Source organism: Marmota marmota, unplaced genomic scaffold (genome assembly GCF_001458135.2).
Source record: "Marmota marmota marmota unplaced genomic scaffold, marMar, whole genome shotgun sequence".
In the NCBI taxonomy this organism is placed as follows: domain Eukaryota; kingdom Metazoa; phylum Chordata; class Mammalia; order Rodentia; family Sciuridae; genus Marmota; species Marmota marmota.
Genome location: NW_026000221.1, coordinates 283,004 through 395,666, shown reverse-complemented (window position 1 = coordinate 395,666; position 112,663 = coordinate 283,004). Strand labels below are relative to the sequence as shown.

The following is a 112,663-nucleotide window of genomic DNA, read 5'->3' as shown; positions in this document are numbered from 1 at the left end:
GGAGGGGAGGGGAGGGGGGATAGTAGAGGATAGGAAAGGCAGCAGAACACAACAGACACTAGTATGGCAATATGTAAATCAATGGATGTGTAACTGATGTAATTCTGCAATCTGTATATGGGGTAAAAATGGGAGCTCATAACCCACTTGAAAAAAAAATAAATAAAAAATAAAATAATAAAATAAAATTTAAATTACAAAAAAAAAAAAAAAAAAAGAAATTCCTAAAGTTTGGACCATGAAGGTCTTCCAAAGGCCTATGTGTTAAAGGCTTGGTCATTAGGTGGTGCTTTTGGGAGGGGTTGGAACCTTCAGGGAGAGGTCCTCAGATCACTGGGGGAGTGTTCTTGAAGGGGATTTTGGGATTGTCTCTTCCTCATTCTCTTTGCTTCCTGGCTTTTGATCGAACGGTTTTGCTCTGCCACATGCTCCCACCATGATGTGTCACCTTGCCACAGGCCCAAAATAATGGGTCCAATTGGTTAGAAACTGAAAACTCAAAAAATGTAACCAAAATAAACCATTTCTCTTTGTAAGTTAATTATCTCAAATATTTTGTTACAATGATGGGAAGCTAACACAAAATATAATGAGAACTCTTGAATATGTTGTATACTAACGTTTAACATTTTGGAGCTGGCCAACACAGTTTCTTCTGCTATTTGCTTGGTTGTCAGCAAGTTTGACACTAAAGTCTCTCCTGTTATGTCTGTGTAACTCTAGAGAATCCTGAAATTGAAGAACAACTACAACAACAAAACAAGTTTTCAAATACTGCCAACATTTCCAACTTCTATTCCTTGGCAACCTGGAGTTTTTCTTCATATTTGCATCTTACAAATGTTTAAAAATTTTGCAGCTTAAAAAGATCAGTTCCGGGATTGAAATACAACTGTGTCTATCATCCATAATGTCTAATTTCTTATTCTTTTTGATCTATCTTTTGATTGTCTTTTGATCTATCTTTCCTTGTTCGCAGTGATAGATTTATTCTGTCATTCAGAACTGGAATGTCTCCTTAGCTCATGGCTCTACTGGAAGGCAGGGGAACCTTTAGGAGGTAGATCCTAATGGAAGGAAGTTAGGTCATTAGGACCACGGCTCCTCTTCTTCCTCTGTGTTTGCTTCCTGGCCATCATGAGGTGAACAACCCTCTTCTGCCATATGTTCTTGCCATGATATATTATGCCACCACAGGCTCAAAGCCACAGCACCAAATGACCATGGACTGACACCTATGAAACTTTGAGCCAAAATAAACCTTTCTTCCTTATAAGTTTATTATCTCAGTTAATTTTGTTACAGTGACACAAAACTGACTAACAAACTGTAAAGAAGTCAATATCACAGATTTTATGGTAGAGAGATCAAAACGAGTATCATTTCCCTTTTCCAGCAAAGAAAGATTACATTTCCTAGAGTCTTTTGCATTTGAAGTGAGGCATGTCACTGGATCCTAAGGGCCACTGGGATGTGGGCAGAAGTGGTGTATACTCTTTCTTCCCCTTCCATGGAAGCTAGAGCTTTATTCTGATAGAACCACAAGTGGTAAGAGGGTGGATATCTGGATCACTGGTTGGAGAGATGGAGGAGATCTGCCAAGAAGAGTTCCTTGAGTTGCCCTGAACCGTGTGGCATGAGGAAGAAACCAATCTTTGTGCTGAGATGTTGGGTTTACTTGTTTTTATAGCAAATCCTGATCTGTCTTAATACTGAATTAAACAAATTAAACAAAGTTTCTAATAAAACATAGTTTTTATCTATTCTATATTGGGTTTCATACATTATTTATTAAAGAGCAAAAAAAAATTCTGCTGCTATAAAACTTACCAGAATCAATGGTTGAGTTTAAATCTTAGAGATGGGAGAACTCACGGCTTTAGAGAAGGGACTTCTCTAGTGTGACACAGCAATGGAAGGGTTAGAATCCAGCATAGGTACATCTGTAGTTTTAGCCTGCCCTTGCTTTTGGTCAAATTTTCTCATCTTCCTGTTCAGGTCATTTGCTTCATGCAGGACTCACCCTCATATCTCAGCTCCAGGTCTGGTTAATCCACATAACCTATCACCCAGGCTTCAGTGATTGGCTTATGATAGACATATGACACAGACTGGACCAATCACAGCTAGTTCCAGGGTTTTTGCTGGAACTCCATGGATTGTTCAATCAATAAGCTACATCTTTAGCTTTAGTTGAGAATGAAGTGAACAGTGAAAAAGCAGAACTGAGAATGGAGAAAGATAGAGGTGTTTGATCTAGCCATTCCTCAAGTTTCAGCTTTTAGTCACACAAATCAATAAATCTTCTTTTTGTTTCTGCAAGTTTTGATGGATGTTTGGTCCCTTGATCTGGAACTACCCTGATGTGTAGAGTCTAATTTGTGCTTCTTCCATTAAGGGATAGCAGTTACTGTATTTTTCTATTTACTGACAAGAAAATAAAGGCTCAGTTCTTTTGTAATCAAATAGCTCAAGTCTTACAGGATTCAAGGCTTGGTGACTCCCCTTTTGTCTTGGGTATGCCCCACATGGGAACTCCTCATTACTTCTAGTTCTGCCCTAGTACAGATATACTCGACCCCACATTTCATGAAGGAGAGTTGAACATGATATCCACCACAGAGTAGATATTAAACATTGATGAAATGAAAGAGATGAAAGAGAGAACCTCCTACAAAAAATGAATGAAGTGTGTGTTGAAGCAGTTCACTGGAATGAGATATATAAATGACGCACACCTTAAAGATACTTCACTAACAATGCAACTAATACAGATACTGTCTTCCACCCATGAGTTTGTCAAAGAGCTAAAGGGTGGAGGATTAGCACTTTCCTGGCTTGCCCGTATAGGAGGATAAGGTGGCCCAGCCTTTTTGGAGGGTAATTTGGCAACGTCTGCTAAATGTAAAAATGTACAAGATATTCACCCGTTGACTTGGAATTTATTCTACAAATAAACTCCAGCAAATATACAAAGATGCAAGTAAAAGGCCATTTGGTAGAGAATTATTTGCAATAGTAAAAACTGGAACCGATGCCCATTAAAAAGGAACAATCTCTATGAATCACAGTACATCCAAACCATGGAATAAATTTCCACTGCTAAAAATAATGAGGTAGTCCTGGATGTACGGGGGTGGAAAGGTGTCCAGGGTATACTATGTTGTTAGGGGAAAACAGGATGTGTGATCCGATGCTATTTATGTTGAAATGAAAATGAAATCTTACCAAAGTTAAGAAGAACATAATTTGGGAAAGTAGGACTAGGGAGTCAGGGGACTTTAATTTTCAACTAATTAATCTTTTACGATTTGATTTTTAAAATTATGAACATATATTAGGATTTTGTTTATTCATTTGAATATCTAATAATGTACCAGGTGAAAAAATTCAGAAGGCACAAAGGGAGATGTGTGCAATTCTTCAGTTATGTCCAACTATCTGATGCAGAATTCTTTTTTTTTTTTTTTTTTGCAGTACTGGGGATTGAACCCATATTACAGAATTGATTTCTAACACATGGGTGTTATTTTGAGGAGGAGGAGGAGGAGGAGAAATGAGTGAGAAAGGGTGGAGGTCCTTGGCAGATATTGCTCTGGGGTGGACTGCCCTTCTTAGGATCCTTCTTTGTCTTCGATTTCTGGGCATCAGGATTCTACGGATTCTGTGAAGTACTGGGGGAAGACCTGGGGGAAGGCCTTGGGGATGCCCTGCCGGTGGCTCCTGGCTGTTTCTCTGGGTCCTGTACCCCAGGACACCAGGGAGTGGGCACCGAAGTCTCCTGGGACCAGCCCCCCTTCCTGCCAGCTCCCTGGTGATGCCCAAACACTCATTAGGCAAGACAGGTCTGTAAGCAAATATTTACCCGTGTGCAGCTGCGGGCTGCAGGTGCAGGCCAGAGTCCTGTTTACCTAGTGTTGAGCCAGGCAGGCACTGTCTGTTTGCTAAGCTCCCTTCCTGACCTGGCTCAGATTCCTGCCTGGGAGGAAGCTGAGGCAGGAGGGGATGTACCATGTGAGAAGTTAGGAGGTGCTGCCCTGGCAGCCAAGCCTTGCAAGGGCCTCACTGTCAAGACCAGACTCCTGATGTGGCCTATAGGGCCATGAGCTTTCTCCTTCCTCTCTTCCCTTGCAACCTTCCCACATGCTCTTTGCTAGGGGTGAGGCATCCCCCACCTCTTTGGGCTGGCTCCTGCTCATTCTTGAGTCTGAGCTTCAATACGGTCTCTTTGATCCCCTCCTCACTCCAGAGTATTTGGGCTTACTATGAACCACTGTTATGACCTCCACAATTTACCTCCATGATAATTGTGGTTGTCCTTCAGTATCCATAGAGGACTGGTTCCAGGGCTCCCTGCCAACACCAGAATCCATGGATGCTCAATTCCCTTCTCTAAAATGATGTAGAATTTGCCTATAACCCCCCCACACCCACATCTTCCTGTATGGGCCTCTCAAAGTTCAGGCAAGTGCTCTACCATTGAGTTTCAGTCCCCTCAGCCCCTGTAATCATCTCTAGGTTATTTATAATACCTAACACAATGTAAATGCAATGGAAATAGTTGTACTGTATCATTTAGGGAATAATGACAAAGAAAAAGTTTGTACATGTTTAATAAGACACAATTTTTTTGTAATATTTTGGACCTTCAGTTGTTTACTCCATAAATGCAGAACCCACGGATATGGAGGGGTGACCTTATTTATTTTTCCACCATTACCTAGTTAATGTTTGCCTTCTCTGTTAGATACCAGATGGGCAGGAACAGGGGCAGTTGTGTTCATTCCTGTTTCCCCAGCACCTCCCAGAGAGCCTGGCATGCCATTTGTTAAGTGTCTGTCTGAGTGAGGCCAGGTCAAGGGAATCACAGCGGCAAAGGCCTAGAGGTGTGACCAAGGGGTAGAGAGGGAGTGGGGAGCCAGGCCGTATGGTGGTAGTTGCGGGGTGAACTGAGGCTGGAAAGTTACAAAAGACCGTGAATGTTATGCCAGGGAGTTTGAGTTTTATCTAGTCAGCAATGGGAAATTACGCAAATAATACAACAGATGAGAAAGTGATGAATCAAAGCTCCAAGTTGAACAGTATAAAGTCTACCAGGCCCTGTGTCATCCGCCGTCTCTGCCAGCCTTCTTTTCCCTTCTTCTCTCTCCCCTTACTCCAGCCACACTGGTTTCATTGCTGTTTCTTGAACAAAACAGATATACTCCACCCTTGGGGCCTGTTATGGTCTGAATGTTTCTGTCCTCCCCAGCCCCTCAAATCCCCATGTTGGAAACTACTCTCTCAGGTGATGGTATTAGGAGGCAGGCATTTGGGAGTGGCTAGGTCATGAGGGTGGAGCCCTCATGAATGTGATTAGCATCCTTATATAAAGAGGCCCCAGAGAGCTGCCTGGACCCTTCTACTCTTTTTTTTTTTTTTTTTTTTAGTATTTATTTTTTAATTGTAGTTGGACCCATTCCTTTATCTTATTTATTTTTACGTGGTGCTAAGGATCGAACCCAGGGCCTTGCATGCGCTAGGCAAGCGCTCTACTGCTGAGCCACAACTCCAGCCTGACCCTTCTAAAAGTGGTCCCTTACCAGACTCTCAATCTGTTAGTGCCTTGATCTTAGATTTCTCAGCTTCCAGAACTGTTAACAACAAATTTCTGTTTCTAAGTGCTATGGTTTGAATGTGTCCCCAAATTTCTTGTGTTAGAAATAATCCCCAATTCAGCCATGTTGGGAGGTGGGCCCTTTAAGAGTCAATTAGTTCTAATGGCTCTTTCCCTCAGGTACATGAATGCTGTGTTGCCGAGTGGGTTCCTGATTCAAGGATCAAGTTTGTCTCTCCCTGCTCCTCTCTCTCTCTCCTGCCTTTCCACCTTCCTCCGAGGGATGATACAGCAGAAGGGCCCTCACTGGATGTGGGACCCTTGACCTTGGACACCAACTTCCAGAACTAAGAAGAAATAAAGTTATTTTCTTTATAAATCTCTGAGTACTTTGATATTCTGTTATAATAGCACAAAATTGGCTGACAATAAACTACCCATGTATGGTATTTTGTTATAGCAGCTTCCTTGGACCAAGACTGAACAGGCAGTTTTCTCTGTCTGGAATACTTTTCCCTCGGACATCATCTTGGTTTAAATCTCAGCTTCCAACATCATCTTACCAGAGAGACTTTCTGAGACACCCCAACAAAAGAACCTCCCTGCCCAGGGCCTCCTTATCTGCTTCTCTTTACTCTGTAACATTTGTATCTGTTTGTCTTTTGTCTGTCTTCTCCCCAGGGATGTCAACTCCAAGAATGCAGAAATGTCATCTCTCTTATTTCCTGCTGTATCCTCCCAGCCTAGAATGTGTACCTTTAGACTCAGTGAATGCTGTTGAATGAATGAATAAATGAATGTGTAATATTAAGCCAAGCTTCCCAGGTCCTGGAATGATGCTAAATGCTGCTTGCCTGGGCCCATCCCAGTCCTGTTTCCAGAGTCGTCACACAGCCATTAGCTCCTCTGATCTGCACATCAGCCAGGAGGTGAGTGCAGGACGGGGATTATGATCTGCCTTAAAAAATGATTAGGTATGGCACAAAAGTATCACGATCACACAGACAGAAACGAGGATGATGTCTGCAGGCTCATGACTTTAGCAAATCAATTTTGAAAATTTGATGTGTGGGAATTATGGTAAAGAGGAAAGAGTCTGCATTTTGAGGCAAGCTTCCCTGCATTCAATTCCCAGCTCAGCTATTTACTTATTCTGTGACCTGAGACCAATCAAGCCCTTCTATCAACCTTGGTTACCTCTTCTACAAAGCATAGATAATGTTCCCTTAAATAGGAACACTGCAGAAGGCATTTCAATATGAACATCCCCTGGAAAGCACCAGTTACTGTGTCTCCTTTTTGGTAACTGTAACTCCTTTTGGTCAATTGAGTCATGAGCTTTGCTTAATTGACTAGTTCTGGCCATGGTAACAGTAGCTTCTGTGTATTGATCAAGCTCAGTGTCAGGTCAAGCTAAACCTTCAACATACCCATGAGATGGTGCTTTGAACACTTCCATTGTGCAGGTGAGGTTAAGTTATTTCCTCAAAGCCACACAGCCCCCATGAGTAGAAAAGTTGGAATTGGAAGCCAAGTTATCAAATCTGAGAGCTTTCAACATTTTGTGTTGGGGTAGAATTTCTGTCTCCATTTCATAGATGGGGAAAATGAGGCTTGGGAAATCCAGCCACTTTTCTTAAGCAACAATAGGCAGACCTGGGATGAGTCAGAATGCAAGTCTACTTATTTCTGACCTGTGCTTTCTTGCATTCTGCATCTCTTTGCACCTTGGGGAAGTATCTATGTGTCTAATTTTTCCTGAACTGGGGACAATAAGTGGCCAAGAAGGGAGTGACCCTCTAGTGTCTGTTTCATAGCCAGCTGGAAAAAAAAATCACTGGTGAGCAGAGGAAACCTATTTCTATTCCATAAACTTCTCTTCTCTTTCTTTCTCTTCCATCTCTCTCCCCACTCCCCTTACTTTGCCTCCCCCCAGAGCTCTGTACTAATTAATCAGCAGACATCAGAGGCTCCAGCTGGGACCAAGTGGGCTGGACTCATTAGTGCAGAATGACATTAATATCAAAAAAATTTTTGAGACAAACGCAGTGATTCAGGATAGGCATCTGTGTAGAGCTGGCTCAGAAGCTGGTGTGGGCAAAGGAACTATGGTGAGAGGCAGAGTGGGAGCCATGCAGACAGGTCAGGTCTCCAAGATGTCCAGAAGGAAGAGGGGCCAAGCAACTGTGATTTGGACAGAGTCCCTGTCCCCTAATGCTATCTGATTTGTTCCTCCCTTCTACTCTGGAGGCCTCCAAGGGCTGTGCAAAAATGAATCAGGAAATATAACGTTCTCTACCAGCCCCATGGTTGTTGTAAATGTGGGCAAGTTGGAGAGGAAGTGCCATGAGAGGTGGCCTTTTGGGTTGAATGGGTTTGGCATGAGTCTCAGCTCCTTCCCCTTGTCCTTCCCTTTATCCTTCAGCAAATTGCTCCATCTCTTTGGAGTTCTGTCTCTTCTTCTGAACCAGGGAATGATAGCTGCGTCTCAGGGCAAGTGAGAGCCATGGGGGTGGACATGTTTTGTGGAACATGGACCAGAGAGAAGGGAATGGTAGTTTCATTTTCTTCTCCTTCTCATTTATCATGTTTTTCCCATAAGTGCTAAACCTCATACTCTTTACCTTCATACTCCGCCTCTCATAGGAATCGAAGCAGCCCCTGTAGGGAGGCTTAGAAGTGGAATTCTGCTTGTGTCTTCTGCTATTCCTCTCTTTGATGAGATGAATATTCAGGTACTCATTCATTTATTCATTCTGACCCCCCCCCAAAAAAAATTTTAGTTCCTGATACTGCTTTATTTGTTTGAGATTATTTTAATGGACAAATAAAAATTGTACATATTTGTGGTATAAAATGTGATATTTTGGAATGTGTACACATCTTTGGGATGGCTAAATCAATGTAATTAACATGCATTGCCTCATATACTTATCTTTTTTTTTTTTTTTGGTGAGAACACTTAAAATCTGATCTCTTAGCAATTTTCAAAAATACAATAATACATTGTTATGATCTGTAGTCACCATGTTGCATAATGGATCTCTTGAATTTATTCCTCCCATCTCACTGAAATATTGTATTCACTGGCCAACATCTCCTCAATCCTCCCATAGCCCCCATCCTAGCTCCTGCTAACCACTATTTTACTCTCTGCTTCTATGAATTTGACTTTTTCAGATTCTATATATAAATGTGAAAATCATGTGGTATTTGCCTTTCTGTGCCCAGCTTATTTCACTTAACATAATCTCTTTAAAATTCAATTTTAGGGGTGGGGTTGTGGCTCAGCGGTAGTGCGCTCGCCTCGCACGTGCAAGACCCTGGGTTCGACCCTCAGCACCACATAAAATTAAATGGATAAAATAAAGGTATTGTGCCCAACTACAACTAAAAAGTAAATATATAGGAAAATTCAAGTTTAACTGGGCATCTCACATTTTATTTTGCTCAGTTGGACCACACACAGCCCACATGGACTTGTGGCTCTACTCTGAGATGGAAGACTCCGGAGGGTTAAGCCTGAAGATGAAAGGGATGCGGCCATTTTTAAAGGGGTCCTCTATATGGTGTCTAGATTGTATCAGGCAAGGGTAGAAAATGGGTCCCTGTGGGAGGTGGGAGATGGCATTGGTGTATCAGGGTGGCAGCTTGAAGTGTGGAGGCCTCTGGACGTGTTTTGAAGACTGAACTGATCCCATATACTAATGGGTTGGTTGTGGGGTGCTGGGGAGAAAAAAAGCTCAAGGAGGACTCCTTGAGGAGGCCTTCGGCCTGAGCAACTGGAAAGATCATAGGAAAATCCTATGTGTGTTTATGTGCCTGGTTTGGGACACATTATTAAGAGATGCTTAGAAAACCAGGAAGAGACAACCAGGTAAGCAGTGGGGTCCATGGCCTGGAGCTGGGAAAGACTTTACTCATTTGGTCAACATCAGACGTGTCATCTAAAGCCAGGCAGCCAGCTGAGAGCCCCAGGGAGGTGTGTAGATAGACAGATGACCTTTCTCCAAGCATCGTCAAAGTTTGAGAATCTGTGGTGTGCTCAGAGTGTCATCAGGGATTGAATGTTGCTGTTAGGGCGATGTGTGAAAAGTGAGATTGTCTTGAGGACAGGAAGCTATGGGGGTGCTAGGCTGGGGAGCAACGTGGTAGATATGTGTTGTTAGAAAGGTCTCCCTGGAGCAGGATGGGGCTGAAAGGGCTGTGAGGGACTGTGGTACCAGCCCTAGCAAGGGGCGGTAAGACTTAATCCAGGACAGTGACAGGAACAGGGAGACGTGGTGAGGTGGGTTTGTATTTGGCACTGATGGGGCTGGGTGGCAGGATGGATGTGGGGAACAGGAAGACGGGTGCCCAGAGCCTTTGGGTGGCTCTCACTGGGCTTTGGTGGGCAAGGAAAAGAGGCCTCCGTATTTGTCTCCAAGGAGTGCAGAATGTCCCCACCCATCCCCCAGCACCTCACAGCCACTGTGCTTGTTAGCAAGGAACATTCCTCAGAGGGAGCATATGTGCTGTTATTTTTAGGTGATTAGTCGCACGTCGTTGAGCGTTTGTTTGCCAGTCGTGGGTAAACAAAAGCCATTTGTCAAAATGAGATGTTCAGCCTGGTCCTCTTCGGCAGGCTAGTTGCCGCGCTGTGAATTTCTGTTGCATCAGCAGCCAGGCTAATTAGCTCCACAGCTCCTGAATAATAATGGTGGCGTTTACTCAGAGGTTTCTGCATGCCAGGAGTCATGCAAATGCCATCTCCCTGAAGCCATGTAAGAAGTGTGACTTATAGTCCTGCTTTGGAGCTGGGGAAAAGGAAGCTCAGGGAGGCGAAGCGACTGTCTCAAGGTCTCGTGGCTCGAATGCCCAGGCTCCAGGATCCTCCATCTCAGTGGCCTACAGCCCGGGATGGGTGAGGAGGCTTCTCTGTTCTTCCAGATTATGTTCCTTCCCCCATCTTATGAGCAGAACCTCAGCAATGTTGAGCTGCTTAGGTGATAATTGGACTGTCATTCTTTATGTTGAGCTCAAATCTGGCTGTGTGGATTCCATCCAGGGGATTCCCCAGTCCTTCCCCAAAGTCACTCAGAGAACTAGGGGAAGGGGAAACTCAAAGTATTATCATGGCCTCTGCTAAGGGGGCCAGGTGATAAACAGAGTTCTGGCATAGATCCAGCTCACAGTGGGTCAACTGGCCCCCGGTTCCACCCAGTGATCTCCAAATAAACAATACACAACTGGCCCTCCATGTCTGTGGATGCTACATGCATGGATCCCACAATCATAGATTGAAAACATTCAGAAAAAAAATTTTGTACTCAACACACACAGACTCTTTTTTTCTCTGATCATAATTCCCTAAGCAGTATAGTATAATAACTATTTGCATAGCATTTGCCTAGTATTAGGTATTATAAGCAATCTAGTGTATGGGAGGATGTATGTGTTGGTTCTATGCAAATACCATGCCATTTAATATAAACGCCTAAGCATCCTTAGGTTTTAGTATCCATGGGTGGGGGTGTGTGTCCTGGAAAAATTCTCCCTCCCCTGAGGATACTGAGGGAAGACTGTATTTGTTAAAGCAGCCTGAGTGGACTAAGACAGATGGCTCCTATTTTTCAGGGCTCCTTCAGTGGGGATCCCTACTGCTATTAAGTCCAGTTCTATAATGGCATTTCCTGCTACCAGCCCTGGCCCAGAGAGAAAAGCCGACAGTGAACTTCTAATTGTACATTTCTGACAGCCTGGGGTAGTACAAGTTGTTTGGTTCCTGTGTACAACATAGGCCTCCGTGGGGGCAGGGGTGAGGTACTGGCCTTACATAATAGATGTCCTTTGGTGTGCCCATTTCTTGAACCTTTTAATCCCTACTTCCATCATCTGCCATTGACACTTCTCACTTCTCCATTGCTTCTGTAAGCTTCTAGGAGTCATCTCTATAGTGAGTTTGCACCACCCCCTGGGGTGGGGGGCACTTATGAGAGTGTTAAATCCTGCACCTGGAGGAGAATATTCCAAAGTTGATAAATACTCCTTTTTTCAACCTCAGCCCTGGCCCTCTTCCATCCTATCCCATGTTCCTGCCGGTTGTGTTGACCAGGTCCTGCAGCTCCTTTGGAGTTCAGCTCCCATCTTTCTTTATCAGGCTCAATATGTCGGTAGTGGATTTATGTTGTGACTTAACCCTAGTCATTAGTGTAGTCTGTTTTCTGTTGTTATAACAGAATACCTGAGAGTGGATATCTTATAAAGAAATCAGGTTTATTCTGGCTCATGATTCTAGATGCCAGGAAGTCCAAGAGCATGGCACCAGCATCTGATCAGCTTCTGGTGAGTGCCTCATGCTGCTTCAACTCCTGGGGAGAAGCAGAAGGGCAAGTGATCACCTATAGAAGACAGAGGAGGGGTCAGGATTGCTTTATAACAGCATGCTCTTTTGGTAATAAATTTAGTCCTGTGAGAGGGAGGACTCACTCCCATGAGATGGCATTCATCCAATCCTGAAGGTGGTCCTCTCTTGACCCAAACACCTCCCATTAGGCTCCACCTCCTGACACTGCTATATCAGGAATTTCAATGAGTTTTGGACAAGTCATACCATATTTAAACCATGATATTGGCCTAGTGGCCAGGAGGAGAAATGGGACAGATGCTGAGTGGGACACATGCTATCTTGTGCAGAGAGGCCCCTGTGTAGTTGTCAAGTGGGGAAGGTAGACGTCTTCTGAGGCTCACAGAGTTCAGAGGAATTGGGACAGTCAATATTTTGACAGAACTTCCACCCAGATGTTCGCATCCCATGTACCAGGGTTCCACTCTTTTTTAACCGGAGCCCTTGCCTTGGCCTGGCAGTCTGCCATGGTTGGAGTTGTACCTGTTTTGGAGACTGGATCTAGTTTCCACTTTGTCTGCCTTCCTGCTGTGTGGCATGAGAGCCCCTTTAAATGTCAACAGAAGGGCCTCCTGCGTTCCCAGATAGCCTTCATGGCTGATTAATCATACCCAACTCTTTGTTATCATTTTCCAGATCAACTGGGTTTAACAATAGGCACCCAACAGGATTGTTCTTAGAGTTACTCTTTCCCCTTATTTCTCAAGTATATCACACCAGTTAATGAATTCTCTTTCTCAGGGATAGGGGCTAGGCCAGGGGCTACCTGCGAAGGGCTTCTCATGGCCAACTGAGCAGCAGGTGGTTCAGCTCCAAACTCTCATCCCAGGGTCTTCTTTCCTGACACACTTTAAGTTCCACCTGTGACAGGTTGGGCTCCTGAGAAGAAGGCTCTGTGATCGAGGTAGCATGTGGGTTTTATCTACCTCCCAACCCCCACCTTTTACTATGAATTAACGCCCGCATATCAGAGAAAACATTTGCCTTTGGTTCTTTGGGATTGGCTAATTTTGCTTAGCATGATATTTTCCAGTATCATGCATTTACAGACAAAGGCCATAATTTCATTCTTCTTTATGGCTGAGTAATATTCCATGGTGTATATCTACCACGGTTTCTTTATCCATTCATCTGTTGAAGGGCACCTAGGTTGGTTCCATAGCTTAGCTATTGTAAATTGAGCTGCTATAAATATTGATGTGACTGTGTTACTGTTAAGTCCTTTGGGTATAAAACTAGGAGTGGGATGACTGGGTCAAATGGTGGTCATTATGTACATAACAGGCAGTTATTTGAAGATATTTACAAGTGATAAAACTATAACTTAATCTAAGCAATGAAAAGAATGTACTGGTTCATGTGTTTAGGAAGATAACTTCAGGAATGGATGAATGCAGGAATTCAAAGGATGGATGCAGGAATTTGGGATGGGGATGTCTGTCTGTCTCTTTCCTCTCTCTCTGTCCTTCCCTCCACACATTGGCCTGTCTCTCTAAGTTTTCTGCTTTGGCCTCACTTCAGATACAGTCTGTCTTTGGGAAGCTAAGATGGCCCCCAACGGCTCCAGGCCCACATCTTGCCAGCTCAGCAACACAGGCAGAAGGAGTTGGTGAAGAAAACCCCAAGGATTAATAGCATTAGGATAAATCGTAGGGGAAGATGCTCATTGTTCCAGGACTGGGTTGGGTGCCTATCCCTAGACCTGGGGGGATGAGGTCAGCCCCTCCAGATGGGAAATTAGAAGAAAGAGTTTTCCTAAAGAGAAATTGAGGTGCTGTAAAATCAAGGAGAGAAACTGCTGATAGAAAAAGACACCCACTACCTCTCCTCCCTGAAAGAGGATGAAAGGGCCTGTCTGGACCTGCCTGTGTGGGCCATGTGCTAATTCAGGAATGTGGCTCACATTCTACATGTGAAGCTTGTCTGTGTTGCTGCCTGGAGACACTGCATAACTCATGGGCCGTGTTTTGGGGGGTGCATAAAGCTGGACTCAGCGTCAAAGGAATCCTAGTTTCTCAGGGAAATGGAAGAAAAATATTTGGGGGTCAGACAGACTTGGATGAGATTTTTTTTATGACCTTGGGGCTAATCGTTTATTGTCACTAAGCCCCATCAGCAATCTTATCTGGAGAGGAACAGATTCTCGCTGTGAGAATGAAGCAAAGACGTGTAAAAATTATCTGGCACAGGGCCTGGTGCACTGTTTGTTCTCCACGTATTCAATACACTAGTATTTTAAGTTGTACTTCTTGGCAAAAGAGATCATCTATTTGGGAAGTGGTGGTTTCCCTGGAAACAAGTTACTCTGCACAAAAGGTCAGGGACCTCTAAGGACGGGGACTCGCTTCTCTGACTTTTTCCCCTTCCAACCCACCCCAGGGTTTTCATCTGTCTTAAAACCTTTTTCCTCCTTTGGCTTAAGCTATTGATTTCTTGAAGTTCCACAAGATAGACACTATTTTTTGGCTCATGAATTTGGAATACTCAGATTCTCCTATGACCTCTTGGCTACAGATCCTTTGCTCCTTCTTCCCCTGGGAGTGAATTCTTATCTCTGGCCCTGGCACTGAGTTCATGTGGATTGGGAGCCACTCTGACTTCAATTTGTCTCTCAATTATTCCCTAGCCAGTATGTAATTATTAGCATCTACTTTTTCCAGCCCAGGTTTGGCCTCTCCCCAGTGAGGGAACAGTGTGGCTGAGAACCAGGCCACACTATGTTCCTGGAACAAGGCAGCGGAGGGGCTGGGTGGCTGAGGGGGAGTGCTAGGGTTTGGATGTGGTTTGTCTCCAAGGGCTCATGTGTCAGAGGCTTGGTGCACAATGCAATGCGTTCAGAGGTGGTAGAAACTTTAAGAGGCGGGGCCTGGCGGCCCCTCAACTTACTCTCACTTCCTGTCTCTCCCTCTTATTGTGTTCTGCTGTTGTGATGCCATCTGCTATAACCCAGCCAAGAGGGGCTCACCAAAAGGCTAATCAATGGAGCTGCCCAATCTGGGACTTTGAGCCTCTAAATTATGAACTACACAAAATTCTTTAGAAAGCACCCAGCTTCAGGTATTTCATTACAGCAATAGAAAATGTCACACACTAATAATGGGAGCCAGGCCGGGTGAGCCAGGAGCAGCTCTAACTCTCAGGCATGCTCTCTTTGGCCTGCCAACGTTTAAAAACATTTTTTTTTTACATTATCCTCATTGTATTCTTATATTAAATCTAGCATGAGATTAATTGCAAGATGGGCCTCTATTTTATTAAACACTAAGTAAAAAACAAAAAAACTCACAAACTCCGACATACCACAATTATAAGCTCGCCCGATCTTCAGTGATGTTAATATATAAACATATGTGCTTTTTAATGCGGTGAAATGCAATAATTACCAATATTTAAAAATTGGGGAAAATAGTATGGAGGATCTTCAAAAATCACTAATTATGGAGCAATCTGCTTCTGAGTAGACACCCAGTTTTAAAGAAATTGAAGGAGCTTGAAGACATTTCTACTCCAGTGTTCATAGCAGCGTTTTTCACAGTAGTTAAAACATGGAAGCAATTCAAGTGTCCACTGACAGATAAATAGGGACTCAAAATCTAGTATACACATGCAGTGGAACATTATTCATCTCTAAAAAGGGAGAAAATTCTGACGCATGCTACAACATGGATGAAACTTGAGGTCATTATGCTCAAGTGAAATGAGCTAGTCACACAGACACACACACACACACACACACACACACGAAAGAAAGAATGAAGGGCTGGAGCTGGGGCTCAGTGGTAGAGGGCTTGCCTAGCACATGTGAGGCCCTGAGTTTGATCCTCAAAACCGCATATAAATAAATAAAATAAAGGTCTATTGACAACTAAAAATTAAAAAAAAAAAAAAAGAAAAAATGAGGGGTTGGGATTGTGGCTCTGCGGTAGAGCGCTCGCCTAGCACAGGCAGGACCCGGGTTCGATCCTCAGCACCACATAAAAATAAAGGCATTGTGTTGTGTCCATCTACACCTAAAAAATAAATATTTTTAAAAAAAGAATGAATGAAAAGAAGACCAGGACCATATGATTCACTTACATGAGATAGTAGAATAGTCATATTCACAGAGACAAAGTAGAATGGTGGTTGCCAGGCGCTGAGGAGCAGGGGTGGGAGTTGATGGCTCATGGGTACAGAGTTTCAGGTTTGTAAGATGAAAAGAGTCCTAGAGCTGGATGGTGGATGGTTGTACAACAATGTGAATGTACCTACTGCCATGGTACAACTAGAAATGGTTCCGATGGTACATTTTATACTGTGCATATTTTACCATAATAAAAATATTACCAATTGAAAAGTCATATATTTTAAAAATTCAGCCATTTCACACTAAACTCCTGTATTCTGGTTTCTTCTGAACTCCAGCGAAACAGGGTCCATGTCTTTGCACAGTAACAGTCAACTGAAGAGGAATGGGCTTCCTTCTTTTGTTATTTAAAATCTCTTTTTTTATATACCTTAATTTTATTTATTTATTTTTTATGTGATGCTGAGGATCGAACCCAGGGCCCCCAATGTGCTAGGTGAACGCTCTACCACTGAGCCACTACCCCAGCCCCTAAAATCTCTTTATTTTAAATAAATAATATATGCTTTTAGGATTCAACAATCAAAACAATACAAAGCAGTAGAGAATGAAAAATCCAACTCCACACCTGTTGCCATGCACTCTGTTCCCAACCCCCTACCACAAATAAACCCTTATCTTAATTTCTTGTGTATTTTCCCTGTGTTTTTATGCAGATACAAACAAATACAAATAGCTTTCCCTTCGACTATTACTTATCCTGTCTTTGCTTTGATAACAATGTGTCGAGCAGACATTTCTAAAGCTGACCCCAGAAAGCCTCTGCCAATGGAAGCCTCCTCTTTCTTCTTTGCATCCCAGTGGGCTCCAGGGGCCATGAGGGTTCAGCTTCTCAGTGAATGCCAGGACCTATGGCTGGGGACAAGTAGGTTGAAGGTGAGGGGGTAGGATGAATAAAAGGAATATTTCCAGGTTTCTCTTTGCTGTCAAAATGTGTGTTGATGCTTCACTCTGCTCTAAAGGCTCTTGGATGAGTGAATGGAGATGAAGAGATAAACCAGGTACCTGGAATTCATCATTTTTTAGGCAAGAGGATGAAATGAAAACCAAAATGGACAATTTAAAGACTACTGTGGGGGGTATAATGTTGGGTAGGTAAATAGGATATTTTGAGCTTCTGATGTCTCATTTCCAAATCAGAAATATTTTAGTCCCTACCTTTTAGGGTTATTATGGTGATTAAGAGCAACAGCACAGTGGCTGGTATACAGTAAGTACTCAATACATAGACGGTTCCTGACTTAATGATAGTTCGAATTAACACATTTTTATTTTATGATAATGCAAATTAGGAGCTACACTTTGAATTTTGGTCTTTGCCTGGGCTGCAGTGTGCAGTTTGATACTCTCTGATGTTGCTGGGCAGTAGCACCAAGCCACAGCTCCCAATCACTGCCATTGGATTATGAGGGTAAATAACCAATACCCTATGGTGTAATATGTTGCCAAACTATGCTATTAGGGAGATTAAGTGTATTAAGTGCATTTTTGACCTATGATATGTTTAACTTACAATGGATTTATCGGGACACAATCCCACCAAAGTTGAAGAAAATCTGAATTATCTCTGATGGGGCATAATGGAGAGGCTGAGACTTCTGCAGGTGACACCAAGTGGGGTTTTGAGGGCCAAGTAAGAGTTTGCAAGGTGGAGAAGTAGGAGTAGTATGTTGCCACAAAGGAAGCAACATGACCTATGTCCAGCTATGAACTCTGTTTCAAAGAGAATGTGACTGAACCTCATACAGAAGATGTGATCTGCTCAAGGTCAGGCTTGCAGGAATGCAGAGCTGTGCGCCACAGCCTGTTAGGTCAGACTGAATCCAGAAGTCAATGCTGCCAAGACTCATTCATGCAGTTGGAGTTTCTAAGTTGTATTGTCTGCTCAGTGGTCAGATCACATGACCATGCCTGAACCAATCATGTCAGGTAGGAGAATGTGGTTCCCTCGCCTAGTCGCTGTGACCATTGCTGGAGCCCTGAGGAATCAAAAGTACTGGGGCTGAGAGTAGGGGTTGTTCCCTAAAGTCATTCTGAGGACCTGCATCTAGAGAAGGGGAGATTGTTGGCCAGCAAATTCAGCAGTGTTCCTCACAAAAGCCCAGAGAAACTTATATCCCGGTCTGTGACCCTGCGCTAAGGGAAGCACAGGGCACCTGAGATGGGGCGGATAGGAAAGCCCTTGGAGGAGGTATGGAAAAGCATCCATCCTGAGGAGCCAGATTGCTGATTCAGGTGCACCATGATGGAGTGGGAAGCATTCTCATCTCCTCCCTGCACTGTCTTGTTCTGCAAATACTAAGGAGCTTTTCCAAATCCTGAGCTTTCACGATTTATGGGCCCAAACATGGACACCATCTGATGGGGCTCTCCAGGGATGAGTAGTTATGATGCAAAAAGAGGAAAAGGGTTTTATGAATTAGTACTATCCCCTAGGGGGACAAAACCAGTCCGGGGGAAGCTAGAGAGGTGAGCCCAGTCCCCATGGTATCCACTGACCCTTTGTACAGAGAAACCTGTTTCCAGGGCAACCACTACATCCTGATTGGATACCTCACCTTGCCAGAGAGTGCAATTTGAAACATTCGGGTCTATAATTTATTTCTAACATTCTGTGTACAAGGCTTTCCATATATGATCTCCTTTCATCCTCTCTGCATGAAGCTGTATCATCCCCATTTTCCAGGCGAGGGAACCAAGGTTGTAGGAAGTGGGAAACTTCCACAATGTGCCCCCTGGGAGGAAGAACAAGCCAAGTTCCCCGAGTCTGTTGGATGTTCAAGCATTTGTTCTTCTAAGCTGTGACCCCTTTGATACCAGGGGCCAGAGACCCAGAGGCAGCCTGATGCACCCAGAAACATAGTAAGTGGGGGTGCTGCTTGTGCCCTGCAGCCGCTTAGCAAACGTTCTGAGGAAATTCATCTATGAGACACTGGCAGAGAGAGACTTCGCCTCCTGTCCCCAGTGTCCTGGCCTGGACAGTTTCCTCCTCTCAGACTCCCCCAGACCTGACACTTCCTTTCTCATCTGGCAGTCTGGGGCTCAGATGGGGACTCCCTAGGTCCAATTTCTTCAGTGGGAAGGACAGAAGGTTTAAGAGAGGTGGGAGTAGGTGGGGAGGGGCAGGGCACAGAGCCCTGGGTCCTTGAGGAGGCGGGATGCAGGGAGGCAGCCTCATTAGCCTGTCCCCAGGGGACTTGGCAGCCAGTTATTAAATGCTCCCTAGGTTGGTGAGTTTGGCAGATGAGGGAAAAAACAATTGTGGGAACTGTGTGTGTTGGGGTAGGGGAGAGGAGGAGGCTGAGTCTGTCTGGACCAGAAAACCCCCTTGTCTCATTTTTTGCTGAGAAGGCTGAGATTGGGAGTTCTCCATGACCCAAGGTTATCATCATGGTACGAACCACTTCTTGGCAGCAGGTATGGCCATGATCATCCTTGGACGTAGGCAGGGTGCTGATTCAACCGTGGAGCGGGTTCTTATGACCACTACAGGGTTTACCCTCATCTTAGAGGCTCCTTGGCTTCCCTGATAGCTGGACAGGAGGCTGTGATCTCCTGGACTCTAACCCTTTCTTGCCGGTCTCCAAGAATCCTCCCAGTTCTATATGTAGTCTTGGGGCAGTTCCCCAGCCTGCTTTTCTTCTTACTTATTTCCTGCCCTTCCGCCTCTCAGCAACGACTCGGCTCCCTGCCCTTGCCTCAGAGGTCACTTCTGGGCAACCACCTCCTGGATATCTCTGGGTCAGTTCCAGGCTCCACAGACTCTGCCTGTTCTCATCATCCTCTGTGGTGCCCCATCTCAAAGAGGGGCTCTACTGTCCACCCACTAGCTGCGGCCTGAAAACCAGGACCCACCCCCAACTCCATTCCTTCCCTGACACAGTTCCTTCTGCCTGGAATGTCTTCTCCTCCACTTTTTGTTGTCCTGGGGACAGAACCAGGGCCTCGCACATGCTAGGCAAGCAGTCTGCCACTGAACTACACCCCCAGCCCCTGCTTTGGGTTTTAAATTTCTGCTCATTCAAGAGTGAGCTCAGCTTCTGACTCTTCTAGGACAAGCTCCCTGGATATGTCACCCTCCCTGCTCCTAGCAAGTTTAGGTGTCTCTACTCTGGGCTCTGGTGACATCCTGCATGCTTCTGCATTATGGCACTGATGGTGCTCTATCGGAGTTGACCACCCTGTCCCGTGGCTGACTTTTGGTGCCCAGAGGGTCAGATTGCTGTTCCTAGCATCCAGCTCAGAGTCAGGCACATGGTTAATGCTCAACTAGGGCTGCAGGAAGGAATGAGATATCTGTCACCCAATTTCTTGAGTGCCAATATTGGGGTCCTTAATGTGTGCCTTGATTTCCTATGGCTGCTGTAACAGATTACCACAAACGAAGTGGCTTAAACAACACAGATCCATTCTCTTACAGTCCTGGACATCAGGAATCAGTTGGGGCTCAATCTTACTGCGCTGAAGTCAACTCTGCACAAGGCTGTTTTCTTCAGAGAATCATTTTGCTTACCTTCTCTGGCTCCTAGTAGTCACTCATATTCCTTGACTTGTCTTGATATCCAGAGATACTGGACTGAGTCCTTTTCATGCTGCCATTGCCCCGGTTCTCTCTTCTGTCTCCCTCTTCCATTCTAAGGATACTGGTATTTTCATTGAGCCCCATTGGATAACCCACGATAATCTCCCTAATTCAAGGTCAGGTGATTACCAGCCTTAATTTCTTCTCAGCCTTAATTCCTATTTGGCATGTAAGGTAACAACATGTTTAAGGAACTGTGGCTATCGATATCTTTGGGGGGAACCATTAGTCTGTCCATCACAATGTGGAAGAAGCTAGAGAAGCCAGTGCCACATGGGGAGAGGGACAATGCTCTGTGAACTCCAAGAGTTGAGAAAGATCAAGGGCAAAAGCACAGTGGAGATCACAAAGCAGGATGGTTTGATGTAGGTCAAGTGGGTTTTTGGGAGACCCAGAAAGGGCTTCCTATGTTTAGTGGTTAGACTAGCATGTGACAGAAATCTAACCTCACGCTAGATTTAAGTACAGTAGTCCCCCTTCTTCTGCCCTTTCACTTTGGATGGTTTTAGTTACCTGTGGTCAACTGCAGTCTGAAAATATTAAATAGAAAATTCCAGAAATAAACAACTCATAAATTTAAAATTGCACGCTGTTCCGAGTAGCATGATGAAATCGCATGCATTCTGTTCGTCCTGCTTGAGTTGTGAATCATCCCTTTGCCCAGCATATCCACACTGTGTACACCATCCACCTGTTAGTCACTTAGGCACTGCCTTGGTTATTGGAATGACTATTGCAACATCACAGGGGTATAAGAAAGAACAGCATTATCATTAGGATGAAAGCATTTAAGAGTTTTGTGTAAGTTTAACAAAGCAGTAGCCAAATTTTCCAGAGTACATTTTTAACCCCATTTGAGCCAACAGCTGTTGAGCTGAAGCTGTTAATGATTTTATATCTCCTCAAGTCACTGGAAGTCAAGTATCTCAGGGTCCTCTTGTAGTGTTTCTTCTCTTTTGAGGAGAGTGATTATCTTTTTTTTTTTTTTTGGTGAAATCCTTCTCATTGATTACTTTGTGATCAAGTAAACCTTATTTTACTTAATAATGGCCTCAAAGTGGAAGAGTAGTGATGCTGAAAATTTTATTATATTGTTATAGTCATTCTGTTTTATGATCCATTATTATTGTTAATCTCTTACTATGCTTAATTTATAAATTAGATTTTTTTTTCATACTGGGGATTGAACCCAGGGATGCTTATCCACTGAGCCACATCCCCAGCCCTTTTTTATTTCAAAACAGGGTCTTACTAAGTTGCTTAGGGCCTTGCTAAGTTTCTGAGGTTGGCTTTGAACTTGAGTCCTCCTGCTTCAGCCTCCCGAGCTGCTGGGATTACAGATGTTTGCCACCATACCTGGAATAAATTAGATTTTATCATAGCTTCATATATATAAGAAAAAACATGGTATATACTATTTGAGGTTTCAAGAATCCACCAGGGTCATGGAACATAACCCCGTGGATAAGAACAGACTACCATAAAAAAGGGATTCATTGACATGGGGAATGAAAAAAGCCACAGGTAGGAATTCCTCCAGAGACAGCTTGGTTGGGGTTCAGGTGATGTCCCTACAATTCTATTTCTATTCATTTCACAAATTTCTTCGTCTCGCATTGGCTTCATCCTCAGCCCACTTGACATGGCAACGTGGCAGCGGCCACTCCTGCCTCACGGTCTGCGGGTTCAAGTCCACTGATGAAGAGCTATGGCAGCCTCAGCAAATCTCACTGTCCTGCCTGACGTCCTCCAAGTCCCCATCATAGGGCCAGGGGAACACTTGGTGCTGATTGGATTGTGTTCCATCCAAATCATGCATAGATGATAGGGAAGAGTGGGGAACAGTAGGCTCCTAAAGGAAATTCAGGGTGCTGTTTTACCAAATGGGTGGTACTCCCCACTCTGTCCTAGGGAGCACTGGATTGGGAAGAGACAGGGATTGTTTCTGGTCCCACTGCTGCTTTGCTGTGTGACATTGAGTAAGTTACTTATTAGCTTCTCTGGACCTCCCTATAAAGTGAGGGGGTGGGACTGGATAGTCTCTAAGGGACCTTCCAGCTCCCACAACCTGGCCACTCAGGCTTTTCCCATCTGCTTAGCCCATCTGTTTTCTTGTATGTGTAGACACTAGTAGTAAAAATCCTTAGAAAACCCAGTGCGTTTTCTGTAGGGACAGTTGTGGGGAGTGAGTGGAACTACACTCGGGATCTGTGGTCATTCTAGGGAGGCACTCCAGGCTCCGTTTTCCACGTGCAGGGTTGGGTGTGGGGGAGGCAGGCCCCAGGTTCCTAGGAGGATTTAGGGCCTGAGCAAATGATCAGGGGCCATCACAACCCATGTGTTTACCATGAGAGCTGAGCCTCACCAGTGCTTGTTCTCAAAACCTAGCATGTTGCCAGGGCTGGGGATGGTATGTGAGTTGGGGGGGTCCCCATATAGCTGATTAGAAGTCTCAGTCTGGATTCCAGGTGATAGTGGGGTCAGAGATTGGTCAGCAACAGATAGGGCAGGTCTGTGGGTGACTCAGGGGTCATACTGATTGGCTTTGGCCACATGCGGCTTCTCAAGCACTGTCATTTAATATTGTGTACATTTTACTTGCTCCTTTGTTCTTTGTCTGCCCCTTGACTAGAATGTCAACTCCATGCAGGCAATGACTTTATTCTGTGTGGCATCTCCAGCTCCTAGAACAATGCTTGTCTTCTTGTAGGTGCTCAATAAATCATGGTGGAGTGTCTAAATGCATCCAGGGGTATTCAGTGCTTTTTGTATTTGACTAGTGAGTTCCCAATTTTCCTGCTCATTAGAACCACCTGGAAAACTCTTAAAAATCTCCGTGCCCAGAATGCACCCCATATCAGATGAGACCAGGTACATTCAGGGTGGCTTGGCCATAGACTGCACCCCATACCAACTGAGTCACAAAGTCAGGGACTGAACTGGAGTCAGGCATCAGTATTTTTTTTAGAAGATTATCTCAGGTTAATCCACTGTGCTGGGAAGTTTGAGAACCACTGCATCTGGCCACGTACAGTGCAGAGGACAGGCACCCTTGTGAGAGGACACACATGATGGCCCACACACATGCAGGAGGAAGGAGTGGGACTAAAGATGGAGCTGCAGTGAGGCTCTGGTTCTGGGTGGTAGGATGGAGACTTTTTGTCCTAGATCTCTATCACATTCTCCGGACACCCGCCACGGAGGTGATTACTTTGCTATCACAGAATGGATTTTGGCTGCAAGTCAAGAAGAGCTCTTGGTTCTCAGCTAAACGATGGCAAATCAATTTGAGGTCTCGGCTGGAGTTGCTGATTAGTGCTGGCAGCCAGGGAGCCTCTGGCTGTCAGAGACAAGGCAAGACTTGGCTAGGCCTTTGGGAGGAGGTGGAGGTGGCAGGCAGGAGCAGGGGGCCAGCTTTGGGGTGCAAGTGCCTAGGTTTTCTCTTGGGATGCATAGGAAGCCTTGACAGGTTGCTGTCCAGATGTATAGGCACAATTTCCATTTATTTAGAGCAGTAGTATTAATAGTATTAGTTGTCAGTTTTAAAAAATTTACAATGTGTTCGGTATCTTAGAATATATGTTGTGAAACTGACCTTGCAAATCTTATAGTCCTTCTTATTTATTTATTTTTTTGGTACTGGAGATTGCACCTGGGGCGCTTTACCACTGAGCTACATTCCTACCCATTTTTTTTTTTAATTGTGAGATGGGGTCTCCCTAAATTGCCCAGGCTTTGTCTTTTTTGCAATCCTGCCTCAGCTCCTGGAGTAGGTAGGACTTCAGGTTATTTTCCCTCTTAATAGAGGCCCTGAGAGGTAAAAATAAAGTGCTCCAGGTTCAAGGGCTTCAAAGGTCCAAGCCTGGAACCAGGTCTGTCTGTGAAAAATTCGGATGTTTTCCCTTGATGAGCGGCTGGGTGCTGGTTTTCATGTCCAGACTATGAGCTTGAGGGCAGATTCAAGTCTGAAAGGCAGTACCTAGCCCAGGCACAGTCATGGAAAAGTCCCCTGGGGAGAGTTTACTGAAGGCAGAAAGGAACAAGGAAACATTCTCTAAATGGGTGGATGAATGGAGTTTACTAACTTGGGGCTGAAGAAAGAGCTGCAGGAGGTTGAGGTATGCATTGTGAGGTAGGCAACCTCCAGGAGAGCCCCAGTCCCCAGGTACCTTCCCTTTGGATTCATGCTCTACACAGTGTTTCCCATATTAAATCAGAGCTGGTCTGGGTGACCAATAGAATACTGCAGAAGTGATGGTGTATGGCTTCCAAGGATAGGTTCCAAAAGACACTGTGGCTTCCACCTTGCTCTCTTAAATAACCTAGCTGCCGTATTGTGAAGGCATTCAAGTTCTACAAAGAGCCTTCCCTGAAAAGGAAACCTCCTGCCAGCAGCAGTTGCCATCAGAGTGACTGAGCCACCACAGCCCAGGAGAATCTCAGATGACACTGCAGCTCTGGATGCCATCTTGGTGGCAACTTCACGATAGATCCCAATCTAGAACTATCCAGTCAAGCCATTTCAGAATTGCTGACTCAGAGAAAATGTGAGAAAAAATGTTTACTGCTTGACATCACTAGGTTTCGGGGATAATTTGTTATGCAGCAACAGATCACTACGACACATAGCTAAGTTTCTTCTGAGCTAAAGATTCAAGAGAGCTTCCTGAAGGAGACAGTTATTCTCTCTGTCCCCTAACTTTCTTGTGACCCTTTCCTCTCAGCTTGTCTTGTTGTTACAGTGAAAAGACACAAGACAGATTGTTTCAAATCCAGGCTTGAATGACAGGAGGATTTTGTAATGAATTTGTAATGATTGTAATGAATTCTTCTCCTTGTCCTTTTTATTTCTTCTCCCTCCTTTCCACTCCTCCTTTTATTATTTTCCTTCACCAGTTTTGCCAAATTAGCAGTAGTATTTAGCAGCAGGGCAATCGATTTTTAAGTACATGCTATATGTCAGGGACTGCGATAGGGGATCCTTAGACATGACCTTATTTAAGTTCCTCAGTGATACTAGTAGCAGGGTTGGACTTTATTATACTTAGTTTTTAACAAATAAAGAAATCAAGGTCTGCAGCAGTTGAGTCATCTGTGCAAGATTGGAAGGAAACAGCATGCAAACTTGGTTCGTCTGGGTCAAAGTCAAAGTTCATTCCCATTGTATTCCTCTTCTTCCAAGCCTCAGCTTCCATGTTTCTATAGTGGGATAATACTAACCTTATAGGTCCCTGTCAGGATGAGGTGACTTTAAAGCCATTAGCTCTTGAGTATGACATACACAGTTGCTTGGTGAGTGAGGGCTCCCTCGCCCTTTTTCCCTCCCCGTGTGTATTAATATGGGCTCTCTCAACCCTCACGGAGACAAGGCATGCCCAGCGGCTCCTGCAATGAGAGCAGCAGGGAGTTGATGTGGCCAAGAGCTGTAGACCCCGGGGCCTGCCCCAGGATAAGGTGGATGTCCTGGATTTGGAGTCCAAGGAAATTTGACACCAGTTCTGATGTCACCCACTGAGCCGGTACCATGGGCCAGCTCTATGCTTCAAGCTGCGAAGGGCCCTGCCTGAGCTCATTTGGAGAGAGGGAGAGCTGGAGTCTGCATTCATACCGGGGTTGGTGCCCATGGCGAGGCTGGGTGTGGAGAGACCTCTCCAGCTGGAGGATCCCAGCTGAGAAAACATTGTCCTCAGGGGGTATTGAATCATCTCTCAGATCAGGCAAGAAACCCCAATTAATTACAAGTGCTAAGTGAGTGGTCTGGAAGCAGAATTTTGCAGTCAATTAGGGAGATGCTGGAGGAGGTTTCATTAACCCCCTGCCTCCTGGCAGCTTTCAGTTTAGGTTAAAGAAGGGCTGTCTCTGACTAAAATGAAGGCTGACTAGAATAAGCCTTTGATAACTGAGGGAATGCAAGCCAAGAGTGCCCTCCACCAACGATGACAGAGGAGCTATTTTCAGATTGCATGGGAGGGTGGATAAATCCCCTTCCCACTCCAGGTTTCTTATTTTCTAGATGCTTTGGTCCTATGGCGAAGCCAATAGCCGAGTGCTCTATTTGGGGTTAGCCTGTGCTAAGTTCTGTTTGTGCTTCTCCTGGGTGAGCCAGTGTGGAACACAGATCCCCCACCAGACTCTCCCCAGATGCCTCAAACCCAGAAGCCTCAAACTCATGTCCTCCGCCTGTGTTCCAAACCTTGGAGAATGGTATCATCCAAGGTAGAGAGGCGGGAATTAATCTGGAACCTCACTCCTCCATGCTCCCTATCTCCAATCCAGCCAATTTGCTTTCCCATATATCCCTGCTTCACCCTATCCCCTTGTCTTTTCCAGAGGTCATTTCCAACTTGACATTGCACTAGCTTCTCCCTGGAGCTCCTCTTACTCTTAGTTTGTTCCCCTCACAGCCCTGATAATTGCTCCATCTACATACCTGATCATGTCACACCTTTGCTTAATACCCTTCACACTAACACTATTAATATCCATGGCCTTCAGGGAGAGCCCCAAGCTCTATCGCTTGGTATACCAGTTGATGTCCCCAGACTCTCAGCCTCTCTCTGGGAGCTCGGTAAGTCCCTGCAGACATCTCTTGCTTTCCCCCTCTAACCTACTACCCAGATTAAAATACTTTTGTTTCCCTTATGCCTTTGCTCAAGCTAACCCCTCTGCCTGGATTGCCCTCCTGCTCCAGGGAGGACTCATCTCAGATGTTGCCTTTTTCCAGGGAGCCTTTACCAAGCACCTGGTTGACTGGTGTCCCATGCTGGATGGAGGGGGCTGGGTGATTTGTATTCTTGGTGCACAGGACAGTGCTGAGCATGTGGTAGAAGCTCAGTGAGTAATTCTTCAACAAAGAGGATTAAGATTCCTAGAATAAGGATTTCAGGATTAAAACCCAGGGGTGCTGGTATTTACCCACCAGGACACAGGGCACAGGCACACTGGGATCTGAGTGGAAAGGAGAGGAGAGGGGAATTGTTTACTGAGAGGAGAGGGAGTTGTTTACTACGGAAGGATCTTCAGGAGGTCGTGTCTGGGGTGCTGAGCACAGATGGACTCCCAGGGAAACCCAAATCCCTGCTGTTGTCTTTCTCTCCAGTCTTCAGCCTTGACAGGCCTTGGAGACAGCCAGTGGCTCAGAGAATGACCTTAGTTTGGCAGGAGTCCTGGGGGAAACTGCCATTGGCCACTGCCCCTGTACTGACCCATTCCTTTATCATTTGGGACCCTGTGGCTGAAGAGGATTGGAACTGTGGCTTCTCTGAGGCCCTGCTCAACTCTAACGGTTTGTAGGGAAGGGAGACTTTTGGCTGTTTCTGTTGTAGGCAGCTTCTGAGACTCTCAGTGATCCCACACCATGGTATTCACACTCTTGTGTAATCGCCTTCCTATAGGTGTGGGCGGGACATGTGACTTTCTTCTAACCAATAAGAAATGGCAAAGGTAATGGGATATCACTTCCACAATTAGGTTATGTAGCATTGCGGCTTCTAGGTTGCTAGCAGACTCTTTATTGCCTTCTTGGCTTGCGTGCCTCAAATCAGGCTAGCATTCTGTGAACTGTATCAATGAAAGAGCCATATGGCAGGGAATGGAGGATGGTCTCTGGCCATCAGTCTAATAGGAACTGGATCCTGCCAGCAACCACATGAGTCTGGAAGGCTCAGCTGAACCTTCCAATGAGACCCCAATCCTGGTCTGCACCTTGCCACTGCAGCTTCTTGAGAGACCTGAAGCAAAGGACCCAGCTAAACTTGTGCCCAGCCTCCCTAATACCCAGAAATTGAGAGATAATAAGTATGTGTTGCCCATATAGAGCTCTTAAGTTAGGGAGGGAGACATGCGCAGTGATACAACTTACAATGGAATTTGCAAAGAGCCATGCGCAGAATGCTTGGCACTCAGTGATAAGAATGTGTATGCAGGGCCCCGTTTACTTCTCACAACAGCCACGGAGGTCACAGGAATTGTTACCATACTATTTACCTGTGAGCAAACACTCGGAGAGGTTAAGTGACTTGTTCAAGATCATCCTTCTGGTGGTAGTGTGTGACCCAGAACACTCAGCTGTGATGTTCTGTGTTGTGTAAACGCAGCAAGACTCTGCTCTGGGGACAAGGAACTGTATCAGGGTGGACCTCACAGAGGAGATGATATTTGAGCTGGATCCTGAGAAGTCTGAGGAGTTATACCAAGGAAGGGGAGGTGTCATTCATCCAGGGCACAGGGGATAGGATATGCAAGCACAATACAGCATGGTATGTGGGGTGACTCAGGGCACTTGAAATCGAGGTGGGTGAAGGTCTGACCTAGGTTGGGGGTCATCACCCAGGAACATTTTGACCATTTAGATGTTATCCTGTAGGCAGATGTCAAGGCATAGGAGGGTGTTGTGCAGGGATTGCATTTTGGTAAGTCTCCTAGGAGGGGCTGGGAGACAGGGAGAGTATGAGTGGGAGGGAAGAGGGTAGCCAGGATGTGGGAGACCCCGTGCTTGGCAATGGGAAGTGCTGAGAATTTCAGGTGGGGTACTGACGGGAGTGCGAGAGTGGAGGGGGTCTCTGGTCTGGTCCTGACTCCTCAAAAAGACCTGGGAAGTGTCTGTGTCCAGGAGGAATGCTGAGTAGAGCCCTCTCTGTACGTCCCCAGCTTCTTACCCATGGCCTGGCAGAGAGTAGATGCTCCATCAATGTTGGTGGAATGACTGATTTATAGATCTGTGCCCACCTGAGACTTTGTGGTATTCTCAGAATGACATACCCTGAGGAGCTTGCCGGGGGGGGGGGTAGAGAGAGTTGGGATATGGGGGTCAGCCTAACCACCTGGCCTCTGGGGTTTAGAGTTGCCATAAGGAGGTGAGTGATCCTGGAACTTTGGGGCCAGCCCCAACTGGTCTCAGTTGATTTCTGGGAGTCATTTCCATCATGTCCTTGCCAGAAGATGGGTTAAATGGAAGATTTTTCTGGGGCCTCTAGAGCTCTGTGGGATGTCTCTCCTCAATGGTGAGTCAGTGCCTCTGTTTAATCCTGGTGGTGTTGATGGACAGAGCAGATAGACAGACACATTGTTGCTGTACAAGGTCTTTTTCTTTCTTGTCATGGTTGGTTTTGTACATCTTAGCATTTGCATCATACAAAGGGGGGAGCAACAGCCATGGCTTTTGGTCAGGTTCAAGGGGGCATGAGGGAGTGGCCCTCCCCTCCCCCTAGGCACTGACACATTTAAAAGAAGCAGAGCATCAAGGACACAGCACAAATGTAGGAAAGGGGTTCCCCCGCGTGAGCAGGATGGTCCGTCTCACCTGGGTCTCAGTAGGACTCCTCACCCGCACCCCAGGGCCAGCAATGAGCACCTCCCATTCTCTCCCCAGTGAAGAGGGTGGGGCAACAGGAGTGGGGACTGGAGCCGGGGACATTTGGTGGGAGGCAGGTCTTAAGACCTGGAAGACATCCCCCATTGGAGTCGGTCTGACTCCCAGCCTCCCTGTGCAGTCAGGAGCCTGTGGATGGAACAGGTGGGCTGTTGGGCTGGGAACTCCTGACAGCTGAATGTTTGGGGGCTCTTAGGGCTGGAGAGTCTCCCCATGTCCCTCTAGCCACTGCTGCTTTGCCAACTGGCTGAACCACCTATGAAGGGTCCTGGGCTGCAATGCTTCTCTTTGTCTTATACACCTCGGTGGCCTCTCAGCTTCTTGCTTCTATTTGAAGGAGCACCTCATGAAGCTTTGTAGTTAAGGACATACCTTCCGGGCACTTTTGTGCGCAGAGTAGGGGACATCCACATTTGGAAATCCTGGTCCATCACTAGAGCTCAGCCTGGGGAGATCCAGAGAAGCCCTTTTCCTTCTCCCTGGTGGTAAATCCCAGACCACAGGAGCCTGGGCCGCCTTCCTGCAAGCACATGCATGCTCCCTTGGCCTCAGTCCATTTTTACCACCTACCAATGATTGCTCTTCCCTAGTCTCCCTGGGTGTCATGTATGTATGCTGAATTCTGGGGCCTTCCCCACTCAGTGTGTTACACTGCCCCATTTCTGTGTGACACACTCATGTTCCTTCTATCAAGTGGGTCACACACATCTCCCATTGCAGGTATGTTATGTGACCCTCCCTTCCCCTGCTGCAACACCCCATGCATATTTTGCCCGCCCCCCCCAACTAGTGGGTTGGACAGACATCCTTTCTGGGCCACCCATTGACTTCTACCCACAGTCAAGTCTTTGTCAGAAATGAGAGTCACCCTATTCCCTGGACCCGACGGTGGTCACTTGGCAGTGGGTAGAGCCAGGTGCGTGCCAGGCAGAAACTCTCTCCCTGACCCCTGCCTCCAGAAAGACCTCAAGTCCTGCTGCCCGGGAGCAGAATGGAGGAGTCTGGGAGGTGCACCCAGACTAAGCCAGCCCAGCCTGGAGGGCACCGAGGTGGAGTTGAGAAGCCCTGAGCCCACCCTGGGGATCCAGAGGGGCTGTGGAGACCACCAGGGACACCATCTGAGGACCTGGGGTCCCTCAGGTGCACCTAGGGTATCTTGTATGGCTGGGTCCCCTGCTCATCTGCATCACTTTGTGCCCTGGCATTAGCTTCAAGGTCTGAGGGTCCCTGTCAAGGGGGAGACCTCTCTCAACACTGGTATCCACACCTATGTCCAAGTGGGACTCACACAGGATTTAGGGAGGTCTGGGGCCCCTGAACTGGGCCCTGTCTGTCTCTGGTCTGAAACCCCAGGCCTCTTGAGAATGACCATCCTGCCTGGATAAAAAACACAAACAGACAAGCAGACAACAGGGGTGCGAGGTGGCTCCCCATCACAGACACAGGCACGGTCAGACAATGGTCCCCTGGGGGGAACCCACAGAGGGGCACNTGTCCCTACAGAAAACGCACTGGGTTTTCTAAGGATTTTTACTACTAGTGTCTACACATACAAGAAAACAGATGGGCTAAGCAGATGGGAAAAGCCTGAGTGGCCAGGTTGTGGGAGCTGGAGCTGCCGAGGCCCTGCTCCCCAGAGAAGGGACAGACCAGGGGACTGTTCTGGTTCCCTAAACATATGGATTGTTTTGTCTCATCTTTAAAGTATTGCAGTCTAACTGATATGGCTTTAACTATTGGAAACGGACAGAGAAGACTCCTGTCTCTCTGAAATAAAAGCATAAATCCACTAAAATGGAAAACCCGCAGAATGCAAACTGGGGCTAATGGGACAGGGGCTTCAGGGGCAGGCAAGTCGCCCCCTCCCTGGCCCCTGCTTTTGGGATAGGCCCTGGTAGGGGGCTAGCATGGCTTCCTGGGGCACTGTCTGGGTCTGTCCCAGTGGAATTCTGGGAACCTCAGACAGGAACCCTCCAAGGGTGAGAGGACTCTAGGCCAAGGACAAAGTCTCCTGTTGGATGTAGCCATCTGTGACCAAGGGTCTCAGGCTTGGAGGGGGTGTCTTCCCCACATTCCTTCTCTCCAAGCACACATCCATGCACACAACTGCCTTTTCAGACCCCTACACATGTGCACAATAGTCTTACTACGTCTGACACTTCTCTCAAACACACACTTCTACATTAACCATGAATCTATCACTCTGGACACACGTGCCATTTTGAAAACTCATGCATATTCAAGCTAACACATGCAATCTTAAACACATGAGATGGTTATCACACACTTAGGACATAATCGTGACTCAAATATATCACCTCAAACAAGCACGCATACACAAGGCTGCCTAACAGACAATCTCTAAAACAGAGATTTGATAACCAACACACACGCATTCTCAAGACTCACCTCACTCTAACTGTACATATATGCTAAAGTCTCCGGACACACGATCGCTGCTGCAGTCTCAGCCACGCAGTATCACAATGGACTTACACTTTCCTCCCTCATTTGCTTCCCCCCCCCCCAACCCATTCTCATACAACTGACTGAATGGGAAGCCTTGAAAATCTGGGAGGGGGTAGTTGGGGGACAAATGCCAGTCCCATACATCCCAGAGAAGAGTTTGTTCTTGGCCAATAGGATGAATGGACAGATAGATGCCTTCTGTCAAGTGGGAATTGGCTTCTCCCCAGTGGCTTGGGGCTTTGGCCGGGAAGGGTCCTCCTGGGGACCATGGGGCCCTGGAAGCACATGGACAGGACAAAATGGGGAAGAGGGATGGATAGGAATGGGGGCAGCTTGGCCACACCAATGGGGGGGGGTCCCATGGCATAGACCATCACTGCCCAATGGCTCCAAGTGTTTTCTGTGGGCCTGGGCAGCCCCTTGGCTGGGCAAGCTGGGTCCAGCCTGGCAGTGGGGTCCCAGGACCTAAGTGGGGTGAGGGGAAAAGGGGTTGCCCTACCCTGGGGGTCCTCTACAGATGTGCTGAAGTCCAAAGAGGATCTGTTTAGAGGGACCAACTTGGCAGGGGCCATGCCTCTCCGGGAGGGGTTTGGGGAAGGGTGTGCTCCTGGGTTGGGTGTCACCAGGAAGAGAGGAGAAGAGTCTCAACCTCCTGCCCAGACCCTGGCCTGGCCAGACCCAAGCCCTCTCAGGCTAGGACCTTATGGAACAGGCTTACCCTGATTCCCTTCCTCAGAGCTAGGCCACTCAGTGCCCCTGCCCTGACCATGAGGCCCACTGAGGTATCAGAAGCCAAAGATCAGCATGCTGGGCAGGGCTGGAATGTGTCATTACTTTGGCTGGCTGGGGACAGTGGTCCTCCTGGCAGTGGGGAGCACGAAGGAATGTATGGGGGTTACCACACTAACATAGAACTTAGGCTTCCAGAGGGGGCCACCCAGTGCCTTTGGCCCTGGGTTCAACACCCCCTGCTGGAGAAAAGCTGTCAATTCTTTTTTTTTTTTCAAGCTGCTTGGGAGTGGAATGGGAATGGCTACCCAGGGATGAAGGAGGGTGTAAGGGAGGGCTGAGGGGGAGGAGCCCCTGGCCAGGGAAGGCGGGCAGAGGCCAACTGAGGTTTTCCCCTTCAGAATTGAGACTTTAACTGAATAAAAAGAAAAGAAAGAACAAAATAAATTAAAATAAAAAAGTAACAAGTGGAGAGGGAATGGGGCAGGAGGGCTGGTTACTTCTTGAACATGTCTTGCAGTGGCCCAGGCAGGTATTTGAGCACCGTGTCCAGGATGCTCTCTTCTTCCTCCTCGTCCTCATCCCCGCAGCCTGCAGGGATAGCCTTCTTGGGCCGGGTCAGGCTCCCCTCACAGGGCTGTTCGAGGGCTGCCTTCTCCTCTGCCTCTTTCTCCTCCTTCTTCTTCAGCCCATACTGGGAAGAAGGGCAGAAAGGAGTATGAGGAAGGTGGGCAGGACACAGGAGAGAGCTGAATCTCCAAGTCATGAAGATAGGTTGACATGCTCATGAGCACTCCTAAGCCTCAATCTCCTTATCTATAAAGTGGGGTTAAGGCTGCTTTCTCTGTAGGACTGTGCCTGGTCTTCAGAGTGTAGATAATTAATAAAAGAGAGACTGTGTTTGGGCTTCCCTTTATAATTTAGACCTACAGATAATAAATTCTTGCTCTTTTGAAATCCCCAAAGATCTAAACACTGAAAAGTTTTCCTGTATGTTTGGAGCTAAATTTCAGTGACAACACCAAGCTTGAACCAAGGAAGATTACTTACAGTCTTGATTTGTTGTGTGGTGCTCCCAGACAGGCACCTGACTGTTTGGCACACAGACCCAGATTCACCGGAAGTGCTACCTAACAACACTGTCAGGTGTTCAGGGTACTATAGTATTTTCTCTAATATCTACAAATTCTCAACTCCACGCAGTTTTGACTCGGAGGGTCTTGCATAAGATATTGTGGGCCTGTCGCACTTGCTATGTGCATTATCTTATCTAATCTCCATAATGATTCATTGAAGGAGGCATCCCTTTGACACCCATTTTTTTTCTGATGAGAAGAGTGAGGCTCAGGGAAGAACAAGATCTAAGATGAAAGCACAGGATTGAGGGGAACTGGAGGTTGGAGCCCTATTGCCCTCTCTGTCCTCCACCCTTCCAGGTGGTGCTGACCTTGTCGCGAATCTGCTGCCGGACCTTCTCGCGCTCAGCCTCCATGCGCGCATGTTTGGCCTTGCGTTCTTCCTCCTGCTGCCTCAGCGCCTCCTGCCGCTCCTCCTCCTTCTTCTGTGCATCGGGGTCCTTTTCCTCCTCTCCCCCCAGCATCTTCCCCATGTCCTTGGTGGCCCCTGTAAGGGGGTGGGAAGAGAAGAGATGTGGTAGATTGGGAGACAGGGTTGAGGAGAGAGGGGCCAAGTAAGTTGAGGTCCCCTCCCTTTTGGGCCAGGACCAGGTCAGGAATGTGCTGTGGGTCAGGGAAGGTGAAGCGGGCCTCACCTCCGAGGGCCTGCTTCATGACGAAGTCCATGCTGCCGGCTCTGGTTAATGTGCCCTAGCCAAGGGCTGAATTCGCATGCAGAGCCCTTGCCTGGCCTGGCTTGGGGAGATGTTTCAACCTGCAAGAGAGAAACTGGGAGTCAGATGGGAGAGGCCTCTGCCCAGGCAGTGGGGTGGACTTTGACATAAGGCAACTTTACCCTTGTTCACACTTGAGCACCCACTGGTCTTAGGCCAAGGCAATGTCCTGGTAGGAAGGGAGAGGAGGTGGAAAGGGGCTATTTCCCGAGAAAGCTTCTGCTTCCTATTTTAAAGCCATCATCTTTACCATGTTGTTCTAATTTGATTGAAACCAGGAATACTGGAACGAACTTGGAATTTGGTGCAGGGTGCATTTTCATGCCTCCTTATGTGACATTCAGCAAGTTACTTAGCTTCCTTAAGCCCCCAGTTTGCTCTTCTGTGAGACAGAAATGGCAATGTTTTCTTTCTCAGGTTACTGTGGAGATTGGAGAGAATCCAGCCCAGGCCATTGGATCAACCCATAAAAATAAATGAGCATGTGCTTATGGCCCCAGCAAATCAGAGGGGCATGGAAAAATGGGGACAGCTGGCTTGGATGAATATGCCCAGACTTTGGAAATTAGACAAATGGAAAAAAAAGTTATTTTTTATTGCAGCATGCAAGTTTTTTATATTTTGTAGCTTAATATTGATTTTTAGTTTGAATTACACACGAAGGCATTGGAGACATTATAATCTTCTTGGGGCTTAGGGCCTTTAAAGTACCTAGCATGGGCCTTGTAGGCATTCTGCTAATGTTAGTCCTTCTTCCCTTCTCCCTAAATCACCAACTTTCATTTTTATTATTATTTTTTACTATTTTTTCTTTTTGCCTTAAAAGATTTTCTCCAAATAAAATCTTAATGGGAATTGCAATATGCAAATTATGTAAAAGTGGAACTATTCCAAGGGTCGGTGTGGGAAAAGGACTTGAACGCTTCACCCTTGGCTTCCTTCTTACCATATGCCCCCCACATTCCTGAGATGAACCCCAGTGCTCTAACTCAGAGATAGTCTTTTTCTTTTAACCACAGTTTCAGGGACTCTTTAACAGACAAAGCTACTAAATTCTCTTTTCAGGTGTGGATGGAGATATGGATGAGCTATCCAAAGTGTGATGTGGCTTTATGATTAATTAAGGCCAGTCTATTCCCCAAGACCTTTTTATCTCACACAGCCTTGGGGGCTTTAGGGTTTCTTAGGAGGAAAAAGAGTCCTGGAAAACGGTAACAGAGAAATCAGGCTGCATGTTATAGCCAGGTTGGGTTCAAAGTCATTGGTTAGTCATTGATGGATCTTTCTCATTTCCTTCAGAATGAGAAATCATATTAGCAGACTGGAGTTTTTTCATACCAGAGGGCCCAAGAGCTTATCTACTTGATCAAATCACCTGATAGGTTGTTTTGGGAAGAGAATATCATGATACAGTAGGAAAAAAAAAATCCCTAGGGACTTTGGCATCCATCAAACACAATTGGTTCAGAATCCTAGCTATAACACTGCTATGATTCCCTGGGAAAGCTTCAGTTTGTTCCCTGAAAGACAGAGGAGTATTAAGGCTGCCTTTGTACTGATGTCTGAAAGAGAAAAGAGAATCCTGGTCAAATGCCTGGGGTGTAGCTGGAGCCCATAAAATGTCAGCCACTGCAGACACTATATTTGTGGGGACTGCATTTAAGCCAAAAAAGGGAATATGCTTTCCAGGAAATGTAAGTGAACCCACCTTGACCCAGAAATCTGAGTTTGGAGTTTGCTCAGCTCAGTCAAAATGTTTTCGATGGACTTTAGGGCCTTGAGAAACGACTTCATTTGTAAGAACAGGAAAGGAACAGTGTAATAATGAAGTGATGTCAGGAACACTTGAGTTCTGCTCAGTGTTTCATGGAGCTCAAGGAATTACCAGGTGGTGGTGGAAGATGCAGGACTCTAATTTGAGATGTTTCAGGTTGGTAGGCAGGACACCTGGGCTTTAGTTCCAGCCTCATTCCCAACTTGTTGTGTGTCTCTGGCAATTCTCTTCGGAAACAGAGGATCCTCCAGTCCCTTTTCCTTTGCTTCTGTGCTAGAGCCATCCTGCTGCATTTGAATTGCTGACCTCCCTAATGTACCTTCAATCCCCTCTCCTCTCTACCTCCACACCCCTCCCTGCCCTGACTCTGTGCCTTAGATCTTTCTCCTTTTCATCTCCCACTGCTCCTCCCTTCCCTCCTCCTTGCTCTTTTTCTTTTACCAACTCCTCTTTTTCCTTCTGTCCTTATATAAACTTGTTGTCCAGGACTCTGACCTCAACCTCTCTCTCTCTCTCTCTCTTTTTTTTCCTTCATTTTTAGCCTTTCTCTGGGAGAACACATCCCCTCTGGGGGGCTTTAATGACCACTGGCACTGATGGCACCTAGACCTCTTTCTTATCAGGGCTCTAGATTGCCATTTTTGTTCATGTAACCAGCATTAGCTGAGCCTCTACTATGTGCCAGTTGATATGGTAAGCATTGGGGATATAACAGTGAACAAAAGATACAAAGCCTGCCTTCATGCAGATTACATTCTGAGGGGTGTGTATGTGTGTGTGTGTGTGTGTGTGTGTGCATAGGTGTGTAGGGAAATAGGTGATGAATAAGGACACCTCATGGACACCTCCCTCTGGGTGTTTTAAGGGCACTATTCAAGTTCACCATGCTATCCATCATCAAACCATCTCTTTTTCCAGATACCTCTGCTTTCATGCATTCATTCAGCAAACACTGAATTTGCAAAGCATGTTTACTCAAGGATTGAGTCTTTTCAATGCTTATGTCTTTAGTACTCAAGGTGGCTGCTACTTAGCCTTCTGGGATTACTTGGGCCATCTTCTTGGGTCTTCCTCAAAACCCACCACCCAATCCCAGTGTGGCCCTCTGAATTAGGCAATCTCTTGTTTATTCTGTTGAGACTCCCCTAACCAACTTTCCAGTTTTTAAGGCCCAACCTATTCCTGACCCCTCCCTCTCAGCAGGTAACTTTCCTCTCACATCTTGTGGCAGCCAAGGGATATCAGCTCTGAGGTCAGGCTCACTGACTCAGACCCCAAGTCTTCCATTTCTAACTGTGTGATAGGAACTCATCTCATTTCTTGGATACTAGGTCTTCATTAAAAAATGAAGATTATACTACTACTTTGAAGGGTTAAAAATAACCTGCAGGATGTGTTTGGCAATGAAGCGCTCAGTAAATTGTGGCAGTTACCAAAATGATGAATCTTCAGCTATTGTGAGCTCTTGCAACCTCCCTTCTCCTAATTCCCAGAGTCTCCTCCTCTGGCTGAGGCCAATCCATTTGCTTGTGCTCTGGGTTTTCTCTCTTTATACCTTCCCTCCTTGGTCCATCCATCTGTTCCTGTTCCTTACATCTTCAATCTCCTCTCCAAATTATTCTCTCCTTCTCCAACTCCCTCCTTGAACCCTGAGTTTTCCTTGATCTCTGCCCTCTAACATTTTGATGAAGGGGTCTAAACTTGGGGTCTCTACTTCTTCACCTTCTGCTCAAGCCCTACCCCTCCGTGAGTCCAGAGATCTGCCATTCTGCATCAGTCCAGCTGCCCTAACCAGAGTGGCCAAGAAGCTCCTGAAAGGCCAGAGCAGGAGTGTTTTCAAAGCCCTCCTCCACCTTCCCTCCATAGCATCAGATGCTAATGATGACTACATTCCAACTTTTTTCAGTCTTCTTCCATCTTCTCCTGAATTGTACGACAGTGCTCTTGCTGTCTTCACTCTACTTCTCACATGAGTCTTTCTCAAATTTGCTGGCTTCTTTCCTTTCCTTTATATAGACATTCTCGAAGCAAATTCTCTTCTTCTCCTCCCCACTATACCTCCTCTCCCCACTGTCTCCATGGGAGTCTCATCTATCACTGATTTTTATCTTTCTTTCCCAAACCTGCACATTTAACTCCCTACTGCATGTTATTATATGTGTCATCTCCAATTCAATCTGTCCAGAAATCAATCTCATTCTTGCCTCCTCCACCCAACCATCTTTTTCCTCCAGCATTCTTTGTTCCGATTGCTTTAACTGAAGATGCCAGAGTCAGTCATCGGTTCATTCACTCACTTACTCATACTGAATACTTTGAGTATCTACTCTGCCACATCCTGTTTTGGATGCTAGGACTATGGAAGAGAATGAGGGCGTCCCAGTGCTTTATCTTACAATATTCAGTTGTTTGGGGAGGGTAGACATTGCACAGCAAATCACACCAGGGCTTGGTGAGTACAACTAGGGTGTAGACTCAGAGACTGTAGCTTTGCAATGCTTCCAGCATCCTCACCCTCCTCTTTCCTATTGCTGCTAATGCTTTGGTTCAAGGCCTAGAGGCTCTGGATTTGCACATAACCTCTAACTGTCTCTCTCCCTGTTCTCATCCATCCTCTGTATGGTTATCCAATTAATCTTCCTAAAGGGCAGATCTCATTCAAACATACATGCAATGGTTCCCCGTGGCCTTGTTAAGCCAATCAGAGTCCTTGTTCTGACCTTCAAGTCCTGCACAATCTAGTACCTACCTTTTTTGCCTCTCACTTCCCATCCCTTGAACGTGGCTCTTCTTCAGCCAGGCCCCACAGCACATATTCTTTCCAAACAACTCTGGCCATTTGTACATGATATCCCCATCACTTTGGAGCCTCTTAACCTCATCCTACTGGTTCAAATCCTAGTTCTACCACTTATTAAGTGACCTTGGGCAAATACATTTTACAGTGTAAAATGGAAACACTAATCCTTATGCCCAAGGCTTCTTATGAGCATTGATATAATGCAAACACTAAAAAGAGTGCTTAACCCAGTATCTGGAACATAGTATGTGCTAATATTAGTGCTAATAACTAATATTACTTAGTTATCATAATCATTGTCATCATCAACATCAACAGCAGTAGCAGCATTAATTTTCAAAGATCACTCTCAAACGTCACTCCATGAAATTTCTTGGATTTTCAAGATGTGATAGTATCTTCCTCTTGAGACACATGGCCCTTTCTAGGGCAGTATTGCCTTCCTCCACCTACTGCCCTACCTGTCTAGTGTCTTTCCCTTTCCTCCCTCTTTGATCTCCTCTCAATACAACATCTGTATCTTATCCTAGAATCCTATAGGATAAATACAGGGTCGAATTTAATGTTGTGTCAGCGAGTGTGTGAGCGTGCACTTCAAAGTATGACCTGCATGTCTAACTCTGAACTTAGACTTCATGTAAGTTTGTGTTAGCATGTCTGCCGGCATATGTGTAGATATTTTGCCATATGCTCCCCAGGAATGGGGAGGTCCAGGAGGTTACATGCAGTTGAGGATTTGGGCCGGAACGCCAGGAGGCGCTCCTTAGCGATTCTGCGGGAAGCCTTGGTCTGTCCCTACGCGGGAAGGATGGTGTGGTGGTGGTGGTGGTGGTGGTGGATTCTGGGCTGGAGGAGGGAAGGAAGAGAAGGGGCGGGGGAGGGGTGCTTCTGTAAGCACCAGGTTTCTATGTTTTCTGTGCGTCCAGCACCCAGGGCAAGTCTTCAGCTTCGCTTCCTGACTTCCTCCCAGCTGGTCCCAGCCTGAGACAGCCAGAGGAGGAGACTCTGGGAATTAGGAGAAGGGAGGTTGCAAGAGCTCACAATAGCTGAAGATTCATCATTTTGGTAACTGCCACAATTTACTGAGCGCTTCATTGCCAAACACATCCTGCAGGTTATTTTTAACCCTTCAAAGTAGTAGTATAATCTTCATTTTTTAATGAAGACCTAGTATCCAAGAAATGAGATGAGTTCCTATCACACAGTTAGAAATGGAAGACTTGGGGTCTGAGTCAGTGAGCCTGACCTCAGAGCTGATATCCCTTGGCTGCCACAAGATGTGAGAGGAAAGTTACCTGCTGAGAGGGAGGGGTCAGGAATAGGTTGGGCCTTAAAAACTGGAAAGTTGGTTAGGGGAGTCTCAACAGAATAAACAAGAGATTGCCTAATTCAGAGGGCCACACTGGGATTGGGTGGTGGGTTTTGAGGAAGACCCAAGAAGATGGCCCAAGTAATCCCAGAAGGCTAAGTAGCAGCCACCTTGAGTACTAAAGACATAAGCATTGAAAAGACTCAATCCTTGAGTAAACATGCTTTGCAAATTCAGTGTTTGCTGAATGAATGCATGAAAGCAGAGGTATCTGGAAAAAGAGATGGTTTGATGATGGATAGCATGGNCTCTCTCTCTCCCCATCTCCCATTCTCCATCTCCTTCTGCACCTCCCCTCCTTCCCTCTCTCACTCTTCATCTCCCATTCTCTCTTCAAAAATCCCCTTCCTCTTCTACATTTAGCTGCCCACCCCCCAATCACATTTCCCCAGTCCCTGCAGACAGAAGTTCTGGTCACAGCTCCAAAGACCACAAACTAGTTGCTTTGGGAGAGGGGGCAGTGAATGGGGGCAGGGGTGGAGGAAGTGTTTTTAAAGCAGAGCTCCAAGGTCACCTCCTTGGGAAAGCCGTCCCTAGTTCCTCCGGGAAGAATGGGCACACTCTCCTCAGGGCTCCTGCCACCCCTAGAGGAATCCCTGTTTCAGCCACCACTGTTCCATCTGTTCGCTTGCATCTTGCCTGTTAGCAGCTCCAAGATCCTCTTTGCTGCCCCTCACCATAGTCCAGTCACATGACAACTCAAGAACCATTGGTGGGGAGAGTGAGTAAGGGCCTCATAGAGAGTCAGGAACCCTCTGATGTGTACTGAGAGGGATCAGACTGCTGCAAAATTGCAGTGGACCTTAGCTGAGTCACTCACCAATCCCTCTTTGATCTAATATCCTGTGAAGAAAAAGGGATCCTCTGGCAAAGTTATTCTAGAAGGCCGTTTTCCTTTCCTCCTATGGCCAGGAAAAAAAAACGGATGAAGCTTCAAGAGGCAAGGCAAAATCTGTTCCCATCCGCAGTAGCCTTTCCTCTTCCCCTCACACTCTTTTTGTTTTATTATTCTTTCCTAATGAGCCTCTCCATTCTGCCTGCTATTTTTTGGCTTTTAACTGCTTCCTTTAATCTGATATGTAGGAAAATGGCTTCAGAGAGGAGGGGACTTGCACCAGGCCTTTGAAAAATTTGCAGGAGTTTATGCATCAATTTGGGTTTTGTCGGTGGAAATGACTTCTGCTTCTATAAGGGGATGGCTTCCTTCCAGGAAGGGAGCTGTGGAAGAACAGGATCCAGGAGAGAAAGGAGGTGTAATTCCATTCCAATAAGCGGAATCTATTCCTTTGCACACAGTCACAGCAGAGGCCTCAAAGTTGGGGATCCCTACAAGCCAGAGGGCATTTGTGGAACCACCTCTTCACTTGGAGAGGCATCTTCTGAAGCTCACCTCTGTTTTCTCCGAATGGGCTAAAGGGCTATGTGTAAGGAAGACCCTTTCCTATGGCCTTTTCTCTGTTTAGCACTGTGTTGGGCAATCAGAAAAGCGTCTCATTCCATATTTCCTCCCCATTTCCTAGGGCATCAGACACCAAGGGATGGGGGAAGGCGGGTGTTTGATTAGAGTGACTTAGACTCACCACTAATGCCCCAGGGGACTTCTGGACACAGAGATCTGACATCACATTATTTCAAGAGCTTTAATCCTACTCTTTCCCTATTTCTTCCTCTTTTCTCCATTTTATTCAACAATATATTCAGTTAAGTGGGACCTGGCCTCCAGTACTCTAGTTATAATTGGAGTTTTTCCACAATTGGCATTGCCTTTGACCAAGTTGGGCTAAAAAACCCAGAGTAGACTTCAGAAAATACCAATCTCAGTTGTGGGCACCACATTTTAAGATGGACTTTGATCAACTCCATTATATTAAGCTTGGGAGGAAGGTGGTTTGCAGTAGGCATCTGGAAGTCATGTCAAATGAGGGAAGGCCAGTCTTGCTTACCTTATAATTCCAGCACTTTCTTTGATGCTTAGCAAAATTGGTCTAAAGAAATGCTTGTTTAGTGGATAAATAACCATTGCAAAGAGCGAGGAGAGTTACTGCTTTCTGCCACTGTTAGAGATAGAATTAGGGCAGTGGAGGAAAGGTAAAGGAAGTTGATAAGTTCTAAGAGGAAGAACCATTTATTAGTTGGAGCTGTCCAGCCATAGCTTAGCTGCCTCTTGTGAGGTCAGGGATACCATCCCTGGAAGATGGTACTGGGGTAAGCGGCTGGTCCATATGACAACTAAAGCTCCTTTGAACCTAGGCTTCTATAAAAAAACTGCCTGGGCTGACATGAACCGTGTCTCGCTGGTGAGTAGGACAGCCCAGTCAAGTTTTGGTGGCTTTATTCCATTGAACAATCAGGAGTAAATCATAGCACTTGATGCTTCACATAGAAGAAAGCTGATGAAGAGATGAATACTTGCTCCCCGTTAAGTGTTACCTGCCTGGACGTGATTTCCAAATACTCTACTATTACTGAAGAAAAGTTGTTAACTATTATAAGCATTTCCTCGTGAGAGCACTACTAAGCATAGCAACAATCTGAGCTTCCAATATGTCTCATATGCTAACTTTGGTGCTTTACATAAATTACATTTTCTTATTTAATTTACATACACTCTTATTTTCAAGATGGGAAGGTCAAAGCCCAGAGAGAGAAAGTAAGTTCTGGCAGAGTCAGGAGTCCAGGCCAGGTCTGCCTGACACTGACTCCTGTGGTCCTTACACCACGCGGGGCTGCTTCTCGTCTGACACATCCCACAGCCTATGGAAATGTTACTTTTGCTCTGCAGATTTTTTTTTACATTGACATTTATAGTTGTCCCCGTTCTTGAGTTTCCCCCTTTCTGTCTGTCTCTTTCTATCTCTCTCTCTCTCTCTCTCTCTCTCTCTCTCTCACACACACACACACACACACACACACACAACCTGCCATGAATTTGCACCCAGATCAGGGACTTCCTGTCTGTGTGGTTTACCAGCATTTCCTTCATCTGCATAGCTAATCCAGCTCACCCCAGTGAGCCTGAGTGTGTGAAAGTGCCAACAGTCCCAGCCTCTGGTCCTTGCAGAGCCTGCTCTGTGGACAGCTTCTAAGAGTCATTCAGTAAATTATGGATGTGGCTGTGCTTAAGGTGTCTTATCCTGGCAGGCACTGAATTTCTACTTTTATTTATGAGTCCTGGGGCCAGATTTAGACAGATTCATAAAATGATATGTGTATGCCTTGAATGTTCACTAGGAAGCTGATTAAGAGAGCTAATGTTAGAACTTTGTGTGAGGATCGAGGAACAATGTGTGAGGAATGACAACTATCACAGACTGTAAATGTGGTGTTCAGGGAGAATGACTCTCAGAGGGCACTCGTCCAAAGGTCAGCCCATTTCTTCCTTGCAATTGCCTCAGTCAGATGGAAGATGTGGGAGATGAGGAGGAATCTAAGAAGCATGGGCTGATCCTGAGCTTGCCGGCTGGTCCAGGGAGATGGATTCCACATCCTGCATTCTAGCCTGAGCCGGGAGGGGGAGAATTGGTCTTGATTTGAGAGGGTGGCCAGATGCCAGAGGCAGAAACAGAGCTGCGGGGGTGGAGCTCAGAGAAGGGTTACAGGCCACCTTGCTCATCTGATGAGTGCCTTCCCTCTTGTTGTCAACAATGGCGAGGGTGCCATCACTGCAAGGGTGTACCGTGAGGCTCCTAGTCTGCCTCCTTCTTTGTGCATTGACACAGTGTGAAGGCAGACCCATCCATGTGCAGTGGTGCATCTGTGTGTGCAGCTACCAGCATGGGACCACCCAGCATCGTGTGGAGTGATGCATGTGCTGTGTGCCACCATCAGTGTGCAGTAGTGCAGATGTGGGTCTGTGGCCATGTGACCGACAGGGTGTGGTGGAGTATGCCTTCAGATGTGAAGGAATGTGATGGTGTAGAGCTACGTGCCTTGACAGAGCAGAATATGGCAATGGCATTGTGAGGGGGTTTGGGTGGAAGGCAAGGGCACCACATACAGAAGATGTGCAGGTTGTGCGCTGTACAACCACAGAGGCCCCATAGACCGAATCAGGTACAAATGTGCTAGGGATATGCCACTATTTCGGTGTAATGGTGTATGTCTAAGTGTTGCTGTCAACTAGGGATGACCCAAGTGTTAGGGTGTTATGGATATGAAATGGTGCAATCTTATGTCATCATCAGCAGGTAAGGGTGCAGAAGTATGTCACAATGTGTTGGCACATATGTCACTGTCACTGGGTGGGGCAGTAGAGATGTGTGGGTGTGTCTATGTGCAGTCAGGAATATGTCATCACTGCTGTGCAGGCATGCAGACAAAATATGTCACTAGAAGTGACTAACCCCTCTTTTTCCATTCTTTTCCCACCAGAGGGGCCATGAGCGACCAACAAGCTGGCTCTTGCCTGTTTGGGAAGTTGCAGAAATCCTAAGGCCTTCTATTCTCCATTTCTGCTTCTCAGAAAGAGGGTTCCAGATTCAACACTGGTGGTACATGGAGCCTGAGTGGAGATTCCCTGGGGAGCCCCTCTCCATCCCAGAGCCTTGCCCCCACTCAGAGCTGCTCCCCTCCCTGCATCCACCTACCAGCTCCTTAGAGGTCCTCTGCGTCCTTCATCCCATCCCCACCCTCCCAGATCCAGGCGCTCATTAGCATGTCAAAGCAGTCCTCTTCCAGCCCACTTGCAGTGTACCCTGGGATATCCCCACACAGTTGGCTCCCTCTCATCTGGAGCTTTCCTGAAACCTTGCATTTTCATGTCTGCACACCAGTCTGCAGTACCCCCTGCCATCCATCAAAGGGAGGATGTTTTGGTGATAAATCTTTCCTCTCTTGCCTCTAGTTCTTTTTGAAGCTCTGGACTGTGACTTCTGTCTCCCTTCCTCCAACCTTAGTCCTCCCAACTCTTCAGGACATGGTCAGGTGTCCCTGTCCATGGGGAACTCTTCAGACAAGCAGGTCCCCAGACCCAATTAAGCCCCACATTTCTGATCCTTAGCTCTGGACTTGCTCCAGCACCATTGATGCAGCATCAAGGTTTGCTGAGTGCCCCTTCATTGGGACACTGAGGTACTTGGCCCCCTTTTTCCTCCCCCTGTGAAACACATGCCCAGAAAGCTAGTTTTTACACCTTAGAAGGCTTTCTTTAGGCACATGGAAATAAAATAAAGACTTGCAGAATACTAGAATCAAAAGCAAAAGGCCATTTCAGAATCACATTTAGAATTACAGAATTACAGGCTTCCTACAGCATTATATGTCAGAGTGGCCCACTCCTACTCAAACCACTGGAGTGGGGGACTTGTTAAAAATTGCAGATCCTTGGGCTTCATCCCACATGAAACAAACTTAAGGATCTGAGATGGCAGCCCAGGAATTTGCATCTTCTCCCCAGATTCCCAAGCATTTCAGACTCATCTATTGGTTGCAAAGCCCTCGCCTTGAATCTGTGGACGCTGAGAATCCTCTGATCCTGGGCTCTCGTCTTACAGAAAAATGAGATCACAGAATCGGAATATTTTAGGATTAACAGAAGTTTACAATTGACCAATGACACATATTCACTCACACTTCAGAATCTTTAATGGTAAGAATCTCAATGTCTAGAATTGTAGAGTTGAAAGCGACCCTGGAGTGTGACTTTGTTCCCATTCTAGGAGGAAAACTTTTATTTTTTGGCTTCCATACTTCTTTTGGAATGGAAGGCTTTCACCCTGTCCCTTGAAAGGCTGTCTCCACAGTGTCGCCTACATTTGTGAAGATAGATGTTCTTTCCATATTGGTGCAAAGGCAGCCGGCAGAACCCCTGCATTTACAGGGCGGGTGAGCAGGAAATGACTTCTACTTTCCATTTAGGTTCAGCACACACTGGCTCACAAAACAGATCTTGCTCTTTGATAAAATGAATTTGAGAGGACATTATTGCTGTCTTACTGAAGCAGGAATATTGAGGAACATGGACAACAGAGGTTAATAAGCTCATGGGGCCTCTGGTCAAGGAAATGAAAGAGAGAGAGAATGCCAAGGGAAACAGCTATTTTAGAGATTGATAGCGAGTGTGTGTGTGTGCGTATTCATTTTTAGGGGGAAAGAATGAAGGAAGACAATGAAACATGCATAACATAGAAAAGTTCATCTAGTACAGATGGGGAAACAGGCCCTAAAAGGGGAAGAGGTTCTCTCAAGGTTATATAGCAAGAGCATGAAACTTCTGGGGCTGGGATTGTGGCTCAGTGGTGGAGCACTTGCCTAGCACGTGTGAGGCACTGGGTTCAATTCTCAGCACCACATAAGAATAAATAAAGATATTGTGTCCATCTACAACTAAAAAATATTTTTAAAAAAAGATCATGAAACTTCCAACTCCTAGGTAAATATTCTTTCCTGGCATAACTCAGCATCCAGCCCCCAAGTTTCTTTGTGGTAGGTATTTTTCACACACTTATTCATTCATCAAACATGTATGTAGGGCTCTAACATGCCAGGCACTCTTCAATGCACACAAAGGTTTAAGAATTTCGGAGTTTCTCTTTCCCCCTCTTTGTTCCACTGCGAGAGAAGCAAATAAATACTCCATTGAGAGTGAGATAACACATGCACCGATTCACACTCTCAAGATCTTTTCAGATCCGAGACTCTCAGAAGCAAGCGGGGGAGAGATGCCCGCAAACAGTCCACGATAATACACACGCTAAGTGCTGTCCTAGTGAAGAGGGAGCTCCAAGGCGGAGAATCAAATACACACAGCTTGCAAGCCAGATGGAAGGGGAAGCTCCAAGCAGGGAATGGGTAGGGGCAGCCGGCGCCTGCTCTCGAGGCACCCAAGCTCCGGGGCCATACAAGTCATCTCAGAAGTTTCCTGGAGGAGAGGGGGTTGGCTGTGCCACCTAGGGATGTGGGGTTAAATCTCAGAAGCACTCTATCCCTTCCTGGCTATGTGACTAGGGTGGGTGTGACTTTTCTCTGAGATTCAATTTTTTTATCAGTGCAAACGGGAGAATGATCCCTACCTACCTGCCAGGGAGCTGGGAGGCAGCTGGGTCCTAGCAAGAATTCATTCTGTTTCCCTCCCACACCCCACAAGGCATCGTATTCTCTTCTGGAGTCTGGGACAGTGTGACCATTAGACAAAGACTCCTTTAGGACCTTCTTGACCAAAGGACTCTGTCATTTCCCTGAGTTTAGGTTGGAATGAGATGGAGAAGATTTTAAAAATTGGAGAAAAATGGGAAAGACGTTTTTCTTCTTTACATTTTTTCCCCTTCCCTCTTCTCCAGCACAAGACACTGGGGTATTGCTTCCCTAAATGGGAGCCACCTGAAGAAAGTCCAGGGAGGGCTTAGGCTTCAGGACCAAGAGCAGGAGGAATTTTCCACCCACAAATCTAAAAATGGCTGTTCTGTGCTACTCAACCTCCAGTTGTTGCTTTCTGGCAACAAAACAAAACAAAGCCAAACCCCCTTTTATTTGGCAAGAAAACAAGGGTTGGAGAGGTCTTGGGAAGATGAAGCCAGGGAAAAGCTTAAAGGGGCTACAGAACAAAGAATTTTCATTTACTGAGCCCTTCACTAAGATAGGTGATTCATACTCTTTATCTGATTTAATCCCCACTCCTGTGTCTACATTACCTTAAATGTCATCACATCCACTTCATATTCAAATAAAACATTCAGACTTAGAGAGGTTAAGCATCTTGTTCAGGGTAACACAGCCAAGAAGCAAGGGAATCAGCACTTGGTGTTGGTGTGTATCTGCAGGAGGCAATATTTCCAAAGGGGGTTGGGTGATTTCCTGGAAGCCAAGCCTGGGTCTGTAGCTTAAGGATAACTGGTTTTAGAGTTTGGGTGACACTCATATCCTAGGGGGACCTTGCTATGGACTGGTCTTTAATAGGTTCCATGTCTGAAGAAAGTGATGGAGGCTGTAGGTCAAAGGTCCAGAATGATGTCTTCAGGACTTACATAAGAAACCCCCCTCTGTGACAGTCCTTTGCTCAACTCTGCTCAGTTTGGCTCAGCCTGGCTCTTACTACCAGTTTCTAACCAGTGTGTCTGCCTCTGCTCTTGCCTTCTAATTTCTAACTGGCTTTCAGATTTGTAGGAGAATCGTGGCTTTCTAAAACATACATATGATTGCATCACTCTTCTTTTTAAAACACATGGTGGTCACAGCTTATTTTGCCACCCAGCACCCACTCCTCCCTCGTGTGGCACTGGCTTGGAGAAGCCCATCTGTGTATAGTTGTCCCTCAGTATCTGCGGGGGATTGGTTCCAGGATCCTTGCAGATACCAATATCCTTGGATGCTCAAGTCCCTTGTATAAAGTGGTGTAGTATTTGCATAGAACCTGTGCATATTCTTTGGAGCCAGGGGGATCACACGCACTGATTGGCTTAGTCCAGGTCATGTGATCCAGGTGAACCGCAGCCTGCCCTCTGTGTCTACAGGTTCTTCATCCACGATTCAACCAACCATGGATCAAAAATATTTGGAAAACATTGCATTTGTACTGAACATGTATAGACTTTTTTTCTTGTCATTATTCCCTAAACAATATAATAACTATTTACATAGTATTTGCATTGTATTTTTAAGTCAGCTGGAGATTATTAAAATATATGGGAGGATGAGCAGTAGGTCAATGTAATGCTCTGGTATTTATATAAGGGACTCAAGCCTCTGTGGTTTCATTGGGGAAGGGTATCCTAGAGCCAGCCTCCTGAGTACCCAGGGGTGACTGTATGTACTGAGCATCTATTATATGCCAGCGTTTCTCTAGGTGCCAGCACACCATGGTGAAAGCAAAGTACAAATTTCTATCTCATCTACTAGAGGAACTGAACCCAGGCAAACACACAGGGAACAGGGTGATTCTAAAAGGAGATGAGGGCTAAGACAGAATAAGAAAAAGGATACCTGCTTTATGTCCCTCGCTTCAGATTTCAAGACAGGCCCTCAGAAAGTGGTTGTTTAATAAATGAACAGCCAGCGGTGGCTCTTAGCCTTTCTTTGTGATGTCACAGGGACTCTTCTGGAAGCTTTTGGTAAGTGATTTATTCTCCATTTCCAGACTACACCCCCTCTTGGGAGCGGGATGGTCACAGTTATATAAATGATTTTATGTGCGGGAGAAGCATTCGCCTCTTCCCATGGGAGCTGAACAAAGCCACCTTCCCTTTGACTTGCCAGTGCCTCATCCTCCCTGCCTCGGTCCTGTGCAGGAAGCATGATGTGCTCTCCTGGCTGACTTTGATCCAGGTTCCCTGCCTTCGACTTTCCGGTCGTCACTCTCCCGTTCCCCTCCACAGGCCCGTTGCCAGCCCTTTGATCCTGCCTGTGACTTTCCACTGGGCCTCATCGGGCTCTCTTAAGATGAGGAAGCTTCATCCAGCTCAGGTCACTCCCATGCTCAAAAGCCTTCATGACTCACCCTTGCCTGCAGCATGAGTCCAAACCCACGAGGGCCTCCCTCCATCTGACTCCAGCTCTCTTCCCAGCCTGTGCACTGCTACTCTTCTCCCAAACAGCCCTCCCTCTGATGTTTCTCTTGTTCCTTTCTCAATTTACCCCTCTGTGCTTGTCTCCTCTTTCTGGATATAAGCTGCTTGAAGGCAAGGATCATATTTTGCACATCTCTAATCACCGGTGTGAAACCCAAGGCTTTTCTGATTGCAAACAGTTAAATTATTGCCAGGTATTATGCTATTTGTGTGGGTTGAAATGGCTTGTCTTGAAGTTCCCGCCTCAGGGGTGGGATCTGCAGACCCAGGCTCCTTGCTGGGTGTGTTCATTTTTTTGTTGCTGTTGAAATACCTGGCAAGGACAACTTGAAGGAGGAAAAACTTATTTGGGGCTCATGGTTTCAGAGGTCCAGTCTATGGTTGGCCAGTTCCATCACTCTGGGCCTGAGGTGAGGTGGAACATCATGGCCGAAGGGTGCAGCAGAGGGAAACTGCTCAGCTTATGGCAGTCAGAAGCAGAGAGCAAAAGAATAGGGAGCCACAGGGTAAGATGAACCCTTCAGAGCATGCCCCCAGTGACCCACCTCCTCCAGTCCCACCTCCCCTGCCTATCGTTACCATCCAGTTAGTCCATTCAAACTAGGATGGACGGATTGAGTCTCAGCTCTCATAATCTGATCATCTCACCTCTCAATATTCCAGCTTTAACACAGGAGCTTTAGGAGGACATCTCATATCCAAACTGTAACCCTGGGCCATAGACCACCACAACAACTCCGGTAATCTGTTTTTAAATCTTGCATTTGCCCCTCCCAAAGCTTTTTTGCAGTTCTAAGTCCACACACACAGATTCATGAGTTCCTTGCATACTTGGGCCCCATCATAGTGGAATTTTGACTTTGGGAAGTTTTTGCTGTCATGCGCTGTAGTAGTAATGCATTTTTGAGCTGTTAGATCCAGTATCTCTTTGGAGTCCCTTTCTTTCCCCATGTTCAGACTTTATGATTAGGGGTTGGGCTGCCTCTATGCCCCACTTCTGTGGGTGGGCAATAGATCCATTGCCAGTTAATCAGAGCACTGGGTGTCCAACTGCCCGTAGTGATTAGCTCTGGCATGGCAAGTGACACAAGCTAAGCTAATAGGAATCAGCTTGGAACTTTAGCTGGAACCAATGGGAAATAGACTATTTCTGTGGGATTTTGCAGGGCTGGCAGAATAGGGTCCTGAGGATCTGGTGATTTTGCCATCCTCCAGGAGAGCCTGCCTGGTGGTGATGCCAACACAGACATGTGCAGAGCTAATGGAAGGGTAGGAGACACATCCCTGGTGACCTAATGATGGTGTTAGAGGACCCGGATCCTTTTCAGCCTTATCCATTCATGTACTTCACACTTGTGCAAGCCAATAAATGCCACTGTTTGACTTTTATAGCTTTGAATTAGGTTTTGTTTTAGCCACCCGGAAGAGACCAGCAGGGATCTGTCATCTCAGAGCTGTGCATTCCTTCTCTCAGAGAACTTCTCATCAGGCAGCTTCTGACCTCAGAAGGACCCACCATATAATATCCTTTCATTTCAAGAAGGGACTCAATCATTGTTGATCTCCAAGCCACCTTCTCACCTACTACAACTTGGTCCCCATGGTCATGTTGACTGAAGTTTGAGAAGAAGCTGGCGATGTCAGTTCTTACTCAAAGCTTTGTCAAAGTTAAAACTTCATATCCACAGATCCACATCCTCTCAAACATGCACATAGTTTTGGCCAACAGCTCTGCAATTTCACCCTTGAGTGGCATAAGCATTCTTGGGTAGGTGCCATCCATTCCTAGCGGTTTGTCTGCATCTAGTGTGTCAATTGGAGTTAGAACATTTGCTGAGAGAGCAGTGCCTCTGGCGCCCCTACTTCCAAAAGACAATTTGGGAGCGGGAATTTCCCCGAGGTCCTCCTCAGTGAGGCTGAGACGGAGGTTTCTTCAGATCTTCTGTACATCTCTTTTTCATTGCTGTGCTCTCTCGAAGAGCTGCGATCATCAAGTTTCTATCTTGCTGGGACTTCTTCTGACCTCTTTTCAATTTGATGCATTTGAAAGATCTCTTATTCTTGGTCTTAGAGACCTTCCCAAGGTGACTTTTGGAGTGAATTTGAACCACATAATTTCAAGGCCTCTCTGCCTTGAATGGGGCCTCTTGATTCCAAGTCACCACTTGTCCCAATGATGTCTTTGGCTTTTCAGTAGCCTCTCAGATCTCTCTCCTTAGCTTGTTGTTTTTGCGTTATTTTATTGTTTCCCACTGTAATGTTCAGACCATGCAATGCTGTGGTGGGAGGAGGGAAGCTGTGTGCAGAGTTAGGTGGGACTCAAGATAGTGATGCCACTATCTGGAGGCATTGTGGTAGGGAGAGGGAACCAGAGTGTCACCAAGGTTCCCATGCTGGGCAGTGACCTTGCAGCTACTTTCTGTTTCTTCCTCCGATTCCTCTCTCCCCCATCCCCGTCCTGCTTTGTACCCAGGAGGCAGGCCACCATCAACAGGCTTGCTCTGTCCTCGGGCTTCCGTTGGGTTTTATCATTGGTACTAGCAGGGATTAGAGGCAATCAAGAGGGCATGATCAAAGGTCCTTCGGCTGAAGGTCATGGTTCCTGTCCAGTGGTCCCTTCTATACGCGTATGATCTCAGGTCTTGGTAGCCACTCCCTCCCTGCCCTTCAGGTGGTGAGGGCTCCCCACAGGCGCTGGCCTAGGGAACTGCATCCTGCTGTCGGGATCCACACATTATTGAAGTCCTCCTCTGAGGACCCAGAAGGAGTGGTCCATGTTCCTTGCCAGTTTCTGCTCACCATTCATTGGTCAGACTTAGTGCCTTGGGCCCACCCCCTGCAAGGGGCTGGGAAGGGTGGTGCTGCTCATGCTCAGGAAGAGAGAGAAACCAGATGTGGATGTGCTCTGTCCTCTTCACCGCAGAGCACACCTCATAACTCTGGTCCTCAGCACTCTGCTCCTACACAAATGTCTTTCCAAGGAACTTGTCTTACTGCCTGTCATATATTATTCTTCAAAGCTTTTCTTCCCAGGGTGTGGCTGAACAGAAGGGGCTTTGGATTCCTATTTGGACTTTGCCTTGTCTCCACCGTGTGACTTTGGGCGTGTAAATCCCCTTCTGTGCCTCAGTTTCCTCATTTGCAAAGTGGGGTACAGATGCTTTCCTTGTGGGCGCATTGCTGAAATAGCATGCACAGGACCTGGGAGAATGCAGTGAACAGCAGCTGGAATTAACCATCCCACCCGTGCCTGGGAAGATCCGAAACTATGCATTCACATAACAGTGTCTCCCAAACACCTGCTCTGGGCCAGGCGTGCCTTGGACCTGGAATATGGAGTGAGGCGCAGGAGGATCTCACCTCATGGAGCGTTTCTGGCGGAGTGGACAGACAATGAGCAAAGGAAAAGATAGGTCATTCATTGTGGTGAGTGCTCTAAAGAAATAAAACCACATGTGGGAGAAAGAATAGGGAGCAGGAAGGTCCAAGAAAGAAAGCTTCCTTCATGCTTGGTCTGAAGGACAGGAAGAGGGGCACAGTAACTAATGTCTGTGAGGAAGATTAGATGAAGGCTGTGCATAAATTCTTGGCTGAAGGTGAAGAACTGGTGCAGAAGGCTTGGTCCAGAGGTCACTTCCCTGAGCCTGTTCCCAGGACAGAATGGAACCCAGGTAGCAGAAGTGTGGTAGGAACCAAGGTCATGTGGGACCTTGCCAGCTCTGATGAGAGGCCTGGATATTATCAGATTGGAATGGGAGCCACAGGAGGCCAAGTCTCCCGTGGGTTCGCTGTGCCTACTCCCAAACACCCTGATTTCATTTGCCTAATTTCCTTAACAAATAGCCATTCTGGAGAACTGAGAGCTTCCATTAAGAATCCATGCAAGTTTTTCCTCTCACTTCTGGGGAAACTGAGGCCCACAGTCCCTGGGGTCAGGTCCTGGCCCCCATGATGTAGATCATGGCCACGTGATTTCCCTGCCCCCACCTGTGCTGCAAGAATCCGCCGCGCATGAGTGGTGGTGCGGCAGCGTGCATGTGCCATTCCCTCCCATCAACCCGCTCTCCCCGAGGCTGGCCTGGTCACCTCTGTTCTGTAGATGAGGAAACTGAGGACCCAGCACATCCTCCTCCCTGCTCACCTCAGGACAGCTCCCTCCTGCATGCAGCAACCCACACAGCATCCTGTAAATAACTGCATGTTCCCAACACCTCTCCTCCTTCTCCTTGGAAACCTGCTCTCTCTTTGGACTTGGGCTGCTGGGTTGTTAGATTCCCCGGCATGGCTCCATACAGAGCATGGCAGGAACACAGACGATACATTTGAAGGCCTAGGGCTGGGCGCTGGCTTGGTCATTCACTAGCTGGGTGACCTTAAGCACATCACTGAACCTCTCTGAGCCTCCGTTTTCTCATCCAAAATGCAGGGGAGCACAATAACTAATGTCTATGATGAAGATTAGATGAAGACTGTGCATAAGTTCTTGGCTGAAGGTGAAGCACACAGTAGGGGGCTTAATGAAATGAGTTTTACATGAACTACACACACACACACACACACACGCACACATTTAAGCTGCACAACAACCTTATGAGGTGAATCCTGTGGTTATGCTCATTTTCTAGACCAGGAAAGAGGCAGAGAGAGGACAGGAGATGTGCTAAGGTCACACAGCTAGAAGGTTCCGCGAAGGATTTGCATCCAGGCTGCCTCTGCCTGGAATTTGTACTCTTAGCCTGTTATTCTGAGTGGGAGCTGGGACTCACTCCAGCTGGGTGTAGGATAAGGTGGTACCCAGTGGTTACTCAGACTGTTGGCGTGCCATTGAGTGGTCTAGTATGGCTGTCCCATGTCGGGGGAATTCTGCTAGGGTTTGTGTCCTCCACAGGTTCATGTGTTGGAACCTTAGTTCCTCAATGCACAGCCCTGGGAGCTGGGGCCTGATGGGAGGTGTCGGGTCGTGGGGTGTATTGATGGATGGACCGACGCCTCGCTCCTGTGAGTTCTCTCTCTCAAAAGACTGGGTTAGTTGCCGTGAGAGCGGGTGGTTACAAATAAGGCTTCCCCTCTTGGTTTCCTCTTCCTCATGCCCCTTCGCCCTCTGCCACCAATTGCAGCAGCATGAGACTGTCACCAGAAGCAGCATAAGACCTCGCCAGAAGCTGAGCAGATGAGGTTGTCCTGCTCTTGGACTTCCCAGACTGCTGAGCTATGATCCAAACTAAACCTCTGCTGCTTATAAATTGCCCAGTCTCATGTATTTTGTTTTAGCAACAGAAAATGGGCTAGGACAAAGGGCTGTGGTAGACACAGGAATCTTATTTGATCCTGAAGTCTTTCTTCTCATAGCACCATAATATTCCTTTAGGGAAATCACCCTTCACATGTTCTCTGGCCATGTAGTTTGGATAGAGTTGAATCCCCCTTCCCTCAAGCTCTAGGGATTGGCATACACTCTAGGTCTAGGATTTAGGATGGACAGGTGACCTAAGATAAGTCCCATGAGACTCAATCATGAGGCTTGTTCTAGAAATACTAGACAAGTTTTCTTTCTGTCGGGGTTACAGAACTGGGAAAGTGTGACCGGTGCTGCAGGGCAACAAGTGTAGAAGTAGCCTGATCAAGAGGAAAGCTAAGCTGAAGATAAGCAGAAAGTGACTAAACCTGATGATATGGCATGAGCTGCTGGATCAAGCCCTTCCTGAAATCTATACATCCCTTGAATTCTTCAGTTCCTTTTTTCCTTAAACAATTTTTATTTATTTTTCTATCACTCAAATCTAAAATAGGATTTACTGGCATTATGCTAGGTACTCCATCTTTGTTATTTTACTTAATCCAGTGAGGTAGTTGACATTGTGTTCATTATTCAGATGAGGGAACCGGAGCTAAGAGAGATTATATTGGCTTTGGTGTCACAGCTATCATGTGGCAAAGCTGGGATTAGACCCCAGGCGTTTTGACTCTAGGCTGTGCCTTGATCATTGTGCCTTATGGTAGAAGGCTGATTTTACCCTCTGTTTAGTCCTGGGGGTGAAACTGTAATTTAGATTTTGTGATGTCTGCTCTCCAAGTCTCCTCCCACACTTCTCCTCGCTATTTTCTCATCCCTCTAAATCCCTCCTCCTCGGGGAAAAAGCCTTTGCTGGCTCTACCTCCAGACTAAACTGTGTCATTGTAGACCTTTTTTGTGGCATAATACAATTTTTCTTAGCTTGACTGAACTTCAATAATTATTTGTTCTAGGTTTATCTCTTCCACTGGGTGGGAGTCCCACGAGGGCCGAGGTGACGTCTGTGTGCCTGATGCTGCAGCCCCTATGCTCTGGCCCAGCGCCTGGCCCGTGGCGGGCACCTGGTAAATGTTTGCTGAATAAATGAATCGTGTGATTTTTTTCACTCCCTCTGTGGCGCTGGATCACCGGACACCTGTTTGCCTGCAGCACCGGATCATTCTGACCCTGCAGAATTCCTTCTTGCTCTACTGGATCGTGAGCTCCCTGTGACCTTGGATGCTTCCTTACCTTGGTTTTCATAGGTATGGTTTTTCCTACCAGTGAGTTCTTTGAAGATAGGCCAGTGTCTCTGGCTGTCATCCCTTTAATAGTCGTAAGAATAATAACAGTCCAAGTCGTCCACAAATACAGGTCACTTACCATCTGCCAGGTTCAGTTCTGAGGCTTTAACATGCATCACCTCATTTAACCCTCACATCAGCCGCATCATACGCACTACTATGAACCCATTGTACTTAAGGAAAAACTGAGCTCGCATGGGCTCTTTCTGCTTTGCCTGTTTGAACTGGGTGTCTGTCTCATGCAATCAGAAGAGTCCTCATTTTTCTGAGTGACTTAAGTGGGCCAGTGCTAGACTGGATTGGAAGAAGCCAAGGAGAGCAGAAAGTCTGGGATGCTGGAAGGAGCAATTTGGTTGACTCAGCAGATGGAGGCCTGGCTGTCCCTGTTGAAAGGAGGAGTCTTTTTGGTGAGCAATCAAAGAAGGGAGGAGATGTGAGGCCAAGGAATGCCTCAGGGGAAGGGAGTGTAGAGTGGGCAGGAGCTCAGATTGCTAGAGAAAGGGAGCCTGGGCTCCTAGGTCCGCCTCAGCACTTCCTTGCTGTGTGATCTAGAGCAAGGCTTTGCACCTCTCTGAGCCCACTTTGCAGGGCTGAGGCCAGGCTTGGGTAAATTGCCTCACCAGGGCCTGACATGGATTAACGGGCACCGTGCATGGGGTGCAGGCCACGTGGCAGGGTTGCTGAAGGTTCTCCACCTGCATGAATTCTCCTGGCAACCTGGGATGTGGTCACCCTGAGGATCCCACTCTAGAGAGGAGACTGAGCCGAACGTGCAGCCACTCGCTCAAGATCACTCAGAGTAAAAAGCAGCTGGGATCTGGGCTCTCGCAGAGTGACTCTAGAACCTCTGATCTTTCTGGTCTCCTCCGGGAGGCTCTGAGCTTGGGTACTGGGGAGGAAAGGGGCTCCTGTGGCCCTTTGCCTCTTTGTTCTGTGGGCTTTTATGGTTGGTTCCAAGTTTCTTTTTTCATGATTTCTCCCCCTGGCCCCAGCACATCTCGGACTCATGCCCTCCCCATCGCCCAGCATATCTGGCCCTGGAGCTCAGAGACTTGTGAACAGTTCTTGGGCTGCTTGGCTGGGGCAGCAGGTGCCTGGTGGTGGGGCCGAGGCTGGTGCTGTGGGCAGCAGAGCTCTGCATGCGCTCAGAGGTAGAAGAGGAGCAGACCCCGCGGCTCCCTGGAGGAGGGGCATTGAGCCAATTTCTCAGGGGTCCAACCCTCTGAGGCTGGCCCTGGGGCCTGGCCCCGAGGTGAGCAGCGGCGTGTTCCCAGCTTCACACTCTGGAGTAGCACCTCCGTGGTTTTTGCCACAGCTACGTGCCACCTGTGCTATTGACTATCATTTCTCTCTAATTTCACTCACTTGCAAAATAAAAAACCTTCAGTGCATTTATTCAAAAAAGAGACCCCAGAGGACAACTTTAAACCAGCGAACTGGTTCTAAGGAGGGGACAACGCACATAAATGCAAAGAGACAGAAACACTGTTAATATCCAGCTCTGCGCCGGGAAGGCCTGACTGGCCCTGGTCTGAGGCTAGCCCTTGAGTTGCTGGAGGCAGAGAGCTAGTGTGGCAGAGGTATTAAGGACACACTGATTGAGACCTTCTCACGGATTCAGCTAAAGTTCCCGTATGAAAGAACTGAAGAACAAGAATAAATCCCTCAGGATACAAGGGAAGTATACATGGGAAGGGGATGTTCTATCACTCGGATTCTCAGTTTCCCCATCTAGAAAATGGGCTAGCAGTTCCTATTCCCAAGGTCATTCAGAAGATTAAAATAAGATGCTATTGCTGACACTGAGAGTAGGTGACTCCTGCCCTTCAGTCCTGATCTGATCAAACTGAGAAACCTCACAGCCACCTTTACTCAATTCCATTTCCTCTCTTGCAGACTCTTTTTTTCCGGACAAAGAAAGTCTGACAGTTGTGTGCTCACATCTTCTCTCCTCCATTCTCTCCAGGGTCAGGTCTCCTCTGAGCCTTAATTTGTTTGTCTTTAAAATGGGCATAATAGCAGGCATCTCCCCAAGTGACTGTATTGGCAAATCAAAAACAAAAACAAAAACTCCAAACACAAGACCTTTGTCATTGGTGACTATTCATACATATGTAAAGATTTCTTTTGATTCTCTGTAACTCTCTGGGGTTGGAAGGTTATGAGAGTGCTCATGGGGTTGGACTGACTGTCCTCAGGGGAAATGCGGAGTTTGAACCCACACGAAAGACTTCCTGAGTTCATGACAGTTTTGCACGGATGTGTCTGTTGTTGAGGGGAATATTGTGGGTTCCAGCTGAGGCAGCTTCTGTTTTTAGCTGGAATCATCGCTGCTCAGCCCCCTGTGTGGAAAAAAAAAAAAAAAAAGAATGTGGTGCAGAAATAGCCGTCCCAGGGGCTGCCCAAGAGAAGGGCTTATTTTGACTCAGGATGCTGCCGGAGCTGTGGCAGCCTTGTCAAAATACATCTGCTCTTCTCGCGCGGCCCACGGATCCTCAGACTGGAGCCAGGACCGCAGAGTGGCTGCCAGACACGCACATCTGGAACTTGGCCCCTGGGAGCTGAGAACAAGCCTGGCTTTGATCCAACAACACACCTCCTGAGCTCCAGAGGGAAGAAAATAGATACTCTATGCCAGGGGCATGAAGGAGCTCACCTTGGTCTTATTCCGCTCTGTGGTCCCCATGGCTGGCATGGGCCTGGTAAGTGAAGGAGGGAGTGTCTACAGTCATTCCTCTGTGGACTTTGCAATGGAGTGACTGGTATACCCATGTCACAGATTAGCTAACTGAGGCCCAGACTTTGATGTGATTTATTGTGATGGGAATCTCCCTTCTGCCATGTCATCTTTTCTCCAAACCCTCCTCTGCACCTCTGAGCTGCATGTGTCTCTGACTGTGATACCCTTTCTCCTCTTGTGACTGTATAATACAGGACACATGGCACCTCCCCTGGGCACAGCTGGTCCCTGCCTTATTAGAGTTTTGTACAAGTTTCACCATAGCCCTTTATCTCCCTGCCTGGTGACCTGTCCCTGAGAGGACAGAGTCATGTTTGAGATATAGGCCGAGCTTTGGCCTGGCCCAGGGCAGACAGAACAAATGCTAACCAAAGAAATGAGTGAACGAACCACACTGGTGTGTTTCATTAAGTGTCTTCTTAACTCAAAGCAGAGGAGGTTGCTTCCAGTCTTCAGGGAGACAGGAAGACAGGCTTATGGTCTCCAGAGTGCTACAGCCACTTGTCATAGGCTTCTAACCTGCAAGATGCCCCAAATTAGATTCATTCACTTCCGACCAGCTCTGCCATAAGCAACAGCTTTACCATCTTTCCGGTTTCTTAAACGTAACTCCAGTACCACGTGTGGACCCCCTTCCTGGTATGTCTCCTGCCTGCCCCAGCTCCCATCTCTCCCTTCCTGCCCCTCCGCCTGCTGCCCTTGGCTTCACCTCTGTTCCCCTCCCTCGCAGGGAGCCGACTCCTGGCTCTGACCCAGCCGGCAGCCCTGGCTCCCCACAGCATTCCCCGAGTGGGCTGTGCGGGTGTTCGCAGAGGTTCTGAGGATAAAGGGGCCTGTGGTCAAGCGAGTGGGGACTGGCCAAATGAAGCCAAGCCGATTCCCCTCCAGGACTTCTCAGGGCCTTTAATGTGCTGTTGTGGACCGTGATTCTCAGAGAGGCAGCACAGCGTGTGACATTTCTAGAACTTATTTGATCGTGAACCTTTTGATGTAGTAAAACACCCAGGGAAGGGGCGTTCTAAGAAAACGCTCAACTCCCAACCTTGGCAATCAAGACCCAGCTCAGAGTGACCTGGTCTACCGTTCCGACTGACGCTCTGGCTGCCCTCGTACTTTCAGAAAACCCTGGCCCAGAACAGCACCCCGGGAGGCTGTGAGCCCTTCTGCTTCTGCCTCTCGCCCACTCACCCTCCTGCCAGGCTCGCTCTTCCCATGGGTCCACACCTGCCTTTTCTTCAAGGCCAAACACAATGTCACCCCTCATCTACTCCCTGCCAGGAGCCCTCCCAAATGATGTAAGCAGCACGGGTGACCGTTCCCTCTTCTTGTCCCAGAGGCCCACATCTTGCAGATGTTGGATCATCCTGATTATGACAGCATTACAGGGAGATCTTGGGATCCACTCTAATTTACTAAAAAAAACCCCTCACTGACAACCCTTGGTATTTTAATGAGCAGCACCAGCAGGCCCCGTGCCCATGATGCGTCACTCCACGGACATATCCTGACGTGGTGGCTGAGGGCCTCTGCATGACCTGCACGTTTCCAAGGATGACATCTGCATACGTGGTCCCTTTGTGCAGTGGGACCCTTGATTCAGTGGCCCAGACATCACGCAGAACTACCTGCTTCTAGTTTAGTTACATGGTGGGCTCCCCTAAGGGAACAGTTCCACGAATGTTCCAGGAGGGGACTGAGGTTGACCGACAGCCCGCCCCATGCTGCTTAATTCCTGCCCTGTCACCTGATGGCTGGGGCAGGGCCAGGAGGGAGCTCCCAAGGGGAGAGGGAGTCTTGGGAGGGTCGAAGGATTTGCTCAAGATCATACAGTTAGAACCCAGCGCGGTGGCACATGCCTGTAATCCTAGTGGCTCCAGAGGCACAGGCAGGAGGATCGCGAATTCAAAGCCAGCCTCAGGAAAAGTGAGGTGCAAAGCAACTGAGTAAGACTCTGTCTCTAAATAAAATACAAAATAGGGCTGGGATGTGGCTTGGTGGTTGAGTGCCCCTGAGTTCAACCCCCAGTCTCTCCCCACCAGAAAAAAAAAGATCATAAAGCTGATAAACCAAGACACAAACTCAGGTGAGTACAGCTCCAGCTTCAAAGCCTGGCTTCTCCTCTTATGACCCCAATCAGGACCCAGGTCAGAGCCTCCCCTCACCCCTCCCTGACAGGGCCGCCGGGGAGAGGTGGTGCCTTTTCCTGAAGAGCAGCCACCCTACACTCAGGGGTCTCTGCTCTGTGTGATCTCCCCCTTCAGACCTGGGGCTCCTCACGGTGGAGTCAGATCTGTCTTTGCACCTCCAGATCTAACAGGGGGCTCAGCTGCACACACGAGTTTGTATGAGGGATCAGCAACTCGGTCCAAGGAATATTCTGGACTTTGTGGGGAACAATCCCAGCAAGATACACATTGATGTCCAGAGCATTCCTATGGGATTGTAAGTCCAGTCCCTGACCTGACTCATGGCCCGCTAGTCATCACTTGAGGACATCGCTTTGAGCCACAGACACCCATGGCTGATGGCATGGGTGACATCTCCTGGAGATGGCTGGTGACAGCAGACAAGTCCGTACCACCCAATAAGAAAGCTAATGAATGTATTCTCTGTTTACACCTGCTGAAATGTGGGTGTCATTGCAGCATACACAGCAATACTGGTTGGCATTAAAACACACACCAACACAGTCTCCCTGTGACAGGTGGAAGAATCTTTAAAAAAACTCATAAATTAGAAGAAGGCAGGTTTGTTTAAAAGTCTCCATTAACTTAGAATAAAACTACCATAGTTAGAATAAAATTCAGTCATTTCCTGGGTCTCTGAGGCCCCATGTGAACTGAACCCCTCTTCTTTCTGCCCTTCCCTCTCCCCTCACTCATTTTATTCCAGGTGCTTGGACTCCTTGTCTGCCTTGAGCTGCCAAGCTTATTCCTGTCTCAGGACCTTTGCACTTGCTGTTCCTCTGCCTAGAAGACACTTTCCCCACAACTTTCCTTGGGAGGCTCCTTCTTGGTATTCGCATTCTGGCTCAGATGAGAGGTCATTAAAGTGGCCTTCCCTGTTCACTCTATTTCAAAACAAGATGTCACTTCCTATCACATTCCACTGTTTCCTGGTTTTTGTGGCACTTGCTACTGTCTGAAATTATCTTTGCTTAAATATATTTGTTGGCATGTTTTTTTTTTTTTTATTTGCCTTCCCAACTGGAACAGATTTTTCCATGAGGGGAGGAAGGAAGCTCATGTGCCCTGTTCATTGCTGCCGGAAGCACCCCCTATTGGCACCACCCTCAGAGGGTCTGACACCCCTCATCTCCTTTGGTCCTGATAACACATTTGTGGTGCCCAGAAGAACCCCACTCTTTCTTGTCTCTTGTGTAGCGCCTGCTTCCTTTGCCTGCAGCAGCATGACCTCCTCCTGTCACCTGGTCTGCTTGGATGTCCTGCAACATTCAGTCCAGCATCACGTGGTCCGGGCACGCTTCCTGCTCAGGCACGTTGACCCCCCTGAGTGTCCATCCCATGCCTGGGTTCCCATCATGCCTCAGCCTTTGACCTTGCCTGGTCATTCCTCCTCCTCCTTCTTCCCTGCCAGCCCATCCTGGGTACCCTAGGCCACCCTCAGGTGTGGCGGGTTCTGAGAAACCTTCCTGGGACTCCGCAGCTGGTCGAGGAAACCCACTGCCCCAAACCCTCCCTACTCCTAAGGCCATCTTCCCCCATCACCCTTCACCTCCGTGGTCTCCAAAGCCAACTTACAGGCTGATGGAGAACAAAATTGTTTCTGAATGTCCCTTTGGCCCTAGGACCATGCCCCAGACCTAGCACAAAGCATCATAAATGGTTTGTTGAATGAATAGCAGTGATGGTTTACCCCGTAGGCAGCTGCTAGGTGGGGTGCTTAGAACAACACCATCAGCATGGGCAGCCAGGAAGCTTGCTGGCACCCCAGGAAGCTTGACTCTCAAGGCTCTGCTAATGACAGGGATGGAGGGAGACGGACTGGGGGTCCCAGGTGGTGCCTGTGGGTGCCTTCTCTTCCACTATCGTTGCCTGCTCCAGAGAAGCCAGGGCTTACTGCAGGGCGACTGGCACAGCCTGTCTGTGATTTGGGAAAGTTCTGCACCGCCCTCTAGAGATGTTGGGACTCGGACTGAGCAAGACTTTCCACCCTCTGATTCTGCCCTGGGCTGGGGATGCCCAGCTGAGGCCAGACACGGTCCTGGGGACTGGCTCATTTTCTCCTGAAGGACCCGCCACTCTGGCAGGGAGCACACTGGACTATCTGTCCAGGACAGGGTGGTCATGCCTCCTGGAGCTCCCAGGAACCCGGTGCATGGAGAACTGACCTGTCATGCTTCTCTCAAGGCATTGCCGATTAGAAATCTGAGGGTGCAAGATGTCCTGCGGACCCAGTTCTAATCCCAGCCCCTCAGTGTCGGCACTGCTCTGAGCTGGGTGGTGTGGCAAGGGACATGAGCCAGCAAGTGCTTTACGATGACACAAGAAGGTTAATGCAGCTCAAAGAGGGCCCAGTTTGAGTTGGCCTGGAGGACGCCAGAGGCCCCGGGTTGGGGAGAGACCTCTATCCCCAGCCTCTATTTCTCAGATAGTCTCCTCAGACAGGGAGGAGCCGGGGGCTCTTTCGCGAGTGTTCCCCAGGCACCAGCGCTGCTCACACTCCCCACGCGGCTCCTCCAACTCAACCTGTACCGTACCGCGCTGCCAGAGAGCCTTCCTAAAATACCCCTGGCAGCACATCACTCCCCTGCTCAGACACTTCCTGCAGTGGCCTCGCGTTGCCTGGGATGAGCCCCCAAAGCCCACCACGATCCCTCGACACTGCATTCTCACACCCAGAGCCCAGTCTGGAATCTATTTTGTCTTCTTGGTGCCATCACTTCATGGATTCATCTCGACACCTCCCAAGTTAAAAAGAATGTCCTCACTGTGTTGTTATATATAAGGAGACTCAGAGAGGTTGATCAACATGCCCAAGGTCACCCAGCTGGCGTTTAACTCTCTCTGGAGATTTTTGGGGTCTCTGAGCTCAGCCAGGCCCTCAGGGTGGGCAGCCTTCCTGCTCTGAGGAGGCAGCAAATCACTCCTGCAGCCCAAGAGGGGTTCTGTCTAAACAAAAACCTCAGATGGAGCGAGCAGAAGGCCTGCCTTACAGGCATGGGATAGTGGCTGTGAAGGTTCTAGAGCAGTTTCTGGGAGGAGTGATGCAAACCTGGATCAAGTTGCAGCTCTTTCAAATCCCTTTATCCTTCAGAGACCGGGAGCATGGTCATGGGTTTGCTGTGAGAATAAAATGTGCTGGAGGTATACAGTAGGTGTTCAGTAAGTGTACCGTATTTAAAAACATCTCTTTCTCTTTGGAACTGGAAGATTCCTCGAAGATCATTCAATTCATCCTGTTTCCATTTTGCAGATGAGGAACTCCAGCCTCAGAGGAGGGCAGTCCAAGGTCGCACAGCCAGAGGGAGGCCTAGAGGGATAGAGCCTCCATCTCCGAGTCCTTCCCCAGCCCTCTGTCCAGGGCAGGGTGGTCCTACCTCCTGAAGCTCCCAGGAACCCCGGTGCATGGAGAACTGACGTGTCATGCTTCTCCCCCGGCATTGCCGATTAGAAATCTGAGGGTGCAAAATGGTTAGTGCTGGGCCCTCCCCTGTCTCTGGGAAGGACATGGGCAGGCATTGGAGGAAACTAGAAGGAAACTCTGGCCTTAGAAGGCTGAGGCCTAGGTGTGTATTGGTGCCTCTTTTGTCTGATAGTCACATGACCTTGGGCACATTGTTCATCCATTTGTCCCCTGGGCTTTTACTCTGTGCCAGGCCCTAGGGACAGGTACCAACCAAACTCCTGCCCTTAAGAGACTCATAGTTTAGTCGGGGCAACAGATAACACCTTAACAAACAAAAGGCAAGATCTTTTGAGACAAAATAACACAAAGTGAGGTGATGGGCAAAAGTTGGGAGGGATTGCTCTAGGGGGAGCAGCCCTTTCGAGGAGGTAACCTTTGCATGATGGGATAATCTGCCACAAAGAGGAAAAAGAAGGTACAAAGGCCCTGGGGCAGGAATGAGCTTGGTGCAATAGAAGAGCATCTGGCTGGAGTTGGGGGTCTAAGCAGAGATTTGGAAATGAGGCTGACAAGGCCATCAGGTCATGCAGGGCCCTGAGGGGCCTGGGGTGGATTGTGGACTTTGGTCCAAGGATAGTGTATCCTCGCATGGGTGTAAGCAGGAGAGGGACATGTGAGGTTAAAGAGTCTGCTGTTGACTCTCACACAGGGTGGTTGTGAAGAAAATGGGAAACATGGACCATTGGTGCTAGAACCATAGATCAGGGATGTCATGGGCACTGGGAAGGCCTCCTAGTCCCCAGGACTCCCTCTCCCAGGGAGTCCTTGTCTGGCGGGGCGGGGAGGGGGTTCCTCTTTAAGAGCCTCATTAAAGGATGTTCTGGGTGAGGAAGGGTTAGCTGGAACCCCTTGAGCCTTCGCTCTGTAGCTATTCTGGTGTCTTCTACCATCCTAGGGACTCCTGTGTGAAATCTGCTTTCCTAAAATGCAGTCCACCCCGCAAACAGGCCCATCTTCCCAGCCCTTAGAGTTTACAGACTTACTATTTGGTCCTTGTGACAGTCTGGATCTTGAACACCCCTGGAGGCCCCTGTGTCCAGGCTTGGCGTCCAGCCTGGGGGCTGGGGGAGATGCGGAACCCTTAGGAGGTGGGGCCTAGTGGGAGGGAGGAGGTCATGGAGGGGGAGTCCTGTGGGGGGGATATGGGGAGCCTGGCCCCTTCCTGTACCTGTCTATTTCCCAACTACCATCAGAAGAGTATTTCCCTCTCACCAGGAGCTGCCGCCATGATGCACTGCCACACCACAGGCCCAAAGGCAACAGGGCCAAGCCACCATGGATGAAGACCTCTGTAACCATGAGCGGAAAGAAACTTTCCTCTTTATAAGTTGATTATCTCAGATATTTGTGACAGTGGCAGAAAACTGACTATCACAGCCCTCACAATGTCCTACCTAATCTAGTCCCTTTCTCTCTCTGCAAATGCACTTTGAAAACAAAAAAGAAAACCCATTCCCGCCTTTTAACATCTATTTTTAAAACATGATCTCAGCTTCACGGAACTTCCTTTTCTTCTTAAAGTTATGGCCAGCTCATTCCATACTCCAGATCTTTGCATTTGCTGTTTCCTCCGCCCTAAGCTGCTATTCTTTTCTTCACCTGGTTGGTGGCCTCTGCTTCAGGTGGTAGGACAAATTCAGGTCACCTCTTCAGAGGGGACTTCTCTGACTTTTGCTATCCCATTAGTCACCCTCCTGGCCACAAGTGATAAGCTCTCTGCTCTACTTTCCCATTGCACCTACTGCCCTTGGAACCACCTGACTCCTTGTTGACTGTCTTTTCCCAGCAGATGGAAACTTCATGAGAGGGATCCTCATCTGTCTCCACTGGTCTCAGAACTCAGTGCCTAGTACAGGGTAGCAGCTCAGTAAAGGTTTGTTGAATGGCCATTTCTGGATGGTAAGTGCCATTTTCCTAATAAACAAGCTCCTGCCTTCCTCCCTCCTTCCTCCCTTCCTTCTGGCCTAAATTGACACCCATTTATTATGTCACAGTTTGGCAGTTCAGGTACACAGAAGGGCTCAGCTGTCTTTGTTCAGGTCTTATAATGCCATGATCAGGATTCTGGGGACGACAGGCTCTTTCTGAGGCTCCAGTCACTCAGGCTGTTGGTTGAATTCAGCTCCTTATGGTTAGAAGACCGAGGTCTCCACGTCCTTGTTGGCTGTCACCTTGGGAGGTCACTGTCAAATTCTAGGAGCCGCCTGTGTCCCTCACCATGTGGTCCTCTTCATCTTTGGGCTGGAGGTGGTGCTTGGAGTTCTTCTGAGGCTTCAGCTCTTTGCCTTCCCCATGGTACTCATTCCTGTGAGGGACCCGCCCCCGCCACTAACATCCCCGACTGTAACAGGACAATCGATCCTTTCCCTTTGCCTCTGCTTGGGCTCAGGCTAGCTGATGGTCAAGTTTCACTCTGCAAATTCTCCCTAGACAAGGTGGCACATAAACCCCACGCCCCCTTTTCCTTTTCTTTTGGGTATCGGGGATTGAACTCAGGGGCGCTCCACCACTGAGCCACATCCCCAGCCCTATTTTGTATTTTACTAGAGTCAGGGTCTCACTGAGTTGCTGAGGCTGGCTATGAACTTGCGAACCTCCGGCCTATGCCTCCTGAGCTGCTGTGAATACAGGTATGCGCCATATGCCTAGCTCATGCCTTCTTTTCGTAAAGCTTATTAACCTTGTCCTACAGGGGAGGAGATGCTGGGACATTCCTGAGGACAGGTGGGTAGCAATGGTCATTTCTGGGTGGGTGCACAGATCTGCGGCCCTCGAATCTGCCCGACATGGGGCAAAACCTCGAGGAGGAGGCAGTAAAAGAGAGGCCCCTGGGTGGGGAGGACTTAGAGGTGGGGGGTGTGCTCCACGGAGTCCTCTTTATTGAAGGTTGGCCTAGTTACTAGAACTGGAGCCCCCAGTGTTCCAGGTTAGCGGTGGCCCTCTCCCCCATCGCTTTCTCCTGAGGTGGACAGAGCAGCAGTCTGCCTTGTTTTGCAGGGTTGCAGTGGGCTCTGCCTTGCTCCCTTGTTGACCCTTCACTGGTGAGGACTGACACTCCCAGTCTTCCTCAGCCCTTTAAATGATGGTTGGGATGAGGGTTCCTTTGCTCAGGAGCCCCCTCAGCAATGGAAAACCCAAGTGCACAAGTATAGTGGGAAGGAGGCCGTGAGCTGTGGTGGAGGCGTGTGTGTGCACAGGTGTGGATGTCATGACTTGCACGCTCATGTGTGTGTGTGTCAGGGGTAGTGCATGCTTGAGTGTTGCCTAACTCTGAGTGTGTCCCTGTGTGCCACACAACACAACATGCACGTGTATATGTCACGGCGGTGCATCCAAGCCTGGGTGCTGCCTCAGAACTCATGAGGAAGTCAGGAAGAGAGAGAGAGAGGCTTGGAGAGTGTGAGCTAGCCGGCTCGCTGTCGTCTGACCAGCAGACCCCATCTGACTGACTCAGAGACTGGCTGAGGGACACATGTCTGCCAGACCGACTGGCCCTCCCAGTTGCTGCTGGCTGACTCATCTCGCTCAGCACCCGTTCTCTGGGAAGCTTGTCTTGATCCTAGTTCAGCCTGTGGGCGATTAGCTGTTTGGAGCTGTGACTCCTGATTCCCATGGAGAAGTAAAGAGAAGGGTCTTTAGACTCACCACCTCCCTGGGGCCTGGAGAGGAAACTTGGTGGATGTCTTCTTCAGAACATGGGCCCTGGTCCTCGCCTCTGGAGACCCTCATCTCACTTTCCTCAGTTTCTTCCTCTGTGAAATGGTTGTCACAAGTTGACTGTGTAGCAAGAGAGCAAGGGCAGAGCTAGTAGATTCCCTGGTTCTGGGAAGGTGGCCTGACACAAGGAGGTCCGGGCCAGCGCCCGTGCAGGTGGATCACTGAGGCAGAGGCCTGCCTAGGGCTGCAGAGTGCAGGTCCACGGCTATCTAGCATCCATGGTGCTGGGCTCTGCAGAGACATGCAGGTCAGGAGGACAGTGTGGTTTCCCAATGAACTTAGCGAGACATGGGGCTGTTTGTTACAGCAGCTGAGTGGAGAACATAGGGGAAGATGGAGTTTGGAATCTGGCTTGACTCTCATCTCTGTGACCTTGGACAGGTCAGTCCTCCCTTCCTGATATCCTTTTATGTAGAAGAGATAATAATTATGTCTTTGCTATGTTATTGGAACATTGTTTCATGGAACAGGAACATGCATGTGTGATATCTAGCACACAGTAGGTGCTCAATAAGTATCAACATTGGGGTTGCAGAAAATGATTATCAAAGGTACTAAGAGATCTGCTGTTCTCAGTGGAAGTGTGGCCCTGTGGTCCCTGTCCTGCCTGGCAGCTCTGAGCAGACTTCTCCGGGTTCCCACAGTGCCCAATTGTCTCCCTTGTTCACAGCGCTTCATGCTGGATAATCACCATCTGTTTATGTCCCTGTCTTCTCTGAAATTCCCAGAGCTCCTAGAGGGAAAGAACTATAGGAGAAATCATTGTGGCTGTTTGAACGATGTCCATCTGCCTGTCTGCTGCATTGAGCAGCAAGTATTAGAAAGGTAAGGTCAAGGGAAAGGTAATGGGCATTTACTCAGTTCTTCCTCGATGGTCTACACCCTTTATCTTATTTCTCCTAATGCCTTACAAGAAGCTGAGATCTCCAACTTGCCAACGAGAAGTCTGAGGATCAGAGAGCATGAAGACTTGTCCAAGGTCACTCACAGCTGGGAGGAGGAGATCTGGAATTTCCACCCGTCTGTGCTTCGGACACTGTTGTCCTGTGTGGTCTAAGACATAGGAGGGAGACCTGCCCTGGTCCCCACGGCTCTCCCATGTGTCTGAGAGCCACTTGAGAGGTCCCCTAGAGTAGAGGTGCCTGTGTGCCTCTGCTATAAGGGACCTCAGTCCTCTGGAGACTGCAGTGTCCAGGAGCCTTGGGGAGTGCCTCCAGCAGACACTGCCGTGGGTTCAGCTTCCCCCTCAAAGTTCTTGTTCCTTGAGTTAAAGGTCAATCCTTTCCATCTCTCTACCCTAAAACATTCCTGGCAGGGCTCTTTAGAGAATTCGCAGTTTGAATCCAGGCTTCACCATCTGCTGTGCGGGAGGCTAGTGTTATCCACTTTCCTGGGCACTGGTTTTCCTCTGTGAGATGAGGATAGTCACTCTTTTGTGGCTTGGAGATGGCCCCTGTGTGGCCAGCACAGAGGAGCTTCTTTGAGCTGAGTGTGCTATAGAAAGAAGTATTGTCAAGCCATGTGTTCTTCCGCTGCTTCCCCACGGTGCATAAGCTGGGATGTTTCCTTGACATTCTTACAAGACAATTTCCTTACTTTCTGGCCATGCCCACCCTTTTCTCTGGCACCAGCTAATGCAGAGGAGGCGAGACCCTCTCAAACCTGCTGTGTAACTTAAAATAACTGCACGCCTTTGCACTGGAGAAATGTTGCTTGTGTGGGCCTTCTCGACTTTCCTCTACAATGAATTGTGCTGATTTTTCACCCTCAGTGGAAAGGTAGAGTTAAAGGCAGAGGCCTCTGCTTTTTAAAAAGAAAAAGGCTACATAGAACGTTCAAAGTTACAGCCTTGATAAACTAAGGTGGGAATTTGCTTTGCATTCTTATGGCTTCCTCAGGCAGGATCCACCTGGTGGTGAAACTGGATATTGCAACCCAGCTCTATTCTTCCTTGTTAAATACCCAGGGAAAAGACACAGAATAAAAAAATGCTATCAAGTGCCCCACTGAGACTGCAAGTACAAGCACTAGGGAAATCAGTATGGAGACTTATCAAGAGACTAAAAATGGAAACACCACAGTTCACTCTTGGTATTTATTCAAAAGAACTAAAATCAGCATACTATACCAATACGTGCACACCAATGTTTATAGCAGCGCAATTCACAATAGTGAAGTTAAGGAACCAGCTTAGATGTCTGTCAACAAATGAATGGATAAAGAAAATGTGGTATATGTACACCAAGTTTTACTTGGCTATAAAGAAGAATGAAATTATGTCATTTGTTGGTAAGTGGATGGAACTAGACAACATCATTCCAAGTGAAATAAGCCAGACTCAGAATGGCAAGTGCCACATGTTTTCTTTCATATGTGAAATGTAGAGAGGAAAAAAAAAGAAATAAAAAATGAGATTCTACAAAAACAGAAGGGAAAACAGTAGAGTAGATGAATGGAACTGAGGGGAGAAGAGGAGAGAAAAGGGAAGTACTAGGAAATGAAACAGATCAAATTATGTGCATACGTGAAAAAATATATATATATATATCACAATGTGTCAATATGTCAATGAACCCCACTATTAGGCATAATTATAACACATCAATATGAACATTAAAAAAATAAAAATAAACTAATATTGAAAGGTTGAAGAAGCTAAAATGTAAAGGATAAAACTTGATTCTATAAAGTCTTTCTTCTAGTTCTGTTAAGTTACACATTTCTGAAGTAAGATTAAGTTTTGTTCTCCTGGGACCTGAAAATTGTGAAAGCATAAAACAATTCCCGGAACTGCCCATTAGATGTGTGTTGAAATCTCCCCTGACCACCTAGTTGCTCAACGAGAACAACACCCTTTCCTCAGAAACCGTGCAGTCCCGCACATACACACCTCAGGGCTTAAACCAATCAGTTTAAATATATACCCATCTTAGTACTGACCAATCACCCCCACCCGACCTGTTCCCGCCAGTGAATGTGCTAATCATGTTTTAGAGTTGTTATTTGATTTTCCCGCGGTATGTGATGATTTGCTAAAGGATGCTATGATATATGTAAAGTCCCTGCCCCCTCCAAAGAATGTATATAAGCTCTGCTCAAATTGTTCCCGGGGCTCTTTGTTCTTTGCTCCTCTGAAGTGAGCTCTGAGCCCCAGCATGCTGGACCCCCAATAAACCCTTTGCTGTTGCATGAGACAGTCTCTTGGTGGTCTTTTCCTCCGATGTTCGCCCGACCTTTACAATATAAAGCAACTGAAAGAAAAAAAAGCCATACTGAGCTAAGCATTGCGTGCTGGGTTTGTTGCCCACATGACTTTCCTTATGTTCTCTGGTCAGACAGCAGCCCTACTTTACTTGCAATGCACCTAGCCTGCTCGGGTTACTCAGTGTTAGGAGAGAGAACCAGGATGTAAGTTTTGGTCTCCCAACTTCAAGTCATCTCCATGAAGATAGCTCCTTTAAAGAAAGGGGATCCTTGTTCAGATGAATTTCATGTGGAAGCCAAATAGGTGAGAAAAGTTCGAGTGAACCTGCTCTGGCTGAGGTGGCTGGTGGCCTTGGAGACCCCTGCATGGGTTTGCTTTCTTTCCCTGAGGTGCTCTGTGAGGCCTGTTGTAGAATCTTGGGACTTCAAAGAGCACAGCTAGAAAACCATGTGGGTACAAGCTACCAACTCCACAAGAGAAACCCAGCTCTGAGATCTGGCAGATAGCTCTGGAAGCCCTGAGGAAGTATAAAGGAGAATGAGAAAAGAGCAAAGATGTGAAAAATGCTAGAAACAGCTGCCCCCCACCCCCGCCCCTGCAAGGAAATGTAAGGGTGAGGCGCTGTCAGTGCCCTATGTTTCCCAGAATCCACTAGCGCTCTCCCCTACCCATGCCAGCAAAATTCCTGGGTCCATGATTCTGTCTACTGTGCCTATTTCTTGGAGGATGTTTCTCTGATTTCTAGATAAATGTGGCAAGAAAAATAGGACTCTACCATCTGGAAGAATTTTTGCGGTATATCATTGTTTAAAAAAATACATTCATAAAATTATTTCCTAACAACCTCATGATCACAAACTGTAATTATCTCCCTTGTTCATATTCTTAGTTTTATCTGTCTTTCCATCCAGACCACGAGCTACATGGGAGAAAGAACCTTGACTATTTCAGTAGGGCATCGAAGTACCTGGCCCCAAGGCCAGCCTGTGGTGGGATTCAATAAATATTGGTGAATGACCAACCAAAACAACAGGCAACATTATTCTCATTTTACAGACAAGGAAACCATGTCCTTTGAGGTTGAGGGGCTACCTAGGATCAAGCAGCTGGCAGCTAGGCAAGTCATCATTTGGACCCAGCTCCCAACTTTATTGTTAACTATGGAGCAACAATGAACCAAATGCATTTATTTATTAAGCACCAAATCTATCTTCTAGTTTTCTGGTCCAACTCCTTTCAGTCTGAAAGTCACCAGACTGTCTGCATGTCAGGGACACAAAGGCAGGGAGATCTCGGGGGGGGGGGGGGGGTTCCTGGGGAGGATTAATCAGCAATTAGAGTGCAAAACACTTTCCAGACAAATGTTAAGTATCATTAGTATTTAAATTTAGTTTCATCTTCTGCATCCCCACAAAAGGGGAACAGATGGTCCTGGCTCCAGGTGGAGAGGAGGAGGGCAGGGCTAAGTGGGAAGTTTGCAAGACTCCAGCTTCCAATTATCCCCTCCTGACTGATGTGAAAGCCCCCCCAGGCCCTGGCGCTCTGTGGGGTTCTGGGGAGGCCTTTCTTGAAAAGCTGAGTGAAGGTCATGGGAAAGCACAGCTTGGGTCTGAATTCCCCTTCCTGGCTGTGTGTCCTTGAGCAGGGCATGACTCCTCACCAAGCCTCAGGTCACTAATACTGCCCAGCAGACTTGGAGCAGGGAATGAATGAGACCCCCATGCATGAGAATGCACTGGTCCTGAGCCCACTGACCATTCTTTTCTCTGTCTCCTTTAGGGGACCCAAGTTGGGGTCTTATTTCCTTTGAAGAGGATTTGTGAAAATACAAAACATCTGGAATGTGGAATCTTGTGGCTCTGAACATAAGCTTTGGCCCCTCTATCTGTGAGATCTACTCCATTCTGGACTTCATGTTCCTTATCTGTGAAATGGGCATGACATTGGCACCTGCTTTGCCTACCTTACAGGACAAAGATCAACTGAGATGATGGCTTTCTAGATTATAAAGGGCAGTGCAATGGGAATGATGATCACGGTTTCTTTCCTCTTCTATGCCCCCAGGGCCTCTGGTTGGAGGTAGAAAGCCCGGACAAACCCACATACAACCCATATGGCTGAACCCCAAATCTGGGCTCCCCCATGAAAGAGGTCTTCTCTTTTTTAATATTTATTTTTTAGTTGTAGATGAACACAATATCTTTATTTTATTTTATATGGTGCGGAGGATCGAACCCAGGGCCTCACACATGCTAGGCAAGCGCTCTACCACTGAGCTATAACTCCAGCCCCGAAAGAGGTCTTCTCTTTCTAGATGACTGGCAGTTGGCAGGACAAGCGCCTGCCACTAATGGCAACCTCTTGCCATCCCATGGGGAAAACTTGCTTTAGACAATGGGACAACCCAGAGGAGGGCATTATTAATAATACCCTGGTTGTAGCTGTGCCTGAGTTTTCAGTAGCAGGAGCCAGTACTGTACCTTCTTGCAGTCTGAATTTTTAAAAACCACTTGCAACTAAAACTTTTCTTGTGAACTAACCTACAACAAAAATTTGATTCTCATAAAAACCTTTGATTTCAATAATGGGAGTAACATAGACATTAGTCTGGGAATAAGGTACTGACATTTGTATTCAATTTGCCAGTATTTTGTGCAAAATGTTGTGTTCATGAGGGATATCGGTCTATCCTTATAATGAATGCCCTTGTTTGGTTTTGGTATCAAGCTAATGCTGGCTTCTTAAAATGAGTTGGGAAGGTTTCCTCCTGTTTTCTCAAACCTTTAATGTAGAATTGGTATTATTTCTTCCTTAAATGTTTGGTAGAATTTTCCAGTGAATCATGGCTCAGATTTTTTGATGCTATAAATTTCTTTAAAAAAAAAAAAGGAGATGTTTTGCTCACTATTTCTGTCTTATGCATTGATTGAACTATTTCCCAACATTTTGTTTCCCAACATTTTCCCTGGATTCTTGTTTTGGGCTCCACCGGGCTCCGGTAACTATAATATGATCTAAATTTATGTGTTATGATTTTGCAGTTTTTACATTTAAAAAAAGCAACAAATTGCTTGCAATCTGTTTAAAAGAAATGAACAGAATGTGGTTAACTTTGATCTTATGTTAAAGTTGATGCACCCTGCTTGCCTTCCAGCCTTGCCCATTGCTCTCTGAGGTGTCCCAGGTAGACCCCTTGGTCCAGTGTCCTGGCCTCTGTTCATGCTGTCATCTCTCTCTGGAGCACCATTCTCTAACCCTGCCCTGGCTCACTCCATTGGGATGCAGCCTTTACAAATGTCTCTGGCGTTCCCAGGCTGAACCAGGTGACTCCCTGACTACCTCTGCCTGCCATGCTTCCCTACTGAAACATGAATCATATTATAGTCATGCATCACTTAACAGCGGGACATATTCCGAGAAATGCAACGCTGTGTGAACATCCTGGAATGTACCTACACAAACCTAGATGGCATACGTCAATCACTCGATGTGGCCTCTTGGTGCAATCAAGAGACTCAGTAAACACAGGATGTGTGAGGCTGTTGCTAGTGTTAACATGGCTTATTGTTTTATGGTAAAACTTTTTAAATGTAAAAGGAGGACACATTAAAATAGCGATAACATGTATAATAAAGACATACAGCAGTAGCACAGTCATTTATTATCATTAGCAAGTATTATATGCTACACAATTGTACAATGCATACTTTCATATAACTGGCAGCTCATAGGTCTGTTTACACCAGCATCACCACAAACACATAATGCATTGTTCCATGACTTTTTGATGGCTATGAGGTCACTAGGCAATAGAAATTTTCAGCTCTATTATAATCTAATGGTACCACCATTTCATATTTGGTCTGTTGTTGACTGAAACATCATTATGCAGTGCATGACTATATTGAAATTGTCTAATAGGTCTCTTTCCTATACTATGAAGCCCCTGCATCTATTCAGTTCATTGTTAGATTCCTACTCCGACAACAGAGACTGGCACAGGGGCCCTTGGTAAATACTTGTTGAGTGAATGAACATTTATTGTTATTCATGACTACAGTCATAGCAATAAAACCACTTACATTTCACTTCTCTAAATGGTTTATGAGTGGTTTGCACTTGCAGTGTCTCATTGGACTCTTCACAGTAATTCTACATAGTTGGTGTTATTACCTCATTTTACATTTGTGGACACTGAGGCCCGAAGAGACGTATTGACTTGCTAAGCTGCATAAATGGCAGAGCTGGTACCCAAAGGCTTCCTGGCTCCAAATCCAGGGATTTCCTCTGAATCTCAGTTATATGCCAAGATGCTGTTGGTCTGGGGAATGTTATATGATTTACCCTTAAGCAAAATTTGTGCTAAAGCAAAAGCCAAAGGGGGTCCCCCAGGAAGGAATCTTGAGCCATTCTTCCAGCTGGGGTGGAGCCAGTGTGCAGAAACCTTGCTTGCAGGTTAGACAGGACTTCAGGCCACCAAGAAAGGGGCATGAGGCAGTACAAAGTTGACAGCAAAACCCAGTTCAGGGTCAGGTAGAGTTTCCAAAAGAAGGGGCCTGGCTATGTCTGGTGGAGAGAGTCCCTTATAGTCTGGGACTTGCTGACTTTGGGTGAAGGGATAAGCTACTTCCTTTCCAGCCTCTCATCCCTACCCCAGATCCTTATGGCCAGTGGATGTGGCAAACCAAATTTAAAAGAGCCATAGTTTGAATCTGGGCTTGGCACTAGAGCCTTTGATCTATTGCATATAGTTCCTTCCCATTTCCATTTGCCTGACTAACTTTAACACATCCTCCAGGTCTTGGCTTCCTCCAGGAAGCCTTCCCAGATTCTCCATGTGGAAAAGGAAGTCCCTTATGTGTCCCTCCTGCCCCATCTCCCGTGCTTCTTTTAATCCCAGATGTGAGCACCCTAGAGTCTCACTGTATGTTCACATTTCTTGATCACATTTGCAGGGACCGTGCTTTCTTCATTGCCAAATCCTTAACAGCCAGCACGTCTTATCTGCAAAATGAGTGTGGCGATTCCTCATTAAATGTTAGATTACAAAGACTCTCTAATAAATGAGATTTCAAAACCCTCCAAAATTTTATAGCTAAGATTCAATGCAGATTAATTATTTTTTTCTTCTTAGCTAATGCTGCAGAGCAGAGAGTGCTAGGGCCTTCCTGTGTGTGGCCTCTCAGCACCCACTTCCTTCTTTTGGACTGAGCAGTGAAGAGTCCTGGGCAGAGTTCTGGAAGGCACGGAAGACTGAGGAGCCCAACCCAACCATGTCCCCTGAGTTCAAGCCTGTGCTCCTGCAAGACCTCAAGCCTGTTGAGCCCACCTTGGCTCCTCGGAGGGGTGGGGGAAAGGTTTGACTCCACTTTCTTGACGCTCAAGGGTTGATAACCTCCCCTGAGTTTGTCAGCTTAGCCAGCACTTCCAAAAGGATCATAAATGAAAGCGTAGGGGGCCCAGTAAGGAGATGGGTATAGGCGAACAAACAGCAGAAAGCAGTTTCCAAAGCCCACATTTCTGGTTGTCACCCAGCTCGACAGAAAAAAACAAAACACCCCAGATTCTGTCACACAGACCTCATTTAGCTCTTAGGACTGTACACAATCTTAATAAGTCAGTTCATCTTTCTGAGCCTCAATTTTCTTTCCAGAAATGGGGCCATCAGAACTTAACTTTCTCTGTTGGTGCAGGGACCCAACAGGACTCTTGGTCCTGTTCATGCTAGGGCCAGACACATTGGAAATGAGGAGCTATGGTTGGTTGAGTATTAATGACTTTCATTTCCCACCTACAGACACTGAAACTGTGCTCAAAGTCACATTGGTACCTTCCATACTACTTTTCAGGGCCAGAGACTTTTTGGTACCCAGGAACATTTGATGAAGGAAGAATTAGTTCCAAATGGTAAGACTAGCAGGAACACAGAGAAGACACACGGATGGCAGAATAAGCAGAGTCTTAGGGTAGCCCCGGGAGGAGCTGGATGTCTTTAGAACAAAGTTTCAGGAAGTAGACAAGATCCTCTTATATGGATTGTGTCCCCGACTTCAAACACCCTTTCTCTTTCAGTGTCTGACGTATTAATTTTTCTCTTCAGTGTCAACCCAAATGTTTCTCCTCACTAGCATTGTTTTCCCTCCTAGGCAGAATCAGCTGACCCTACCTCTGGGCCTCTTTGGGCTTCCGTTCATGCCTTCACTAGACATGATGTCATAGTTTAATTCTTGTCATAGTTTTTGATCTACCTATCTGACCTCCTGCTAGATGGTGGATCTCTCCAGGGCCAGGGTCATGTCCAGCCTCTTTGTGATCTTTGTGGGCCCATGTGTAGGCTGCTGGCAGGCTTAGGTGATGCTCTTCCCTCGTAGGAAAGGCCAAACAAGTCAACATTCTATCCAGAGCTTGTAACAGATGCACCTCTTTCTGAAGCCCTCCCCACCCCTTAGTAGCCCATTTGAAGCTCCGTGGGGTGATGGACCCAGTTGGTCCCATCCATGGATACAGGAAAGGAGCAGCTGTTGACCTTGAAAATGGAGCTTGTATGGAGCTATGCAGGGGAGAGGCTCTGGGAGCCCCTGTATAGTCCTCTCTGCACTTGGCAAATCCCTTTTCTTCCCTGAGCTTCAATTTCCATTTTTGCTTCTTCAGCAGTTGGGAGAGAAGGGATTGAGCTTCAGAGAAAGCAAATGTTCTTCCACTCCTAAAATTCCATACATTTATTTCCTGGGTCTCTTGGAGAAAGACAGACACATGTAAACACACACATGTGCACACAACTACACACATGCACATAGATATAAACAGATGCACATGTACCCAGGCACATAAACACACAGGTACATTCACATCAACATGTATTGGCTTTCAGAGATACATGTACCTAAATGTCATGCTTGCAAAGTATACAAAGACAGTCAGCCTGCTACAAAGACACATTTACACCCAGATACACAAGGTTTGACTTCATAGGCCATACACAGGCACACAAGCTCATGCATATTTCCTTTGTCAATCCAAGGCCTCTTCTAGCAGGTAGAATTGGGGGTCATTGGAGTAGATCTGAATTTCCCTTGCAGGTAAGCCCCCTCCCTTCTCTCCAGACCTTGGGCCACATGAAGGAGTCACAGCTGCTTTACCTGGCTGAGCCAGGAGTAGAGTGAATGCAGCTTTCAACCCACAGGGGTGGGATCAGGATGGGGACTCATCTCCCAGGTTACTGTCTATGGATGCTGCTTTTTAAAAATAGCTTCCTGCTATTTCCAGGAAAGCTCTGGGGAATGAGGATTTCAGAGATTTGATTTGGCTTGTCCCTTGCCTGCCTGTGGAGCTATGCACAAGAGTCTCCCTGAGAGATCACCAGCCTCCCTATTAGTGCTCTAGAGCCTGTGGTAAAGAGGACAAGGCTAAGGGAGGCAGAGGGCTGTTTCACCACTAGACCTCACTCCTACAGGAAGGCTGCCTTGCTCACCTCTCCTGGCTGGGGCATCACATACCTCCAGGAAGACAGCATGACATGGTAGCTTATATCTGGGCTCTGCGACCTTGGACAAGTTGCATCATGTCTCTAAGTATCAGTGTTTTATCCAAAAAATGGGGCTACTCGTCTCTCCCTCCCTTCTGAGTTGTGAAATTAAGCAGTAAGCCTGATCATTATCCTCCTTGGCTCTGTCGAGGGGTGGAGAACAGCCTGGTTCACATGAGCATCTCTAGACCTGCTCCACATTGCTAACTGCCTCCCTTCCTGTCCCTTTTCCTAGTCTTCTCTGTCTACACTGCCCCTCATTTACCCTTCCAGCTAACATTGCTTCTTTTCTGGATAATCAGCTATCCAGAACCAGAGAGCTCAGAGGGCTATCTGGCCAAATGTGGGTGAGAGGGACCCCCAGGTAGCAGCCTGGGCCTGGCTCCCATCAAGAGCAGAAGGCAGGGCAGTTTTGATGGTGCAGGTACTGGGCTTCCCCGAGGCCCCAGGAAGGAGGATCTGGCAGCTGGTGGGCCCTGGGGCTTTCCCTCACATCCCTATGAATCTTGTGGCCACCGACTAAGTCTCCAGGAGAGTTCTGGGTAGGCACTGTTACAGTGATGACGACCTGAGCCTCAGCCCTGGTTTGGGCCCTTCTAACTGTCTGATCTTGGGCATGAGATACAACCTCTTGGTTTCTTCATCTGCACAGAATGGGTCCTCTACTGTCCACGTGGCGAGGTCACATCAGGGTAGACAAGCGGTGGAAGATACTCTGTCAGCCACGTGTGGCCCAAAGGTTTCATCCCCATGTAGATGGAGACTTGGGGGGAAAGAAGACTTAGAATGATGGAGTCTTAGGATGTTAGTTCTGGAGGGAAAAAGTCACTCATTTTACAGATAGGGAAATGCAGGCCCAGAGAGAGCAAGTGACTTCTCTAAAAGACCCAGCAGAGTTCAGAGGGCAGGAGGAGCTCCAGGCCTACCTGATCACCCCTTCCACCTTGGCAAACACTGGCAGAGGGATGTGGAGGTCAGATATGGCTCTGGATGACTCTCCTGGTAAAGGGGTAACTCCTAGGAGATGTTGGTGTCCCCTTCCAGAAGGTGAGCTTCCACACTTCCTTAGAGAAGGAGCATTGGGAGGTGGGCCTGCTCCAATCCCCTCACCACCACTTATTTGCCAGCTGGATTCAGGAAATTGCTAGCCTCTCTGAGTATCAGCTTCATCTCCACAGGCTGGGGGAGGGCCTCCTTTGCAAGGTTGTTATGAAAATCAAATAAAAGAATTCTTAAGTTAGCTCGTGAAGAGACCTCTGGGAAATGCACTTTCCAGCTCTTACACTGATCTGTATCTGCCTCTCTAAAGGCAGAGGCCTGACCCGGGGTGAGAGGCCAATTCCTAGAATCATCTTTGGATCAAGGACCAAGGAGATGGGGCCATGGAGAAGGTGAGAGGGAGGAGCCCAGTTAGGTGTTTGTAGGATATGCATCCTACCCTTTTGGCTGTTTTCCTCCCCTGGACCTCATTCTCTCCACCTGTCAGATGGGGGAAGCATCCCCTAGGGCTGTGAATCATAGTGTCTCTAGGAACAGAAGGAGTAGACCCAAGCTGCCTTGCACCTGTGGGCTCCGTGGGCTGCTTGGCTCAGGCACGGGGAGCTTTGGGATGTGTGCGGGACAGAAATCACCTGACTGTGCAGAGGCAAGGCATTTAGAAGAGGAGAAGCTATGGGGGTTATCTAGGTCACTGAGGCTCTGAGAGGGGCAGGGACTCATCCAAAGTCACACAGCCAAAAAGTGACTGGGCCAGAACTGCAACTCATGGCTTAGGAATCTTCTGGTTGAAAAGGCTGAGGTCATTTGGTCCAACAGCCCAACCCAAGACCCTGACTACCTTCAGGAATGAGGTGGTCACCACCTATTATGGTTGTCTACACATTTTGCAACAGCTCTGGTCCCTAAATCTTTCTCTTTTATGTGGAGCTAAAAATTGATTCCTAAATCCGACAACTGCTACTCCCAGGATCAACATGCATCGCTTAACAGATGCTTAACCATAGAGACCACATGCCCCTGAGTCTTCTTTAGTCCAGACTTTTGCAGTCTTCTGTTCTAACAGAACGACTTCCAGACTTTTACCTTCTCAGTCAGCAAAGGGACCAGGACACCTTTTCAGGATTCAAAGCCAGATTTTCAGAGAATATACCATGAAACTCCCAGAGGCGGCCTCAATGAGGGTGTTCAATAAATGTAATAACAATTTGTTTTTGTTTTTTTTTTTTAGTAGTAGAAACAAAATTGACTCATAAGCGAAAGGGGAATTTTAAAGGCATTTTCAATTTCTGATTTTCATGGGCGGCAGTTAATTTACAAGGAAATAAAAGTCGGGGAAAAAAATGCAGTGAAATGTATTTTTTGGACAGTAAGTCTTACTCTACTAAATTGTATCGGAGAATTATACCTGAAATAGACTTCACTCACTGTGAACTCCTTGAGGGCAGAGTTGGAGTCGCTCCATCACCCATGACAGCCAGCGCTGCCCAGGGTGTACAGAAGCAAAAGGGTACCTACATGGGTATTTCAAGTTGGTTATTTCCAGTGTGCAAAAGGTCAAATGTATCTGTCTGCTCATTCTTCTTTTGGACTCCACAGGTATGTGGAGAAACTCTGGGTATAATACCAAGTTATAGATGTCAAACACTGAAAGTATGGTGGCCACTCTGGCTAGCCCCAGGCTGATGGGGCAAAGTAACAAAGAACACCGTTGGTGGTTTTGCATTCTGAGCATACATTTCCCCTTCCATTAGTAAGGGTGCCCTCATTTCCTTGGAGGAGGGAACTATTCTGCACCCAGTCTCCTGCCTGTAGATTAGGTGGGGCTAAGGCTTAGCCTGAGGATCCAGTAGATCCAGCACACGACTAGATTTGGGCCAATCAGTGTAGTCCATCCTGCACAGGCCTCTATCACAGCCCTCCCACTCCCTGGAGGTTCTAGTCTGTCTCCATGTCCATTTTTTCCCATCCTGAAAGCTGTTTGCTCCTTGAGGATAGGGTCAGGACCTGTCTTTCATTGAGTCCTCAGTGTCCAGCCCATATCACACAGGGAGTGCCTCTTAAGCCTCTGATACAGTGGTCTCCCTTTATCCAAGCTTTTGCTTTCTGTAGTTTCAGTAACCTGTATAAACTATGGTCCAAAAACATTAAATGAAAAATTAAAGAAAGAAATAATTAATTTTAAATTGCAGGCCACTCTGAGTAGTATGATGAAATCTCATGCTATCCTACTCCTTCCTGCCCCAGACATGAATTATCCCTTGTCCAGAGTATCCATGCTGTATATGCTACCTATCTATAAATCACTTAATAGTCATCTGAGTTATCAGATCAACTGTCTTACTATCTCAGTGCTTCCGTTCACGTAATCCTTACATAGTAGGCTCTTAAATCACAATGCCTTATTCATCTCACTTCATCTTATCACAGAGGCATTTTATCATCTCACATTACCACAAGAAGGTTGAGTATAACATAATCAGATATTTTGAGAGTATATTCTTATAACTTTTATCATAGTATATTGTTTTACTCTAATGACATTGTTATAATAATTTTTTTTACTTACTTTGCCTAATTTATAAATTAAAATTCACCATAGGTCTATATGTATAGGAAAAAAACATACCACATGTAAGATTCAGCACTATCTGTGGTTTCAGGCATCCACTGGGGAGTCTTGGAATTATACTCCCCACAATATAACTTGGAGTGGGGGCAACTATACATTGAATTTCTGCTCAAGGAATTGCTTAGTGCTTCACCTCAGTCACCACATTCCCCCCACCCCCATTTACTCATTTAAAACCACTTTCAGGGGGAAACCAGAGAGTCAATTATTTAACTTCCATCTTATCTTAGAGAAGCAACTGTGGTGAGTGCAGCAGGCTTACCCTCTCTGGTGGCTGAGAGCTGAAATTTCCACTCCAGTTCCATTAGGCTGCTTTGGGGCAGTACATGGGGTTTCCAGGAGTGTGGTGGAAATTTCTAAGCCACTGCTAATCCAACACCAACAAAACCAGACGTGTAAGCAGATGGAAGTGACCAGGCGAGCAATGAAGCCTGAGGGAGAGATCCTTGTCCCACCTTTGACTCTTGTCTTAGAATTATTGGACCAGAGGAAAACAGCTCACATAATTGATAACAGGCAATGTTTTCCTGATCCACAGTTAGGAGATCTGCAAAGACATAAGTGATCCCACCTCAAGCCCTGGCTTCTGCACCCTTAAGCAGGAACAATGGAGGGAGAGGATGCCACTTTTAAATACTGTGCCCTTTGCTCTGTGCTGGGTCTTTAACCCATTGTTTATCCTGCATGATCCCTGAACCATTCAAGGAACCAGGCCGTCAAGGAATGGAGGCTCAGAGAGGTAAGAACATTAGCCAAACTCACATAGCTTTTAAGTGGAAATTTGAACTTCAAATCTGATCTCAGTGATTTCCTTGCCCCACTCCCAGCCAGGCCAGTGAGGAGGAGGGATTTTGCAACCAGTTGACAGAATTTGCAGGGAATCCTGATCCTTCACTTCCTGGCTATGTGGATTATGTAAATCAGGAAGCCTCTTTGCTGTTGAGTCTCCTCCTGTGCACAACAGGAGTGACCAGCTCCTGGGGGTGGGTGGGTGTTGTTTCATAAGAACAAAGCTGGAGACTCTATCTGGTGGGTCTGGGGCATAGTTGGGGCACAATACAGGCGCTGAGTCTGATGGATCTGCCCCCTTTCTTGATTGTCAAATCCCTTTTATGGCCTCATTGCCAAGTTCTAGGTCAGTTAAACCCGGAGAGAGGCCAGGCCTCTGCCTTCATATCCCAATAATCCTGGGACCTTAAGCAAGTTCATTCACCTTTCTGCTTCTTAGTTTCCTCTTCTGTGAACTGACAGTGTTGGGCGGAATCCCTGCTCTCCAACCTGGGGTTCTTCTATTTCTAGAGTTTTTCCGAATACAGTAGTGGACAGGGGATAGGGAGAGGGCATTTTCTGGCAGCAAGGTTGGGCTGACTAACAACATTGTCATATTTCCTAGCTTTGGGCTAGAGTGATATCACCTTGTGTCTTATCTCTTGCTGATCAAAGCTCTGGCTGGCAGTTAAGTGTCTTTGATTAATAAAAAATGGAGGGAATGAATTAATCATGATGTAAATGCAGTGTGTTTGGGAAACAGAATCTTTAAAAAGTCGAATTCACTGGGGCAAGGAGAGGACAAAAAGGTGTCCTCGCAGGTGAGAGGCTGGGGACTCACAGAGTGGATGCCCATGGAGGGAGCTCTCTGGTTGTGGACAGAGGGCATGTGTGGCTGTGGGAGGTCTGTGGTCCTACAGCTAGGGACAGGAGGCTTGGTCCCTTTAAGGCTCCTCTCCCCACCACCAAGCCCCAGGCCTGTGCGGAGGAGGACATGCATTATTGAAAGCGCATTTCAATACCTATTCACTCTCCTCCTCCTCCTGTGGGTGGCAATCACAGTTTACATAATCTGTCTCTCTGTCCTCCCAGGCAGCTGCTCCCTTCTGGCTGAGTGGTTTGAGGAGGGGGAGGGAGGGGAGAATGGAGAGACATTAACTCTGTACTGCCACCTCAAGTAGTGGCCAGACTGCCTTGGAATGAGGGAATGAGGCAGGCTTTGACATCACGCAGCGGTGGCTTTCAGTGTTCTTTATGTGCTGTGTGAAATTTGGGTACACCACTCTGCCCTCTGTTCCATGATCCTGACCCACTCCATGACCTCCATTACAGTCTCCTGTTAAAGGCTCTGTGACCTCTCTCCTGAACTCCAAACCCCATCTATCAACAGCATGAGGGACAGCTCTGCTTGGTCATAGGTAGTTCAGGCTTGGTGTACTCCAAACTGATCTCATCAGTTTTGTCCCAAGCCATCCATCTCCATGCATCTATCTTATCTATCCATCCCTAAATCTAACAACTGATTCATAGAGTCATCCATCCACTTATCAACCACTCATTCATTCATCCATTCATTTACTTACCCATCGTCTATCCTATCACCCATCCATTATCCACTCATCTATATATTATCTATTCATCCAACTGTTCATCTGTCTATCCACCCACCATTTACTAAGAGTTCAGCATTTGTCAACATTGGGGCTAGAGTAAGACAGGCCCTGGGTTTTTCCTCTCAATACTTAAAGTCATGTGAAGAAGATGGACAAGTAAATAGAAAATTGTAATAAAGTTGATAAGTATTGTTCTGGAGCTGGGGCCTTCCGAGAAACTGAGGCAGCTCGAAGACCTCTTCTTCAAACCCCGATTCTTGCAATCGAGTCAGAAAGATTTCAGACATGCTGCCCAGAGTAACAGGAATGAGTTTATTGAAGGACTAAGAAAAGATGAAGGGGACACTCTCAAGGTAGAGAGTTGGTCCCCTCAGAGAGGGACATGTGCCTCTTCTGCACTCTAGGTTTATTGGGGATCCCAGAGAAGTTTCCAGAGAGTCAGGCTCCGACCCACCTCTTTACTTTTGACTGATAGCAAGGTGACACAGACTTTCAAGTCCCCACTATCATGGTCACCCTGACCCATGCTGACTGATTTTAATTGGATTCTTTTTTTTTAACTAACTAATTAAATTTTTTAAGATATACATGCTAATTAGATTTTTTTTTTTAGGTGCTGGGGATTGAACCCAGGGTCTTGTGCATGCGAGGTAAGCTCTCTACCAACTGAGCTATATCCCCAGCCCCTACTAATTGGATTCTTAACCATACATTCTTAGAAATTTTATGGTTAGGAGGAACTCTCCTCATCTCCCAGAATTTCAACATCTGGTCACAAAAATATGAGTTCCCCCCATTAACAAAAATAAGATGAGAATTTTTTTTTTTTTTTTTTTGAGGAAATGACACCAAGGCTGAACACTGTGACCCTGTGAGTTAAGGAGTAATCCTGTTGCTTCTCCTGTTCTTTGTCTCCATTACTCAAGGGGATTGCTTCCCAGCAACTGTTCCCCTTTCTTTTTGTGACAATGAAACAGTATCTCTTTGGGAGGGCTGGCCCCTTTCTCCCCTAATGACCTTATGGATTTGGTGGGAAGAGCACATCAGCCGCAGCTCCAGGAGACAGTGTGTGACCCAGGCTGTGGGGATGGGTTGGAGATTAATCCACTAATGTTCAATCCCAGAACCTAGAGTCACTTGGAGAATGGAATGCCTATTTCCCTTGGCGTTGCTCAGCTGGTAGAAAGGTGGAGGCTGTGTCGTCACTCTGAAGGGAACAGCCTGCCAAAGAGTGAGGACAACACAGAGGAGACCAGAATGGAGAGACATAGAAAGATAGGGTTTTGAAGTCGTCATTTCAACCCCTGGATCCAGATGTGTCTGATGCCAGCAATGTCAGACTTTCCTTTTCCCCTTTAAGCCATTTCGAGTCATTTTCTTGTCACTTGCAGTCAAAAGAGCCCTCTGAACAGTAAAGAGCCTCATTAACAGTAGGAAGCATTTCCATATCCTTTGTCTTATTTGATTTTCACAACAGCCCTTGGAGGCTGTTTATAGATGATGAAATGGAGACTTGGAGAGTTGAGTCAGCAGACCTAGACCCAGGTCTGGCAGCAACCGAAATCCATGCTTTACTCAAGATGCCTTAGAGGTTCAGTAGAAAGGATGCTGGAGGGAAGAGAGGTTTGAGAGGAGAGGATTAAGGAAGGGAAATTGAAGACAAAGCTTGGAAGCACTGCCTTCTGTTCTGTGAAGGGACTGGAATGGATGAAAAAGAGAAGGAACATAGAGAAGGTGGCGAGATTTTGAAAGGAATGAATCATAATCAGAGAAATGTAAAAGTAGAAGAAAGATAACAATACAATTCCTTCCATTCCAGCCAAATGAATGGCATCTGGGCAATGAGTACACTGGAGAGCGAGCACATTCCTTCCCACAGTCAGCTCACATTTTATTGCATGGCCATGTTTCAAGGTCTAACTGAAAAAGTCAACTTCTCCAGGAAGCCACCAGCCATCCCCTCTCTTGATGCTTTGCAGACCCACTATAATCTCTTATAATATGGTCACTATCAGGCCCCCTTTCTCTTATTTTAGTGCATGACTCATCCCCCCTGCAGGGCAGCCCCTGCCTTCATCATCTTTGGTTGGATCCAAGCTTCTAATCCCATGCCTGGCACCCAGTAGGAGCTCAATGCATTTAAAAAGAAAAAAATATTTGAAGGAAACGATAAGAAGTCAATTTAGGATGTGAATGAGAGTGACAGGGAGATACAGAGGGGAAAGAGAGCTGGACACAGAGATAGAGACCAAGTCAGGGAAGTGGGAGGCCTGACAGGAGAGATCAGAGAATGAGTCTTGGGTGTGAAGATTCGAGAAGGTCTGCTGGACTTTTCTGGGGTGAAGTGTACCTCGCCCTAGCTATTTTGTGGCAGAACTATGTGGAAAGAATTCAATTTGCTCAGAATCCAATGGAGTTCAGGGGAAGGAACTCTAAGGGGTGGGTGAGGAGAGACTCTAGATTCAAGGAAGAGTTCCTGTAGTTCCTCTCCCTGCCACTGGGGTCGGGAGGTACAAGACAATCATGAGGAGCTGGTAAGACTCAGCAATGGAGGAGAGGAGGAGGAAAGTAGCTAGCTAATGGTGGTCGGGAGCAGCCAGGACCTTTAGGTGCTGCCCCCTCCTGGGACTTCCCCTCAGGGATCAATGGTGTGACCCTTTCCTTCAGGAACTGCCAGAAAGGATCCACTGTGAATTTCTCCACTCTGCTCTGGCTGACTGTCCCTCTCCATCACCACTTTCCCCTTTATCCTCTCCATGGTCCTGAGCACCATCCGGAGTTATCCTACTGCTGTGTCTGTCTGCTTGCTTACTGTCTGTCTCTCCCACTGCAGAGGCTACTCCATGACAGGGATTTTGGGGGTCTCCTGGTGCAGAGCATGGCACATGGAAATGCTCACTAAATGCTTAGCCAATTAGTGAATGGAAGGTCAGGCGGGAAGGCAGTGCATGCTGTGCGGGGTGGGGGTGGGGGTGGGTGTTGCTTGGAGGTAGCTTTGATGAAACACTTTACAAAGCAAGGCTCCCCAAATAAAGGCACCTGGGCTCCAAAATGAGAGCCCTTGAGAAGAGAAAGGCCCTATTGGGGCTAATTGTGTGGCTGTCAGCCAGAGTGCAGGCAGCTGCAAGGAGACAGAAGTCCCTGGGGAGGGATGTGGTTCCCGCTCCCACCACACCAGGGGCCTGCGGTAGGTAGGGTAGGTAGCCGCATGAGACAAAGGATGCTGACCCTGCTATGGGGCGGTGGGCGGGGGTCAGTGGATGCGGGGAGCAGGGAGGAGTCCTTCCCCACCAGTTCTAGATTGTTGAAGATGGGCAGAGATGAAGGTGTACCAAGTAAATAAGGACTGTCTTGTGCTGGGCACTTCATCTGTTTGGTCTCATGGATTTCTCTTCACAAGTCTCTGAGAAAAGGTTATTGAAACAGATGAAGAGCCTAAGGCTCAGGAAGGTAAAATGACCAGTCCAGGGCGTACAGTGAGCATGGCAGAGCCAGGACTAGATCCAGGTTGGCCTAACTCCTTCCTTTATACCACTGGGCGTCCAACGCAGTATCAGTTTGGGGGAGGCACTGGTCTCCCATGGCTGCTCCCCTCTGCCAGGACTTGGGGTGTGATAGGAGAGGGAAGAAGAAGAAAAAGGGGAAAGAGAGGGACAGTTTCCTTTTCTGCAAGCTATAAAGGGACACAAAGTGTCCTTGTAGCTGAGTTCTATTTCTTCCTGGGACTGTCTGTCCAGTCTGAGATTGGCAAGGAAATGATCTCAGGGCCCCCATTCTTGGGCTCCACTCCATTCTTGGCTCCAGCTGTGAGATCCCCTTTGTGAAATGTTGATAACAAATTTTGATCTCTCAAGGTGGCAGTGAGGATTTAAGAAGGCAGAGAGAGTGGATGAAGCCCAGTACCCAGGAGAGATGCTGTCGGTATTAGCCAGCTAGGGCATCTACTTCCATTATTCTCGTCACCTTTCTTGGTTGCCTGAAATGACCTTCTATAATGAAATGGAGACCTTGTCCTTTTCTTTTTAGACACTTAAATGACAGTTCATGAAAGAGGAGGTTCAATGGTCAGTAAGGATCTGAAAAGGAGTTTGCCTTCACTCGCCGTCAGGGAAAGGCAAATTATAACTATATAATCATTACATGTTTACCAAAATAGCTAAATGGAAAAGAGAGAAAATGCCAAGTGTTGGTGAGAAGTTGGAGCTACTGGAACTTTCACACTGTACAGGAGGGAGTGTACACTGGCACTATCGTTCAGGAAAAACATTTGACAGTACCTGCTGAGGCTGCAGCAGCATCCTCTGGGACATAGCAACTCCACTCCTTGGCATACACTCAACAGAAACATGTATATACATTCATCCAAAGACTCATGTAAGGATTTTTATAGGGGGATCTTTCCAAGAGCCTCCAGCTGAAAACAACCCAAATGTTCATCTACAGTAGAACCAATGAATACATTTTGGTAGGCTCACGCAGTGGGATATAATACAGCAATGAAAACGAATTTCAACCAAGTGCAACGACATGAGAGTCTTAAACATAACACTGAATGAAAGAAGTCAAATACTGAAGAGTTTAATTACCGCTTGATTTCATTTGCATGAAGTTCAAAAACAAGCCAACTAATCTATGAGGTTAGAAGTCGGGAGAGAAGTTCCTTTGGCAGGGAGAGGTAACCGGAAAAAAGGATAAAAGGAGGCTTTTCGTGGTGCTAGTAAACTTCTGTTTCTTAATCTGAGGTGAGTTACACAGGTACGTTCACTTTGTGAAAATTCATTAAGCTGTAAACTTATAGGAATACTTTATGAATGTGGATTATATTTTAAGAAATTTTTTCCCTAAAAACAAAACAAAAACAAAAGCAAAGAACTCTCTCTAGAGCTCTCTTCTAACTTAGAACAGGTTCCTAGCTTAAACTGTCATTTAAGGCCCTATACTGTCATCTGAGGCCCACCTGTCATGTCTCCCCATCTCAAGCAGCAGAAGATAGGGGTAGGTCTTTCACATAGCAGGCTGTTTGTTACCTTGGTGCCTTTGCCCATGACAAATTCTGCCCAGCATTCCCTCTCTCCTTATCCTCATCCTTTCCTGAATACCCTCCAGTTGGGTTCAGTACCCTTCAACTGAGCTCTTGTGGGACCCATCACAGACTTTATCTCAATGAATCTTATGGTTTTAATACCATCTAGGCATGGTGGTGCACGCCTGTAATCTCAATAGCTTGGGAGGCTGAGGCAGGAGGATCACGAGTTTAAAGCCAGCCTTAGCAAGGCACTAAGAAACTCAGTGAGACCTTGTCTCTAAATAAAATACAAAATAGGATTGGGGATGTGGCTCAGTGGTTGAGTGCCCCTGAGTTTAATCCCTGGCACCAAAAAAAGGCAAAAACCACAAACCAATATCTACTTACCTACCACTCCCCTAAGATCAGGGACAGCAACTGATTTGATTCTTTGTCCTCTATGCTCTGTAGGAAACCTGGCATGGTGGACCAACAGTGAATGTTTGCAGAATGAATGAAGGAAAACTCATTCTTATTTTAGATTCCTATGTGCCCCTCTAAAGCTCCCCATATTTACTCTGAGGCTGAACCTACACCATTGTCTTGTGACATGTCTTCTAGAGATTTCTCTGGGATAAATGACCCTAGTCTTGGTCCTGTCTCCTACAAAATGGCTTTCCCTGTTTCCTCCTTATGAACCACAAATGGACACACATTCCTTTACCTCCATCCCCTCACCTGCTTCATCCTGACCACTCTGTTCCCAAAGACAACACCTGGAAGCCAAGCTGGTTGGCCAACCAGAGTGTGGAGGGGAGTCAGGCCAAGATCCTTTCCCTCAAACCTTAGTCCCTAAAGACACCAGAACCTAGAGACATCATGAACACAGGATGCTTGAGGGGGCTGTGAACTTCTTATCATCAGAGATATACAAATGAGAATGATGATTGCCAATAGTCAGGGAACGCACCTGCTGGGAGGTTAGATGAAGTCCCTCCAACATCAACGGGGAAAGGGAAGAAAAATAATATCAGTTGAGGTCCTACTGTGCTCCACGACCTTTAAATGTGTAATCTCATGACTTTGCACAATTGTCCTGGGAGGAAGATGTCATTGTTCAATTTTTGAGATGATTAAACCAAAAGTCAGAGAGGTGAAGAGTTTTGCTAAGAATTTGTCTTACTAGGAACTTGTCTCCAGGCTTGCCTTTTTTTCTAAAGTATGTCTAAGATCCAGTGGTTCTATCCCAGGAGACTATTGCATCTTGCCCAGCCTGATGAAGGCATTGGAAAATGTCTTGGAGCTCCCTGGAGTGGGGCTCATTGACTTGCTGTTTGACAAATCTGGTCTGGCCAAAGCAGACAGTGCAGTAAGGGTCAGGATCCCTGAGTACATTGGCATCTGATCACAGAAGAGAAGCTCGGTGGACAGTTGCAGTCACCTCTGGGTCATCGTGGATCTCAAATAAGATGCCAAAGGCGCCAGCGGCAATTTCACTGTGAAGGGTTTGCTCAGTGGCATTTGACCTCTATTTTCCATCAACTTGATTTTCTTTTCCTAGTGTTTACTGATTAGAAAAGTAAGGTAAGGCAGACATCCTGGGTAAATGAAATTCTTTCTCCACTCTTCTCAGTTTTCAGGATATATTGAGCTACACATGCAGATTGGCCATTGCTGCCTGTGAACTCTGGGCTTGACAGCCTGGATTCGGGAGCATGATTCACCTCTTGGGTGTTTCAGTGGAGTTGTAGTGGATGAACAGAAGATAGTCCCGGGGCTTACAAACTGGCAGTGTGTGCTGTTCAGTAAGCACAATCTGGATTTGGGGCTTTACTTACAACAAATCAGGATCTCCATCAGTTCTGGGGTTGCATGCTTTTGTGGTAACAATCGACTGGAGCTGGTGGTGGCTGCTGTGTAGACAGGCACCCATAGACCAGGTTCCTGTGGTGGTTTTGCTCCCTGCCTACTTGGAGGATGGCGGGGTTGGTAATCACTGACTGAGTTACTTCTCTTTAGACTTTCTTGGCCCAGCAGATTTTTTTCAGCCATGAGACCAAAGACCAGGCTTGTCCAGCTTGTCCTCCCTCCGACTGGGGCTCCCAGAGCATCAGGGGGGTCCAGAAGCCCCTCACTGGAAGCCTGAAGAGGCCCTGCCCCAGTAGAGCTTAGCACTGGCCCCAGTCAGCAAAGGTAAGAAAGGAGGCCGAGGGAGTGAGGCCAGGGAACCATGTAGCCTGGGAGTCCTTTGGCCCCTTAGAGTAGACTTTTGCTGGTTTAGGTTACCTAGAATCCATTCCTTCTCCTTTGGGTCACAGCCCCTTGATTTTGTTTTTGGCAATCATCCCTTCCTCAGGTTCAATCACAGAAGCAGTCTAATCAAGTTTTCATGCTTTCTGTGCCCAAGAGGAGCACTCGAGGCCAGGCCCACTGGACTGTCTCCTGGGGCCAGGAATCCCGAGCAGAGTGATACAAGCAGGAAAAAGCCCAGTCATGGAGGATCCATCCTACAGAGGACCTCAGAATCATTGGCTCCAGTTCTGGCTCCAGCCCTTACTACTCTTTGGTTCCTGTCCTTTCCTGAGCCTGGTGGCCAGCCTTCCCTTTGATTCTGGGTACTAGCGATGACCACCTCCATCCCAACTCACTTTATTGTTTGAATATGGCCGAGTTGGTTTCTGATGCTTATTACCAACGTAGCTCAACTCAAAGGCAGCTCCTCTCAAAGGCACTGATTTCTCTGAATGCCAAGCTGGCTCTCAGCTCCTTCTCCCTTCTCTTCTGGAACCATTGGATAATCCTTTTCAGGTTCTGCCTTGCTAGAGGCCTGGGATCTGTTAGACTGAACTTCTGATGATAGTCATGGTCCTACTGGCCACCAAGGTAAGGGGCCGTCCTGGTTCTTGAGCTCCTGGCTCTGGGTTACTTCCCTAGCAATCTTGCTCCTTCTTAGGATAAAGTTTGCCCTCTCCAGGATAAAGTTTGCCTTGAATGTTGCAATGGGACCTGAGACATCCCTGCTTATCTACCTTTATTTTATTTTCCTTGTGTACATTTTGCTTAGAATATTATTCACTTTGTACTCACTAAGAGTGAGAAATTCTTTTTTTTTAGCCTTTAATACATATATTTTAAAAGGGAATACAAGATCATTCTCAAAACACGAAACCAGGACAGATGCTACTCAACTTATAGAGATGCATGGATCCACCTGACCTACAGAACACCCTAGATTGGTAATGCAGGGTGCTGCAGAGGTTGTTTCCTCTCATGATCAAATGACTGATTGGGAGTCGTGATTGCTGCCGCTGCCAAGCATTTCTAGAGAGATCATTAACCAGTATTTCTAGAGAGAGGATCTTAACCACATATCATTAGCCTGGCAAAAGATCCAAATTTAAAAATTTTTACTTTTTCTTTTGGCCTTTCTTTTGTGTGTGTACATGTGTGCACGCATGCTAGAGATCAACCCCAGGGCCTCCTGAATGCTTGGCAAGTGCTCGACCATTGGCCCACATCCTCAGCTCTCTCCCAGTAGTATTTTTTTTTTTTTTTTTTTTTTTGGTACCAGGGATTGAACTCAGGAGCATTCAACCACTGAGCCACATCTCGAGCCCTATTTTATATTTTATTTAGTGACAGGGTCTCACTGAGTTGCTTAGAGCCTCAATAAGTTGCTGAGACTGGCTTTGAACTCACAATCCTCCTGTCTTAGCCTCCCAAACTGTTGGGATTACAAGCATGCGCTGTTGCACCCAGCCCCTCTCCCAGTAGTTTTAACTAGTACCTGAATAACTCTTAAAACTGTCCATTGACCACTGATGGTTTGTACCTCCTTTGTGAAAAATGTTGCTTTGGTGGCCTCTGCCTGCTCTAAGAGTATTTGGCTAGCTACTTGACCAGATTTGACCCCTACTTCCTTCCTGAACTTGGCCCCCTGCTCCCTGCCCCATGCCTACTTTCATTCTGTATTTTAGGCCAACCAGGGCAGGACATCTGCTTTGCCCTAAATGAGTCTGGTTCTAGGCCCAGATTTCTCAGGAAGTTAAAGTGAAGAGAAGGATAAAAGGATTACCTTTTTTTTTTGGGGGGGGGGTACAGGGGATTGAACCCAGTGGGGCTTAACCACTGAGCCATAACCCACCCCTTTTTTATATTTTATTTTGAGATAGGGTCTCACTAAGTTGCTGAGGCTAGCTTTGCTTTTCCTGCCTCAGCCTCCTGAGCTGCTGGAATTATAGGTGAGTACCACCATGCCCAAATATTAGAGAACTAACATTTTTGAGACCTGCCTGAGTGGCAGTCACTATGGTGGTTTACACAAGTTATCTGAATTTTCCCCAAACTGCAATCAACTGCAATTATTAATGTACCACCTTTATGATTTTTGCCCAATAGGTCCTATTCACTGATTTAGAATTTCTCTTCAAATTGATTTCCTTTTTTAAAAAAATGCATGATTTTATTTCAAAGGAAAAGCTATATTATTTCCATAAATCAGAGTTTGATGTATTTCTAACATGCAACAGTTGTGAGCTATTAAATAATAAATGTTCCTCTGTATACCACCTCCTAAAATCATCTTATACAACATTAATCACATATGTGCCAGCCTCTGGGAAATACTGTGGCATCTTAGCTAATGCTCACACATCCCTGGGAGGATTGCTTAGGGAAGAGAAGGTAGATGCTGAATGTAGATGTCTGAAGTTCCACTGGTAGAAAGGGATGGGGCTGAGATTTGAATCCAGACAGTCTACTTCTAAATGCTTAGGCTCTTTCAACACCAGTGCCTTCCAAATGCTATTTTTTAAATCCAAAGAATCATTTAAAGATAAAATTGTGTGTGGAAATCCAATATATAAAACAAATAAAAGAAGAGCTTTTGTGATTGAAGTGGGGCTCAGGAATCCAGTGCTGCTTCTTTGGGACCTTTCCCCCAACCCCCCAATCCATCTTCTTAATGGTTCTTGAGAACATTTCTTAGAAGCTTGGGACTCTGAGGAACATAATTTTAAACCCAAATTCCACTACCCAGTCCCTTGGCACTATTTAGTTCAGTTTTCCCTGTGAGCCAAACTCCTGAGGGGCAACTTCTGGGTCTATGCTGTCTTTCTTGGCTGGGCATCTCTAGTTTTGAATCTTGGCCATCTTGCTATCTTGAAATTTTCCATCTTGCCATCTTGAAATATTCCACTGGATTTTTTAAGCTTCACTCTGACCTAATTATTCATTCATCAAACACTGATGTCTAAACAGTACCCAGGTTTTTAGAGGGCACAAAGGGGAGACTGAGAGGAAAAGAATATGTTTTCTTTGATGGTCCCAAGATCAATGTGCGAGAGACAAACACAGACATGGCCAAGTACAGCATTGAAAACCTCCCTGCTCACCTAAAATTAATTTGTTGGCTCTGTTACTTTCTGTCCCAGGTGTCTGGTTGCATTCTGTGATGGGCAGTGATAGGGCTGGTGAAGGGGCCCCAGTGATGCAGTCTCCCCTCCCTTTCACATGGTGATGCCAGGGTCTTCCCTGATTCCCTGCTGGAGTTCCTAGGTCACTCCTGCCTTCAGCAAAAAATGCCTGATATAAATTTGGTGTTAGATCATACCTTGTTCAGACCCCTGAATCCTCATTCCAAAAGGACCAATTCACAACTGCCCCAGCATCTGCAATAGGGAACTCTGCCTAACTCCTGGCCTCAGCCTGACTTTTCTTCTCATCATTGAGACTATTTGACTCCCTAACCTCCCACTGGGGTATGTACTAAGGAAGAGGGGATCCTTTGGCCTTAAAAATATGGAAACATCCTGGCAGAATTTCTGTATGTTTTTAAGTTTCCTAAAGGATATTCTGCATGGGGTGTCCCCTCACCATGTCAAGGCTGCTATCCTTTGAGTTCTAGCTATAATCTTGATCCTCTCTAAGTCGCTTCCATCTTTGGAAGATTCCCCAAATGTTTTCAATGAGACCCTTGGGGTCTCCTTTGTACTATAGTACTGGGTCTTAGCTAAGCCCAAGTTCCAGGAAGTTTCTTTCTTGGTAGATCTGAGAGTTGGGTTCATTCCCTAAATGCAAAAATACTCAAGTCAATTCGAGCCAGGTCCATTAGATCAACTCTACCCAGGCCAAAGCAAGCCAGTCAGCTCAGCTCAATGCACACATACTGTACTCCTCTGCTTCTTTCCTATCACCCTTAGTCAGGCTCTAGTTTGGAGACAGGTAGAATCTAGCCATTAACAAAACACACTTATGGCTCTCAAGGAGTGTCTTTGTTTTGAACTTAGATTCCAGACTCAAACTTTTCCTTCAGCTGTGGGAACCCTCTGCACAAGGGGAAAGGATTCCTCTTTTCTAGACTGCAAACAGCCAAACTAGCCTGATCTCTCAGAACTGCTACCGGAGACTTGCCAAGCCACCCTCTTGGTGTTGTACGACCCTAAGATCCTCAGATCACAGAGTCAATTGTCCCCTTTCCTTTTAGAATCTGGTTCATATGGGTCTGGGTTTATTGATTTAATAAAATAAACAAAACTTGCACTAAGCACTTACCGTGTGCCAGACACCTTATAAAGGTTATTTCATTTAATTCTGTGAAAATTAGATTGCACAGGTTTCTGTGCAATCAGTGTGGATGCAGAACCAGTTAAGTGACCACCCAGACTTTAACCCAATTTCAAAGCCTGTACTCATTTGCATCACATCTCAGTGTCTCTTAGAGCATTGAAAAGAATCTATCATAAAGGGTAGAGAGATCACTAAATACTTAAACAAACACATTGTGTATGGAGGGAAAGAGTGGATTAATTAATATTTTATGTAAGGCCGAATCCCACCTGACTGGTTTATTAGAATCCTTTGAGAAGTGAACTATATAGGGAGATAAAGGGTGACTTTCACAAAAAGCCTTTGTCAAGCTTCTATCCCAAAGCCTATTAATAAAATTGATTCATTATAGAATTGGGCAGAGGTGGGTGGTAAGTGGGAGGGAGTCTATTTTTGCATGGATAGAGAACTGGCTTAGAGACAAGAAAGAGGGTGGAGATAAATGGGTGCTTTTTCAAATGAAGAACTAGGGATCCCCAGGAATTGATTCTGAGTTTGGTTTTATATAATGCTCAGTACTCATGCATTGAGCACCCAGTGTATACAGGCCCTGCACTAAACAGGGGGGGTTACCCAAAACCAGCAGGACCTAGCTCCTGTCCTGAAGAAGCCTAAGGAAGAAAGTGCTCAGTGACATCTCCAAGTTTGCAGAGGACAGGAAACTCCTCAAAGGAATGAAGTGCCAAGACATTGGAGATAAAATTGAAAAGGTGGCTGAGGGAGTGGAAAAATCCCCAGACCAACAATCAGCTTCGAGGTCTACTATCAGCTCTGTTGCTGACACGTTGTGTGACACTGCACAAGTCTCTTCCCTCTGGGTTTCAGTTCTCTCTCCTACAGCAATGAAGGGATTGGATTAGTTCACCTGTAATGCTGGGGAGCTTGGAATGAAGGACAATGACTTGAAGAAGGAGAACTGGTTATGAGAAAGTCTCTATTTCTTGCACCCAAAATATTCTCTTCTGTCCTGCACCGTGATGGGGGACCACTCTCTCTCCCTCCCTCTTTCCATTTGTGAAAAGTAATGACAAGGCAGAGAGCCGTGAGGTCTGTGAGGCTGGGGCTCCGAGCCCAGCCTGGAATCCCTCAGTGGCATTCTCTGCAAATGACTCAGCATCATAAATAGCTCCCATCTGGATGAGCAATGATATCTATAGCGATCGAGCGATCTCTATATCCACACACACTCTCTCTGTGCAAATATGTGGCTCACTGTATGCTAAATATGAGGTGGCCTGGAGTCGTTCCTCCTCTTAAAAGACTATTTGGTATGAAACTCAAGACTGTTTATTTAAAGAAACAAGTTTACAACTAGGCACATTGGATTACTGGTAGTGGGTGGTGGGGAAGAGATGATGTGGATGGAGGGATGCTAGATATGATCTCAGCTTGGCCAGCCACCCAGAAGAGGAGCTAAGGTTGACTACTCCACCTTTGTCCTTCTGTCCACAGCAGAAGGGGCTAATGGACACCATACCCAAGATGCTTGAGATCCTTGGATGGGGTGGGAGTAGAGGTGGGGGTGTTGAGCTCATTAGAGCAAAAAGAGGTGATTCAGCAGAAAGAGCATAGGACCTGGCGATGACAGGTAAGACAAGTTCTAGCTCAGCCCTGCCCTGCTATTCGTCTTGGGCAATTCATCAATTAGCTCATTCATTCATCAAACAGATACCAAGAACCTACAAAGTGCACAGGACAAGAAAAAATAGGTCAATATTCAGCCTTACCATCTATATACATTTGGGCAAGTTGTTTCCCCCTCTGAGTTTCAATCTCCTCATCTGTAACTGGGGATAATAATATCCACCTCATTTTGCGGGGTGGAGGGCAGCTCAGAATAAGACAATTCATGAAAAGCGCTTCTCTGTCGTAAACGACTCTTCAGATGCAATCTAACACCATTCTGCCATATTGCCTAGTTGATCCATCTCATTCCAACTTAAGGAGTGTTCTTGGTGAACTCAGAGGGGGAATGTCATCATGACCCTCTTTATCAGAACCCCAAGGCTGGGGATGGGTGCAGCGGTGCTTTCTGAATACCACCCATGGGTGTGACCCAGGGCAGTACCCTTACCTTTGCTTCCTGGCTAAGCTGGGATGCAGGAGCTTTCAGTCAGTGAGCAGAGCAGAAAGCATGTCAGAGATGCCCAACTTCCTAGAGGAAGAGAGAATTTTGAAGGTGAAGAGAGAGCTCATGGGGTAGGCAACTTCCCGAATGCACATGGAACCCCAGGAGCAAATGAAGTGTCTCTGAAGGCCACTACTGCTTCTGTTAGTTGTATCAAATGACTGGGCAGGATGGGGCTGTGTCAGGCATCAGCCCCAACTGCTGATCCACTTCACTAACCTGATAGCAGCTGCCTACCTGACCCATTGGTTGAGGCAATACTTGGATTATATGCTGGCTACAATGTTTTATGACATAAACATATTGTTTTATGACATGATTCCTCATCTGTAAAATGGGACTGCTGCTTCTCTGTCACTCTCTCTCTCTCTCTTTTTTTCTTTTTATGTGTGCAGGTGTGTGGTACTAAGGATTGAACCCAGGGGCACTCTACCACATTCCAAACCATTTTCACTTGTAATTTTGAGACAGGGTCTTGCTAAATTGCCTGGATTAGCTTCTGACTTTCTGCATCGGCCTCTGGGGTTGCTGGGATAACACATGAGTACCATCACACCCAGCAAAATGGGGCTTCTAATAGCACCACCCTCCTACATTAAGTACTGAATAAGTTCTGGTTCTCATTGTTAAATATGATCATGCCTGTGAAGAAGATGCCTATTACACTGTAGCCCCTCAAATTTTAGTTACCTTCCTCTGCTTTGTTCTAGGAGGCACCAAATATTCCTTAGAAGGTAAGGATGGTCCTTCATGCCCAAGACCTGGCAGAACATAGGCCCCATTAAGCGTTTGTTGACTAACCATCACTTGACATGTTTGCTGGATTTTCTTTCACATATTAGGATTAGTGAGGTCAATGTTTCATCTCCATTTTTAGATTGGGAATAACAGGGGTGGAGAGGGTAAGATAGTCTGGTCAAGGTCACACAGAGATAAGTGTGGAGCTGGGATCTGAACCCACAATCCTCCCTCTTTTCACGCCAGTCCCTGTTCTCTTTTGCAGTTGGGGCCTCTCTTGGTCAAGCCCTAAGGTCTGGGCCACTGAAGGGGCCTGCAGTGTTTGCCAACCTCCCCTGCATATAACCTGTTACTTCTTCCTCTATTTTTCTCTTCTTTTCAGAAACTACTCACAGTGGTCCTATGGGGGCAAATATCATATATGGGAGTTGGGACTGAGGTTCAGAAGAATGAAGAGCTTCCAGATCATGGACTTAGTAAGGAGTGAAGGAGGGGTTCTAACAAATATGCCTGGCTCTAAGACCCTGATGTTACCAGCAGCCTTCTGGACCACCTTGGACAACAGCATTCTGACCCCTGGGTCTCAACTGAGTGAACTTGCCTAACTTTCTCTATGGCACTATCACCTCCCCCACAACCCCTCAATCCCACTGTCAGAATTAATTCCCTGATGCAGGGACTAGCTGCTCACCAGCACCCGTGCCTTAGCAGGACTTGCTAGGTATCTGCTGAGTGAATGAGTGAATGTGGTAAGTGAATGAGTGTGCCCGGTCATTTCTACATGCTGGTGACACAGTAGTAGAAAGAGCAACATGGCTCCTGCTCTCAAGGAGCTGACAATAAAAACTCACAGCTGGATTGGAAACTGGGCAGAGTTGTTGTTTTGTGATGGGCTGGGGCAGGGAGCTAAGGAGGGCGTGTATGTGGGAATGAAGCCTGACCTCTGCCCAGGGCATGGGCAGCTCAGAGAAAATGGCAGCTTCCCTGTCCTTGGGCAGGGCCACCTCTATGCACGGTCAAGCATCTGACCTTTAAGATGGCAAGGAAAGAAAAACACATTGAGTGTTGACCTACTGCTGAGTCCACAACAGCTAGCACATTGCTGGCACATATAAGGTATTGCCTGGCACATAGTAGGTGCTCAGTAAGCTTTTGTTGAATGGATGACAGATGGGCAGAGAGGATTTGGGGCCTTGTGGGAATCGAGTGTTAACTTCCAGAATGATTATCCTTGAGTGGGGCTTTATTCTATAGAACCCCCTCATGTGCCAGTTATTCTCACTGTGCAGGTGAGGGTCCATTTTCAGTGTGTCAACTATGAACCCAGCTCCTCACAAGCACTATTTCGAACATTCTCATTAGCTTGGCAAGGCCAATGTCATAGCTCCTATCTCAGAGGATGGCAAGGAGGCTCAATGAGGACTTGATCTTGCATGATTGTAACCCAGGTCTCCTGCCTTATTCTAGGAGCAAGATGTAAAATGTCCACAGCCTAACAGGGACACAAACAGGAGAACAGAGTCACATGCAGTGTGACTCCCAGATTTGCCAAAGGGGCTTCCCTCTGCCGAGAGCAGCAGGGAGGGCACCTCTGAGAAGTCAGGCTTGTGGCTGAGGCATAGAGGAGGCCAAGCAGACAGTGGGGGTGCTTTCCAGGCAGAAGGCACAGCAGGCCCAAAGGCATGGAGAGAACATGATCCACTCAGGGAACTGGGAGGAAGGTCGTTGGGCTGGAGCCTGGGGGTGAAAGATGAGACTGGCAGGTGGTCAGGGCCTGTGGAGGAAGGTCCTGACAGAAGCTGAGATAGGCCACCTTGTGCCTCTGGAGAGGAGTACAGGGGGTATGGGAATGAGAATGGGGTATGAAGATGGGAATCCTGGGATGTTTGCCAGGCCACAGACAGGGAGACACCTTAAGGCAGTGGCTCCGGGGTAGCAAAGACGGGAGGAGAAGGAAGCAGGACTTGGTGCCTGATGAGGTAAGGAGTTGATGAAGGAGACTCAGCCTCATGGACTGGGTCTAGCAGTGAAAGTCAGTCTTCCCACTAGTTGACCCACTCTGTTAGAGGAGTTAGAGGCCCTCTCCTGACCCCCAAGAAAATCACTGCTGCAGCTCTAGCCCCAGGCCCAGGCCCGAGGCCCAGAACCCACTTGACTACTTGCAGATGGTGTCTTGGCAACCTCTCAGCCTTCACCTTGGCAACACTACCCTCTTTACTCCCTCTCCTTTGATTAGGCTGGAAGGCAAGGTGGAGCTGGGATGTGTCCTGACCCCTAGACCTGTCCAGAGAACAGACCAGTCAGGTGGAAAAGGTGGGTTTGAATCCTGGGAAGGGCTCTAGGCTGGGAGCCTTGGGAGCTGGGTTCTGATCTGAGACTGATGTTCTGTCTGAGCAACCTTGAACAAGTTTCTTCCCTTCCACCGGCCTCAGTTTCCCTTCTGTAAAATAGGAAGGTTGAACAGTACCATATCCAGAGTCCAACATGGTCCATGGTTGATCTTTTTCACGGTTGGATGCTCTATTACTAACACAGATTTTAGTGTCAGACTCCAGGAATGTAAATTCTGGTTACCTTAGACAATTTGCTTTATTCCTGAGTCTAGATTTTTTTTTCCTATAAAATGAATATATTTCACGCTTTCTTACCCAAAGGGTTATGACAGTCAGTTGAAATGCTATTAACTAAATTGATTTATAAATAGCAAAGAGATATACAAATATTATCTATTCCGTTTCATTACATGGGCTGTTCTCAGGCACAAATTTCTTGAACTACCAGTGCAACCATCACAACCACAGCGTTTTTTGAACACTTACTACATGCCAAGCATTCTGATGAGTATTTTCCTAATATCTTCTTAGTTTATCTTCACAGCAACTATATGAGTTACCTGTTATTATTATTCCCATTTTACAGATGAACAAAATGGAGGACTCACATGGAGAAATGTAGAAAGAGCTTGGTCAGGTTCCCTGGCTTCAGAACTTGAGTATTTAAGATTTAATGAGGTGTCCATCTCAGGAGCTCATCTCTCCATCTTGAGTTTTTCCTCTTGCCTGGAGTCAAGATCTAACTGAGAGCCCAGTGGGTAGGAAAGCAGCACTAAAATTTAATGAGCATCTCTTTTGTGCCAAGAATCGATCAGCTTCTCAGATTTAATGTGTGTGCCAATCACCAGGGGCTCTGGTTAAAATGCAGATTCTTATTCAGTAGGTCTGGGATGCAGCTGAGATTCTGCATTTCTAATCAACTCCAGGCCGATACTAATGCTGCTGGTTAGGAGACCACACTTTAAATTGCCAGGTGTTAGAGGACTTCAGACATTATTTACTGAATCCTAGGGGACTAGATTTTATCAGCCCTGGGATCCCAGATAAGGAAATTGAGGCCTAAGAACTGACCAGTCAGTTCTGGGCAGGTCTAGTGGTCAGGAGACATCCCAGCTCCACCTTGCCTTCCAGCCCAATCAAAGGAGAGGAAGTGAAGAGGGTAGTGTTGCCAAGGTGAAGGCTGAGAGGTTGCCAAGACACCATTTCCAAGTAGTCAAGTGGGTTCTGGGCCTCGGGCCTGGGCCTGGGGCTAGAGTTGCAGCAGTGATTTTCTTGGGGGTCAGGAGAGGGCCTCTAACTCCCCAGGATGGGTCAACTAGTGGGAAGACTGACTTTCAATGCTAGACTCAGTTCATTACACCTTACCAGGAATAAGGTGATGCACCTGACTCAGGGTCCCACAGTATATAAGGGATGGCATGAACCCAGGTTACCTCAACATTATAGTGCCCTGGGTTGCAGCCCCTGCATCACCTTCTTGATGTGTGGTCCTTGTTTTGGGCTTCTGTCTCTATAGAGGAGGCAGGCAGAGGTCAAGGCCCCTCATGAGCAGACTAGATCCCAATGTGGCTGAATGGGGCAGGGCCTGACCTAGGCAGTGTCAGTGCCAGTAAGAAAACTCTCAGGACTAGGACTAGATCTTGCTCATGTCTGACTTTCCTCACTTGCTGCACCCTAATCCCAGCTCTTTTATGTTCTGACTTTATTAGAATTTTTGATATTTTAGTCATAGAATTTTGGCATTAATTTTATTTTAAAAAATTGCAGTTGGGTGTGGTGGCACACATCTGTAATTCCAGCAACTTGGGAGGCTGAGGAAGGAGGATTGGAAGTTGGAGGCTAGCTCTGTCAACTTAGGGAGACCCTGGCTTAAAATAAAAAATAAAAAGGACTTGGAATATAGCTCAGTGGTAAACTGCCCTTGAGTTAGATCCCTAATACCATAAAATAAATAAATACAAATAAAAAATTGAGGTGGGTTGTGATGGCTCACACCTGTAATCCCAGTGACACAGGAGGCTGAGTCAGGGTGCAAGTTGAGGCCAATTTCAGCAACTTAACAAGGCCCTAAGCAACTTAGTGAGACCCTGCCTTGAAATAAAAAGGGCTGGGAATGTAGCTCAGTGGTGGTTTAAATCCCCTCCCCCAAAATAAAAAACTTTGTATAGAATATTATTTATCCTGATGGCTGAGTTTTTAAGCACCTCCTTACATTTTGCATGGTGGGGGGAGAATGGCTCTCTTACTGGCCTCACCCGGGTCTTGCTGGCCCTTTGTCTTTTCCCTCCCCTTCCAGCCTAGCTATCTATCTGCACTACACCGCAGTGCCCACGTGCCCACGGCAGTCCTCCAGCTAGAGGATTTACTTCCCAGCAGGTGAATCCTGCAGATGCTTCACTTGGCCTGCCCTTTGGCTGACCTGCACTGGCCGATGGCACTGGGGCCTCTGGGCCTGGGAAGATTCAGAGGATCACTCTGAAGTGGGCTTCCCTCCATCTAGCCCCTTAACTGGCTGTGTGGCTGAGGGTGTGGCTTCACCACAATTTAGATTGCACCACCCTTCGGTCTCACAAATATGTTCCACGCTGCCCTCAAGGGCCTATCCAACATGTCCCCTCCACTCTCCTGCCCTCCTCATCCACTGCCCCCCATCCCCGGCCCTGCTTTGTTCCTATCCTGAAACCTTATTGAGCTCTTTCATCTGCACTTTCTGCTTCCTCTGCAAGGGTGCTCATCCATGGCCCGACTCTTCTCAAGAGACATCAGTTTCAATCCTTCTCCCTTGAAGTCTTTTTTGGATACCTTATTTAAATACCACCCCCCCCCCCGGATCCTCCTTGCCATATCCCCCTCTTTTGTTTCCCTCTTAGCATTTATAGGACCTGGTAACACTATTTTATGTGTTCACTTGCTTGTTTTCTANCAGACAGAACATCAGTCTCAGATCAGAACCCAGCTCCCAAGGCTCCCAGCCTAGAGCCCTTCCCAGGATTCAAACCCACCTTTTCCACCTGACTGGTCTGTTCTCTGGACAGGTCTAGGGGTCAGGACACATCCCAGCTCCACCTTGCCTTCCAGCCTAATCAAAGGAGAGGGAGTAAAGAGGGTAGTGTTGCCAAGGTGAAGGCTGAGAGGTTGCCAAGACACCATCTGCAAGTAGTCAAGTGGGTTCTGGGCCTCGGGCCTGGGCCTGGGGCTAGAGCTGCAGCAGTGATTTTCTTGGGGGTCAGGAGAGGGCCTCTAACTCCTCTAACAGAGTGGGTCAACTAGTGGGAAGACTGACTTTCACTGCTAGACCCAGTCCATGAGGCTGAGTCTCCTTCATCAACTCCTTACCTCATCAGGCACCAAGTCCTGCTTCCTTCTCCTCCCGTCTTTGCTACCCCGGAGCCACTGCCTTAAGGTGTCTCCCTGTCTGTGGCCTGGCAAACATCCCAGGATTCCCATCTTCATACCCCATTCTCATTCCCATACCCCCTGTACTCCTCTCCAGAGGCACAAGGTGGCCTATCTCAGCTTCTGTCAGGACCTTCCTCCACAGGCCCTGACCACCTGCCAGTCTCATCTTTCACCCCCAGGCTCCAGCCCAACGACCTTCCTCCCAGTTCCCTGAGTGGATCATGTTCTCTCCATGCCTTTGGGCCTGCTGTGCCTTCTGCCTGGAAAGCACCCCCACTGTCTGCTTGGCCTCCTCTATGCCTCAGCCACAAGCCTGACTTCTCAGAGGTGCCCTCCCTGCTGCTCTCGGCAGAGGGAAGCCCCTTTGGCAAATCTGGGAGTCACACTGCATGTGACTCTGTTCTCCTGTTTGTGTCCCTGTTAGGCTGTGGACATTTTACATCTTGCTCCTAGAATAAGGCAGGAGACCTGGGTTACAATCATGCAAGATCAAGTCCTCATTGAGCCTCCTTGCCATATCCCCCTCTTTTGTTTCCCTCTTAGCATTTATAGGACCTGGTAACACTATTTTATGTGTTCACTTGCTTGTTTTCTATCCTCCCACTAGAACTTGAGCTCTGTGAAGACACAGCCCTTGTCTGTCTTATTCTTTCCAGCTCCTAAAACAGGTACTGGCCCATAGTAGGTGCTCAGTGAGTGTGGATAACTCAGGGAACCAATCCCTGGGCTTTAGCTTCCACACATGGGAAGAGAGATGATAACTCTAACCCCTCAGGATAACTGACAGAATTGAAGGCCTGTTTGCACATATGCTGTCACTAGACAAAATGACTCAGTGAGGCCTGGCAGTATCATCCCCATTTTACCAATGATGAACTTGAAGCTCAGAAAAATGATGGGACTTGCTTCAGATTTCCCAGCTAAGAAGTGCCTGGCCTGGGGTTCTCTCCTGTTGGAGAAGCGCCTGGGCCCGTGCCCTGTTCTAAATAGGCATTCAGCGATGAGAGCTGGAACTGAGATCCTCCTGCCATCTGCTGCTTGAACTGCAAGACCCTTCTTGCCCGCCTGGCTGTCGCAGTTTCCCAAGGAGTCAGAGACAGGAATTCTAATGGCCGAGGAACACAAAGACCTGCCTTTTTCAAACACAGGGATAGATTTTTCTCTGCATTGGCAATTACCATACTGAATGTCTGGGGAACATTTTTTTCATCTTTCAGGCACTTTACCAAGATTAACTTCTGAACCTTATGCGGCAATGCTTGTTGGGGATTGGTGGGGTGGGGTGGCAGGGGAAGTGTGGGTGGTGGTGTCTTTTGTCACGAGAAAACCTGGGGTTTGGAGGGACTTGAGATCCCAACACAACACCTCTACATGTTTGATCTAGTTTCCTGAGTGGCTTCTCAACTCTTCCAAATGCATTGACCTTTTGAGGAATTCAAGGTTTCTGATGTTTCCTGTCCTACTTGGTCACTGATTCGGCAATGTATTTCTCAAATGTTTACCAAGAATATCTTAGAACTGAGGATGCAGTGGTAGAACAAAATATATACTGCCTTTGCCTTCCTACAGATATCGGATCAACGGGGGAAACAGATAACAGAATCCTGCCTGAATTGGCTGTGCCGTGATGGGTAAGTGCCCTTCCCTCTCTGGGCCTTTGGGTTTTCTCTTATTCTCCATTCTTAACCTCCCTGCTTACATGTTTCTGATGGCTCCTCATTGCTTTCTGATCAAGATGGGGTTCCCTGGCCTGAGATTCCACATTCCTCTGAGTTGGGTTCCAGTTGACATTCCTCAGCATGTGCTTCCTGTTCTCCCACCCCCATTTTGCCACATTTTAATTTAGCAGTACTCATGTGGCTAAACAAGTTCTGAGTGCCAGAACTTTCTGAGTGCTTCACCAGCTTAACTTAACCCCCACAGAAACCCCTTAGATAAGGGGATTTGGGTTCTCATCTCTGTTTCAAGGATGAGAACATGGAGGCACACAGAGGTAAATAGCTTGCCTAACCACTCACTGGGCAGGGCGGGGGTTTGAATCCAGGCCATCTGGCTCCTGGGCCACACACTGCTCTGCTATCATTGCTGCCTCTCTGGTCACCTGCATGCCAGCCCTACTTACTCTTATTTTCCAGGTACAACTCAACAACCATCACCTAATTCCTTGAAGTCTTCTCGGATGCCCCCATGCTGCACACCCCAGGCATCCCTCCGGACAGGGTGCTGCCGTTCTTGTTTGTGTATGGTCTCCTTGGCTGAACGCTAAGCACCTCCAGGCAGCAGAGGCTGTGTCTCTCCCTCTCTGCCTCCCCTGTGCCCAGCCCAGCATTCTTATGGCATCCATTCTCCATGCAGCAACCTGAGGTATATTTAACAACAAAACCAGTTTTTAATCACTTTCCTGCTTAAAACCATCTGGCAATCATCCACAGTATTTTGAATCAAATCCTACATTCTGAACAGGCCTAGAAGGTTCCGTGTGACCTAACCTCTCCCCTCCCTGCCTTCATCTGCTGCCACTCCCCTGCTTGCTCACTTGCTCAAGCCACACTGGCCTCCTGCCTGTCCCCAAACAGTCCAGCCTCACATTAGGGCCTCTGCTAGAGCTAATTCCTCTGACTGGAATGTTCTTTCCCACAGTTTTACATAGCGATTTCTTCTTGCTATTTGGATGTCAGTTCCATGTCACTATTTTGGACAGGCTGTCCCAATCTGTTTGTCTCTTTATATGTTTCCATATTTACCTGTTAAATGATATTAATGATGGTGTCTACTGTGAGTCTATAAGCCCCAGGGGAGCAGGGATGTGAGATATCTTGTTCTGCTATGTCACGAGCACCTGGAACGGTGCCTGACACAGAACAGCCACTCAATGAATAAGTGTCTTGAAGGAAGAGTAGAGACTCATCAAGTTCCTTTGGGATTCTACATATTGCAATTCAACTAGACAGAGACAATATAATACCTCTAAATTGGTCTCATCCCAGGCTAATAGCTGGGATAATTTCACAAGGTGAAGTTCACAATTTTGATCACCTGCCTTTGTCTTGCCTGACTCATCCTCCCAGAAGGAAAACAATTTCGTTGGCTGTTCTCTGTTGACTTCCCTTCACTGGGGATGTTAAGAACTCCTTTCATGGGTTCTCATACTGAAGACTTGGGGGAACTTGTGAGATCTTATCTTTCCCATTTTTAAGTCAAGGAAGGGCTTTCCTGAAAAATGAAAATGCTGACTTGTGTAGTCAGAGCCCTAGAGCCTGATTGGGGCAGATAAACCCGTCATAGCTGTCACATTGCATCAGTAACTGGAGAGACATTCTGCTCCAAAAAGGCTCAAGAGCTCTGAGTCCTGCCAGGGTCTGGGCCAGACACTACTCATTTAACACTTCAAAGGAGCTGTGGTCTGTAGTCCAGAGGGATGTGCAGCCAGATTCAGGGCTAATGGAGAAAGGAAAGGCTTCCCATGCATCTGGTTGACTGGAAAAAATCCACAGAAATTAGGCCCGGGTGTCTGATTGCCGAGCCCTTGGGGCCAGTCAGGAGATTAGCACCATGGCCAGAAGGTAGTGGCCAGCAGGAGCAACTTACTTCAAAAATATGTAGAGGGGCAATTTATCAAAGGGCCCAAAGACCACCTGTCAAACATGACCACCCTCTTGAGAACTAGGAATACATTTCTTGCTTTCTTCCCCTTCCTCCTGCTGCCTCTATGAGCTGGTGAAGAAAATGCCATCCTATGTTTATGTGCAGAGAAACTCCAAGGCTGAATATTCTAGTCAAAATGGTGAACTGAAAAAACTTCAGATTATGGGTTCAAAGACCTTGGCTCTGGCTTTAGCACTGAGGAACTCTCTGTAAATTCCTTCCCATTCCTGACCCTTGTCTTTCTCATCTGTAAAATGTGGCTTGATGATTTCTAAATCAGTGATTTCCATAACTTCAAGCTTCTATCTTCATGAGTCCCTGATTCAGATTATTTTGAAAGGGAAACACTTTTTCTTTTCGGGGCTCCATTTGTCTTTTGGTCTATCTTTCAAATAGCTGCTGGCCTATGGCCTTAGTGTAGGTAGAGGAGTTAAACAAGCCTTAGGAAAAACCTGTTGAAGGTGGATGCCTGCCCCCTCATGCTTATTTTTTATTTTTTAGTTGCATTTGGACACAATACCTTTATTTTATTTATTTTTATATGGTGCTAAGGATCGAACCCAGGGCCTTGCATGTGCTAGGCGAGCATTCTAATGCTTAACCACAACCCCAGCCCCTATTTTTTCCTAAAATAATTTCTTCTAAAGCATATGGTTTATCACCAAAGTGTGGCCTATCTCTCAAAACTTTCTGCTAAGGACAGGAATGTTCAGGACTGAGAAGGGAAAGTCATGATTTGAGTCAATGACTTCCAAGGTGGTACAGCATCTGAATGGCAGAAGTTGTTATTGATGTTAAAATCTTTCCTCATGAAATGATGTGATGTGTTGTACAACATTTTGGGTTTGCTTTAAAATAAGTTGGGGTGTGTGTGAGCGCGCGTGTGTGAAAGAGATGAGAGTAGATGTTGATGTGCGTGATGAGAGTGGGTCTGAGTACAGAGGAAGCAAAATTGGCCAACTGTTAAGGCTGGATGATGGGCATGTGGGATTTTATTACGCTAGTTTTGTATTTTTCAAAATGTTTGAAATATTCCACAATAAAAGCCCATTTAGAAACTGGCTGCAGCCTTTCTACTCTCACTTCCCAGTGCCCATCCTGAGGACCTTCAGGCATGGTGACATAAACCTGGTCGCTGTGATTTTACATCTCTATGCCTTTACACACAGCTTCATGTGTCTGAGGCCCTTTCCCTCTTTCTCCCCCCACAGTTCCACACTCCTGCCTCCCAAATCACACAGCCTTGTTTATTAGCTTCCATACTTAATCACACGACACTGACATTGTGTTTTCTGTTTCCTCTGTTGGTCTGTGACATCCTTGGGACACTTCTTCATCCTACCAGAACATGGCCAGTGTTTGGCACATGATAGGTACTTAGCACATGTTTACAAAAGGAATAATAGCAACCATTTTTTGAGCATTTACTAGGTGACAGACACTACACTAAACTCATTACACAGCTTTTTCATCAAATCCTCACCATAAGCAGGTGCTATTAATCTTATTATTCCCCTTTAATAGCTGAAGAGGGTGTCAGGAGGTCCCTTTCCCAAGGCCATATGCTAGTAATTGACAGAGCTGAGACTGCACTCAGAATGGAAACCACTCTGCTCCTCTTGCATCTGGAATTCTGTAAGACTTCTCCACATTATACAACAGTCCCCAGGAATTAAGGAACTTGGTTTTAGGCCCAATTTTGCTACCAAATTGCTGAGTGACCTTGGTGAGTCACCTCTGCCCCCAAGGCCCAGTCTCCCGGGGAGAGTATCTGTGATCTAGAGGACCACGTGATCCGAAGGCCCTCCCAGCTTCAGCTCCCAGAGAAAAGGTTTCTCTTCCAGGTTTGGTTTCCTGCCGCGAAGCCGGCTTCCCTGTTTGGGAACCTCCCCGCTCCTCAGGCTCTCTCAACCTCTTTTCTTGCTGATTACAGTCTCCCAGAGCTGAGCCGCGATCCCCCACTGCAGCCCGGGTCGCCTCCTCCCCTCTCCCTTCCTTGCAGGCTGGGATTTCTCGGGTCGTGCGGGTGGAACACTGGGCAGGTGGGAGGGGGAGCCCGGAGCTGCCCGGTTCCTCCGCGCTCTGCTTCCCGGCGCTTTCTCGGCCCCCTCCCCCCGCGGAAACTCAGCCTCACACTTTCTAGGGATGTTCCGCGGACAGCCGGAGTCAGGGACCGCCGCTGCCAGCCGCGGGCTTCTGGGTTAGTCTCTTGGAAGTCCGTGGTCCTGAGCTGGGGTGGCGGTCTGGGCAAAGAGGGGGCGGCGCATTCCTTCCTGCCAGCTCAGACTAGGCCCAGCTCGCCCAACCGGAGCCCAGGACCCTCCTATGCCCGGCTCCCCTTCTGCCCTCTTCCCGATTTGCAGCTGACACCCGCCATTGCACCGCCAGGCCTCGGCCAGCCGCAGACCCAAGCCAGAGACGCGCGGCTGTGACTAGGCCCCCCTCTCCGGCTCGCCCCTGCCCCAGCTCCGGGAGAAGCCGAAACCCCCCAGTCGATGCCTCCGCCCACCCGCACGGAACTCCGGGGGCCCCTGCCCCTCGGCTTTGTTTCGTCGCTCGCCAGGACGCCGCCGGCTGGGCAGAAGCTGTCCGCCGCGGCGGTGCTGACGCGGGGAGTGGAGCCGGCGGGGGAGAGGGACTGTCCTCGGCGGCCGTGGTACTGAACCGGGACGGGAAGAGGAGAGGACCCCGCCGGGCGGGCGGCCCCAGTCCACCGGTGCAGGGCGGACCCCGGGAGGAGGACCCCGCCCGGCACGGCGGCTGGCCCCGAGGTGCTGCTGAACCGTGAAGGAGCCGTAGCGCCCTCCGCCTCGCCCCGGAAGAGCCGGCGGCGGTGGAG

General features: G+C 47.1%; 1 protein-coding gene across 1 annotated transcript; it reads right to left on the bottom strand.

Moving 5' to 3' along the window:
- Positions 1-33,417: 33,417 nt before the first annotated feature.
- Cplx2 (complexin 2) lies at positions 33,418-99,756 on the bottom strand. The gene is made up of 4 exons (XM_015488443.2): positions 99,656-99,756; positions 35,029-35,147; positions 34,705-34,880; positions 33,418-33,951 (listed from the first exon to the last, which is right to left on the bottom strand). Exons 2-4 carry the CDS (start codon positions 35,057-35,059, stop codon positions 33,754-33,756), a joined length of 405 nt encoding a protein of 134 aa, XP_015343929.1. The 5' UTR covers positions 35,060-35,147; positions 99,656-99,756; the 3' UTR covers positions 33,418-33,753.
- Positions 99,757-112,663: the final 12,907 nt, after the last annotated feature.

Bases quoted from the DNA above. Each gene is read 5' to 3' on its own strand.
- Cplx2 (XM_015488443.2), bottom strand. From the start codon at position 35,059: ATGGACTTCGTCATGAAGCAGGCCCTCGGAG. The intron at 34,881-35,028 runs GTGAGGCCCGCT...ACCCCCTTACAG, and splicing joins CATGAAGCAGGCCCTCGGAG to GGGCCACCAAGGACATGGGG. The intron at 33,952-34,704 runs GTCAGCACCACC...CCTTCTTCCCAG, and splicing joins GGCAGCAGATTCGCGACAAG to TATGGGCTGAAGAAGAAGGA.